General features: G+C 41.4%; 3 protein-coding genes, 1 long non-coding RNA gene and 2 pseudogenes across 4 annotated transcripts; 4 read left to right on the forward strand and 2 right to left on the reverse strand.

Moving 5' to 3' along the window:
• The first annotated feature begins 13447 nt into the window (after positions 1-13447).
• LOC150041044 (uncharacterized) lies at positions 13448-66768 on the forward strand (annotated as a pseudogene).
• A 5210-nt stretch (positions 66769-71978) lies between these two features.
• Positions 71979-81170, forward strand: LOC150041045 (doublesex- and mab-3-related transcription factor C1-like). The gene is made up of 7 exons (XM_090326212.1): positions 71979-72012; positions 76899-77059; positions 77922-77980; positions 78271-78407; positions 79208-79268; positions 79428-79575; positions 80626-81170. The coding sequence occupies exons 2-7, from the start codon at positions 76993-76995 to the stop codon at positions 80736-80738; spliced, it is 585 nt and encodes a 194-aa protein (XP_090182338.1). The 5' UTR covers positions 71979-72012; positions 76899-76992; the 3' UTR covers positions 80739-81170.
• Positions 81171-93658: 12488 nt separating this feature from the next.
• On the forward strand, positions 93659-99517 carry LOC150041046 (uncharacterized). Its single transcript, XR_016533887.1, has 5 exons — positions 93659-93716; positions 96962-97072; positions 97851-97911; positions 98089-98245; positions 99152-99517. It is a non-coding gene; the product is annotated as an uncharacterized LOC150041046 (long non-coding RNA).
• A 10582-nt stretch (positions 99518-110099) lies between these two features.
• LOC150041047 (doublesex- and mab-3-related transcription factor C1-like) lies at positions 110100-113177 on the forward strand. The gene is made up of 6 exons (XM_090327117.1): positions 110100-110132; positions 110416-110512; positions 111507-111565; positions 111891-112024; positions 112807-112867; positions 113037-113177. Exons 2-6 carry the CDS (start codon positions 110416-110418, stop codon positions 113175-113177), a joined length of 492 nt encoding a protein of 163 aa, XP_090183243.1. The 5' UTR covers positions 110100-110132.
• An 11059-nt stretch (positions 113178-124236) lies between these two features.
• LOC150041048 (josephin-1 pseudogene) lies at positions 124237-124784 on the reverse strand (annotated as a pseudogene).
• Positions 124785-131343: 6559 nt separating this feature from the next.
• Positions 131344-133635, reverse strand: LOC150041049 (doublesex- and mab-3-related transcription factor C1-like). The gene is made up of 5 exons (XM_090327118.1): positions 133495-133635; positions 133139-133197; positions 132683-132825; positions 131649-131718; positions 131344-131475 (listed from the first exon to the last, which is right to left on the reverse strand). Exons 1-5 carry the CDS (start codon positions 133625-133627, stop codon positions 131344-131346), a joined length of 537 nt encoding a protein of 178 aa, XP_090183244.1. The 5' UTR covers positions 133628-133635.
• Positions 133636-140532: the final 6897 nt, after the last annotated feature.

Below are 140532 nucleotides of genomic sequence, written 5' to 3' on the forward strand. Positions count from 1 at the left end.
ATTCCTTGGTACCACATACATAGAAAAGCCAAAAGTGGTGCTATTGCTCAAATGGTAGAGCCCTTGCCTTGAGAAAGCCCAAGGAGGACAGTGTTCAGGCCCCAAGTTCAAGCCCCAGGACTGGCAAAAAAAATAAAAAAAGAAAATATAGTGATTGAAATAAGGGGAAAGCACATGCATGAGGGCCTGGGTTCAAGCCAAAATACCACCACAAATAAAAGAAAAAAGAGAGAAGCCTAGGTGTGTGTGTGTGTGTATGTGTGTGTGTGTGTGTGTGTGTGTGTGAAATTGGGGTCTTCAAAATGTTTGGGTGTATTGAAATTAGAAAGCCACAGGCCTAGGCCAAGATAGGAAGACACTATTATTTCATCTTCTACTGATTTCTAGGCTAAGTATTTACAATACTAGAGACTAAATTAGCAGAATGGTAGGCAGCCTGAAAAGATTTTAAAAAACATTCCAGCACATAATTCATTTATAAAGACAGATGTCAGTGTTTTCTTTGTATATAATTTTAATTTATGTGTATGTTTTTAATGTCAAAGCTGTACTAGAAAACAAACTGAATGAGTATCTCATTGACTATATGCAAAAGTATTTTGGAGAAGTAACTAAATAAATTGGTAACTAAAGCCTTCAACAATACAATAATAGAAAATAGAATATGAGTTACACATTATAATATTTAAATGCTCAGTTTTTCAAACAAAAAGCTAGAATGTATGCAATAAAACAAGTCATGACCCACTAAGAGTAAGAAAATAAATGGACTTAAAATATCCCTAAAGAAGCCCAGATACTGGACTTCTCAAAACAATTTTTTTGTCAGTTGTGTGGCTTGAACTCTAGGCCTGGGCACTGTCCCCGAGCTCTTCAGGTCAAGGCTATCACCTTACCCATTGAGCTACAGAACCACTTTCATTCTTTTTTTTTTCTGGTGGTTAATTGTACATAAGAATCTTACAGACTTTCATGCCAGGGCTGGCTTTGAACCGCAATCCTCAGATCACAGCCTCCTATGAAGCTAGGAATATAGGTGTGAGCCAACACGCCCAGCTCCAGCTTTTTAAAAAATATTTTATAACTGCCATAAATATGATCAAAGGTTAAGGGAAAGCATGGAACTAAAGAAAATCAGGAAAGTAATGTATAAGTAAAATGAAAATAGAATTTGTAAAAGAAAAAAAACAGTGAGTATGTTATAAATAAATAATTGAAGTGAAACTATAACTATGGCTTTACAAAATATATAAAAAGTCACCAGAAGATAAACCATATAATGAATGATTGTTGTTCTTAATGTACTGTGTTATCTCTCATCTCTTTTGCTGTCCCTTGGTTATCTCATATTGTTATACTATCTCACTTTGTTACCTGATATATCGGATATATTTGTATTTGGTTATTTGAAATTGGATAGGGAACGGGGGAAAAGAAGATGAGGGGTGGGGGTGGGGGGAGGGAAATGGGGGCCAAGACATGTGAAAGGGTATCAATGTATGGGAATTAATGTACCATCTATCTGGCGAATATCATGTAACCCTTCTATTAATTACAATAAAAAAATTCAAAAAAAGTCACCAGAAGATCTATAAACTTGAGGACAGTGCAGTTAAAATATCCAGAATGGAGAGCGAAGCAAAAACCTATAAAACAAACCCAGGCCACCATCAAGTGGAATGACATATGAGTTTGAGAAACCTTAGAAGAAAGAAGAGAAGAATGAAAGAGGGCAGAAAGAATATTTGAGATGGTAATAAGGCCAAAGCCTCTGGAGTTTGGTGAAAGGCTTGAATCTATGCATCGAAATAATTTGATGAACACCAAATGAAATATATTCAAAGAGGTCCAAAGTAAAACATTTACTATCAAATTATCAAAACTACAAAAAAAGAATGCTGGAAATAGCAAGAGAATATTAACCCATTACATACAAGGAATCCTGAAGAACAGTCAATTCCTCAAATGAATTATGCTGATAATAAGGAAGTAGGATGGTTTACAATGTTAGAGAAAAAATGGAAGTCTTTTCTATATTTCATTTTACTTTGATTTCAAACTTGTTGTTCAGTGTGGCAATCAAAGTAATTATTCTTCCCTTATTTATGACATTAATGGGTATTTCTCATGATACAATATATGCTTACATAGATATTTAATTAGATGATTTTAATGTATTAAGTATTTTTCTATTAAAGACTGTAAGCTAAGAATTTTACATCTAGAAAAATGTCCTTTCACAGTCAAAACAAAAACCAATACATTTTCAGATAAATAGTAGTTAAATAATTTTGTGATCTGTAGATCCAATCTCCAAAAATATTGACAAAGTGTGTCCTTCCACTGAAACAAAAACTAGAAGTAACATGAAATAAAGATCTCTGAGAAAGTTAAATACACAAATACAGCATTATTTTACTATTGGTATATAATTCTACTTTTTTGTGTGTGATTGTACTTGGGCTTGAACTCAGAGCCTAGGCATTGTCCCTTAACTTTTTCAGTCAAGTCTAACCCTCTACCACTTGAGCCACAGCTTCACTTTCAGCTTTTTGTGGTTAATTGGAGATAAGAGTCTAAAGGATTTTTCTGCATGGGCTGACTTTGCACTGCGAGTCTCTGATTTCAGCCTTCTAAGTAGTTAGGATACAGCTACAAGCCACCAGTACTCAGCTCTATAATTCTTTTTATTTCTAATATGATATAAAAATAGAACTATTTTACATATAAATGCATAAAACATCTTATGTTGTTTGGCAAATAGTGTATAAAGATGTTATTGAAAAAAATGGATGCTACTGTGACAACAATATAAAGGAAACCTGTACAAAAGCAGTTTTATAATGCTATGTATTCATAAACTACTTCCTTGAATGGTAACTCCTTTGTACAACTATTTAAAGATAATAATTAAAAATTCAAAAAATTTGAAAAGTAAGTTGGTTCAAATTATATTGTTAAAATTTCACACTTCAATGATAATTCCCATGGTAACAAAAACCCACATATCAAGAGAATGCACAAAAAAGAAAATAAAAGAATCAAACTAGCTCACTACAAAATTCAGAGAAACTAGTTAAGGAAATAACAAAGAACATAAAATATGTGATATACAGAAAATGTATTGAAAAGTGGCAGGAAAAGGCTTTTTGTTAGTATTTTACATATACATTAATCAAATTCTTCAAATTAAAAATTAAACAATGACACAATGAATTAGAAGACATAATCCAAATGTTTGATCTCTGTAAGTAACTTACTGTAAATCTACAGAGCACAAGTAGTCTAAATCTGAAAGATTAGAAAAAGGCAATCTGTGTAGACAGCAAACAAAAGGGAGCGAGGGTGACTATACAGATAACTTTCAACTTAATGTGTTTTCACTTATACCTTTTCCAATGGTGGAAAAGTGATACTTTTCAGTAGAATTTATAGGTGAAAATTTGAATTTTGACCTTTTTCATTGCGAACAATATAGATTAATATCCTGTCAGATATTGGGCAACAGCAGAAAGCCACAGAATTCAGTCACTCATGCAATCACATCGAGCAAAAAACCACAATATTTTTCAATATATTGTATTTCTAAACTATCATGTTTAGTGTTTAGGTATACTAAACCAAGTTTTTATTTAGAGCATTTTCAACTTACAATGGTTTTTTTGGGAAGTAATCCATTGTAAATTGAGGAGCATCTGTACTTATTAGACAATCTATGTTTTAAGGCAAAGGCTCTTACAAGAGAGAAAAATACAATGTGTTGATAAAAGTTGTTGATCCAGCAAGGTGTTGGTGGCTCACCACTGTAATCCTATCTACATGTGAGGCTGATATTTGAGGATCATGGCTTAAAGCCCTGATAGTCAGGAAAGGCTATGAGACTCTTATGTCCAATTAAGTGCTCAAAAGCCAGAAGTGGAGCTATGGCTCAATTGTTAAGAGTATTAGGTTTGAGTAAAATGTTCATGGGCCATGCCCAGACCCTGAATTCAAGCCCCAGAACCAGCATACAAAAAGGGGTTGGTCCAACTTGGCAAAGTGATTCAAGTGTGTAATTCTAGCTAATTGGAAGGCAAAGATTGAGGGACATGGTTCAAGCCCATCTTGGACATAAAAGTTCCTGAGATCATATTAAATGATGGCTCATCTCAGCTACAAAGGGAAGCAGAAAATGGGAATCATAGTCCAGGCCAGCCCAGGCATGAAGCAAAACCCTATCTCAAAAATAACCAATGTAGAAAGAAGCTGTCAGAGTGACTCAAGTGGTACAGCATCTGCTTAGAAAGTAGTAGCTCTGCAGTAAAACCCCAGTAAGAAATATACCTAATATGAACATATATTTAGCAACAAAGGGAGCACCAAACAATATTGGACAAAAACTGGCAAAATTAAATGAAGAAATAGGCAATATAGTTGGAGGGCTCAACATCTCATGTGTGTGTGTTTGTGTGTGTGTCTGTGTGTGTCCAAGCACGCACGTGTTTTTGTGTGCGTGTGGTAGGACTAGAGCATAAACTCAGAGTCTGGCCACTGTCTCTTAGCTTTTATTGCTCAAAGCTACCACTTGAACCACACATCAATCTCCAGTTTTTTTTTTGTTTTTTTTTTTTTTTTTTAGTTAACCGGAGATAAGAGTCATGGATTCTTCTTTCTGAGTTGGCTTCAAACAATACTCCTCAGATCCCAGCGTCCTGAGTAGCTAGGATTACAGGCATACGCCAATGGCATCTTGCTTTTAATAATGAATATAATACCAGATAGAAAATCTACAGGAAGTGGCACTGTGGCTCAAGTGGTAGAGAGATAGCCTTGAGCTGAAGAGCTCAGGGACAGCACCTAGGCCCAGAGTTCAAGCCCCACAACCAAAGGAAAATGAAAGAAAGAAAGAGAGAGAGAGAGAGAGAGAGAGAGAGAGAGAGAGAGAGAGAGAGAGAGAGAGAGAGAGAGAGAGAGAGAGAAAAAAGAAAGAAAAAAAGAGAAAGACGAAAATCCTCGCACCTTTTATCTGGCGAATATAATATAACCCTTCTGTTAATTACAATAAAAAATAAAGTAAAAAAAAAGAAAATCCTCAACAAAATAGAATGCTTTAACAATACCATGAACTAGCTAGATCTACTAGAAACAGAAAACACTTGAAAATGGTACAATACACATTTTTACTCACTGCATATTGAACATTTTCTAAGCTGGAGTATGTTTAAGGTAAAAAATGAATTCTCAATCAATTTTAAAAGACTGAAATCATCATAATAAGTATATTACTCAGATTCTGGGAAAAAAGCTGAAAATAAATAAAAGAAGGAAAACTGGAAATTGATACCTATTTGGAAATTAACACATTGTTTTCCACTTTTTTTGTGCTGGTACTGGGGCTTGAATATTGGGCCTGGGTGCTGTCCCTGAGCTTATTTTGCTCAATGCTTGTGCTCTACTGCTTGAACCACAGCTCCACCTTTGACTTTTTGGAAGTTAAATGGAATAAGAGTGTCACAGACTTTCCTGCTTAGACTGGCTTTGAACCATATCCTAAGATCTCAGCCTCCTGAGTAGCTACGATTACAGGCATAAGCCGCCTGAGCCCAGATGTTTTCCACTTTAATTGAAGAATAAATGACAAATTAAAATTTTGTACAATGAAGATGCATGACTTAATATTTTTTTGCCAGTCCTGGGCTTGAACTCAGGGACTGAGCACTGTCCTTGGACTTTCTCAAGGCTAGAGCTCTACCACTTGAGCCTCAGCACCACTTCTGGCTTTTTTCTATGTATATGGTACCAAGGAATCAAGCCCAGGCAAGCATTCTACCACTAGGCCAAACTCCCAGCCCTTGATGCTTTCATATGTATATACATTGTGAAATAAATGCCAATCTCAGCATATCAGTCACCTCAAAAAATTGCCATTTTTTCATTTGTTCTCTTTGTGGTAAGAACACTTAAGAACTAGTTTTTTAGGACATTTTAAGTAGTCAGTACTATATCTATCTTACATAAATACAACTTTGTACACTTTGACCAATATCCCTGAAATTCCTTCTCTTGCCAGTCCCTAACACCCGTCATTGTACTCTCTATATCTGTGAGTTTGATTACTTTAGACTTCACATAGAGGTAACACTATTATTTGTTTTCTGATTATAGAGAAACAGAACGACTGTGGGAATAATGAAAGATGTAACAGATCAGAAGAAAGAAACATGGAGAAAAAGAAATAAAACAAGAAAGCAACAAACACTCTCAAGACATATCTCCAGCTCCCAAGAAGGGAAAGAAAGCTAAATGTGCAATTGTTCTAGCTGCATGATAATCCCACACTTTCTGCAAACTTTAAACTCAGTGCAGAGATTTGATGAGGCCTTGACTGCTCTGATGTGGAAGGTTCATCTCACTGAAGACAGACATTCCGTCACTCCTCTCATTGTTGAGAGCTATATGCAAGATGGCATCTTGAGAGGAGCCTATTGTTTGAAACTGAGATATTCACCCTCACACAAGGAGCAATTATGGCTCGGAGTCTCGTGGTACTCTGCCACAGTGTCTTAGTACCATCTGGCCAAAAGAGGTGGCCACAGAGATCTATGATCCCACCAGAGGAGTTAAAACAGTGAGGAGCTCTGACAGTGAAAGACTCAGTGTTCAGAGGCACACTTTCTCAGGCAAGGAGTAAGTACTGCCAACTGAAGGTTACAATAGAAAGGGAGAACCAGCCTGTGTGGCTGGTAAAGTATTCCTTCTCCAGAGCCTACTCCATAGTTCTGTGTTTGCTGGCAGGTGGGACTAAGGGCACAGAGAACAAACAGTGCAAAATATGTGATTTCTACAGCCTTCTCCCAACCCCTATGGGGAAGTAAAGTGCTGGGCAGAGTCTGAAAGCCCTGACACCCATCTCTGGGAACTGCCTTCTGGGGTGCATTTGCTACAAAGCCTGTCTGATGGCCCTGGCCCAGGCTCTCTGAATTACCTGATTTCCACAGCCTCCCCCTCTCCTCAACAGGGAGGTGAAGTGTTGGACAGGCTCTGAAAGCATTCACAACCAACTTTGGTTGCTACTGAGCATCTCTGGGGGCATTGATCTCAGAACCTCCATATCACATGATAGCCTTCAGTCCTCCCCACACACAGAGAGTAACTACTGGATGGTGTCTGAAAGCCCTGATGCCATTTCTGGGAATTTTACTTGGCATCTATTTCCTACCAGGTGGGATTAAAAGCCCTTCAGTCCAGAATCTCTGAATCACAAGAGTTCCCCAGGCTCTTCCCCTCCACCAGGGAGGTAAACTGACAGGTTCTGTAAGCAATAAGATTAGCAGGCAGAAATGTCTAGAGCCCCTAGTTTTTCCTCTACTGGTACAGAGATCAGTACGTTGTTTCCCTTCTGTCTGACACATTCACGGGTTACCAGTGCACTTGGGAACTTTACAGCCCTTGGGGACACAAACTGGAGGACTTGCAAAGCAAGAAGTAGCCTGATCAGCCTACCTGACATACTTACTCCATAAAGCAAGCACAGTGACTCTCAAGAAACAAAAAGAGAAGCTTCTATAGTGAAATTAGCCCAGAAGCAGAAAATCAACCTCTTACAAGAGGCTCCAGTAATTTTGTTCAATGTGAGTGTTGGTGATCCCAGTCCCAGTGCACTGAGCACATAGACAAATGCTTAGTTAGTGATTGAGCCATACCACCAGCCTAATGGTGAAGAATAGCACTTGGGTGCTATCAATATACTTTCCTGTCTGAATATTGAGACTACTTCAAGAAAAGACTACAAAGTATGAAAACTTCTAACCAATGACTTGGTCACAGATTCACAAACCTAAATGCAGAAACACAAGAAAATGGAACAACAAAAAAAAGAGGCAACGTAGGTCTTACAAAACTCAACAACCCCACAGTGACAAACAACAGTTAAGGGGATGAAATTTAAAAGAATTCAAAAGAAATTATTGTATGAGTGACCAATAAAAAGAACACAAACACGAGTAACTCAGAAAGTTCTTTTTTTTGTTGTTTTTGGTGGGTCATGAGGCTTGAACTCTGCCTGGATTTTGTCCCTGAGCTCTTCAGCTCAAGGCTACTGTTCTACCCTTGAGCCAAGCCCCATTTCCACTTTTCTAGAGGTTAATTGGAGATAAGAGTCTCTGGTCCTTTTGTGCCCGGGCTGGCTTTGAACCTTGATAGTCAGATCTCAGCCTCCTGATTAGCTAGAATTACAGGTGTGAGCCACCGTGCCTGGCTATCTCAGAAAATTCTAAGAAAAATCAAATAACTATCAATGTTTGTGAAGTAATGCACCTTCTATCTGGTGAATATAATGTAACCCTTCTATTAATTACAATAAAAATATATGAAAAAATTCACCTTAAAAAACAAATCAAATAAACCAAAGTTTTTATAAATAAAAGAAAGATCAAATAACTAACTGAATGAAATAAATAATATAATACAGGACATGAAAGTAGAATTCAATAAAAATGCATAAATTTAAAAAAATATAAGGGCAGGTGCTGGTGGTTCTTGCCTGTAATATTACCTACTCAGGAGACTGAGCTCTTAGGACATTGATTCGAAGCCAGCCCAGGCAGAAAAGTCCATTGGTTTCCTATCTCAATTAACTACCAAAAAAGCTGGAAGTGAAACTGTCACTCAAGTGATAAAACAGGAGAGACACTAAAGGATAGTGCCCAGAACCTAGGACTAGCACAAAAAATCACATTGAAATCCGGCAAATGAAAGGCTCCATGCTTCGGATAAACCCTTAGTGGAAATTCTCTTTAGCAGACTGTCTCAAATAGAAAAACTTTAAGGGCTTAAAGTCAAAGAAGGCATATTTGAACATGTGGACGAAGATAATGGGAAAAAAAACATTTTGAGTGTCTGTGTGTAGGGGTCATTCAGGCCATCACCCATGATATAACCAAGCAGAATCTCCAGACACTGGTCACCACAAAGCCTCCCTTATGGTCTGAGGCATGCTACGCAGAGCTGACCTTTAGAAGAAGCCCCTTGTCTTGGTCCTGTTACTGCCCACACCAGCTCCATCCCCACTGCCTAACAAAGAATAAAGAAGTTTGACTGGAAAAAAGAACAAATGGAACATAAAAACCTCTAAAAAGTTAAAATACAAAATCTATGTACATTTGAATATAGAAAAATAAGAGGTTCAATCTAAACATAAAGAAAACATTTAAAGAAATAGTAGAAGGTGTCCCTAATCTGGAGAAAGGTGTTCATCCATGCATAGGAGACCTTTAACATTACAAAGAGAAGACAAGAAAAGAAAATTTTAAAGGTTTATCATCATTAAAATATTGAGTATACAGATTAAGGAAATGATAACGAAAGCTTCAAGAGTAGCACCAAGCCATCTATAATGAACATGCATCATCATATGAGTAGATTTCTCAGTAGAAACTTTAAAGCAATGAGGCAATGAGATGATGTATTTCAAGCCTCTAAGTAAAATAACTTCCAATCTAGACTGCTATACCTATATAAAATGCTTCATGATAAATAAAGCCTAAAGAATGTATGAAAACTAAACCATTGCTGTAGAAGATACTTAAAGGAATCCTACACATAGAAGAGGAAGGCAAACATAACCATGAAAATACAGGAAAGAAAAAAACCCCAAAAGATGAGTAGATAAACAAATGAGGTCATTTGTAAAGAAATGGAAAGACTTAGAAATATTATGCTAAGTAAATCAGGCCAAAAGAGACAAAGGATGCATGTTTTCCCTTATGTGTGAAGGATAGATTTAGCTTTTAAATTTATAAGGAAATACTTTGGGTGATATGGAACTATATACAAATCTATTAACTGAAATATGGTAGATTCAAGGAAGAACTAAAATTGTGTAACTCCTTAGAGAGGCAAAACCAAAGTTCAACAAAATAAACACCAGGAAGGGGGTACTTGAAAGAAATGGGGGTAGGGTCAAGGGGAAAGGAGTAGACAAATGAAAATCAGAGGCCAGGGAGACTGCAGTAAAGGATCCAATGTATATCCTACAAAATTAAGTAGAGTGAGAGAAGGAACAGGAAAGGGAGGGATGGGTGTGAGTGACATTAATCAAGGTTCATTGCATTCATGAACTGTTTTGTTAAATGGCAACTTCTTATATAACTACATAAAGATAATTTTAAAAAGAAAGAAAAAATGAGAATCAAGGGAGAACTGAACAATATAAAACGAATAAAATGGCAAGAATTAGTAAATATCTTTAAATAACTCTGAATATTAATGCTCTCTATTCTCCAATCAAAAGAAAGGGATTGCAACGGAAGGTGTGGCTCAAGTGAAGGAGTGCCACTCTTGAGTGGGGGAAAAGGCAAAAAATAAATTGTATTAAAAAAAGAAGACCCAACCATATGTCCTTATACAAAATGTACCTCACTGAAAAACAAAATAAGTTTAGAATAAAAGGATGGGCAATGGTTTCCCTCCTTTGTAATAATTAGTACACATGTAGGCCTCTCCTAGCAGAGGATTACAATAGTGCAAAACCTAGGTACATAAGGTCATATAGGATGAGACTAAATGAAAGGATCTCTAGGATAGGGAAACAAGAGGTTTATCTTGAGTGATTGTTGTTCTTAATGTACTATGTGACTTCTCTTCTCCTTTGTTGGTTAATCTAATATTGTGACTGTATCTGACTTTGTTACCTGGTATATTGTATATACATTTATTTGTTTATTTGAAATAAGAAAGGGAAGAGGGGAAAACAAGATGATTGTGAGGGGGTTGGAGGAGGGAAATGGGGACAAAAGCATAAGAAGGGGTATTAATGTGTGAGAAGTAATGCACCTACTATTTGGCGAATGTAACTGTAACCCCTCTATACATTACCTTGATAATAAAAAATAAAATAAAAAAAAGGATGGAAAAAGATTTCCTAATGAAATGGACCTTGAAAACAAGAAGGAATAGATGTGTGACAAAGCAGCCTTCAGAAAAATTTAGTAAAAAGATACAAAGGGCACCTCATTCTGATAAAGGAAACAATCTATCAAGAAGATGTAACAATTATAAAATTTATGCATACAAAAGATACAAAATTATGCACCCAGTTTTTGGCCAGTTCTGTGCCTTGAACTTAGGGGCTGGGCATTGTCCTTGGGCTTTCTCAAGGCTAGAGCTCTACCACTTGAGCCACAGCACCATTTCTGGCTTTTTTTCTATGGATATGGTACCAAGGAATCGAACCCAGGTCTTGGTGCATGCTAGGCAAGTACTCTACCACTAGGCTAAACTCCTGGCCCTATGCACCCAATTTTATAACTCAAACACTACTGGAAATAAATACAGATAGATACCAACAATAATAGTGATTAACTTTATTATTCCAGTCTCACAAATAGGTTGTATAGACAAAAAAAATCAACAAGGAATCTTTAAAATTAAATGGGAGCTATTTATCAAAATGATTTAATGAGTATCTACAGCATTTTCCACCCAATAGCCACAGAATATACATTCTCATTGGTTCACAGAACTTTCTCCAAAATAAATTCTATCTTAGGTCATAAAACAGGCCTAGGGCTTAATCAAAACATTTCTAGAATGAAGTGAAAATGAACAGAAGAAAAATTTGTGACACCATACAGAAATGCTAAATGATGGGAACCATTGCTCACTCTGTAATTCTAACTACTAAAAAGGCTGACATCTGAGGACAACAGTTCAACACTAGCCTGGGCACAAAAGTCTTTGTGACTCTTATCTCCAATTGACCACTAAAAAGCCAGAAGTAGAGCTGTGGCTCAAGTGATAGAGCACTAGTCTTGAGCACAAAGCTCAGGGACAGTGCCCAGGCTCTGAGTGTAAGCCCCAGTATCTTTATGTAACACATCCATCACCATAAGAATTGCTAAGGAAAAAAAATCCTCAGCTATGAGTACTTCCAATAAATAATCAGAGGTCCTAAAAAAAGAACCTAATTATGTTCCTGAAACTTGTAGAAAAACTAGAATAAGCTAAACCAAAAGCAGCACATGAGAAGAAATACTAAAGATTAGAACAGAAATTAATGAAAGGGAATTAACAGAGCAATACAAAGCATCAATGAAACAAAAAGGTCTTTTGAAAAGTTTGATAAGATTGAAAAATCCTCAAACTATACATAAAAATAAAATGACGCAACTTGGAGACAAAAAGGGTGGTGGCTTACATCTGTAATCCTAGATACTCAGGAGGCTGAGATCTGAGGATCACGGTTAGAAGACAGCCCAGGCAGGAAAGTCTGTGGAGACTTTGATTTCCACTAATCTACCAGAAAAGCTGGAAGTAGAGCTATGGCTCAAGTTGTATAGCAGTAGCCTTGAGCAAAAGAAGCTCAGGGACCAAGGCCCAGTCCTTAAGTTCAAGCCCCAGTACCAGTATAAAAAGAAACACCAATATCCAGACATAGGCGCCAGAAATCAGGCCTGTAATCCTAGCTACTCAGGAGGCTGAGATCTGAGGATCAGGGTTCAAAGATAACCTGGGCAGGAAAGTCCATGAGCCTCTTATCTCCAACTATCAGAAACTCAGAATTGGAACTGTGGCTGTAATACTCATCTTGAGGAAAAACAAAACAAAACCTCAGGGACAATGCCCAGGCCCTGAGTTCAAATTCCACGACCAAAAAGAAAAAAAAGAAAAGAGCCGGATGGCTCATTCTTGTAATCCTAGCTACTCAGGAGGCTGAGATCTCAGGATCGTGGTTCAAAGCCAAGATCCTCAGGCACTAAAGTCCATGAGATGCTTATCCATCAGAAAACCGGAAGTAGCACTGTGGTGCAAGGGGTAGGGCAGTAGTTGCCTTGAGCTGAAGAGATCAGGGACAACACCTAGGCTAGAGTTCAAGCCCCACAGCAGACAAAACAAACAAAAAAACCAGTGGAATTCACAGAATCATTAGAAAATAGTATAAAAACTTATACTAATCTGGAAAATGTAAAAGAAACTGATGAATTTCTAGATGTATGTGATCTACCAAATTGAATCAAGAGAATAAAAAAATTTACATAGTAATGAAATTAAGACAGTAATTAAGGGTCTCACAATAACAACAACAGACAATTAAGAATTAGATATATTCACTGATCATCTTTTCTTGACCTTTAAAGGACCAGCAGTAGGGCAACCCAAGCTAGGCTTGCTCTGGGGCATCTATGCAGGGCCTGTCTTCTTCCCAGCCCACAAATGGAAGTATTTACACATGGCAACATGGGCCAGACACTACAAGTGCCATGTCATGAGTCCATAGACAGAGCTCTCAAGGGTTGAGACCTGATCACGTTTTGGGCTAATTCTTGGTTATACTAGACTCAGTAGAAGTAAACTACCCTGCCCTTTGGCAGTGAGTTGTGCCCCAGCTTCCCATCGATTGTGGTTCTAGAACACAATCCTACAGATCAAGTCCAAGTGATCACGTCCAGCTAACTCAGACTGACAATACATGAACTCTGATGGTTCCGTAAAGCATAGCCATCAGATGTCACTGACTACGAAGCAGATGGTTGCCAACCTCAGAATCCAGTTCAAATCTGCTTCTGCCAACGTAAGTGTTTGTAGCCACTTGCCAGAGAAACCCAGCAGTATGAGGTACGGTTTGGATGACTGCTGAGTCTTCACACCATTCTGATTCCCAGCACAGCCATGAAGTGATGCCTCACTTTTATCTTCCCCCTCTCCATATCCTTTGTCTACCTCCACTTCAATCTGGTCCAAAGCAGCCCCAAGAGCATGGTAGGAAGGTTTACAGCTACTTCCACGGAATGTTAGAGCAGAATGCAAGCTAGAAGGATGTTATGGAGCAGCTGCAGACCACACAGATGATCTAGGACATTCTGTCCGACTTCAAGCTTTGAGCATTCCTACACAATAAATATGTGGTTCATGTCCAAGACAATCGCTACAAATACCTTACAACCACACTAGCACCAAAACAACCACACTGCCCTGTGCATACACATTTACTTGAATGTGCAGCCTGCCAAGAAGATGGACTATGAGATTTATGCTAGTGGCAGCTCCTTCCACAGCGAGAGAAGTAGCCTGAAACCCCCAGACTTGCCCAGTTCTATACTGCAGAATGAGGTTGCCTTAGAGGTCCTACATCGGAGTCATGAGGTTTGTCAGTAATGGGCCTTTCCTCACTACCATCTGTTTCTGTGCCTTCTATAACACAGATCAGCTGTTAAACGCAGCAGATATCTCCCCTGATAGCAAATTGCTTGTTGCTGGTTTTGACAGCTACAGCATGAAGCTTCACAAGCTGTGCAATTTGTGGCCCAAGATACTGAAGTCCCCTCTACATAGATATATGCTACAACCACCTGGTTTGTGACATTCTGGAAGGAGAGGAAGAGGACAATGTGTGCACAAGAATGAAGATATTGTGTGGGCACTGTGGACCAGTGTACAGCAAATGATTCCTAACAGCCAGCTCCAGGTTGTCTTTTTCTGAAAACATGTCAATCAGATATTGGGATCTTGAAAGTTTCACCAACAGTGCACTGTGCCAAGAACAAAAGGGTACCATATGTGGGACCTTGACATCAGCCCATATAGCCTGTATTTCATTAGCGGCTCCCACGACCACATCCCCAGACTGTGGTCCTTGGATTGGAAGTACCCACTGAGAATACTTGCAGGGCACTTGACAGATGTGGACTATGTCAAATTCCACCTGTCTCACAGTACTTGGCTATAGGGCCAACTAAAAAGACTGTCAGGCTGCAGAGTACCCAGCAAGGAAACTCAGTGTGGCTCTTTACCAGCTCTGTATGATCCCTTGCCTTTTTTCCTCATGGCAAGTACTTAGTATCTGCATCTGAGTAACAAGCATTTGAAACTGTGAGACTTGGCCTCTGGGACCCTTTCTAAAGGATTCAGAGCTGGATGTCGGTGGCTTATACATAATCCTACCAATCAGGAGGCTGAGATCTGAGGATCATGATTCAAAGATAGTCCAGGCAGGGAAGTTTATGATACTCTTTTCTTCCATTATCCATCAAAAAGTCAGAAGTGCAGCTGTGGCTCAAGGGATAGAGTGTTGGCTTTGAACAAAAAAGCTCAAGAGTAGTGCCCAGGCCCTGAGTGCAAGCCCCAAGACCAGTGCAAAACAAAAAAAGGTGAAATTCTATGCTGCTGTCAGAAAGAATGACATCGCCCCATTTGTTAGGAAAAATCATATTAAGTGAAGTAAGCCAGACTCAAAGGAACTTAGGCTCAATGGTTTCCCTCATTTATCATTATCAGTAGAAACCTTGGGCTCTACTAGCAGAGATCTGCAATAGAGCAAAATCTTGATACATAAGGCCATATAGTATGAAGCTAATTGAAAGGACCTCCAGGATATTGAAACAAAAGCCATATAACAAATGATTGTTGTCCTTAATGTACTATGTTGTCTCTCATCTCCTTCGCTGTCCCTTGGTTATCTCATATTGTTATAGTATCTCACTTTGTTATCTGATATATTGAATTTATTTGGATATTTGAAATTTGATAGGGAAGGGGGGAAAACCAAGACGGGTGGGGGGTGTGGGGGGGGGAGGGAAATGGGTACCAAGACATGTGAAAGGGTATCAATGTATGTGAATTAATGCACCTTCTATCTGGCAAATATCATGTAACCCTTTTACTAATTACAATAAAAAATGCAAAAAAAGATCAATGATCATTTTATCTACATAAAAGGTGAAATTGAAAGGCCACATGAACAACATAACCAGCTTGTCCTTCAGCCAAGAAAGTATTCTGATGGTTACCTCTGCCTACATAGACAACCCTCTGATGTCTGGGACATCAGGAACTCATACTGCAGTGTACTCATTGATAAATTCTCCAGTGAGTGTACACGAGGCAGATGAAAAATAGCCTAAGAATAATGTGTGTCTACAATCTCCTAGTGACTAGATTCACACAAGGAAACCAGAAACATTGATCTTTTTATCTTAGTGGTTGTGGACAAGGCAGGCCCACCTAGAAGGCCTCTGGCATGCTGAAACTAAACCACCAATTATGAAAGAACCCTTCCCTTCCTTCGGAGTACTCATTGCTCAGTACCATAGAGTGAGTGATATCTGAACTCCTGTTGAGAACTAAAGGTCAGTTGCAAGTTGTCAGAAAACCAGCCTGACATTACCTTCCCATCTGCCTCTTGTCTTCTCCCTGGCAGGCTTGGCTGGGGCAGTTGCACAAGACTTCTTGGAGCAGCCAAGGATAGTGTTGTAAGTTGGCCATGCCATGTGGAAGAAGGCTGGGATGGCAAATAGAACTGAAGGGATGGAGCTGGGTGGGTAACTCACACCTGTAATCCTAGCTACTCAGGAGGCTGAGATCTGAGGGTCTGGGTTCGAAGCCAGTCCAGGCACTAGACTCTGTGAGACTCTTATCTCCAATTAACCACCAGAAACCCGGAAGTGGAACTATGTCCCAAGGGGCCTACAAGGGTAGCCTTGAGCTGAAGAGCTCAGAGACACACTCAGGCCTAGACTTCAAGCCCCAGAACGGAGTAGAGTGCTTGCCTAGCATGCACAAAGACCTGGGTTCGAGTCCTCGGTGTCACATATATAAAAAAGGCTGGAAGTGGTGCTGAGTCTCAAGTGGTAGAGCTCTAGCCTTGAGAAAGTCGAAGGACACTGCTCAGGCCCTGAGCTCAATCCCAGGACTGGTAAATAAAAGAAAAAAAAGAAAGAAAGAAAGGAAGAAATGAAGGGATGATCTTGTCAAAGTCTTTTCCTTTTCCATAGGACACCAACATCCAGTTCTGGGGCTTAGTATTATTACAGAGAAAAGGAAACCTCACACAGGCAAAGAAGACTGTCACTGCTTTTTTTTTTCACACTTGACCCCAGGCACTGGCTATAGTACTTGGAATTTTAAGGCTCAGGGAATTCAGAGCATTTATTGGCTCTGTGTATAAGAAAGGGAAATCCAGGGTATAGATTGGTCATGCTAGATGATTTGTTTCTTAAAATGGGTAAGTTGACTAATATTGGGCTGTGGGAGTGGTTAAGAAAAACATTCTTTTCTTGGCTGCATATCTGTCAGGGAGAATTCTTTCTTCCTGAAGATAGAGTATGACAGGTTGAGGATATAGCCCAGTAGTAGAGCACTTGCCGAGCACAATTAAGGCCCTGAGTTAATTCCTAGCATGCGCAAAAGATTAAAAGATTCTTCTAAAGGATAACTTGGGATTAATCACGGATATATCCAGCAAATTTCAGATTTCTAAATGACCATTTACTCCAAAGTGAGATTATCAGGGTCTTTTGCTCCTGTGCTCATGTGCTCCTACCCTGCACTTTAATACATGCCTGATAAACACACTCTAAATGAATTATGCACATGCATACACATCAAACCATATTTTAAAGGCAAAGCAAATTCTAATATGTAAGAAGAAGATGGGAATATTTCTGTATTCTGAAAGTTATTTTGTATTTTGCTTTTTATTAAAATGTATTCCATTTTTCTCGGCACTGGTGACTCATGCCTATAATCCTAATACTCAGGAGGCTGAGATTGGAGGATCATAATTTGAAAACAGCCCTGACTCTTATCTCCTATTAACAACAAAAGCTAGAAATGAAGATATGGCTCAAGTGCTAGTGCTCTAACCTTCAGCAAACAAATCTAAATGGTAGTGCAAGGCCCTGAGTTCCAGTCCCAGGACTGGCACACAAAAAGCATACTTAATGTATTTAGTTTTAAAAAAATCTAACACCATCTGGGCACAAGAGGCTTATGCTTATAATTGTAGCTACTCAGAAGACAAACATCTAAGGATTGTGGTTCGAAGCAAGCTCAGGCAGAAAAGTTCATGAAACTCTTATCTCTAATTAACCACCTAAGAGCCAGAAGTGGCAAAGTGCGAGCCTTGAGTACAAAAGCTCAGGGACAGAGCCCAGGACCTGAGTTAAAACTCCAGGACCAGCACCAAAACCAAAACAAAACCTAACACCAATGTTCCTTAAATTACTCCATAAAATAAAAAAGAAAGGAAAGCTCCCAAACTTATTGTATAAACTCAGTATTGCCCTAATAACAATACTGGATTAGTACATTAGACAAAAAGTTATAGATCAATTTCCTTGGTGAACATAGACATAATAATTTACATAAAATGCTTTCAAACTGAATTAAACAACTAATTAAAATATAATAATAACTATGATCAATTTGGTATCATTATATGGATGCAAGTGTGGGTCAACATAAGCAAATCAACTTACGTAAAACATTACACAAACACAACAAAGGGGAAAACTAACAATTATTGCAATCGCTACAGAAAAGTCTTTGACAAAATTGAACATTTTTCATAAGAACCCCAAAAATACAACAGAAGGAAGATGTATTAATATAATCAAGCCTGTCTATGGCAAACCTAAGCCAACACAACACTAAATGGGGAAAAACAGAAACTATTATTTTAAGACCACGAATGAAACAAAGATGTTCCAATTTCCATTTATTATATACTTGAATTATTATCCAGAACATTAATGAAAATGAATGGAATGCAGTAAGAAAGGAAAAAGTCAAATTATCCATATTTGCAGATAATGATCCTATGTAGAATACACCCTACAGATTCCACATCCTTATATCTAATAAATATTATTGGCAAAAGAACAAAATACAAAATAAACGCACAAAAACATAGCTTTTCTCTGTATTGATAACAAGAAATCTGAGAAAGAAAACATTTAAAATCCCATCCTCAATAGCCAAAATATTCAAATACTTAGACATAAACCCAAGGAGGGAATTGGTCTCTAGAATTAAAACTCACAACTCTAAAGAAATCAATTTAAGAAAACATTAGAAAATGGAAAAGCCTCACATTTTCATGAGTCAGCAGAGTTAATATTATGGAGAGCAATCTACAGATTCAATGCAATCCTAATAAAAATTCTAGTCTTTTTCAGAGAAATTGAAGTAACAATCTTTAAACTATGATAAAATCCAGGCATGGTGGCTTATATTTGTAATTCCCAATTCTTGGAAGAAGGGCTATTCTTCCCCCCCCCCCGAATTCATTTTTTTGCCAGTCCTGGGGCTTGACCTCAGGGCCTAGGCACTGTCCGTGGGCTTTCCTCAAGGTTAACGCTCTACCACATGAGCCACATCACCACTTCTGGCTTTTTCTATGTATGTGGTACTGAGGAATTGAACCCAGGGCTTCATGCATGCTATGCAAGCACTCTACTGCTAGGCCAAACTCCCAGCAAATTCATATTTTTAATTATATTTTATTGTTCAGGTAACGTATAGAGGGGTCAGATGGTGGGTACATTACTTCTTTTTTATTGTGGTTTATTGTCAGGGTAAGGTATAGAGGGGTTATAATTACATTTGTCAGGTACTGGGTGCATTACTTCTCAAACATTGATACCCCTTCTCATGTTTTTATCCCCCTTTTCCCTCTCCCACCCCTCCCAATCATCTCATTTGGAAGAGGGAGATTCTTGAGAGGATCATGATTTGAAGCCAGCCCAGGCAAAAAGTTCACAAGGCCCCATTTCAGCCAATTAAACTCTGGATATAGTGGTATGCTTCTGTCATCCCAGCTACATGAGAAGCATAAATAGGAAGACAGTGGTCCAGTCCAGGCCAGATATAAAGCAATACCTTATATTAGAAAAAAAAGAAAAAGCAAAAGTAGTGGAAAACTGATAATCTACATGTAGAAGACCCCTGTCTCTCACCCTGTATCAAAACTGATTAAAAAGAGATGAAAGATCTTAATGTAAGATCTGAGACTTGGCAATTACTACAGGAATACATAGGGAAAAAACTTGATGATATAAATACAGGTAATTATTTTCTGAACAGGACTCCAGTGGTCCAGGAAATAAGAGGAAGAATGGATCAAAATAATAGAATCAATCCCATTTAAAAAGCTTCTGCACGTCGAAGGAAATAACTATCATTATCAAGAGACAATCTATCAAGCAAGAGAAAGTCTTTGCCAGCTATTCAACAGATAAAGCATCAATATCCAGAATATACAAACAATCAAAAGAACTAATAACCTAATCAGTCAAGAGACAAAGTGAACACAATTTTCAGAAGTACAAATGGCCATTAAGCATATGAAGAAATACTCAATATCCTTTGCCATAAAGGAAATACAAAATAACACTAGACTCCATCTTATCCCATTCAGAATGGCTATCATCAGGAAAATAAACAATAACAAATCCTTTGAGGATGTGGGGAATAAAGACCCTTGTATGCTACTGGTGGGAATGTAAATTAGTACAGCTACTGTGAAAATCAATACAAAACTTTCAAAACTATTAACCATAGACCTACTAATGACCCTGCTATACTACTCTTAGGCATATATGCAAAGAAGTATATATTAGCATACAAGAAAAATACCTGCACTATTCACAACAGCAAAGTTACAGAATTAGTTAAGTGCCCAACAACTGTTGAGTGGATAAAGAAAATAAGTTATGTGGGTACAGGTAGCTCATTCCTGTAATCCTGGCTACTGTGCAGCCTCAAATTGTTGGGATACTGGTTCAAGGCTAGAAAAGTACAGAAAAGTCCTGGAGACTCCTTCTCAATGAAGATATGGATGCAGTGGTGCATACCTGTTATTCTAGCTACCAGGAAGCCTAACATAAGTGGATCACATTCATGCATATGAGAAGAAAGGAAGCAAGGCTTAATCACAAAAATTACCAGAAGAAAATAGGGCTGGAAGTGTGGCCCAAGTAGTAAGAGCACCAGTCTGGCAGGCAGAGTTCAAATCCCACTACCATTATAAAACAATAAGAAAATATATAACATACACACAATGAAGTATTACTCAGCCATAATAAAATTATATCATTTTCAAGAAAACACATGGAACTGGAGAATATCCTGTTGAATGGTTTAAGCCAAGCCAATGATTTAATCCAAATATCACATTTTAGCTCATATGTAGAATGTAAGTCTGAAATGATAACAATATAAGAAGGAGGAAGAGGAGGAAGGAGGAAAAGGAGAAGGAGGCATGAGTATAAAAGAGGGAGAGTTAGAGAGTATCAACATGAAGGGCAGGAGAAAAAAAGAGAGGATATGAAAGCCATAGAGGTTTTGAGTATATATATATATATATAGTGGAAGTAGCACAATGAAAAGCATCAAATACTGTCTGATAAGGAAAAGAGATTAAAGGAATATAATAGAGGGGAACTTGTTCAAAGTACACTGTATGCTGGGTGCCAGTGATTCATGCCTGTAATCCTAGCTTCTTAAGAATATGAGACCAAGAGGGTTGCAGTTTGAAGCCAACCTGGGCAGAAAAGTCCATGAGACTCTATCTAGGATTAACCAGAAAAATGGAGGTGTGGCACAAGCCATGAAAAAGAAAGCATAGAGGGAGCTCAAGTCCTTTAGTCCAGGCCATATTGGCACAAAATAAGTAGACTGTATGTATCTATGAATAATCACAATGAAATACTCTTCAAGTATTAATGTATGCTAATAAAATTTTAAAATAGAAAAAAGTAGAAAAGATAGTAATGTAAGTCAGCTTACACTACTATATATATACTATATATATCAAACCTGCTCTCAAATTATAGCAACTAAAACAGTATGATATTGGCTCAAGATCTGACAAAATTTTAACTTCTATGAAAGCAATCTGAGAGATATATTGCAAATATTTTTCCAATCAATGGTTTGCCTATTTGCATTACATATAAATGCCTTGCTCCTGTAGCCTTTATTTGGAAGGAAAACAAGTTTATAAGTCTTTTGCCTTTTGTTTTAATGTAGAAGACAAGCCATTCCAAAAGATCAGTCCACCTTGGAAGCTGTGAGTGGGACTTTATTTGGAAAAAAGATCTCTACAGATGTAATTAAGTTAGAGACTTAGAGACAATGATGAGATCTGGTCTGGACCCTAAATCTAAGACAAATGTCCCTAGAAGAACCAGAGATGATATTTACTCAGAAGGCAGATATGCAAAGGGAAGACCCGACAGAAATGGGATGGGATCATGTATAAGCCAAAGAAGGCCAAGAATCTTCTGCAGGCACCAGGAGCAAGAAGGAAGGCATGAAACTTGCCTCTGAGAGATTTCAGAAGGAACAAATCAAGCACTTGTGGACTCTACACTGTGAGAGAGTAAATTGTAGTAAACTGATAGAAGCCACCCATTTTGTGTTACTCTGTTACAGCAAATCAAAGGAACAGAGCCTTCCTGTTCCCATGACCATTGGTACATTATAATTATTACAATATTTATTATCATTATGATTTATCTGTAACTTGTAATTCCCTTTGGATTTATAAATAGGACTAGACAGACATGTAACTATTTTCCTAAACAGTCAGCCAATTGTGATTATACTATTTTCTGAGTGATTTTTTTTCTCGTTGATTTGGAGCACTAGTTTGGACACAATCAGGAGTGTGCTCTCTGGATGTATTTTTCAGCTCCTTGCAGTCTTTAGAATTTTAAAATTATCTTGTCAAGTCCAGAATAAAATTCTTATTTTTTGTGTGATTACACTGAATTTATATTAGCATTTGGGGGGAAATGATATATTGACAATATCTAGCTTTCCTGTCTATAAAAGTCTGTTTATTCAGACTTTTTTTCCCTTTCAGTGAACTTTGTACTTTTCTTTGTGAAAGCTTTACATTGTTTTTTTTGTTGTTGTTAGGTTTAGTTCTTGGGATTCTACAGTTTTATTGCTATTATAAATACATTTTTATTCTATTTTAATTTAATCTAATAAAATTTGTATGCAAAATATTTTGTATGTTTGCCTTAAACTTATCTTGTGTTAACTTCTGTTACTAGCTAGAGAGGTGAAGTTGGTATTTCTAGATACAGTCATTTTACTTTCAAATAGTAAATACTTTCAAATTGTGCTCTTGACTTCTCTTTGTGTATCATGGCTTAAACTCAGAGCCTTGCTTGGCAGGTGTTGTACAGAAATTCCTGTAGCAGGCATATTGGTTATCCTTTCTTGTTCCAGATTTCACTGGGAATGGGCCCAGTGTTTTACTGTTAAATATATGTATGTATGGAAATGTCACAGAGAATCTCTTAGTTTATATGATGACTACACATTAGAAAAATGTGTGCAGTAAGGTTTGGGAAGAAGATACTATTACCAGTTTAAAATATTTTTTTTTCTTCTGAGCACCAGTGGATTACACCTACCTAAAAGAGCATCATGGTTCAGAGCCAGCCTGGCCAGGAAAGTCAATGAGACTCATTTCCAATTAGCTACCAAAAAGCCATAAGTGGAGCTGTGGCTCAAGTGGATGAGTGCTATCCTTGAGCCCAAAAGCTCAGGGACAGCACCTAGGCCCTGAATTCAAGCCCCAGTACCAGTACACAAAAATTATGTTCTTTTTTGGCTTCCTAAATGACTATTATTATGCTATTAGCATAAATGAATGTTGAATCTGTTGTATCGGAACTCAGTTGCAAGAGAAGCCACATTTTGAGAGGTTGAATTGGGAGTCTTTTTTGGAGAGCTGGTGTCTGTCTCAAAGACCTGCAGCCCAGCTTAAACCTTTTGTTTTCTTTCCTTACCATCACAAATAGGCTTTTTATTTGCCACTATTAAAACTCTGAACTTTAAATAAATTCTTGGACTAGTGATTTGTATCCATCAGTCTCATCCCCAGTAGCTTTTCCAGAACTAGTACCATCATCATGAAGTTCCATGAGTGTTCCCAATTCAAAATTGGGCTTCTTCAGCATTTTTACTTTTTTTTTTGCCAGTCCTGTGCTTGAGCTCAGGGCCTGAGCACTGTCCTTGGGCTTTCTCAAGGCTAGCACTCTACCACTTGAGCCTCAGCACTACTTCCAGCTTTTTTTTCTATGTATGTGGTACCGAGGAATCAAACCCGGGTCTTCGTGCATGCTAGGCAAGCATTCTACCACTAGGCCAAACCCTATTTTTACTTTTCTAACGGATAAACAGACAGGCAAGACTTTCCCAGTGTTGTCTGGAATCAACGTATTAACTACTTCTTTTGAGTCATCCGTCTGGACTTCTCAGGTCATGATTTCCATCATCTTCTTCCAGATGGTGGAACCGCTGATGCTGAGCATAGGTATTGTGGAAAGACAAAGCCTTTATATGAGAATATTTAGTTACAAGCAGAACTTTTCACCTAAGGAAGTAGCTCAGAGGTAAGCTTAAACTTTCCATATAGTGGATACACCTCTAACTTTTCATATTAGGGGGATGGATAGTCAGAGGTGAGCAAATCGAACCATTTTGGAAGATAATCGAGGCAGAATAAGACCATTATCTGTAGCAAAGCTTTCCTAGGGCTAAACAGCTTAACAACTATAATTCAATGAATGGCCTCTCTTACCTCTAGACTTTTCAGAGCTGGGTGGAAAGCCTCCACTCCACCCAGAGAGGCACCAGAATGGCTATAAGGACAAGGCATATTTGCTTAGACCCACTTTCCTTACTTAAAATATTTGTAGCTGTCTTTTATGCATATGTTGAAAAATAGATTCAACTTCAATTTTATTTTATTTAGGATTTTAGCATTTTATTTAGGATTTATGCATAGTTATTTTTATTTATATCAGCCTATAGCCTTTTACTTTTATGGTGCCATTGATGGGTTTAAGTATTGAGATCCTACTCAGTGTTTAGTAGTCCTTCTCTGTTCTTTAGAACTGTTCAGATTAAATAAAAGTTATATTTTACTTGAAGACTAGAACTCAGCTGGTAGAATATATTTCCCTGGTGTCTTTTAGGGAACAATTAGTTTTATAAAAAAATTTCAATTTCTTCTCCAACTATTACATTACCTAGATTATCAATTTCTTTATAGGTCAATTTCTTTTATAGGTAATTAATATTTTCCTAGATGATAACGAATCAGATCAGTGTATCTCATTGTGGTTGGAGCTTTTGGTTGTGGGAAGCTGTCTTGTATACTATGTGGATGGCTAGCAAGCTGCCATAGATCAAGCTGTCTTAGAGGGAAGATGGTAGGAGATGGAGGAAAAGACACACATACACATAACATAGAAAGCTGAGACAAGGTGGGGAGGTCAGCATCCAAAGGTTCTTAGAGACTGAAGCAGCGCACACCATAGTTTAGAACATTTATGTACATAGACACTGCACAAATAAAGGTAAGTAGAGAGTGTGAGCTAGCAATGACAGGATGTTGCCAGTTCAGCAATTTACATGAAGTGGTATGGTTTGCAAATAAATCTATCTGAGGTCTTTGTTGTAGCCTCGAAGGTTAAGCTAACAGAACTATGCCTCCCTAAGGAACAAGTGTTGCCATCTCTTGTCTTCAGGCAGAGGTGACAGGTTCTGAACTGTTTCTCAAGGAACTCATGTCTCTGGCTTCCTGGCTTCAACCAAAGGGTCACCATTTGTCACAATTAAAATGCCTATGCATTTCAAAATATCTGCAGGAGAGCAAATTTTATCTACATAATAGTGCATACATTTTTTGAGACAGTGCCAAGCTATACACTCAGGCTGACCTTGAATTTGCAATCCTGCCTCAGCCTCCTAGGTGGTGGGATTACAGATGTGCATCATCATGCCCAGAGAAGTATGCAAACATTTGAACATAATTATTCAGTGGTACTGGAGTTTGAACACAAGGCCTTATTATGCTTGCTAGGCAGGCACTGTAGCACTTGAGCCTTTTTATTTTTTGTTTTTATTGTTATTATAAATGTAATACACAGAGGGGTTAACAGTTACCTAAGTCAGGTAATTAATACATTTTTTTCACACACAGCTTTTAATCAGTTGAGATGATCTCCAACTCATATTTTGTTTGGGCTGGTCTTGAACTACGTTCATCCTGATCTCAGCCTTCTGAACAGCTAAGACTACAGGCAGGATTCAGTATACCTAACTTTTTTTGCCAGTCCTGGGCTTGAACTCAGGGCCTGAGCACTGTCCTTGGACTCTCAAGGTTAGAGCTCTACCACTTGAGCCTCAGCACCATTTCTGGCTTTTTCTATGTATGTGGTACCGAGGAATCAAACCCGGGTCTTCATGCATGCTAGGCAAGCACTCTACCACTAGACCAAACTCCCAGCCCCAGTATACCTAACTTTTATCCTTACAACTTGTTGAAGATGTCAGGCTATTTGACCTGGTTAATATTAAAACATATGATTGTTTTAAATGATTGTGTAGATAGGTATTTATGTGATCAGCTGAATACATAGGTTCAGTTGTTTCATTTTGCAATGGGCATTTAATTGTTCTTCCAAGTCTAACCTGTCGTGGTGATATCCACCTGTAATCCCAGCACTTGGGAGACAGAAGCAGGATAATCAGGAGTACAATGCTAGCCTGGGTTACAAAGCAAGGTCATGTCTCAAAAATTATGTATAACTTTTTATCCCCTTTTCATTATTAGTATGCTCATAAGTAATGATTTTTCCTTGATGATTTGACTTTTTTCCCCTCAAGATATAAAGTATGTGTATATAGTATATTCCCTTCTGTTGCTGGTATACTTTCTGCTCTCCCTTTTTTGCAGTACTGAGATTAGAAGTCAGAGCATCATGCTTGCTAGGAAGGCAATCTTATTGCTGAGCCATGACACTTGCCCTGGATTCTGCTAGTTAGTTTTTAGAGTACATATCCTTGCTCAGGTGCATGCTGGATGTAATCTTCCTCCTGAGTAACAGGGTAACAGGTGCATACCATCAATACCTGTCTCTTTGTCTTGTTTTTTAATGAACACTATATACTTGAGAATGCTTCATGACAGTATATATAAAGACAGCTTTCAATCTTTATCCAAAGTCCATAGTGCTTCAGTTTGTAATTTACCAGACCCTTCTTGAGTATCTAGGTTATTTCTAGTCGGTTACTGATATAAACATGCTGTAACAAACAGTCTTGGGGAATCTATTTGAAGTTGATCAATTATATTTGTTTAAAATGCATTATAATTATGACACTTATAGGACTGTTTGGGCTTTTTTTGTGGTACCTGGAATTAATGTTTTAGCTGCCTAATCATCATTTGGAAAGAAAACAGTCATAAGTCACATCATTAAAATAGTTCTGACAAAACAGACACCAGTGGCTCATGTCTGTAATCCAAGCTACTCAGAAGGGCTGAGATATGAGGATCTCAGTTCCAAGCCAGCCCAGGCAGGAAAGACTGGGTGACTCTTTTCTTTTCCTCATATATTTTAATATTGTAATTAATAGAAGGGTTACATTATATTCACCAGATAGAAGGTGCATTACTTCACAAACATTGATACCCTTTCTCATGTCTTGGTTCCCATTTCCCTCCCCCCACCCCTCGCCCCTTGGGTGACTCTTATCTCCAGTAAACTTCCAAAAAGCTGGAAATAGAGCTATGACTCAAATAGTAGAATGCTATCCGTGAGCAGAAAATCCCAGGGACAGTGCTCAGGCCCTGAGATCAATCCCTAGGACCATCATAAACTAAAATAAATTAAAATAAAATAAACAGCTCTGATAAAGACACAGTCACTACCACATATCATAAAGCATTTCACATTTACTGCAGTATCATACAATACTGTCCTAGACCTAAAATACCTTCAAAAACATTAGTTGAGGCTTGATTCGACTTTTCCAGCAGAGGGCCTAACCAAATGATTGTCTTTTGTTTTTCCCCTGCCTGCCTCCCTCCTCCTCTCTGTGAGTGTGTGAATGTGTGTGTGTGTGTGTGTGTGTGTGTTGTGTGTTGGGGTGCCAGTCCTGGGGCTTTAACTGAGGGCCCAGATGCTGTCCTTTAACTTTTTCACTCAAGGCTATCACTGTGATTTGAATCATACCTCCCTCTCTCTCTGTCTCTCTGTCTCTGTCTCTGTCTCTCTTTCTCTGTGTCTCTCTCTGTCTCTGTGTCTGTGTCTGTGTCTGTGTCTCTGTGTCTCTGTCTCTCTCTCTGTCTCTCTCTCCCTCTCCCTCTCCCCCACCTCTCTCCCTCTCCCCCACCTCTCTCTCTCTCTCTCTCTCTCTCTCTCTCTCTCTCTCTCTCTCTCTCTCTCTCTCTCTCTCTCTCTCTCTCTCTCTCTCTCTCAGTTAATTGAGGATAAGAGTTCCATGGATTTTCCTGCCTACGCTGGCTTTGAAGCATATCCTCATTTCTTGGCCTCCTGAGTAGCTAGAATTACAGGTGTGAGCCACCACAGCCCAGCTCCCTTTACTATTTTAATCCCTTTTGTATATATCTTCCTTTTCTTAGGCTGATAAAGATTTCATTATGTCTTCATTCTCTGTGCTAAAAACCTATAATTTGAATTTATATTCTTTGGTGCTTGCATTAGTTTTTTTTTTTGCCAGTCCTGGGCTTGAGCTCAGGGCCTGAGCACTGTCCTTGGACTTTCTCAAGGCTAGAGCTCTACCACTTGAGCCTCAGCACCACTTCCGGCTTTTTTCTATATGTGGTACCGAGGAATTGAACCCGGGTCTTCATGCATGCTAGGCAAGCACTTTAACCACTAGGCCAAACTCCTGGCCCGCTTGCATTAGTTTTTAATGTGTACACTTCACTATAAAATGTTTTAACTGCCAGGCACTGGTGGCTCACACCTGTAATCCTAGCTACTCAGGAGGCTGAGCTCTGAGGATTGTGGTTTGAAATCAGACCGGGCAGAAGCCAGCCCCTAAGACTCTATCTCTAACTAACCACTCAAAAACCAGCAGAGGTGCTGTGGCTCAAGTGGTAGAGCACTAGTCTTGAGCACAAAGAGGCTCAGGGATAGCCTTCAGGCCCTGAGTTCAAGCCCCATAATCTACAAAAATAAAATAAAATGTTTTTGGGCCAGGAGTTTGGCCTAGTGGTTAAAGTGTTTGCCTAGCATGCATGAAGACCCGGGTTTGATGCCTCGGTATCACATACATAGAAAAAAGCCGAAAGTGGTGCTGAGGCTCAAGTGGTAGAGCTCTAGCCTTGAGAAAGTCCAAGGACAGTGCTCAGGCCCTGAGCGCAAGCCCAGGGCTGGCAAAAAAAATGTTTTAATAGATATGAATCTGGAGACAATGATTCATGCCCATCATCCTAACTACTGAGGAGGGTGAGAACTGAGGAGCCTGCCTAGGCAGGAAAGTATGTGAGACTGTAACTCTCCAGTGAATCAATGAAAAGCCAGAAGTGGAGAGGTAGCTCAAATTGTATAATTCCAACCTTGAGTGAAAAAGCCAAGGGACAGCACTCAGGTCCTGTGTTCAAGCCCCAGCACTCAATAACGCATGCATGTGCACACACACACACACACACACACACACACGTTTCAACACATGTAAAACAATTTAACATGTTCACTCTTTCAAATGAGAAAAGGTTTGAAATATTCTTTATCAATACATTCAACAATGAATCATTCTTTGTTTGTTATTGCCTAGAATTTTAGTCTCATCTTTAATTTCAGTTTACCTTTTGTGAGTTGGTAATGCATTCATATAATCCCAAAGCTGAAAGAATAAAATATATAAAGTTCATTCTGAGCTACAGGTCAACTATGGATTTAGGATAAGCCTGGGCTCAAATTGCCCTCTGGTGCTGAAATAGGGATAGGACACAAATACCCAGCTCTCAGCACATTAGAATCTGGGTGCCATAAAGTGCTGAAAGAGTGGAGGTGACTACAGGCTAGGAGAAAATACACAGCCTACTAAGATACTGGATAAAGAGGCACAAACAAGCCCATAATGGTAAGATGGCAATAAAGACCCAGCTCTTCTAATACTCATGGAATGTTGCATACAAATAAGCATTGAGAACTGCTAGAATATTATGATCTGATCTAATAATCAAAAATAGGTTTCAGAGGCTGACCAGATAGTAATCAGCATGAGAAAACTCTCACATAAGAATTTAAATGGCATTTCAAAGGAAAACCTAAAGAAATAATTGAATACTCTTGATTTCTTATCGTTGTGCTAGGCTTGAATTCAATATCTAGGGTACTCTACTACTTGAGCTACACCTTCAGAAATGCTTTTGGCTGGGGCCGGGAGTTTGGTCTAGTGCTAGAATGCTTGTCTAGCATGCACAAAGACCCAGGCTCAATTCCATGGTACCTGAGTAGCTAGAATTACAGGTGTGAGCCACCACAGCCCAGCTCCCTTTACTATTTTAATCCCTTTTGTATATATCTTCCTTTTCTTAGGCTGATAAAGATTTCATTATGTCTTCATTCTCTGTGCTAAAAACCTATAATTTGAATTTATATTCTTTGGTGCTTGCATTAGTTTTTTTTTTGCCAGTCCTGGGCTTGAGGTCAGGGCCTGAGCACTGTCCTTGGACTTTCTCAAGGCTAGAGCTCTACCACTTGAGCCTCAGCACAACTTCCGGCTTTTTCTATGTATGTGGTACTGTGGAATCGAACCCGGGTCTTCATGCTTGCTAGGCAAGCACTTTAACCACTAGGCCAAACTCCCGGCCCATGACTTATTTTCTTAACAGCTGAGATTACAGGTGTACACTAACAAGCATAGCAATGAAATGAGCAGGTGTGTGTGTGTGTGTGTGTGTGCGCACGCACACACACACACGCGCGTGCTGGGACTGGGTCTTGAACTTAGGACCTGAGTATTGTTCCTTAGTTTTTTCACTCAAAGCTGGTAATCTACCAGCCATACCTCCACTTCTAGATTTTTGGTAAAGTGAAGATAAGAGCCTCATAGACTTTCCTAACTAGGCTGGCTTTGAACTGCAATCCTCAGATCTCAGCTTTATGAATAACTAGGATAATAGGTGTGAACCACCAGTGCCTGGCTTGAGCATGCTTTTAAAAATGTTCTTCATCTGGGTGCTGGTGGCTTATACCTATAATCCTAGCTACTCAGGAGGCTGAGATCTGTGGATAGCAGTTTGAAGCCAGCCCAGGTAGGAAAGTCTGTGAGACTTGTCTCTGATAAATTATCAAAGAAGGTAGAAGTAGAGCTGTGGTTCAAATAGTAGAGTACTAGGCTTCAGCAAAAGAAACTCAGGGACAGTGCCTAGGCCCCAATTTCAAGCCCTAGGACCAGCAAAAACTGTGAAATATTTTTCAAAGCGAGTGCAGTAGATCAGTACTGTAATCTCCACACTTGCAAGGCTAGCAGAAGCATCACAAGTTTAAGACCAGCGTGGGCTATATGGAAAGATCCTATCTCAAAGAAAAGAACTAGGGGAAGGAAGAAATAGAAAGCAAAAGAAGCATGTTCTTTTTTTTTATTGCCAGTCGTGGGCTTGAGCTCAGGGCCTGAGCACTGTCCTTGGACTTTCTCAAGGTTAGAGCTCTACCACTTGAGCCTAAGCACCATTTCTGGCTTTTTTCTATGTATGTGGTACCAAGGAATCGAACCTGGGTCTTCGTGCATGCTAGGCAAGCACTCTAACACTAGGCCAAACTCCCGGCACAAGAAGCATATTCTTATTTGAAAACTTCTTAGTCTTGTGCTTCCTAGGCCAACAAGTGAGGTCAACTTCACTCAGGAACTGGTCAGGCATCCATGTAGCATGCCTCATAATTTTCCATAAATGTTCCAGCCTCATGGTTTGGTCTAGGCCTTATGACAAGGCTGAAGGACTGTAGGTATTGAACTTCCCAGAAAGCACAAGAATGGGATGGAACACATAAGCTCCAACAGGCAATGAGCCGAGTTCACTCACATTATACTCTTGGACAAAATCTTTCTCAAATGAATGAAAGTCTACATGTGGTGCTAAGTAGTCTGACTCAAATGCTGGAGGAACACAGGAAACAGACCAATAAGAAGAGATGTCAAAGCTTTTATCCTATTTTAGTCACTCATCAGATAACTAAAGGCTTTAGTCAAGCATCAGCATTTTTAGCAAAAGTGGCTTTCAGTGTTCTGCTAAGTAACCTAGGCAACTGTTATCACAGTCCTGACGTCAGAGCTGTTACCTGCAATGAAGCGAGGGGGAAGTTAATAATGTAGTGTTCAGCTGTGACCTCCAAAAATTGGTGATCTAAGTCAAGTGAGAGAAATTCTGTTTTGCTCAGATACAATGACATCTGACTTGATTCTGGAAGCTTCCTAGGGTATTTTAAGGGGTGAGGATTTTTTTTTGGTAACTGTCTCCCTGATCTTGGTTATTTATGTAACAATCTCAAACCCCATTAGTTTTAGTTTGGTCTAGACATAAGGGGATCGTGGTCTATAAACGTTTAAGTCCTTGTGCCCTACTCTGTTTTTTTTTTATGACAAAGCTTTGAAAACATTCTTTTAAAGGTAACTGGCGAAAGGGCTCCCCTCAGCTCATTTGCTTTTTGTTTCCCCATAGAGGCCCTTACCAGTCTCAATCTGATTTCATTGCAGAGTGTGGCTCAAAATCCATCATTGAGCAGATTGCACTGTATTTTTTTCTGAAAATTTCACACATTTGTTTAGTCATTCACTCAACAAATATGAATTGAAGGCTACGTAAGGAAACTGTTGTTACTTAGAAAGCTGCCAAACATAGTGATTTATTTATTTATTTGATTTTTTATCAGTCCTGGGGCTTGAATTCAGGGCCTGAGCACTGTCTGTGGGCTATCTCAAGGCTAGAGCTCTACCGCTTGAGCCACAGTACCACTACCAGCTTTTTCTGTGTATGTGGTACCAAGAAATCGAATCCGGGTTTTTGTGATTGCTAGGTCAAACTTCTGGGCCACTTTATTTTTTTCAAGTCTTGGGGCTTGAATTCAGGGCCTGTGCACTATCCTTGGGCTTTCTCAAGGCTAGCACTACCACTTGAGCCACAACACCGCTTCTGCCTTTTTCTGTGTATGTGGTACATGTGCATAATTCCTTGGAATCAAATCCAGGGCTTCATGCATGCTAGGCAAGCACTCTACCATGATGCCACATTCCAAGCCCTGACTTAGTTATTTCTTTTGCACTATTCTGTGTTGTCTTCACATTTCTTCAGCTGTCTCACCTGAGTTTCTCATTGCTGCTGGACTTAGCTGTTATGTTGGCTGGAGAGTGGAACTTCTGTGAAAAGCTGAGATGACTAAATTCTATCTATGTGCTTTTTTTTTGCAGAAGTATTTCTGGGAATCCTCTAACACAATGAAGAAAGTATTGACCAGACTAACAAATTTTATGTGCCAAGGTGTTACAGACCAGTTCAAGTTTACAAACATAAAAAAGGGACTCCACCTCTGGATGATAGGAGCTCAAAAATTATAAATAGTGGAACTTATTGTATTTGTGAAACATTCTTTTTTTTCAATTTTTTAAAATTTTATTAACACTGATTTTTACATAGTATTTCAAATGTCATGTTTTACAAACAAGTATTCAAGCAGGGAATCACTATATACAATCACTGGCTCATAGATTTTTAGAACATAATTAAAATTAAGCTGAGGGATTGTATATCATAGGTACATATCGATCTATATAATGTAACATTATGTCTATAGAGTATATATTCCATCAGATTTTTTATTGTGATTAATAGAAGGGTTACATTATATTCACCAGATTGTATCTGTGAAACATTCTATTTGGCTTTGAACTAGGCTGTGACAAAATGCCTGTCTTTCAGCACCTTGCTCTAATTAGACCATAAAGAATTCAACAAGTACAAACACTAGATAAAGCCTCCTGGAGATGGTCTGAATTGAGCTCTAAGCAGGTGAAACATCCTGAAATGCTTCTGAGGTTTCACCAGAGGACTTGTGCTGTTGTAAGCCTCCAAAAGGCTGTACTTAGGGAAAATTGGATAGTGTGAGGAAGGATCTAGGCATCACTCCTGATTGTTTTGATGTGCATATTGTTGTAAAATCTAATGAGTGTGGCCCAGGTAGCCAAGCCCCTTGTTTCCTCCTACTGCTTTGGCACGTCCGGTCTCCATTAGTCTTATCACCCCTGTGCAATGGCTATCTATGGTCCTGTCTAGCAAACTACTCTTGGATGAAAGACACTAGGGAAGTGGGAGAAAGCAACAGGGCCTCAGTAGGAGGTCATGTTAGTGACGTGCCCCATCCTAGGCATTCAGTCGTGCTGAGATGGCCTTCAAACCAGCCACGCAGCATATTGGAGGGAGGGCTTTGTCCAAGGCTACCTTAGCTTCCCTTCATTCTCAGTGGTGGTGGGGGGGGATTCCTTCCTGCTCCATACACCCTGGCATTCCTGGACCCTTCTCCTGTCTCTCGGCCAGTGCTTTCATCTCTCTGCACTTGCGCGCCCTAACAGGGTGTGTCTCACCAACATCTAGAAAGAGCTTGTGTGCTAACACTTGTACTGTACACAATGCAGGCGTGCTTGGATGTAACAAGTGTGCCCTCCAGACACACCTGGATGTTCTGTGGGGTGGTGTGAAGTGCACCACATGACACCACTCTGGATGTGGTGCAGCAGTGAACAGGATGCTATGAGAGGTACCTTAATGTGATATGATGTCGCACTTCACATGACATTGAGTTTGATGTGACTTTTCACTTGGTGTGACCCCCACATGGTGCTGCCCCAACCTACAGACGAGTCTAGATTCGATGCAGCAAGGAATTGGTGCATCCGCCCTCCTGATTTGCCTTTATGGTGCCACCCCAGTGTGGGTAACTTATACAACGCCAGCCTCCTGATGGTGCAGTGGTGACTTGACCCAGCCTACTGGTTTGCCCTGTGATAACATGAAGCGGCCTGCCCCTAGGAGATGAGCCCAGGGGACCCCGCCTACCCTAATCTGGACCCGCCTCTCCGTGCTTCAACTCTGTACTCCTAACAGTGCCTAGGCGAATCTGACCACGTCCCTTACCCACTGGCTACAACCCATTCCCGTGCATTTCATCCAACTGCTACACGCACTTCACCCCGACGTGACATGACCTGGCCCAATGGGACCACTTGGCGCAAGCCTATCCAGTGCTGAGGCAGTCCTAGGGCGACTTGCCACACCAAGTCGCTCCATTAGCCGGCCCGCCCAGCCCAGGCTGATATAGTGATGTGCTTGTCGAGGTTTCCCGCTCCACTCTGCTTTTTCCACCCGTTGTCCATCCACTCACCATGGTGTGACCTCCCACAGATTAGGCCACGTCCCTTAAGGTCCAGAAGTCTAAAGTGGAGCTACTGCCGTAGGTAGCCAGTCGATCATGTGATTTGTGGATGCATTTCAATGGCGACACCTTACGCTTGGATACGGCCATTACAAGTCTAGGCGGCCATCCCTAAGCCGCGGACCTGCAGGGCTGGTCTGACAGTTGGCCTGAGCCAAGCAGGAGGAGCCCCACCTGCTCCTTTTTCAGGCCCTGGAAAAGATCCTATTCGAGAAGGAAATGAGGCTGCCCAGCACCCGAGCTTCTGGCTCCTGATGGATAGCTGCCCTGTGCAGGTCGGGTCCATGCCAGATTCCCAATTCTGCCATTACTCAATCCAGCTGGCTGGACTCTTCTTAACCTCCATATCCTATGCTCGGGTTTACTCCTTGTGCCCCCAGGGAAACTGATGTTCTTGCAACTCTCGCCTAGCCCAAAGTGACCTAGCAGCTTAGTAATAGCTAGAGCTTATTTTCAAGCTTTGCTCAAGTCCCTTGCCACAACTCCTTGTCCTATTTCCAAGTCCCCAGATACAATGGTCCTTACCTTTTCTTTGCCTGGGCTCTGCTCCTGGGTGTTCCCCTGTGAAGTCCACTAGTGGAAAAAGCTGTGATAGTATTGCAGTGTCTTCCTTCATTCTTTTTAAAAAAATTTATTTTATTGTTGGGGTGATGTACAGAGGAGTTGTAGTTACATGCATCAAGTAGTGGGTGCATTACATCTTGAACATTGTTACGCCTACCCATGTTTTTCTCCCACTTTCCCTCCCCCTACCCCTCCAACTCATATTGTTTTTCCCTTATCTACCCATTTTCAAATACACAAATAGACATATATACAATATATGTACCAAAGTCAGATACAGTAACAACATGACATAAACCTTAAGGGGAAAGAAGAAAACAGAAATAGCTTCATATAGTATATTAAGAACAACAATCACAAAGATATCCTTCATTCTGAGGCTTTTTTTGTAGTCTTTTCCCTCAAAGAACACAAGTAGAGACTGATTTATATGTTCTAGGCATTGTAGTGTACAAGACTATTTACTGTGGGTGGTCCCCTAAAGTATAAGGTCTGCAAAGCAGAGGTACTTGTTTAATTTGTTCTTCATATCACTTGCAACTACACATAGTAGGTGCTCAGTAAATGTTTTTCTCCAGTGATAGACAGAAAGATGTCTCATATCTAGTCACATGCTTGGTGGTTGATACCAATATTAGTCTCCTATATTTTAGTTACATTATCAAATGCTTGCTGTGTACCAGCTTCTGAGTCAGGCACTGAGAATACAATGGTAAACAAGACAGGCACAAATACCTTGTTCTTATGGGCCAAATACTCTATACTATTGTGACAATGAAAGCAAGAAGAGATGAGAAGTGCCTTGAGTACTCACTCAGATAAAATGATTTTTTTTTCAACTTTATTTTATTGTTGGGCAATGTTAAGAGAGATTACAGTTACATCCATCAGGTAGTGGGCACATTACTTCTTATACATTGATGCCCCTTCCCATGTTTTTCTCCATTTCCCCCTTTCCCATCCCCTCCCAATCATCTTATTTCCCCCATCCCTTCCCTATTTCAAATAATCAAATAAACATATATACAATATGCCAAGTAGGAAAGTCAGATACAGTGATAACATGAAATGAACCATAAAGAGAGAAACCAAACCAAACAAACACAAACACAAACAAAAACAACCAATAGAAAAAAAGAAGGGAGAGAGAGGGACAGAGAAAGAAGAAAGAGAAAGAGAGAAGAGAAAAAGACCTAACCTCACACAGTAGATTGAAAGTAACCAACACAGAAATAAAGCTATTGTTTCCATATCCTATAGTTCATTTCTTTTATCCTCAACTAAGGATAATGTTTACAAAGTATAGCTTGTGTCTATTTGCTCAGATAAAATGATTTTTAAAAAATTCTGTCTGTGGAAGTAATATTTGAGTCCCATATTGGAAGGCAAGATACAAATGATGGGGACTTTCAAGAGAAAAACAATTAGGGGTAGGCAGGATAGATGTTTACTTTTTCCTAACAAATTGAGTAAATGGCTAGGTAGCTTTGTTCTTTGACATTGCCATCATCTTTCTCGTGAGTACTTACCTTGGGATCTAGTAATCAACTTGTGTACTTCACTTCCTTAAGAAGAGGGTCATGCCTTCCTCAGAAGGATTTGTGGAAAAAAAACTGAGCAAACTCTAGGAAGGTTATTTCCTGGATAATATGGAAACTAGTTTCCTCTTGTCAATTCAGAATCAGTGGAAGAAATTTACTGAGACTTAGATTTTTTGAAGCTTCTTCTATTTTGATAACTAAGGCTAACTGATAGGCATTGGTTTCTGGAAAATAGGATGAGCATTACAAACGCATTTGTTGTTCAGGCAGAATCCTGGTATTTATAACTCCACATTGAAGTCTGCCTATAATCTGTCCTTACAGTATTACGTTCACAGTTTTGTACATGTTTCAAAACATGTTATGTGCTAAAACTTTAATTTCTCCTTCAAAAATCTGTTCATACCTTAGCATTATCTTTTCATTTTACGTCCAAGACCAGGACTAAAATTCATTACCTGATACTTTCTCTTATTGGTAACTGCTCTTCTTTCATTGGTTACTGCTATAACCAACTACGCAACACCTCCAACCCCAGAATTATTCTTTAACTTATATCTCTAGATAACTAGATATTTTTCTTCCTACCATTACCTGGATTTGATCTCAGGTGTGTCATTTTATTTCCTCTCATTTCTTTCTCCATAAATATAACCATCTTCACAAATCTTTCCGAAGCTGGCTTTTTTTAGGCAGCAGTGTTCCACTGAGCAGCAGGTGCACCAAAAGTTTGTTGCAGTGCTTCTTTATTTTTTACACCTTCCTTTCCATATAGAACCTCCATGGCGTACCCCTAAAATGCATTTATCAATGGTTCAGGACCCAAATGCCTCCCTTTTCTGGTGTGAGGGGCTGAGAGAAGGATGGAGGCAGAGGAAAATAAAGAAGCTGGTGTCATAAATCACCTAGAGCTTTACAGGTATCAGTAAGTTTTGGGCTTTAATGCCCACCCCTGCATACCTCAAAAATATAAACCATGAGAAGTAATGTACCCATTACTTGACAAACGTAACTGTAACGTCTCTATACATTACCCTGACAATAAAATAAAAAAAGAAAGAATATAAACCATGAGAAACAGGATGGTGATTCTTGCTCTTGTATCCCCACACTGCCAATATACAGTATCTAGCACAGACAAGGATAGGAAAACAGAGCCACAAAAAGTATAAAATTCTCTGGTTCTGGGGGCCAGCAGTGTGGCCTAGTGGTAGAGTTCTTGCCTAGCATGCATGAATACCTGGGTTCAATTCCTCAGTACCACATACACAAAAAAGCTGGAAGTAGCTGGATGTAGTGGCTCATACCTGTAAACCTACATACTCAGGAGGCTGAGATCTGAGGATCAAGGTTCAAAGCCAGCCCAAGCACTAAATAGTCTTATCTTCAATTAACCACTAGAAAACTGGAAGTGGCCCTTGGCTCTTTAGCCTTGAGCTAAAGAGCTGAGGGACAATGCCCAGACCCAGAGCTAGGGCAGTAGCCTTGAGCTGAAGAGCTCAGGGACAGCACCCAGGCCTAGAGTTCAAGACCCAAGACCAACAACAACAACAACAAAAAGCTGGAAGTGGTGCTATGGCTTAAGTGGTAGAGAGTTAGCTCAAGGACAGTGACTAGGCCTTGAGTTCAAGCGCCAGGACTGGCAAAAAATCCTCTGGTCCCATCTCATGCACAACGAGGAGGTAAAATCATATTTAAAACCTTTTTCATGTTGAATGAAGAGTACCATGTCCTTTAAGGAGTCTATTGAAGGAGAATGCTTCAAATAATTTTTGTGTATAATATCCAATATTTGATTTCCATTAGTGTTTGCTCCATCTTTACAGCATGGACTACTACTCTCTTTTTTATGTTTCCCACAGTAGCAAGGATGGCAGACTAGTACCAGTAGGCCTAGCCTTTTCTCTTGAGAAAAACAGCTCACCAACATTTGCTCAAACTGGACTTCAATATTGATTCTCCAGATCTCAACCTCATAAGTAGCTAGCATTACAGGTGTGAGTGTCCTTGCCCTGCCTCACAGTGTTACCTTTTTTTGTTGTTTTTGCTTGAACTCAGGGCCTGGGCACTGTACTTGAGGTTTCTCAAGGCTGATGCTCTACCACTTGAATCACAGCACCATTTTGGCTTTTTCTGTGTATGTGGTACTGGGGAATCAAACCCAGGGCTTCATGCATGCTAGGCAAGCACTCTATCACTAGGCCACATTCCTGACCCTAATCCTTGCTATATGTTTTTTAAATTTAATTTTATTGTCAAGGTGATGCACAGAGAAGTCAAAGTTATATACATAAGGTAACAAGTACATTTCTTGTTGAACATTGATAGCCCCTCCCTCATTTATCTCCCACTTTCCCTCCCCCATCCCAAGTTGTAAAGTTCATTTCTAACATATTGCCTTGTGGGTATTGCTGTAAATATTTTTTCATTTAAAATTATTCTTTTTTTGGTGTGAGTACTGGGACTTGATCTCCATGAGCGTTACTCAAGGCTAGTGTTCTATCAGAGCAACAAGTTCTAGTGTCATACATACATATATACATACATATTTATTTATTTATTTTTGCCAGTCCTGGGCTTAAGCTCAGGGCCTGAGCACTGTCCTTGGACTTTCTCAAGGCTAGAGGCTTGAGGCTCAGCACCACTTCCAGATTTTTTCTAAGTATGTGGAACTGAGGAATAGAACCCGGGTCTTCCTGCATGTTAGGCAAGCAGCCAGCTGTACTGTTACATACCTGTAATCCCAGCATTCCTGAGGCTGAGGCAGGAGAATTGTGGGTTTGAGGCCAGCTTGTGAATTTAATTGAACATAAGAAGAATCCATTTTAAAATAAAAAGAAATAAAAACATTATTCTAATGACTCCTGCATAATATCTATTTTGTCATATTCCCCCTCCAACAGCCCCTTTCTGTTGAATAAATTTAAGAATTTAAATTTCCTTGGGATAGATTTCTTGATTCTTTCCTCATTTGCTTCACTTTCTTCCTTCCTTCCTTCCTTCCTTCCTTCCTTCCTTCCTTCCTTCCTTCCTTCCTTCCTTCCTTCCTTCCTTTCTTCCTTCCTTCCTTTCTTCCTGACTTTCTTTCATGCATGCATGCTGGTGTTTGAACTCAGTCACTGTCCCTGAGCTTTTTTGCTCAAAGCTAGTACTCTACCACTTCAGCTACAGGCCCACTTTCAGCTCTTTTTCTGAATAATTGGTGATAAGAATCTCACAGGCTTACTTGCTCAGGCTGTCTTTGAATTGTGATCTCAGATCTCAGCCTCCTGAGTATCTAGGATTACACACATGAGTCATTGGCAACTAACTCATTGGTAATCTTGGGAATTGGATTGTATAGCTGGTAGGTTCTCTCTCATTTTACAAAAGCATGTCTTCCTGGTGTTTGAGTTCCTTTGTAAGCTATCTGTGAAGCCCCTTGGAGAAGATCTTTTAGATCCAAAGTGAACACTAATCAGTTCCTAGTATCTACATGCAATCTACGAGCCCAGATTGCAGGGTTTCATCCTCCCCTGTTTCCCACAAGTCCCAATATTGTGTTCTGGTTGGTGGGGGATGGGTTCATAGCTTTCTGTAGTTTTTCACTCTCTGCGATCCTTTCCCATTGAATTCTCTCTCTTTACTACTACAAACTCTCCCTATTCTGCCTTTGTCAACTTAAATGTTTAAAAACAATCTTTTTGGAACATGTGTCCTCTCTCTTCCAGATGAAGGATGTAATATCCTGTGTGAAATGCCTGTGCAATGCAGAATGCCAGCAGACTCTTTTTCCCTGCCCTGATGGAGACCTCTGCTTCATGAATAAGATTTTAAGCCCCAAATTCTACTCAGGGAATCCAGATATTTCTCTATAGTGAACAAGATATCCCACTAGTATCAATGCTGTGTTGCTACTTTGGAGTCAGAGAGACCTGTATTCAGATCTGAACTACTCTACTCTCTCTGTTGGAACTCCATTTTAATAAAAATTAATTAGAATCTGGGGACACATTAAGAAATTATATTTTACATACAAATTCTGTATTCCTATCGCTCTCAAACTCTCATTGCATTTCCACCTGGAATCTGGTTGGGAGCCCAGTGGCAACTACTCACCTTACAGGAATAGTTGTTCCCTGACCAGCCAGGGTTCCCATACCTTTAAGCAGCAAGTACATACCTGCCTTTTCCTTCTACCTAGGCTGTTTCACTCATAGGACATGTCCGGTCACCAAGGACTTTGAAATTTTGAGTCCTATCCAAATATGTTTATTGTCCTATATTTTCACACCCTATAGGTCTTTTTCAAAGAGATTTTTCCATAGGCTCATTTGCGCATAGGTAGATGGTCAGTCAGATCCTGATGAGAATCTGTGTAGGTATGTCAGCCTTGAGGATGATATACATGCATGACCACAGAACATGCATGGAACATTTTAATGCTTTCATCTGCTAAAACCCAATTCTGATTTTTTAAGCTTATCTTACAGAATGTTAAGGAAAAGTCAGGAAAAAGCACATTCCAAATGGCATAGTCTCACCAAATGAGAAGTCCTGCTTCACCTCTCTTTTAGAGGATGACCAGCTCAGGTCAGTTTGCTGGAACTGTGAGTGTGGTACCAAAGTGCTGAAGATTTTCAAGCCTTGAGGAGATAGATGTCCCCTGGGGGGCACTCAGGGGAGCAAGTCCAAGTCACCAACCATCTCCATTTCACCTGAGGGGGCTGGAGTTAGCTTGATGTGGAGGTTATAGGCTCAGGATAGACACCTCGGTGGATATCTGCAGCTTTTCATTACTCCCTGGCATGAAGGGCCAATGAGCTGATGGGAACTTTAATTACTGAATGACTGAAAGTTACTACAGTGTTACTACAATGCCTGGCAGATCTCTGTAGTCTGGATTGAGTTGGGCACCTTACCTCCAGAATGTCCTCCAGAGGAAGTGACAGCTGCATCCTGCTCTGTCACAAAAGTGACTTTGGTCTCACCCTGGGTGAGCCCAGCACACAGAGTTCCTGATACAACCAGGGTGCTCTTGATGGTACACACTTCAAAGTCATCCTCAGCGTCCTGAGTAGCCAGGATTACAGACATGAGCTACCGCACCTGGTTGTTTTTTTTTTTTTTTGGTCGGTTGTGGGACATGAACTCTGGGCCTGGGTGTTGTCCCTGAGCTCTTCAGCTCAAGGCTACAGCCCTACTCCTGAGCCACAGCTCCACTTCCCGTTTTCTAGTGATTAATTGGAGATAAGAGTCTCTCGGTCTTTAGTGCTCGGGCTGGCTTTGAACACCGATCCTCGTATCTCAGCCTCCTGAGTAGTTAGGATTACACATATGAGCCACCGTTCCTGGCTCAAAGTCATCCTTTTCTTGGATTGGTGGACAACTGCAATGGTGTGTATCCAAATGCATTACAAGTGTGGGATTCAGAGATCATGGTAATGCTCAAGTGGGTCTCTTTGATGATATTTGTCTAACTACTGCAGCAAAGCGATTACACAGAGTGTTGAGGCTGGACCATGGGCTTCTGCCAAAGTCAACAAATATAACCTCACTCCAGCTACAGGGGTCTGTTTTAGTGGCTAACACATAGGCTCAGGACTTTGACAGCCACAGACTTTGGGGCAGGCCCAACATTTAGAGATCTATCCTCTTGATGTTGTTGGGCCAGTGGTCTTGTTCCTCAAACACAAGGTCATAAGTTGTTTTTTCCCCACACTTCCTAGATGCTTGATGGGTCGGGAGGTGCTGACTTTCACACTCAGCAGATTGGAAGAGTCCATGGGGCTCCTCAGATATAACTCATCTATCCTGTAGATGAAGCCCCAGCAGCAGTACTAGCCCTGTGTGGAGGAAGCTATTCTGCAGTTGCTGGGCGGATGTCCTATGCTGACAGGCCAGCCATTAGCCTTGAAGATGACTATGTTGTGAAGACTCTCCTATGTACACAATGTCCCATACCGCTCTGCCCATACCACTGATGGGTCTCCGTCTTTCCCTTAATGATAGTGATTGCACCATTTGTCTGACTTGTGGCTGGTCTAGTTCCTCAAAGTCCTGAAGAGCCTGAATGCCAGTGGGCTAGACATCTAGCAGGAAATCTTGTCTTCAGGGCAGTCTGTGGTTCCCCATCCTTGTCAATCTTTTTTTTTTGGTGTGGGGAGGAGATTATGGGGCTTGAATTTGGCCTGCGCACTGTCCCTGAGCTCTTAGGCTCAAGGTTACTGCCCTACCCCAGGACCTGGGCTTTGTCCCTGAGCTCTACAACTCAATGTTACTGCTCTACCCTTGAGCCAAGCCCCACTTCCAATTTTCTAGAGGTTAATTGAAGATAAGAATATCAGGTCCTTTTGTGCCTGGGCTGGCTTTGAATCTTGATCTTTAGGTCACAGCCTCCTGAGTAGCAAGGATTACAGGTGTGAGAAACCACGCTCCGTATCCTTGTCAATCTGAACTGACTGCCAGTGATCCCAATCCAGAGCCACTAGCCATTGAACATCATCTGTTCACATGACCTGTGTCTTCAGGTATCCTTGACCAACCAGGTAAAGGAAACTTGTGATGTTCTTTCATGACTTAATGGTTATTGTGCTGGTGCAAGCCTTGCATCAGTTCAAAGTCCTTGATCTTGATCAGATCTTGAGTACTCAACAGCAGATTTCAAACATCCAAGTGATAGTGAATAAAGCAATTGGACATCCAGTAGGCCCATATCTTCAACCACCTGCAGTGTGGCAGTTGAGTCCCCTGGAAGAATTGATCCTAATGCTTACATAGCAAGTCCAACGTGGATCCAAGGTGTTAGTTCTGTCATCATCTTCATGGGCAGTGTGAAAACCTCACTTAGGGACAAGTCAAATGTATAGCATTGTCCTCAGGAAGAAGTCATCAATGGCTTCTGAATGGCTCAGCACATCAGGCTTCAGGCAATCAAAGATATGCTCACCATTCTCTCCTCAGAAGTAGCTGCTTATCTCATGTGCACTTTGCCCAAGTTGCTATATCACAGCTTCTCTAGGAAGTACAAATCCTGATCTGCATTGAGGCAGAGAAAAATCTTCTGTTGGGCCAGCCCGTGTGGGTGAGGGCTTCTGGAAGGTACTCTGGTGAAGGGGGAAGTCAGCCTCCAGTAATCCACAGAACGCCTTGTTCATCTACAGTTTTCATTTTCACATGACGTTCCTTCCCTCACAGTCTCATAGCTACTACTAGCCAGGTCATTTTATGCCCACCTTTTCCAGGTTTTGGATCTTTTCTTTCCACTATTTTTTCTTACTTTTTTATTTATTTTTTTGTCAGTGATTTTGCTCATTGACTAGTATTCTACCAACTGAGTCTCTCCTCCAAACCCAAAGTTATCTTCAGGATGCCAGAGGAAATGACATGCTTGAAAAGTCACAAATTGAACTGTGTCAAAACTATGTCTTTTTAGAAACACTTAAGTCTAAGGCAAGCCATAGACTGGGAGAAAATATTTCAGAACATATCACTGATCAAGGGTTTTTTTTGTGTGTGTGCACCAGTATTGGGACTTGAAATCAGAGCCTGGGTGCTATTTCTGAGATTCTTTTGTTCAAAAGTAGCACTCTAATACTTGAACCACAGCTCTGTTTCAAGCATTTTGTTTGTTTTTGTTTTTGTTTTTGCCAGTCCTGGGGACTGAACTCAGGGCCTGAGCACAGTCCTTGGGATTTCCTCAAGGCTAGAGCTCTACTACTCGAGCCACAGCACCAGTTCTGGCTTTTCTATATATGTAGTACCAAGGAAGCGAACCTGGGTCTTCATACATGCTACGCAAAGCACTCTACCACTAAGCCAAACTCCTGGCCCTCTGTTTCAAGCATTTTTGTGCTTAAATGGAAATAAGAGTCTCACAGGGTTTCCTGCCCAGGCTTGCTTGGAACTACTATCTTCAGGTCTGTTTCCTGAGTTGCTACAATTATAGGCATGTGCCACATTCACCCAGCTGATCAAGGATTTTTATATATAATACATAAAATAAAAAAGTAACAACTGCACATAAGAAAAGATATGTCAGTCAGGAGTGTAGTCTAGTGGTAGAGTGCTTGCCTAGATGCCTGAAGACCTGGGTTCAATTTCTCAGAAACACATACATAGAAAAAAAAGCTGGAGCCAGGCAGGGTGGATCACACCTGTAATCCTAGCTACACAGGAGGCTGAGATCTGAGGACTGAGGTTCAGAGCTAGCCTGGGCACCAACGACCATGAGTCTCTTCAATTAACCACTAAAAAACCGGAAGTGGGGCTGTGGCTCAAGGGGTAGGGCGGTCACCTTGAGCTGAAAAGGTCTGCAACAGTGCCCAGGCCCAGCCACATGACTGACAAAAAAAGAGGATGACTTTGAAGTGTGTACTATCAAGAGCACCCTGGTTGTATGGGGAACTTCGTGCTGGGCTCACTCAGTGTGAGACCAAAGTCACTTTTGTGACTGACAGAGCAGAGAGAGAAGAAAAGATATGTCACTGAAGAAGGTGCACAGATAAGGGGAGAACCGGGAGGAAGTGTGAGACTGTGTCCAAGGCAGCAATCTCTGGAGCAGTGTCAGGTTGCATCTTGGAGATGTAGAGACAAGCAAGTGCCCTGGGCTGGGGGAGGGGAACGGAGGGGAACTGGAGCTGCAGACCCAAAGCTGGGGGTGGGTATGTTTCATCCGGAGCCCACATGAACTCTAGGACTGAAGCTCAGTTTGGAGAAGCATGATATGGCCAGGAAGCCAACCTGGAGTGGTGTGGGGGAGCTAGACAGTGAGTCACAGCTGCTTGTGACTCAGGATGACTGGGCCCTCCCCCGCAGCATCACAGCATCGTGAGACAATGCCCCATACTGCAGTAATCTGGTGAGGCCCCCACTGGAGTGCAGTAGTGGGGGGGAGGGGTGTTCACAAAAGCTGCTGCAGTGTCTGGATTTTTGTAGGTGAGCAGGCAGAGGCTCAAAAACTGTAGGGAAAATTGGAAGACATGCAGCCAACTCAGATCTGAGGCATTGAAAAAAGAGGAGAAAACAATTGGTGTGCAAGATTACAGTTGCTGATGGTGATGTGACAAGTGCCAGTGTTAGGTTCAGTTTCAGTGCCCTGTGCACATTACTCATGCAAGGGCCAGAGCTGGTGTCAGAGCTGATATTTCTCAGGCTAGCATCAGGGGTTTGCTGCCCAGTCTCAGTCTGCATTGGTATGGTTGTACATAGACAAAGGGGCCTGGAGCAGTGAGCACTGGGGCTCTGACTTATGAAGAGTCTAAAGGTAAAGTGAGGTGAGGGAGAGAATATGATCAGTGGCATTTGTGTTCTAGCTTTCCTTGTGCTTCTTGAGGATCTCACTATTACTTGGTATATTGTGAAACTGTGCTGGTTTTAGGCAACGTTTGTTTTTCTACTGAGAAGTGAATTATGGGCAGACTGTTTAAAATTAAACCCAAAGGGATTGAGGATGTAGCTAAGTGGTAAACCAAAGTTCTTAGCCTTTGCATAGCCCTAGGTTTGCACAATAGAACAAAACAACACCTAAATGAGAATAGCATTAGATTAAAGTTGAATCAAGTCATATCTAACCATTTATTCAGCTCTTGGTTGTCCAGACATCTACTTAAGTATTAAGTTTAGTGTCTATGTTTCTGAATTACATTGGCCCAATGTCTTATAGTTTCTTCTTTCAGTTAAGAGAGGTTTTCCTTTTCATAAGAAAAATGATGACAGTGTAATTTTATGCTTGAAGCAGTACTGGAATAAGCTACTGTTTGAAAATTAGAAAGAAATTATACCACAAAGATTCTTCTCCAAATAAAAGAAGATAAAAAAGTAAGCCAAGTGGCCATGGCTCGTGCCTATCATTCTAGTTCCATAGGAGGCTGAGATCTGATGAGCAGCGTTTAAAGCCAGCCTGGGCAAGAAAGTCCATGAGATTCTTATCTTCAGTTAGTTATCCAAAAAGCCAGAAATGGAGCTGTGGCTCAAGAAATAGGGTGCTAGCCTTGCCACAAAAGCTCAGAGACAGTGCCCAGGCCCAGAGTTTAAGCTCAAGGATCACTATCACACACACACAAAAGATAAAAAGTGGCTCAGCCTGCAACATACAAAACACAACTGCTATTTACCTGTATTTAGTTCTCTGGAATGTAGGGGAAATTAAAATTTTAATAAGTACATGTGCTGTCAATATATGTACACACACACGCACACACCTATTAGTCAATGCATGCTATTTGAGGCATTGTGCCTGGCACTGGAGATATAGTAATAGAGCAGACTCAACCTCTCCACATATCTGGGTTAGTTGGATAGTCATGTAAGGAAATCAACCAGATATGTCAGTGTATTTAGTGCTAGGATGAGAATATGCAGCAGGCTACACGTAAGGCAGCTTAGAGGGGAACATAGAACCCCAGGAGGTGAATATCTGGAGGCCACGGAGGCATCCTTGAAGTGAGGTGTCATCTTAGCTTTTAAGCAGTAGAGGAGTGAAAAGTACAAAGACCTGAGGCAAGGTATTTTGAGCACCTGGGGACATTCATGTGCTTCTAAGAAATGGGAGTTTTCAGGAAACTGGAGAGAGAAGACCTGGAAATAAAGACAGGTACAGGATTCAAGCTCCTCAGTTGGTGGACTTGTGTAGGGCTGAGAGAGAACACAGAGGGACTCAACCAAGACCGGGAAGCAGCCAGTCTTGGCTCTTGGATGAGCCAAGGAGAAGACAATATGAGGCAGGTATGGTAGCTTTCCTAGACCTGGGTGCGAGCCCTATACTTAATCTCATCATCATTTAGAAGGAATGATGGGGGAGGGGCTAAGTGTCCACTCACTAGAGATGATTTCCAGAAACAAATGCGTTGAGCCTCTCCCTATAGCCTGAGAGAGCTGGAGCCCAGTGTGCTATGAAGGCAGTAGGGTTATAGTGAGATTTGTAAAAACAAAAAAAGGCCTGAGTTAAGTTAGAATGATCTCACATCTCAATCTAGGGACTTTTCTGTAAAGTAATTAGCCAGCAGTAAGTAAAGACTGAGGTGGAGAGAGGCTCCAGCCTCATTTGGTTGGCCTAGGATGCTCCAGAGGCATGCAGGGTTCCTTGCATTAGGTGTATATTATGCATGACCATAACAGCTGGCCTAGATTTACTTTGGGGTATGTACAGGCCAATATGCCTGTTTCACAAAAGTGATCGCAGGTAACCTCTTTCCAGAGAGAAATGCCATGGGATCAGGCTCTAGTTTCCTTATGGCCTTCCTAGAATGTGTAGAGTCCAGACAAGATTGCATTGAGGGGCCCCATGATTCACATTCTGCTACTGATATGGAGGGATAGTGGATAGTGTCGGGGGAATAGAACACACGAATGTACCAGGCACCAGTGACTTACACATGTAATCCTAGAAACTCAGAAGGCTGAGGTCTGCAGATTGCTGCTCAAAAACTATCTAGACAGCAAAGTCTAGGAGATGCTTATCTCCAGATAACCACCAAAATCCAGAAATGGAGCGGTGGCTCAAACAGTAAAGTACCAGCCTTGGATTAAAGAAAGCTAAGAACCAGTGCCCAGGCCCTGTGTTCAAGCCTTAGTATCCAACTTAAAAGTATTTGAATGTGGAATCTGAGGGGCTTAGGAAAAGTTCTGTTTTTCTCTGGGCTATCCTGCTAGAGCTGATTATGTATACATATAAGGCTTTTCCTTGGGGCCCATAAAACTTGCTCCCCATTTGCAGCCCACATGCATGTGACATATGAAGGTTGTGTATGTTGGTCAGTGAGTGATACACTGTCTTTCATGCATACATCCTATTACCCTCACTAAGTTCCTAAGATATCCCTGGTAAAGCATTGTGTATAGGACTCAGTCCTAACGGGTACTTAGAGACAGGCATTAGTGTCCCATGATAAGGATCGCAGACATAGCTATTTGGCTATGTCTAAAAATCCTTCCTGTCTCCAACTACCAACATCGTACTCCCCAAATTAAGATCTTTCTGAGAAGGAGCAGGAAAGACATTGATGATTTATTCTATCTTCATGAGGGAGAAATATGAGGAAGGTAGAGTGTGGCAGGAGGGAAGAGGTCACCATGCTATGGGAATGGCTTCTGCAGAGGGCTGTTGTCCTCCAGGCAGGGAGAGACAATAAATTCATCAAACCATGAAAACCTAGGGCTCTGCTCTGAGCAAGTGGGGTTGAATTCTCCAATGAGTAAGGGAACACTTCAGAGTGCTGCGATGGGGCCCATCTGCACTCCATTTCAATGAGTGTAAAGGAACCAACATTCCTCCACTGACCTCTTTGACAATGTTGTGGTCTATAGCACAGCCTCCTCCATACATAGTGTAACTTCTGGAGGAATGAGTCCCGAGGAAACTAGCCTACACCAGGAGTGACTAGACTCCCATCATATGGAGAGGAAGTCTCTTTAGTTGGAGACCAGATCTATTTCTAAAAGAGGCTCTGACTGACTATTGGTGTAGGGTGTGAGAGCTATTTGTGAGCAGGGCTGTGTAAGGCCCTCTTACAAGATCTGCAGGACTCTCCTTCACCTTCCATCTCCCTCACATAAACACCACCCAGGCTGTTTCCCATATGAAGTAAGCACAACTGCACTACAGAAGAGACCTGCTATTCCCTCTCACTCACGCATGCAGAGACCAATGAGAGCCAGAGCTACCAGCTCTTGGAAATTTACTGTAGCTGGGATGCCACCCATTGCAATCAGAACCCTTCCCCTAGCAAGCTGTTCTGCCTCAAAGGACAGGGTGGACAGATTAGAGGACTAGGGGAGATGCTAGAATTCTCCATCCACAGGCCCATCACCAGAGCTGCTCCACACCAATGCACACCCAGCGTTAGCTGTGGTGTTCAGAAGGTGACATCATTGTCATGATACAATAGTGAAGTATAGTATTGTTTGTTTAGACTCAGGTACAGAGATACTGGAAAGAATAGGAATTTAGATCAGCAGAGGGTCTTAGTCACTGTTCATGCCTCTGGCTGTGACTTCTGGAGTCTCAGTGGTAGAGTTTCTAGTATCGTCTCCTGGCAAAGAAAATGGAGTGAGAGATGGACTCTCAAGAAGTCAGAGGGATTCAATTTTCCCTGGGGTTTTCTGTAGGACAGGGAGGGAAGGAACCAGGCTGAGCTGAGAGTGGCAGGGTTTGGCTCCAAGTGCACCTGAAGGGTTTGGTCACACATTTAATCAGTTTCCAGAAGTTGGTCTTCCAAGACACTCTAGGTTGAGGAGGTTCCCTGGAAGCCTTTTCGTTGTTACACATGTCATCTTCTTCCTTGGGCTCTCTTTGAGAGTTGTTTAAATTCTCCAAAAGAGAGTCAATGTCCTCAACTTTAATGTTCCATCATGATTGCCACCCATTGTTGCTTTCCACAGCTATGATATGCGCCCCCATCCCAGGTGCAGGTGCTGGGGTGCAGTCTTACTAGAGCACTCCAACCCCCTAAAGGTATTCTAGATAAGAGAGGGAGACGAGACTCATCATGTTTACAGGTGGAAGGAAAGGAAAGAGAAGCATGCTTCCCAGGTTGTCCAATGTACCCAGAGTGACCAACAGGACTTCCCTGAAGAGACCTGCTCCACACCAGCCCCTAGTCCTTGGCCCGACCCATCCTTCCATCCTACAGCCCATGTCTGAAACAGTGGATACATTTTTGGTATGAGACCTCTTTTTTGTCCCTATCTCCTGTACTCCTACTCTCCAACCTTACTTTCCTGTTCCCCTCTGACTCACCCTGCAGGTTCAAGGCAGGTTTCTGCTTGGGGGCACAGAACAACACAGAGTTGTTTCACTATAAAACTTAATTTGCAGACTTGTAGGGATCACTCATTGTATTTGACAGTATTTGATTCTCTGCCTGTAGTGGTCACTTGTGGTCTGAGATTGTTCTGGAAGTTCTCCAAGGCCTGGATAATCCTTCAGCACCAGGCAAATGGGGAGGACAATTTGTCAACCTATCTCACACAGACACTATTTTAGTGTAACTCTACAGTGGGTCTTCACTCATTAAAAAATTGACTTCCATGGAGATCCAAAATATGGAGATGTGTAATTTGTAAGGGGTGAAGAGGTAGTGAAAATGCTTTACATCATCACAGTGTGAGAGTAAATGGAGGAAGTTCTGCTTGACTCACACTTAAATATGAACTGTAAAGCTCTTTTTGGGTCTCAAACATTATTCCTGTTCCAGGGATGCCACATGAGGCTTCTACATGGGCCCGAAACAGGAGAGACAAAGTCAAGATAAAGGAATATGGAGGGGATTAATTCTAAGACCTCTAACACTGCAGATGGGATTTGTATGAAGTTACTCTTTCCACAGACTGTCTATCACTTGTGTAAGAATACATGATTATCTCTGGGCATGGTGGCTCACGCCTGTAATCCAAGCTACTCAGGAGGCTGAGATCTGAGGACGGTGGTTCTAAGCCAGCCTGGGCACTAAAGACCCTGAGACTCTTATCTCCAATTAACCACTAGAGAATAGGAAGTGGGGCTGTGGCTTAAGGGATAGGGTGGTAGCCTTGAGCTGAAGAGCTCAGGGACAGGGCCCAGGCCCAGATTTCAAGCCCCATGATCCCCCCCCCCACAAAAAAAGAATAGATGATTATGAACCTCAGAGATGTTGAAATACAGGCTGTTCCTTCACTGGTACCACATGTCCTAGGTGGGAGGGTGCAAAGGATCCCAGATAGCTTTGACACTTAAGGGATTCTTGTGCAGTCAAGTAGACTTCAGCTTTCATATACTCAGTTATCTGATTTGCACAAAGTTTTAAAGAAAGTTTTATGAATTTCCAGGCAGGTTTTACCAAATACTCAGAAACTCCTGCCTGAAGTGAACAGGTCTCAAGTTTGTTTGTTTTTGGTTTTTTTTTAATACCTCTCTTTCCTCTCCAGGAATCTGACAAAGTTTTCTCCTATAGTACTCCATGGAAACTTAGAACTAAGTGGAATATAAGGATCAATGGGCAAGTGGAGTGATGGTTTTTATTTTTAATTAATTTTTTGCCAGTCTTGGGCCTTGAACTTAGGGCTTGGGCACTGTCCTTGGGCTCTTGGGCTTTCTCAAGGCTCTACCACATGAGCAACAGCACCATTTCTGGCTTCTTTCTATGTATGTGGTACTGAGGAATCGAACCCCGGTCTTCGTGCATGCTGGGCAAGCACTCTACCACTAGGTTAAACTCCCAGACCCTTTAGTTTTATAGGTGATTAGCTATGGTGATATAATACAGGTTTGGATGTTGTGATTCAACATTTAAGAAACAAACAGATTGAAATTGTTAATTAAAGGAATGCCAGTAGCTTATGCCTGTAAGTATAGTTACTCAGCAGTCTGAGATCCGAGGATCATGGTTCTGTGAGACTCGAATCTCTAATTAACCACCAAAAAGCCAGAAGTGTGAAGCTGTGGTTCAAGTAGTAAACTACTAGATTTGAACACAATAGTTTAGGGACAGTTTCCCAGGCCCTGAGTTCAAACTCCATGTTCAATACACATGCACAAAAGAAAAAAAATGCTAGCCTAATAATAATGACCAGCAAAAACGACCAAAATCATTACACTGTCCTAATAGAAAATGAATTGGTAAGTAAGGATTCTTTTCTAAACCCTTGGGAATAAAACCCATTACTTCTAGGGAAAAATTCTCAATTTAATCTAATATCCACAATCAAACTCTCATTTTATTTTTTGCACTTGTCCACCAACTAATAAGCTATAAGGTAGAAAATAAAACTAGAAAGCTGTCCCCTCATGCTAAAAGAGTGGCCCTTGTGCTGTGATTTCAGAATGAGATATATTAAGAAGAGGGGTTAGTCCTGGAGAATCATCTCACACTTTGTCCTCTGATGTGCTAGGGCCTGGTCTAGGTTTGTGACCTCACTGATGGTAATTAAGGCAGTGACATCAGTGGGCGAGAGCTCTGGGTTCCTCCACTACATTAGTAACACTGGGATGTGTAGTCAGTTGCTCTAGGGTGGATGAGGGGTCAGTGTGTCTGTATCTTACATTTGCAAATCAGTAATTTGGACATCAGGGAATCAAGGACAACAAAATATCAAGGTCAGCAAAAAAAATTGTTCTCATTGCTCTGGACTGAACTGTGTCCACTTGCAAACCATGTATTGAAACCCTGGCCCCACCAAATATGACTGCATTCAGACCTGAAACTTCAGGGAGCACCGGGAGCACTAAAGATTATGCCATATCTTGGGTGTTGTTGTTTTTAAATAAGATGATGTCTTTATAAGAAGACATTTACACTAGCTACTCAGGAGGGTGAAATCTGAGGATAGCAGTTTGAAGCCAACCTAGGGTGGAAATTCCATGACTCTTATCCCCAAGTAATCACCAGAAGTTGAGTTATAGTTTGAGTGGTAGAGTGCTAGCCTTAAACACAAAGGCTCAGGGACAGTATCCCACCCCTGAGTTCAAGCCCCAGGATCGACACACACATAAAAAAGTATACATACTAGGAAACTTGCTTTCTTCCTCTTGGCATGCACATGGGCTTTGTGGAAAGGCCATGTGAGAATCTGGAAGAAAGGAGATAAAGCCAGGCTTGGTAGTTCATGCCTATAAGTCTAGCTACTCAGGAGGCTAATATCTGAAGATCAAGGTTCAAAGCCAGCCTGGGCACAAAACGACCTGAGACTCTTATCGCCAATAAACCTCTAGAAAACAGGAAGTGGGGCTTGGCTCAAGGGTAGGGTGGCAACCTTGAGCTGAAGAGCTCAGGGACAGTGCCCAGGCCAAGTTCAAGCCCTATGACCCACCAAAAAAAATAAAAGGAGATAATGCGTGAAGCTTTCACCAGAAACCAAGCCTCTCTTGGGAAACACCTGGATGTGGGACTTCAAAACCTGAAGATCCACAAGAAAATAAATTTCTGTTCTTGTAGATTCTGTTGTTGCAGTCTAATAAACAAATATTGGGGTATCTCTAAGAATTGGGGGTTTGTTTGATTTGAGTGACCAGGCTCCCTTATTCCCTGGAGTCTGATGCAGGGAGAGGCCAACAACTCTACTTGGTCTGCTTGGATTTTCTTTTACTTTTAATTCTTTTCGGAGAACATGAACTATCTCTGTGCAACTGCTTTATAGGGCTCAGAATTCTATGGGGTGGATGGGGGGCTGGGAGAGGCTGTGGGAAGTGGCAGTGGTAAAAGATTCTTATCTTATAGGTGGGATTTATATCAGAGTACTTCCCTTGCCAACCCTGGCTTCTTAAGGTGCGGAGGTTAGCAATTACATAGGGTTCATGATGCTGATGAATTTTTCATTTGGATTGGCTGTCTCAGGAAATTGTGGTCAATGGGATACTTTCAGCCTGAGACTTAGCTGGGAAAATCTCTGATAATTATTTGTGTGAAAGTAGTAGGTATCTTGTAGGACTTCAGTAAAATTTCACTGAATTGCAAGCTCCTAGAAGAAGGTGTCATTGTTCTCATCTCAAATAGTAAATTTCTTTTCATTAACACACTAGGAATATTTCATTTGTTTTCAATATTGTCTTTTCTTTGTGTCAGTTGTGGGGCTTGAACTCAGCCTGGGCTCTGTCCCTGAGCTCAAGGCTAGTGCTCTACCACTTTGAGCCGTAGAGTCACTTCCCATTTCCTGGACATAACTCTGAACTGCGATCCTCAGATCTCAACCTCCTGAGTAACTAGGATTACAGGCGTGAGCCACCAGTTCCCAGCTCTCACTATTTTCTTTTTTTTAAAAAATTTTTTATTGTAATTAATAAAAGGGTTACATGATATTTGCCAGATAGAAGGTGCATTAATTCACATACATTGATACCCTTTCACATGTCTTGGTACCCATTACCCTCCCCCCCCCGCCCCACCCGTCTTGGTTTTCCCCCCTTCCCTATCAAATTTCAAATAACGAAATACAAATAAATTCAATATATCAGATAACAAAGTGAGATACTGTAACAATATGAGATACCCAAGAGACAGGAAAGGAGATGAGAGACAACATAGTACATTAAGGACAACAATCATTCGTTATATGGCTTTTGTTTCAATATCCTGGAGGTCCTTTCAATTAGCTTCATACTCAGTATTTTCTTATACAAATAATCCCTGTGTATCTTTTCTCCAAAGCCTACTCCATTAATCTCTAGCTCTCTTCATCACCAATTAAATAAGACCTCTTCAAGGGACTTAGAGATGTGGCTCAGGGGTAGAGTACTTGCCTAGTATACTCAGGACCCTAATCTACTTATTTATTTAATGAATACTATATATAATTTTTAGTTAAAAATTGTTATTATAGAGTTTAGATATAGAGGGTTTGCAAGTTGCATGAATCAGGAAATGAGTAATGAACTCTATCTTTTTGAACCCCGTCTCTCCTTCCATACCTCTCTCCTGGTTTTCCTCTCCCATCCCCACCCACAAGACATACACTTCATTTTCCACATTGTGTCTACTGTTATATTTGTTCACTCTTGATTTACCTTTTCTGTGCCCTCCCTTACTCTCCCAGGTGCAAATAAACAAACAATAAAAAATGAAACAAAACCAAAAACAACGGCAAGTTTCCTTTTCTTGGACTTAATTTCATAGAATATTATTGTATATGACCATGTGAACATTGCTATTAAATCTTTGTCAACTACTCCTATACATATCCTACTTTTGACTCAGCGTGTGAACGTGTAGAGTCCTACATAAGCTATCATGTCTCAGTGTGTGTGCATATATATATATATATATATAATTTTTTCCAAGTCTTTCCATTTCCTTACAAATGATAAAATATCATTCTTTTTGGACAAGTAGAATTCCATTGTGTATTTTTTTTGCCAGTCCTGGGCTTGGGCTCAGGGCCTGAGCACTGTCCCTGGATTTTCTCAAGGCTAGGGCTCTACCACTTGAGCCACAGCACCACTTCTGGCTTTTTGCTATGTATGTGGTACCGAGGAATCGAACCCGGGTCTTTGTGCATGCTAGGCAAGCACTCTACCACTAGGCCAAACTCCCGGCCCCTCCATTGTGTATATATACCACATTTTCTTGATCAATTTGCCCACCAAGGGACATCTAAGTTGATTCCATATCTGGACTATGGTAATCAATGCTGCATTGCACACTGGTGGCTTTAGTGTGGCCTGGTTTGTGGTCCAGAAATGGGATTGGTTGAGCAAATTTACATTCCCACCAGCAGTGTAACAGAGTCCCCTTTTGGCCACATCCCTGTCAGCATTTGTCTTTGTTAGGTGTTTGTTGTTGTTGTTGGTAATTAGGCTTGAACTTTGGGCCTGGGCACTGTCCCTGAGTTCTTCAGCTCAAGGCTAGAGCTCTACCTCTTGAGCCACAGAACCACTTCCATCTTTTTCTGTGTATGTGGTACTGGGGAATCAAACCCAGGACTTCATGCATGCTAGGCAAGCACTCTAAGACTAGGCCAAACTCCTGGCCAGTCATTGTTAGTTTTATAGGACCCTAATTTAACCTCCAGTCCTGACAAGAAAATTCTGCACAATCTTCTAAAAAGGATAATTCATCTATGATGCACAGTTCTGCAATTCAGAGCCATATAACAAAACATTTGGCATTTGGTTTTGTTTTTAGAGTCTAGGTGAACTCTTCCTGTCAATTATGTCTAATTGCATCATTCACAACTTCAACATAAGAGTACAAGGCATTTGCCACAATTCTTTACTTCTATACGTAACTACCTTCATTTACATTTTTGTTCCTTTTAAAAATTATCTTAGCTGGCCGGACAGACAAGGTAGCTCATACCTGTAATCCTAGCTACACAGGAGGCTGAGATCTGAGGATCAAGGTTCAAAGCCAGCCTGGGCACCAAAGGACCTGAGACTCTTATCTCTAATTAACCTCTAGAAAATGGGAAGTGACGCTTGGCTCAAGGGTTGGGCCTTGAGCTGAAGAGCTCAGGGACAACGCCCAGGCCAAGTCCAAACTTTATGATCCACAAAAAAATAATTATCTTTAAGTAGATGTACAAAAGAGAGGCCATTCAATAAAGCAATTTATGAATAAATATAGTGCATCTTGAATAATGTCATTCCTTTCATTATTGTTTCCTAGCCTTCCCAACACCACCTCTTCTCTGTCTTTTCTTAATTTTGTATGACTGCTTTCTCTCCCCCTTTCCTCTCACTTATTCTTTCCAAATTTTTTCAAGTTTACAAATGTTTCTCAAGTATCTTTGTTTCATGGGGCCTGACTTTCTCTGGAAAAGATACATGAAAATGGAATATAGAATTCAAAACTCAATATGGACTTAAGAATCAGGTAGTCAGTCCAGGTGCTGGTGGCTCACGTTTGTAATCCTAGCTGCTCAAGAGATCAAGGGCTGAAGATTATGATTCCACACCAGCCCAGGCAAAAAAGCCCATGAGACTCTTATTTCCAATTACCCAGCAAAAATCCAAAAGTAGAGTTATATTTCAGGTGGTAGAGAGCTAGCCTTGAGCAAAAAAGGTAGAATTGACACCACCCAAATCCTGAGATCAATCCAGTGCCAGCACAAAATAAAGTCTGGTAGACATTGGTCAATGTATATCCAAAAGGGGGACACAAACGTTTCTCCTGGCAGCAGCACTGGATAGCATTCATTGTCCTTTTCACCACTGATGTACAAGTCATCAATTGGTGCCTTAAATAGTTTTTTTTTCCAGACTGATTGAAATAGGAGAAAACCAGTTCTTTCATATTCCATGAGGGCCCAGAGATGGTCATCTCTAGGAATCTGTATTCAGAGCCTTCTCTGGAGTCTAGTTGAGGATAGACCGGGACAGACACAATATAAGCTGAGGATGACAAGAGATGTAGTCGTTATGTGAATACTCACAGCCCTGGGGGTTGTGACAAGTCAGTGACATTAACTAGAGGATCAGGTATCTGAAATCAGTGAAGAAAGAATTTAACAAGATCATGGATGAGCAGAAAGAATTCTGGAAGCAGGAGTCCAGGCAACTGAGGTGAATTTGTCATGGAGCAGGAAGAGATCTAAGCTTCCCCTCTGTGTACTTGTAGAACCTGAGTGTGGCTACTAGGGGGCAGCACAGGAATAGAAAATTGTGTTCCAAGAAGACCTTGAATTCTGAGACCAAATTCTCCAGAATGAGAGTTCTCTGCCAGGAACTAGAGTATGTCCCCATATGTACCTCTTCAAGGCATGTTCAGGCATAGTCTGAAGGATTTTTTTTCCCCACCCTGGGGCTTGAACTCAGGGCCTCGGCACTTTCCTTGAGCTTTCTCAAGGCTAACAGTCTACTATTTGTGCTACTTTCAGCTTTTTCTGTTTACGTACTGAGGAATCAAACCCAGAGCTTCATGCATGCTAGGCAATCACTCTACCACTAGGCCACACTCCTGATCCTTCTGAAAGTTTTTTATTTGTTGGTTGATTGTTTTTGTACCAGTCCTGGGGCTTAAACTCAGGGCCTCAGTGCTTTCCCTGCATTTTTGGTCAAGACTAGTACTGTCTCGCTTGAACCATAGCTCCATTTTCTAGGTTTTTGATGTTTACTTGGAGATAGGAGTCTCATGGACCTTCTGCCCAGGCAAGCTTCAAATCACATTCACACATCTCAGCCTTCTGAGTAGCTAGGATTACAGGCACGAGCCACACACTGCCAGCCAGTGACCTGCAGTTTTTGAAGTTGGTTGTGGGACAATTGAAAGACTACTATTGTCCCCTAAGGTCCTGGACAGGAGGGTGTCATGTCAGTCCCCACATTCTACAGCTCTGAGTTGTAAAAGGTGGCACCTTGGGAAGGATGAGAGATCAGTCCAGTGTTGTCAGTGGCTTAGGGAGCCAAGGGGAGCCCATGGGAGGTCAGCCCCTATGTCAGGAATGCCTACAGGGGTCTTGTAACTAGGCAGTGGGCTGGCAGGGCATGTAGGTAGCTGTGAGGGTGTGAGTCTCTTGAGTCATGTAAATGTACATATGAACAGGAATTTAGAGATCCCATGCTCAAAGACTGACTCAAAGAGATAGGGAAATGGAGGCCTATAAAAGCAAAGTATCTTGCTTACAGTTGGCAAGAGAAGATGTGCCCTTTTGATGAGAGTCATTTGAGGATGCTGAGATTGTGGCTGATGATTAGTCATGAAACATGACATTCCCTTGGGCTGAGATGTTGCAAAAGGCGTCCTCATGGTAAGTAGAGTACAGAGAGAGCCATGTCAGTCAGAGCCCACAGCAAGTGTGTCTGTTGAGGATCATGTGTGAGGCTGTGTGAGTGGCAAAATCAGCTTCTGGTACAGGTTTATTCTTTTTTCCTTTAATTTTATTGTCAAGGTGATGTACAGAGAGGTTACAGTTGCATATGTAAGTTAGTGAGAACATTTCTTCTCCAACATTGACACCCCCTCCCTCGTTTCTCTCCCACTTTCTCCCCCCAACTCACCTAATTTGTAAAGTTCATTTCTAACATATTGCATTCTGAGTATCCATGTTGCATTGGTTCATCCTTCGTCCTTTGTCTCACCATTTTGCTGTTTCCCTTTCCTTCCCCAATTCAGATAAACATATATACAATACACAGGCAACGAAAATCAAACACAGTAACAACAGGAGATAAAACACTGAGGGGAAAAAGAAATAAAGAAATAACATCACATAGTACATTTAAAATAACAACCACAAAAAACAACCTCTTGTTCCCATATGGTAGAGTTCATTTCACTTAGCCTCATCTTGTGTGGTCAGATGTACATATCTTTTGAGCTATTGTGATCTTCTGCTAGGACTATCCTAGACATTTACTAATTATTACAAATGAGGGAAACCATGGAGTCTATGTTTCTTTGGTTCTGGCTTATTTCACTTAACATGATTTTTCCCCCAAGTCTTTCCATTTCCTTACAAATGTGGCAATACCATTCTTTGTGATGGCAGCATAGAATTCCATTTTGTATATATACACTCTTAATTAATTAATTAATTTATTTCCTTCTTTCTTTCCTCTCTCTCTCTCTCTCTCTCTCTCTCTCTCTCTCTCTTTCTTTCCTTCTTTCTTTCTTTCATGGGTCATGGGGCTTGAGCTCTGGGCCTGGGTGTTGTCCCTGAGCTCTTCAGCTCAAAGCTACCGCCTTACCCCTGAGCCACAGCCCCACTTACCCTTTTCTAGTGATTAACTGGAGATCAGTGTCTCATGTTCTTTACTACTTGGGCTGGCTTTGAAGCGTGATCCTAGGATCTCAACCTCCTGAGTAGCTAGGATTATAGGTGTGAGTTATGGCACCTGGCTTATATACCACATTTTCTTCATCCATTCATCTACTGAGGGGCATCTGGGTTGGTTCCATATCTTAACTATGGTAAATAATGCTGCAATAAGCTTAGTTGCTGTGGTGGGTTTAGTATGGCCTTATTTGTGGTCATTTGGGTAAATTCCCAAAAGTGGGATTGCTGGGTCATAGGGGAGCTCTGTATTTATTATTCTGAGCAATTTCCATACTGCTTTCCGGAGTGGTTGAATGAGTTTACACTCCCACTAACAGTGTTGTAGAGTTCCCTTTTGGCCATATCCCTGCCAGCATATCTTGTTATTAGATGTTTTGATAATGGCCATTCTAACTGGAGTGAGCTGGAATCTCAAAGTTGTTTTGATTTGCATCTCTTTTATGGCCAGAGATGTTGAACATTTCTTCAGGTTTACTTTTTTTTTTTGCCAGTCCTGGGCTTGAGCTCAGGGCCTGAGCACTGTCCTTGGACTTTCTCAAGGCTAGAGCTCTACCACTTGAGCCTCAGCACCACCTCTGGCTTTTTTCTATGTATGTGGTACTGAGGAATTGAACGCCGGTCCTTGTACATACTAGGCAAACACTCTACCACTAAGCCAAACTCCCGGCCCTTCTTCAGGTTTACTTTTAAGCATCAGTGGCAGCACTATGTCCTTCTCATGCCCTGTCCTGTGTTCATTCCACAAGGTTAGATTAGATTCCTTTTGGGAGTTTTCAAAATCCCTCAGCAGGGCCAGGAGTTTGGCCTAGTGGTAGAGTGCTTGCCTAACATGCACGAAGACCCAGGTTCGATTCCTTGGTACCACATACATAGAAAAAGCCAGAAATAGTGTTGTGGCTCAAGTGACAGGGTGCTAGCCTTGAGGAAAAAACCCAAGGACAGTACTGAGGCAGAGCTCTTGCCCTGGAGAGAGTTTGTGTGGTTGCAGTTACACTAACAATCCTGCCAGAGGAGATAGCTCAGTGAGAAAAGGAGAGAAGAGTGATGGAGAGGAGCTCCCATGTGAATGGGCACAGCAGAGTGACACATGGGTGCAGGACTGGGGCAGGGCAAGGGTGAAGGGGGAGGTTGCCTGGGAAGAAGTAAGCGTTCCTTCCCAGGAAAGCTGTGTAAGGAAAAGATGGTTTCTGAAGACAACCCCATGAGCAAGGCCACAAGAAAGAACATCATTGACAATTCTTCTGTGTAGACTGAAGGCAAAGTTTAGACATGGTGAGGGTGGAGGGGATGCCAAGACAATAGGAGAGAATCAGAAGCCACATGCTTGGGTACATGTTGTGAGGAATGAGAGATGGTTCCATAGAGAAAGGACTCCTAGAAAATCTTCTCATTTGAATGTATGTGATTGAGTGGGGAATGTCCACTGCTGGTTGGGAATGTAAGCTGGGCTATTACTCCTGTGTGTGCATTTGGGCTTTCCAAATCCACTACAACTGGGCACAACGGGGAGGCTGGAGTGATGCCAACTGAGATGCTCCCTAGATGGTAGTGCCCAGGTTCTGTGCACATTGGGTGGGAGATGGGGGAGCTGGAGATCAGTGCATAGGCAGGACTTTAGTGGGGCTTTATCTAGTATAGAAGCAGGATAGTCTAAGGAAGGACTGGGTTGCCAGCACTTGTAAAGTGAGTGTCAGGAGGCACAATCATGAAGTACAATTTTGGAATCAGGCCCCTGAGAGAGAAATAGTCAAGGACAAACTGTGAAGGGAGGGAGGAAAGGAAGGAGATAGCAAAGTGGAAGGGAGCTGCAGGGCAGAAGGAAGAGATATAGGAGTGGGAGAGGAGAAGAAAGAGATAGAGGGAGGGGAAAGAAAGAAATCATTTGCCATTTGCGTAAGCAATATGTCCTCCTCCTACATCCCTGATAGGGCAACCTCTCTCACAACATAATTCCTTACAACAGTATCCACTCTAATCTCCTTTCTTCCTAAAGAGAAAAAGCTTTTGTGGTCCATGCTGGGAAAATGCTTTGCTAGCATTTTTTTTATGCCAGCTCTGGGCTTGAGCTCTCAAGGCTGATGCTTTACCATTTGTACAGCATCCCTCCTTCTACATTTTCCTGGTTAATTGGACGTAAGAGTCTCTTCAATTTTTTCTGCCTGGGTTGATTCTGAACTCTAATCTTCAGATCTCAGTCTGTTGAGTGGCTAGCATCCCAGGTGTGAGCCATGGCATCTGGCTTACCATTCTTTCTTTTTTTAAAATTTTTTATTGTAATTAGTAAAAGGGTTACATGATATTTGCCAGATAGAAGGTGCATTAATTCACATACATTGATACCCTTTCACATGTCTTGGTACCCATTTCCCTCCCCCCCCCAAGCCCCCCACCCGTCTTGGTTTTTCCCCCTTCCCTATCAAATTTCAAATATCCAAATAAAAATAAATTCAATATATCAGATAACAAAGTGAGATACTATACCAATATGAGATAACCAAGGGACAGCAAAGGAGATGAGAGACAACATAGTACATTAAGGACAACAATCATTCATTATATGGCTTTTGTTTCAATATCCTGGAGGTCCTTTCAATTAGCTTCACATTATATGGCTTTATGTATCAAGATTTTGCTCTATTGCAAATCTCTGCTAGTAGAGCCCAAGGTTTCTACTGATTATGACGAATGAGGGAAACCATTGAGCCTAAGTTCCTTTGAGTCTGGCTTACTTCACTTAATATGATTTTTTCTAAGTCTTTCCATTTCCTAACAAATGGGGCGATGTCATTCTTTCTGACAGCAGCATAGAATTCCATTGTGTACAAATACCTAACCTCCAAAGTAACAACCATCCCATTAAAAAATGGGCGAAAGACTTAAAGAGAGTCTTCTCTGAAGAAGAAACAAAAATGGCCTATAGACACATGAAGAAATGCTCAACATCTCTGGTCATAAAAGAAATGCAAATCAAAACAACTCTAAGATTCCACCTCACTCCAGTTAGAATGGCCAGGATCAGGAAAACGAATGACAACAGATGCTGGAGGGGATGTGGCCAGGAGGGATCACTACTACACTGTTGGTGGGAGTGCAAACTCGTTCAACCACTATGGAAAGCAGTATGGCAGTGCCTCAAAAGGCTAAACATAGAGCTCCCCTATGACCCAGCAATTCCACTACTTGGCATTTACCCAACCATCCAGAAACAAGGACATACTAAATCCACTAGCACAACAATGTTCATTGCAGCACTATTCACCATAGCAAAGATATGGAACCAACCTAGATGTCCCTCAGTTGATGAGTGGATCAACAAGTTGTGGTATTTGTACACAATGGAATTACCATTCTTTCTTGAGCACAAAAATCCTTCTTCATCCTGGAGAAACTCCTGAGGGAAATATACAGGATTTCAGATCAACAGTACAAGTAGTCATGCCTGAAATTTACTAAGGCCCTAGGTTGTTATAAATATTCTTATGAGTTACATAAATTCATGCCAATGGTTCAATAATCTTCCCAGTTTTTTGTCAGTCTGATTTTACAAAAGTGGTAGCTGAAGTTAAAGGTTTCCAGTGAATTTTTCAAGGTCACACCAATTACAAGCAGCAAGCCTATGACTTGCTCCTGACGCTGATCACAAAAAAGGGGACTTTGCCCCTCACGATACCTGAGAACACCTCTCAGTCTGGATCAGGCCTTCAGTAATTTCACACAGTCTATATAGATGCTGTCTTATTGTGGATTGAGATGTAACAACCCCAAACATACTAATGTAAAGATAAACAGTTTTTCTTCCAGATCAGGAATCTAAACAAGGTTTAACTGGGGCCTGTGCTTCTCAAACTGCCAGACATGAGGCTGCAATCATGGTGTTAGGCCAGGATCAGGGGCTTGGCTGTAGGCTCACTGAAGACTCGTCAGTGTATTGTTGGCAACATTCAGTTGTCAGCTGGATAGAGAAAGATCACCTAAAAGATGGAGGTAAAAGTAAGTGCTGTAATAGCCTAATAGTGAATAAAACTAGAATACAATTTCTTTGCCAGATTCTCTTGTTAGAAGTTGACTAGTAGGCCCAACCCATTCCACAGGGGCCAGAGTTCCTGAAGTCATAGTCAAGGGAGCCATCATAGAAGGATGCTCACTCCACTTGCTCCTGCACACACCTCGTTATCAGGAGCTTTTCCACCTTGATGGAGCAAGTGGTTAATGGGCTACCTGGCAGTGAGCTGTGTGCCCTGTTATTTCATCTTTACTCTCAGCAAGACCTCTGTGGAAAGGTGTCCCCAGAACCCAGTCTGAGACCAGCTTCCTGTGTGAGCTGAAACGTCTCATTACCTGGCCCACTTTGGGCCTGAGATGGTGTTCCTGTCAAACACAGGGGCAGACCTCTTCTGAGGCAGGGCCCACCTCAGAGAAAAAGGCCATAGGTATGAGGGACTGGGTCCTAGATTCTCTGTACAGCTACTGAGATGCTGCTGCTTTTGCCCTCTGGGTTAGATTCCTGCATGGGCATGGGGAAGCTTTGGGAGAACATTTGTAAGGCAATGTAGAAGGACCCACACCAGACAGGAAGATGCTCTGAAACTGCATGGAGCCTTGAAAATATTCAGAAATCTAGGGTTAGGTTAGATTTTCACCAGGGAGGAGTGGAGTGAGTATAGCTTACGAAAGCTTTACATGTCTCTAACATTTAAGTAAAAATCCCTGTGAATTCTGATGTACTTTTCACAAAATGACACTGAGCAAATAGTGGCAGCCAAGGTCCTGCCCATTTGTTTCTCTGTAGATTTGAAATATTACAATGGAAAAATATTCTACAATGGAAGCCACAAGGAAAGGAGACTGCTTGTAGCTTTTGAACCTCACATCTGTCACCTGCATCTCAGGGACAAATACATTAAGTTGAGGGGTGTGCTGAATTCATCAGGTTCCCAGGAGTTGAAGGCTTCATCAGGCATGAGGGCTACAATGAGGTTGGGGGTGGTAGGGAGTAGAGGGATCCTTTGCAAGGAACAGACCAGTCTCAGAGAACCTTGTCCCAAAGCCAGCAAAAGGCTTTCTTCCTTCCTCTATTGATATTTTATTTCAAGACAATGAAAGGGCAGATTACAAAGTAACAATGTTATAAGATGAGATAAACACCCTGAGATGGTAAACAAAGCCATGGGCTTTGCCTGAGTGTGGGGTGAGTATTATTGGGGTCAATATATCCTGATGCTTTCAATTCCCTATCTGTACTTTCTGGAAACTCTTTGCTCCTTCTAACCCCACCTCCTGTCCATGAACGCCTAACCTTCCTTTCCAGCCAAATCCCCCACAGTAGGTCACTGCCCATCAGTCTCCCTTGATGAGATGTTGGAGACCAGGTTTAGCAAAGTAGGGGTAATAACCCAGACAACTGTGTCCCCCTCAGCCCCATGGGCCTGTCCTGTCTCCTTTACCAAAATCACAAACCCTAAGTAATAGGAGGTGAACATTGTTGTGAATAAGGGCAACAAATATTGTGAAAAGTGACCAGTGAAGCATGCCAGCACTTATGTCTTGCTTAACAACCAAGATAGTTTGAAAGTAATAACATGTGGGCAAAATAGGGGACCTGATCACGATTTGTGATTCTGTGATCATGTCTCCCATGGTCTATGATTTTTCTTTTTGCTACAGGTCCAGGGGCTTGAACTCAGGGCCTGAGCACTCTTCCTGAGTTTCTTTTTGGGCACAATTAGTGCTCTACCACTCGAGCCACAGCTCCACTTTCAGGTTTTTTTTGTTGTTTTACCAGTTTATTTGCAGGAGTCTTAGACTTTCCTGCCCAGCTGGCTTCAAACTCCAATCCTCAGATCTCAGTCTCCTGACTAGCTAGGATTACAGGGATGATCCACGGGGACTGAGCTGAATTGTGATTTTTAAAGTTCTAGGATTCTTTTCTAGGGAGGAAAACAGAGTGACATGGTTCTTTAGGGGTCCTGAGTTGGGTTTCTTGGTGAGGGTGGGGGGCAGGCAGGCAGGTGCCCAAGTTGGTATGAACAGTGAGATGGGTGGAGGCTGGCTCTCTCATGAGGACTCAGCACACTTAGAGCTCCCTGTGCCAGCTTGGACCATGGCTAGGCTTTTCTGTGGTACGGGAAAAATGAAGAAGGACCACAGTGTTTTCTCCTGTGCCAGCTTCCTTTGAGAAAATTGAGAAGAACCCTCACGAGAAGTGGTCCTATTATTGTTTCTGGTATTTGCTAAATACTTCTTGAGGGCCTATTAGGGGCACAGATCAAGATTCATTGGGTATAGCGACAACCTCTGGAGCCCTCACTCCTAGCCCTGTGGGGCCAATTGGGAATCCAACTCAATGGGCCCTCAAGTTTCATTTCACCTGGATGAAATATTTAGCTGCCTACCCCACTAAGCTAGAGTCCTCCACCTCCAAGGAGATTCAGACTTCTTGCAGGAAAGCCAGCACTCAGCAGCAGCAGCAGTAAAGTGCCAAAGACATTCAGATTCTCCCAAAAGTGTTATGTGCACATGGCATCTGAAAAGACTTTTGCTCAGAGGCCAGTAGATCTATCTGTTCTTCCCATGGGGTATGGAAGAGCTCATGTCCTCTTCCTCTCCATGAAGATCCATCTCCATGTCCCTGGAAAATCTACATTTTCCCACCCCTCCTGCAGATAAATGCATCCTGTTCAAGCTGTTGATACATTCTCCTCAACTCCTGCACACACTGACAGGCCTTATTGTCTTGTATCACTATTTCTTCCCTCCCAAACATCTCTGGATATTTATTTATTTATTTATTTAGGCAGTAATGAGGTTTGTATTTGGTCTCATGTTTTATAGACAAGTGCTATATAGGTAGAGCCATGGTGCCAGCTCTATTTTACTTTAGTTATTTAAGATGGGAAGGTTGTCTCATTTTTATCAAAGTTGACAAAACCCTTAATAATCCTAGCTGTGACCTCTTACATGGTAGGGTTCATAGGAATGCACCAACATGTCTTGCTGTCCCCTGAGTCCATTCTAACCAAGCATCTGAACCTACTCCATCAAACACGACTAAATGATTCTTAAAAGCTGATGGCTCTAATTTTTTATGTTATTCTATAACTGAATCTATAAGGCAAAGACAAATTTTGGGGTTGGTAACTTTAGGCTTTACAGAATTTGAATTTCTGGTTGTTGTTACTCATAAGTTACCATATTTCAGCCCCAGCTCTGCTAAGGGTTCTGCAACCAAACACCAGGTTTCTCTTCCACATATTAGTGAAAGCCCACATGAATACTAGAGGGAAACAAGTATAGACAGTTACCTCTGTCACCTTGAAACTTCTGACTGAATTTTTTTTTTTACTAATATTGGGACTTGACTCAGAACTTCATAATCTCTTGGTTTGCTCGCTCAGGACTGACACTCCAAGTCTTCAGCCATATATGCAGCCCAGGTTTTTCCTGCTTATTTGGAGATTGAGTGTCACAGACTTTAATGCCTGAGCTGTAATTAAACTGCAATTCTCCAGGTGTTATCCTCCTAATTAACAGGGCTTATAGGCTTGAACTACCAGAGCTTGACTTTAATTCTTTTGTGTGTGTATGTGCTTGAATGTGAGCACATGTACACACACGGGTGCGCACGCACACACACTCACACAATTTGAGAGCTTTAATGCAGGGCCTTGCACTAACTTGGCTTATTTTGCCCAAGGCTAGATGTGGCACTTGAGCCACACCTCCACTGATGGCTCTTATTTTTGGAGGGGGGAGGCTCATGGGGCTTGAACTCAGGGCCAGGGTGCTGTCCCTGAGCTCTTCAGCTCAAGGCTACCACCCTGCCCTTGAGCCACAGCCCCACTTCCCATTTTCTAGAGATTAGTTGGAGTTAGGAGTCTCAAGGCTTTGCAGTGCCTGGGCTGGCTTTGAGCCTTGATCCCCAAATCTGAGTCTCCTGAGTAGCTAGGATTACAGGTATGAGCCATCACACTCAGCCTGGTGGCTCTTTTTGCTGCATAATTGGAGATAAGAGTCTCCTGGACTTTCCTGTCTGTGTTTGTTTCAAATCACTATTGTCAGATCTTAGACTCCTGAGCAGCTGGGATAACAGGCTAGTTTGCCTTTAATTCTTCAATAAGGGTACTTATTAATTGATTTACGTATGTTGAACCAGGTTTGCATCCCTGTGATGAATCCTGTTTGATCATAGTGTATAATTTTTTGATGAGTTGCTGAAGACGGTTGTCCAGTATTTTATTGAGAAGATTTGCATCAGTATTCATCAAATAAGTGGGTCTATAGTTCTCTTTCTTTGATGAATCTCTGTCTGGTTTGGGGATGAGGGTTAGAGTGGCTTTGTAGAATGAGTTTGGTAAAGAGCCTTGGTTTTCAATTTCATTGAAGAGCTTGAGGAGTATTGGTGTGAGCTCTTCTTTGAAGACCTTATAGAATTCAGCTCTGAATCCATCTGGCCCTGGGCTTTTCTTGGATAGAAGTTCTCTTGTTGCCATTTCTATTTCAGTGCTTGAAATAGGCCTGTTGATTTGGGTTAGTTCTTCTTGGTTCAGTGTGAGTATGTTAATATTGGCTAGAAATTCATCCATTGCTTCTAGATTTCCAAATTGGTTGGCATAAAGGTTTGAAAAAGTATTCCCTCATGATGCTCTGGATCTTGGTAATTTCTGTCTTTATATTACCATTCTCATCTGTGATTTTATTTATTTTGGTGTGCTCACTTCTTCTTTTGGTAAGATTTGCTAAGCATCTGTCAATTTTGTTAATTTTTTCAAAGAACCAACTCCTTGTTTTTTTATTCTTTCTATAGTTATTTTTGGACTTCAATTCATTTAGAAGAATGGGAGACTCTTACCTCCAATTAATCACTAGAAACAGGAAATGGGGCTGTGGCTCAAGGGGTAGGGTGGTAGCCTTGAGCTGAAGAGCTCAGGGACAGGGCCCAGGCCCAGAGTCCAAGCCCCATGATCCCTCCAAAAAAAGTCCTATTACATTTGTGTCATTTGTGATAACATAGATAACAGCGTGATGAATGCAAGGAACCAGAAACAGAAAGACAAATATGGTGTTAGCAAAATTCTAGTGAAATGTAAAACAATCCCAATCAAAGGACAGTGTACAACTGTGGTTGTCAGGAACTGGGGTAGGAGCAAGGAGGGGTACATGGGAGATGCTGGTAATGATACAAACCTGTGTTTATGTCATGAGAAATTATATTAAATATATTTTTATTATCTTTAGGGAGTTGTGCAAATTAGTTACCACTCACTGAAGCAGTTTATGAATACAGTGTATGGTAATCAATGGCACACCTTTTTTTCCGCTTGTGAGGCTTGAACTCAGGGCCTGGGCACTGTCCTTGGACTTTTCTCAAGGCTAGAGCTCTACCACTTGAGCCTCAGCACCACTTCCAGCTCTTTTCTATGTATGTGGTGCTGAGGAATTGAATCTGGGTCTTCGTGCATGCTAGGCAGGCACTCTACCATTGGACCAAACTCCCGGCCTGCACACCCTTTTTAAATTGCCAGACCTGGGGCTTGAACTCAGGCTTTTTCAAGGCTACCACTTGTGCCAGGGTGCCACTGCTGGATTTTTTTTTGTATATGTGGTACCGAGGAATCGAACCCAGGGCTCCATCATGCTAGGTGAGCACTCTTCCACTATGCTATGCTCCTGGCCCCTCCATGAGTTTTTTGTTGTTACTCAAGGCTAGTGCTCTACCACTCTTGCCACAGTACTACTTCTGGCTTTTTCTGTGTGGTTTATTGGACGTAAGAGTCTCGTAGACTTTCCTCCTTGGGCTGGCTTCAAATCATGATCTCAGATCTCAGCCTCCTGAGGATTACAGATGTAAGCCACCAACACCAGGCAGGCTAATGTTACCCCTTTTAATATTCTCATCCACCCCTCCCAACTGACCCCAATTCATGAGAATTTAATGTGTCTATTTTATGATGTCTATGTTTTGCATAAATTTTTGTTATATACTTCATATATTATATATGAGATGTTATGTGTCATTTATTTGTATATTATCAGTACTACATAGAGTATATATGAATGCATGTATTGAGTATTTAAGCATGCATATGACAGTCATAAATATGTACATATGTATTTCTCAAGAGTACTTTGCTGTACACTTGTAATTTGTGCCGGAGTCAATAATATATTTTCATCACAAAAGAAAATCTTTGTCTCTGTAAGATACAGGATATTTAGCTCTATCATGGCAAGCCTTTCACAATTCATAATGTACAGATTCAGCATGTAGAGTATGGTAAAATTTTTATTTTCCAATTATTCCTCCAGAGTTGTTTGTGAGTGGGACACTACATAGTTGGGAGAAAATGCCTTGCTGAGGGCCTAGACAAAGTGCTCCATAAGAGATCTATCCCCAAGCAAGAGGTGACCCTTGTTCTAGGTCAGGCCCAGGATGCCCTGCTTGGCAACAAACAGTTTCCATAGCAGGCACCCAGTGAGTCCTTCACCTGTGGGGATACAGGGGCAAGCATCTTATTCTAGGAAGCCTGTGGCAGGGAGAGGCAAGACTTTTCTATCAAAGTCTGGTAGGACTGAGGTGTCAGTATCAAGAGGTCAGATCAGCAGCAGAAGTATGCCTTTCAGGAGAGGCTGTGTGGTATTGGGTGTGGTGCCAGTTGGCTTGTGGTTGACAATAGGGCAGATGGCTCTACTTTGGAAATAGGGACAGATTAGAGAAATCTGGAGAGATGGGTCTCTGCCTAGAAATGGGAACATAGATGCAGATTCCTTGTAGATCAGTCTTGCCACTGGCTAGCCTTCAAGTGTGGCTGCCAAGCTGTGCATTGGATTTCACCAAATCATTTCTTCCTTCAACAAATATTCACATACTAAACACACACTTATTTATTTATTTTTAATTGTAATGTATAGACGGGTCACAGTTACATTCGCCAGACAGAGGGTACATCACTTCTCATATATTGACACCCCCTCTCATGCTTTTGTCCCCATTTCCCTTCCCCCACCCCCTCCCAATCATCTTGCTTTCCCCCCTTCTCACCCTCACCCTCACCCCCACATGCATTTACTTGCTCAAGCACAGGTATTCAATCACAGGCACAAAGGATTACTCAAGTCACCCTCTTTACCCTCCAGGAACAAAAAGCCCCAGGGGACTGGAACTCTTGTCTCCTTTAGGCAGAGCCAAGCCCAGAAGATGAAAACCCAGTCACTTTTGGAGAAGCAGCAACATGTGCAAGTTCTCTTCTGATTTACTGCCCAGCTCAGGAGAACAGCAGTCTTGTAGGAACACAGGTGATACTTGGGCCATGAAAAAAATCAGCAGAGGGCTAAGAGTTTGGCCTAGTGGTAAAGTGCTTGCCTAGCATGCACAAAAACCTGGGTTAGATTCCAGCCAGTCCAATTGTTAGCCCCTTTGCAGGTGTTCCAGATAAGGGAGGAAAATGAGACTCAGCAGGTTCATGTGTGAAAAGAAAGGATAGAAAAGCATATTTCCAAAGTATGCGATATGTCTATGCTCAGAAGAATGACACCCCTCTATACATTACAATAAAAAAAGAAGAATGACCAACAGGGATTTCTTAATGAGACCTGAGAAGCTTGCACTCTAGTGACTCTGACCCGCCCCTTGTACCGCCCCCTCCTGATCCCTGGCCCAACCCATCTTTCTGTTCTCCTACATGTCAGTACATCCTGGACCAGCAGTGGATACTTTTCTGGTATGTGAGTCTCCTCCATTCTTGTGTCTTTTACTCCCACCTCTCTGGGGTCTTTTTCTTTGCTTTTCTTCTCTCTAGCCAGCTGAGCAGCTTTACTGCTTGTTGAACTGAACTACTCGGTGAGCCAGAGTGTGAGTTCTCATTTAGTGGATGTGCCACAAATAAGAGTGATTATGTGGTTCTTTCCCTGTCCCTAATTTGACTCATACAGTGAAGCCTCTCCGGGCACTGAGGAAGTTGTGGATTGGAATAGATCATGGGAAAAGTGGGGTGAACAAAATGAATTATCCAGAGTACAAACTAACCCTGGTTTTCCGCTCAGAGGCAGAGGTGGGAATCCACTCTGTGTGTCAGCTGGTATCTGATAGCAGGTAGAAGGAGGTTTGGAGCCTGGAAGATTTGGGAATTGTGAGGTGGATACTGAGAGGAAAGGCTTGTCTTGTCTAAGCATAGCTGCTGAGGCGAACATTCTTGGGGCCTAGTTCTAGGGGTGCCCATGGACTTCAAGAGAACTCCATGCATATAATAAGTATCCTTTGAAAGGAGTAGGAGAGAAAGTGGCCTCAGGCTCATTCATTGTTTTAAATGGGGCTATTTAGCAATTCATTGACTATATAGCCTTGAGGGACACGGGGCTGGTCTTTGCTGTGTGCCTCTCCCAGCCAATTTGCTGATTCAGATTAAGTTGTTCCAAAAAATAATGATTTAGGAAGAACATGCTAGAAGAATATTTATGGGACTCTGAGAGGACTGGAGGGGCAATCCTCCTCCCCAGGACTTGAAATGGAGCCAGTGAAGTTTTCCCAATGACACATGCTTGTAGTGAGTGAAGGGAAAAGTTGCCCAAGAAATAGAGAAAAGTTGGTACAAGTGAAGGTCAGTTATGAATTTCTGACACAAGCCTGGAAACTTGGGGCTATCTAGGATATTCAACCCTAGCATTGAAAAGCAAAGCCTTTTCTCTTTCAAAGTTGTCATAATAGTCCCCTATTGTTTTTTCCTACTACAGGTCTTGCTTTTCTTATCTACTAAGATATCCTTTCCTATTCTCATGACACAAAATTTCTCCTGTGGTTTCCATGCATTTTAAAATTTAGTATTTTCTACGTAGATCTATCATTTATTTTGAGCTAATGTGTGAAACTAGTGTGAGCTATTGAGGTTAGTTTGCTGTCCTTATGGAGTTCCTTTCCCCGGTGCCATTAATTAATTTAATTCTCTTAAAGCTTTTGTAGATCTGTTCCTGGACTTTTAATTTCATCTATTGATCCATAGTCTCAGGCCTGGGGAAACTGTAATTTGGAACTTTGGAATTGCAATTTCTTCATGTTTGTTATTTTACAGAGGCTTTGGCTGTTTACACTTCACATTACTGTAGAGTTTGGGAAATATAGCTTTTCCTAAAATGATCCCAGTGAACCGGGTGCCAGTGGCTCATGCCTGTAATCATAGCTACTCAGGATTTGAACCTCTGATTGTAAAGTCTTAAGTCTTATGCATTTACTGGACTTTGCCACCCTAACAGTGACCTTCTCTTGGGCTGAGATTATAGTTGTTTTTCATATTGATATGACATCATATGTATATTAGTAGGGCACTTTTGATCTGAGATGGTAATTCAAAGCCAGCCTAAGCAGGAAAATTTATGAGACTCTTATCTACAAGTAACCACCAAAAAGCCAGAAGTAGAGCTGTGACGCAAGTGGTAGAGCACTAACCTTGAACAAAATATGTCAGGGGCAGCAGCTAGGCCCTGGGTTCAAGCCCTAAGTCCAGCACAAAAATTGGTCTTGGTGATTAGAGACTTGAAATCTTGACATTCAGAGTCATCAGACCAATGAACATACCATGTTGCTATCTGTAGAGATTTTTTTTAGCAATACCTTATGGTTGTGTTTTACTTATTATGTTAAAATTCTGGATGTATGCTTATTGTAAAAGACATTTAAGTCAGCTTTCATCTCCAATATTTGTTTTGAGAACACCTATAGGTCTTCTATAGTAGACAAGCTAATGTTCCAGGATCATTGCTCTAGTGAATGAACCTGCAGGTTGCTTATATTCTATTTGTGTATGTTTGAATTAAACACAGGTCAATTTTTTTGTCTTTTTTGCTAGGTCAGGGCTTGAACTCAAGGACTGGGCACTGTCCTTGGGCTTTCTAAATGCTAGCACTCTACCACTTGAGCCAAAGCATCAGTTCCAGTTTTTTTCTGTGTATATGGTACTAAGGAATCAAACCCAGGGCTTCATACATGCTAGGCAAACACTCTACTACTAGGCCACCAGCCAAAAGACAGTTTTAAGTAAAGAAAACACACCCCAGTTAATATGTAGATCTATTTTCTAGTAAAATTTTGAGACAGATCAGCAAAATATTTCAAAACCAATGTACTTTCAGGTAGAAAAGAGAGATTCTTCTCCAAGGCAGAGTAGGAGACTAAAAGTGTGACTATGGAACCATGTAAGAAGAGCATAAGGAACCAAAATGCTATTAATGTCCTGCCTGAAGGGAAGAAAAAAAATAATCCTAAGCAAAATTTTATCAGAAAGGAATTCTCAGCATATACAGGAGAGAATCTTCACAACTGTATTATCCTAGCAGAACAAAGCTGGCTTAACCTTAGAAAACTAGAAATAAAGGAGGCAGGAAGGGGCTGGGAATGGTAGAGTGCTTGCCTAGCATGCACGAAGACCCGGGTTTGCTTCCTCAGTACCACATACATAGAAAAAAGCTGGAAGTGGTGCTAAGGCTCAAGTGGTAGAGCTCTAGCCTTAAGAAAATTCAAGGACAGTGCTCAGGCCCTGAGCTCAAGCCCAGGACTGGCAAAAAAAGGAGGCATGAAAAAATTATGTGGAATATTATTATATTCCTTTCTTTATGTAGTATGGATTGCATAATTTTTTGAAAACTTACAATGATGAGTATAACCTAGTGGTAGAATGCTTGCCTAGCATGCATGAAGCCCTGGGTTTGGTTCCTCAGTACCACATACATAGAAAAAAGCTGGAAGTGGTGTTGTGCCTCAAATGATAGAGTGCTATCCATGAGAAATCCCAAAGACAGTACTTAGGCTTTGAGTTCAAGTCCCAGGACTGGCAAAACAAACATAAAACAAAGAAAATGATCCCCAACAGACAAAAAATGTTCCCCAAAGAACTGGGCTTTATGGTTTAATACTGTACCACTTTCACACACATGAAGAAGGAAGAAGGCTAGTATTGGTCATCTTTGGTGCTAGAAACCAATAGGCTGGTTCAGAAACAGCTCTACATTTTGGTTATAAGATAAATTTACCTAAAATTTTGGAAAGATCTTTAAATTTCACTCATTGTATTCACAGGTCAAATAATGACTAGGGCAATGAACATTTACATACAGGAAAATCTACTTGTGACTTCAAGATGAATATGTGAAAAGAAAAATTCAAGGAATATTCTTTAACTTACTAAAGAGACAGGATGGGAGCAAGTGATGGAGAAAGGCATTAGAGCTTACAAAAAAATGAAAAAAAAAAAAATCCACTGATTGACTGCCACCTGCTGGCAGTTGGTTTCACTGCATGCTGGCATTACTGCAGGCTGTCATTACAGGGGGCTGGCATGGGAATGTAACTCATTCTCCATCTTTTTTTTTCACTGCAGTGGAAATCCTTATAGGCCACAGAATCCCACCCCCTTCTGCTACCTGAGCCCCTTTAGGAAAGGTCTTTAAACACCTCTTGGGCCAGGCCTTATGCTAGTGTGCCTTTGACTTTGAAGTGGAGAAGAATAGAATGCTTGAACTTCCTGAGGACACAGTGTAGTCTGTGTATCTCAGATCGGAAATGTGATTCCAGAAAGTGGTAGGGATTAGAGTAGAAGGCCTGACCATCACTATCCTTGAAGTATAGAGAGGAGTATGGGAGATGGGTGGGAGATTCAAAAGGGAATGCATTGTTAGTATGAATACAGGAAATATATGTGCGTCCAAGGGAAAAATTAGTGGAGAGTAGTTTATTGTCTAGCTCAGGACCTAGCATTCTGTTGATGGAGAAATGTGGGAATGAATGAAAAAGTGTTTGGTGGAAAATGGTATGCACAGAGTGAAAATGAGCAAGGAGCTCATGATTAGGCTGAAAGTCTAGGGAAACATGCAAAGAGGCTGTATGGGAGAGGAAACATATGAGTGGGGCTTTCTGGGAAACATGTTAACCTGAGGGAAATGACCAAGATGGCAGTCAGACATTTCTATAAGGGTACAAAGGAATAAAATTTCAAGATGGGCCAGGAGGATAGCCTATGTCAAGCATGCACAAAGGCCTGGGTTTGATTCTTCAGTTCCGCATACACAGAAAAAGCAGGAAATAAGCTCTAGTTCAAGTGGTAGAGTGCTGGCCTTGAGCAATAAAAATGCTCAAGGAGAATGCGCAGGCACTGAGTTCAAGCCCCAGGACTGGCAAAAAAAAACCCTACAAGATGCAGAACACAGCTAGGCATTTCAGCTAGGATTTTTTCAATGCCACTGCAGGTAAAATGGGAATAGTGGATTATGTGTCCATTCTGTTTCTGCTCATGACCTTAGAACCATGGAACCCAATGATGTATGGGCTATGTTCTGCTGCCTCTCTGACTTCAAATGTACTGCAGTAGGTAGGACCAGAGCCTTATGCAGAGTTAAACTAGGCCTCAGAGAGCTACTGTGATATGTTTTGTCTACCACAACCATGGCATCTCTCCCCAATTCAAGGGCAAAAAGCTCATCTGCATCTTCTGAGCTTTCCAGTATTAGAACAGTGCCATCTCCTGGTAAGTCTGGCAAGAGAAAGAGGTTTTTTTGTTTGTTTTGTTTGTTGTTTGTTTTTTAATACATGCAACTAACCTCAGCATTCAATTCCTCTCGTTAGAGAACAGTCTACTGCCTTGCCTACTGTAAGAATCTCCAAGAGGGCATAGGGTACAGTGTGAAGGAGGCATCTGAATCCAAAACTGAGAAAGAATATGGGAGACGCCGGCCAATCTCGCATGCCTGACCAAAGGAGCCTGGCCATAGAAGCAGGATTTCTGAGTGAGTGTCTCTAGCTAGGGAAGAAGCCTAAATTTGATTGGGAGAATAATGACTAGTTATTTCACCAGTCTTATCAGTGAGTTGCAGTGTTGCCTTTTGACAAGGACTGCCCAGGCCTCAGTTGGTCTGTGTACAAAACATCATATCAATAGTTAGGCATCATTAGCTACTCAGGGGCTTAGATCTGAGGATTGTGGTTTGAAGCCAGCCAGGGAAGAAAAGTCTATGAGACTCATATTAAGTACAAAAGAGCCAAAAGATAAAGCTATGGCTCAAGTGATAAAGTGCTAGTCTTGAGCACAAAAGTTAAGGGAGAATGCCCAGGCCCTGAATTCAAGCCCTAAGTCTCTCTCTCTCTCTCTCTCTCTCTCTCTCTCTCTCTCTCTCTCTCTCTCTCTCTCTCTCTCTCTCTCTCTCTCTCTCTCTCACACACACACACACACACACACACACTCACACACACACACACATCAATGTATACACCGAAAGTTGGGGGTGAGGGAGTGGAGGGAGAGTAGAAAATGTCAGTGGTGAGATGGAGCTAAGAATGGAGATGAGCTTGGCACTGGTGGCTCACACTTATAATTCTACTTACTCTGGAGGCTGAGATCTGAAAACTGCTATTCAAAGCCAGCCCAGGAAGGAAAGTCCATGAGACTGTTATCTCCAATTAATCACCAGACAACTAGAAGTGGCGTTGTGGCTCAAAGTGGTAGAGTGCTAGCCTTGAGCAAAAAAAAAGCTCAGGGGCAAAACCCAGGCCTTAAGTTTCAAGCCCAACAACTGGCTATTAAAATATGGAGCTGGAGAATGATGGAGTGAGGGAAAACGGTTCATCTAAGCTATTATTGGTCTTTTATAGCTGGTGATGAGAATGCCATGGATCAGTCTTCGATCTACCCCAGCATAACTCAGCAGGAGGTAAAGAAAATGAATTATCGGTGCGATTAGCTTCTTCCACCCAGCCCCTTCCCTGATTTCTCCTACTGAGTCCCAATGGCGCAGGTCCTATCTTCAATCCTACACCCTGCTTGCCATCTGATGTGGTGCAAAATCATCACTCCCCGTTGTAACCTGACATGTAAAACAAGATGGTCTTCAGAACTCTGGTATTCTGGATTCTTGTCCTCATTCCAAAACGCACTGGTCAGCTTTGATCCCTGGCCATTCTGAAACCATATGATTGCCATCTGTGATCTCTACCCTTTCAGGAAAATTCCAGTAGGCCTGTGATGCTCAGCTTGCCGCCATCACCTTCATCTCTTGTCTATACTCCTGTGACCTTGGAGCAGCCATTTAATGTTTCTTTTGTTGGGGAGTCCCAGGGGACACCTGTCCTGCCCATGATGTGAGTAGAAGGATCACACAAGCGTTGTTCCTTGTGCTGTTGTGTGTCCAACCTTAAACTTGTCTCTCTGTAAGATGGGGAGGGGGAGGAAAAAGGCAGCATAGGAATGTCGTCCTAAAACAGGAATCCTGGCTTTGACATTTCTTATTGGTGGAACTTGGAACAAGTGATTCTTTTTTTCTAATTCTCTCATGTTCAGATGACATATGGGGGAAATACTCCATAAATAATAATATTCATACTATTCAATAACCATTGAGAAGAAGACTAGCTTAAGGCCTGACACCTAGTAGATGTTTAACTTCTGAAGACTATTATTACACTTTGAAACAGCTGGAGAAGACAGAATAACCTGCTGAAAAGACGGGCTGTGATTAGAGAGAGCCACAGACATCAGGAGAAAATACAAAGAAGAATAGAGGATGCTTCCTGGAGATGAATCAAGCTTGGCCTTGGAGACCCTTAGTGATTGAGTGAAAGGGATGCCAGAGCCCATCACTGGAATTGAACAATATTTCCAAGCATTTTCAGACTAAAACCCAGATATCTGTAATTCCTCATCTTCACTATAGCTGTGGCAGGCAAAATTTGGTAGAAATTAGTGCTTCAGGAAATATGCAAATAAAATGGTTATAGAAAACAGACTAAGCTGAAGAAAGGAGCTACCCTATCCATTACAACCAGTGACAAGCAGTCATTCATATTACCACTTCCTGATATTGTGAAAACCCTGCACCCATGTGTATCCTTGTATGTGTTCACCAAAGGATTTAATCTGCCTTTCCTAACGTTGTTTCCAGGTACTCAGGTCTGATTCTTCAGCCCTCTGATGTACCTGGAACATTTCTGTTGCAGCCTCAGGTACTGGAAAAAGTGTGGTGGAGGATCCTTGGAGAGGAGTAGCTTAATGGATGGGAAAAGAAGAAGGACTCTGGGAGTGAGGGAGGGGACACAGAACTTGTCTGAATGGGAGGGCATATGCTTTCTCAGTCTCATTCTCTTATAACCATTACTTTTCAGGGCACCAATGAGTCAGATCAGGCTTCAATGCCTGCAGCTCCAGAGTGGCAGAAGAAGATGGAAGCGGCTGAGGCTCTGCTGGCTCTGAAAAACTCTTGTCAGATCCCACCTGAAACCAATTCTGTGCACCAGTCTCTAATTGCTCCAGGTATCTTGCTCCTTACAGCACTAATACAATGAATGGGTAGCTAAGAAATAGGGGTAGGGGTTGTGATAAACAGGTTCTAGCTAAAATAACAACAGGGTTAGTAGCTTGAGAACTTGAGACCTGGACCTCAAACTCCTGAATCTGACTCATGAACTTGAACTTTAGAGTTGTTCAGTGACCATCAAGTTTATTGATTTTTGTGCCCAATACTTGATAGCAATTCACTTGATGACAAGGAATAATGAAACTGAGGCCACAGATGTAAAGGATCGTAGGACATGCAAAAAACAGTGTTACTTCATTTTCGGGCAGGGCTTGATCTCCAGTATACTATAAACATGTAGAAGTATATGAACATATAGAATACACAGAAATATAAGAACATATAGAAGCATATAAATATGTACAAGAGCATGTAGAAGTGATAAATGACCAGTCTTCAAAGGGAATAGACTTGGATGTCTTCGAGTATTTCACAATAAATCTCACTGGTGGGCTGTGAGAAGAAGGGCTCAAGTTGCTGGGAGATGAGGTGAACACTTAGGGAAGCTAAGCCCAGAGGCTGGACATTGTTTCATTAAAAACGTGAATGGAATCAGACTAAATGAAAGGATCTCTAGGATATGGAAACAAGAGCTTTATCTTGAAAAAAAAAACGTGAATGGAGGCTGGTTGTGAGAGTGAAGAAACCATACCAGGAAATTGCTTTAAAAAGGTGGCTGAAACTAGAGACCTTGATGATCACAATGGTCTGGAAGGGTGACTAAAGGAGGCTAACCCAGTCACTGTGAGGAGTGATGATCAAGACATGTGTCTGATGTTAGGAGGAGCATATGCAGGGACTTTGGGTTTGAACAAAGAGATGCAGTGGCTGAGATGGAGAGATGGAAAGAGGTAAGACTGGCCAAGAGGAAAGCAGACAGGATTAGGTCTGTGCAGTGATTTCAGTGGCAAATATCTGAGTGTCTGGGACAAGAAAAAAAAACAAGACAAAGCTAAGAGGGGTCATGCATGTTGTTACCTGGCTAACTGCTTCCTTTCTGGCTGCAGTTCCTGCTGGAGATACTGGACTGGAGCCTTCAAGCCCCAGCCAGCAATCCAACTCACCCAACTCCGTTTCACAGCCAAATGGACAACAGGGCTACCTTATCTTCTTTAATTAAGAGTCAGTCCAGAGGGAACCTCATTAGACCACTGTCTAATTTCCTCTCTCGTTTCTGAATTTGTATTTTAGCCAAAAATGCTTAACCTGATTTTTTTAAACATTCAAGTGCTTAATAAGCTTTCAGACTGTTTTATGATATAGGGAAACTCCTTGACTGAGGTAAGATATTCTTATACCTCCACTCATTGCTTATTTGGAAATTGAAGCCTTTCATATATCTTATACAAACAGCACTGTGAAATCCAATATGATTAATCCTCAGCAAGGTTTTTAGTGGAGGTAATAAGTCACGCTTCCAGTTGTCTTGTCACTACACACATACCTGTACATTCTTGAAGCTATCCATGCATGTAGAAACATGAAAATATTTTCACTTTGTGTCTCTATCTGTATGTGTGTGTTTATGTGAACAAACAATAAACTGGTTTTTGTAAGGCAATGAGAAATACAGATTGTTTCTACCATGTAACTTCAATCATCCTGACTCTGATAGACTGGTGTGTTTCACTCGAAGACTATAATTTAACATAGCTAGCTAGAAAAGGCAAGGTTAGAGGTTAAAATGAAGGCCTTACAATCTGCCTAACATAAATTGTTTCCTACTGTCCAGAGGACCCCAACTGGAATTCTATGATCAACTAGAGCAGGAAAACAGAGAAGTCCAGATGGGCCCTAGCTTATGACAATGCATGCTCTAAGGACCCATCTGCTACTTGGGTCTAGCCATTTGCTACCATGGAACAAGTAGGGCCCATTATTTCCGAGATGGCTGCTTTTTCAAGAGTTGATTTTAGGTTTCTAGGTAAAAAATCACTCAATTTGTAACAGATGGCTCAGTTTTCTTCAATACCTGTATATGGAACAAACCAAGACAGTACAACTTCAACTAATGAAAAGCCAATACAGTTCTATTCCAATGTGAAACCCAGGATAATCAAGACAGGAAGGATCAAAAGGGGAAATGAACTAGAGCCAAGTCTTATTTATGAAGCACTCCTAATATGAACACTCACTGCACTTGTCTATTTCATGCTCATTATATGCAGACCACTCACAGAATCACAATAGCTCTGCAATGTTTATCATTGTATCTATAAGAAAACATGCTCAGAGAGGGAAAGGGATTTATACAAGACTTTTCAAGGAAAATTTTAGGAACACTTGGAAGATTGCCTTGATTTGCCAGCTCCTATATTAGCTATTCTGTTGTTTTCTTAAAATGCAAATCATTGAAAGAAAGGCTTAAAACTCAAATTGAGACAATATCCACAAGGCTTTTTCAAAAGTATCTAGCCCCTTTATTTCCAATTCAGTTAATCATGGTGATTACTCAGATCTTTCTGTAGATGTGTTGCATAGTTGCTGATGGTGTCGTGGACAAATAAAGAATAGAAGTGTTCTACCAGGCATATAGGATATCTGTAAGTGCCTGAACACAAATTATTTCCTAGGCTGCTACCTTCCTTCTTTATTCTCTGCCTCTATTTTTTTTTAATTTGTGCCAGTTCCGGGCTTGAACTGAGGGACAGACATTGTACCTGAGCTTTTTTGCTCAAGGTTAATGCTTTACTACTTGAGCTACATGTCCCCTTATTTCTTTGGAAGTTCACTGGAAACAAGAGTCTTACAGACTTTCCTGTCCAGGCTGACCTCAAACCTTGATCCCTCAACCTCAAAGTCCTGAGTAGCTAGGTTTACAAGTGTAAGCCACTGGTACCTGGCTCTGCCTCTTTTTAACAGCTCATTGATAGTAATGACTTATAATTATTATAATTTATTATTATAATTTATTTTCCAAGACATTGGGAGTTCTGGATTTTTGTATTCTCTACTTGATGGCAGAGAAACAAACATACAAAATCAACCTGGACTTGGGGCAAGAATGAAATCCATTCCACATCTCTCCTTTCCTGAGCTTCTTGTTACATGGATGAACGATCCCAAATCCTGCCTTCCAGTGGCAGATGAAATTGTACCCATATTTTCTTGACAAGAGGGTATCAATATGTGTAGAAATACAAAAGGCCTGGTATGCAAATGTTTCTCCACCAAATCAGGATTGCACATTTGGACCGAGTAGAAGACACATTTTGACTAATGGAAGAAGGGAAAAAACATAAATATGATCATGGATTTGAGGAAAGAAAGAGACCCCCTTTGCAATGCTCTTTTATTTTTAGAGGCCCACTGACATTGATGTATAAGGGGTTTCTGTCCTGACTGTCATCTTCCCATACACAGAGCACAGAGTTCAGGAAATTTTTTTTTGTAAGTCCTGGGGCTAGAATTCAAGGCCTGGGTGCTGTCTGAGCCTCTTGTGCTCAAGGCTAGCACTCTACCACTTGAGCTGGAGTGCCACTTCTGACATTTCCTGAGTAGTTTATAATAGTGATAATAGTATCACAGAGTTTCTTGCCTGGCCTGGCCTTGAACCATGATCCTCAAATCTCAGCCTGCTGAGTAACTAGGATTACAGGTGTCAGCCATCAGCCCTTGGCTGAGTTCAGAAGCTTATTTAAATATTCATATTTGCATAGGCCAAGAGCATGGCCTAGTGGTAGAGTTCTGTCTAGCACGGGCACAAAGCCCTGGGTTCAATTCCTTGGTACCACATACACAGAAAAAGCCAGAAGTGATGCTATGGCTCAAGTGGTAGAGTGTTAGCCTTGAGAAAGCCCAAGGACAATACCCAGGCACTGAGTTAAAGTCCCAGGATTGGCAAAAAAAGATGAAAGCCTGTGGGAAACCATTACTTTAAAAAACAAACTTCATAGAACATGAAGAGCTACAAGGCTGAATCAGGATTCAGGTGCACATCTGCCAAGTCCTAAAACATAGTTCATCATTTCAAGGCAGAGTCTTCTATACAGAAGAGCTTGAATTTCTAACCACTGGAAAATGTGAAGCAGAGTAATGATATGAAAGGATTTTTCTCTTTAGAAGCTCTTGAAGATTGTTGAGTATAGTGGCCTGCAGCTAGGGAGACTATAAGACTGAACTGTAATCAGAGATTTTAAACTCAAGGAACAGCCAGGCACCAGTGGCTTGTGCCTGTAATCCTTTCTACTCAGGAGGCTGAAGTCTAAGGGTCAAGGATCCATGCCCAACCTAGGCAGGAAAGCCAGATTTTTATCTACAACACTAAAAATCTGGAAGTGGATGTGACTCAAGTAATGGAGTAGGTCTTGAGCACAAAAGGTCAGGGAAAGTACCCAGGCCCTGAATTCAAGCTCCAGGACCAGCAAACAACAAAAAGGCACTGATGGCACATGCCTATAATCTTAGCTACTCAGGAGGCTGATTCAGAGGATCTCCGTTTGAAGCCAGTGGACTGTATTATATGGACTATATTGCATATGGATATATTATATATGTATTATTATTTTCTCAGTCCCGAGAAAACAGAGAAGCCACATTTTGAGAAGGTGAATTGTGAGTCTTTCTTGTACAGCCAGTTATCTTCAGGTAGACTCCTGTCTCAAAGACCTGCAGCCCAGTACAGAGCTCAAGCCAAGCTTTTAAAAACAAAAACCATATGCTTGGGTAGGAGCACTCAAGCCCAACAAAAACAGACCAAAAATACAGCACAAGGAGCAGAGCTTTTCCTGGAGCCCAATGTTATGGGCATGAAGATGGGAAGGTAGAATAGGGGATAATGATGTGAAAATACTGACATGGTGAATATGAGGACGAAAAGCAATGGAGCAAAACACAGCTAAAATACTTAAATAAATATATCGGCAAAGCAAACTTGTGCCTAAAGGCATATGCCCATAGAAATAAAACAGCTAAATTAAGAGCACATAGCCATAGAGACAGAGTAACCATGGAAAGGGCTAGAGTCAAGGCACATGACCATATAGATAGAATAACCGTGGAAATGGCTATTGTAAACCACTAGCACACTCCTGGGCGCAACCAATCAGGAAGAGAGTTTTCTGGGCATCTTGTAAAAGAGCAGTTTCAAAAGTTAAGCTGTACCTAGTGACTTGAAACTCAAGGAACAATTCCAACTCAGACAGGTATGAGCTACCCATTTATGGCATTTAGGAGGACATATAGTGAGAGAGAAAGACATACAGTGAGAGAAGTTCTGATTTGGCTGAGCTGAGAACATAAGAGGATCATCGGTTAGCAGCTTCAGTCCATCCAACACAGGGCAGCTGCAAAATTAAAACAGCACCAAGAGTTCAGAGAGTGAAGGGCATAAGGAATAGTCCCACTTTTCCTTAGTTGAGCAAGACTCAATGCTTGATGTTTGCTGCAGAAACAGTCCCAAGCCAAGAGAGCCGGGAGTTTGGCCTAGTGGTAGAGTGTTTAAGTAGCATGCACGAATACCTGGGTTCAATTCCTTGGTACCACACACATAGAAAAAGCCGGAAGTGGTGCTGTGGCCCAAGTGGTAGAGCTCTAGCCTTGAGAAAGCCCAAGGACAGTGCTCAGGCCTTGAGCTCAAGTCCAGGACCGGCAAAAAAAAAGAAAGAGTGCCAAACCTGTAGCTACCAACACATTCAGGAGGGCTTGCTTCACAGTACAGCTGAGAGTTCCAAGTGAGCACAAGACCTGAGGAACATATAATATTCTTCAGTTTCATCCTTCTACAGGGTTACATAACTACTTTTCTGGTTATAAAAGAACTGAGACCTGCATTCAGAGAACCTGAGCCACTCAATCACTCACCAATACAGAACTCAGTGTATTACTTGTCCCATGCACATCAGAGGGACACCCTATGGTGCCACAGGGTACACAAATGAAGTCACCTACAAAGCAAGAAGGAACATGTCCGGCCATAAACTAAAAAGAATCACACGATCAGAAATAGCACAAATAATGGAAGCTTCTAAGCTACAAGCAGCACAAGACTGGATAACTCATCTTCAACTCACGTATAACACCAACCCATGCAGAAGAAAAAAACAAGAGACCACTAATTCTCTTTGATAGGAATGGTGCTGGGGGACCAGTCCTGATGAAAACTTCCCATCTTCTAGAGCTTAATTGGAGAGTGGAGATAAGAGTCTCAGATCCTTTTGTGCCCAGGCTGGCTTTGAACCTTGATCCTCAGATCTCAGCCTCCTGAGTAGCTAGATTACAGGTGTGAGGCACTACGCCCAGCCATAATTAAAATATTTAAGTGTACAAAACAAAGAGAAACACACCAATCTACATATAATGGCAAGCCCATAAGAGTAACAGCAGATTTCTCACTAGAAAACTTAAAATTAAGGAGGCCACAGAATAATTAATTGGAAGTACTGAAAGTAAACAATTGCAATCAGATTAATCTGCTATGCACATCTGTCATTCATAAAAGGACAAAAATCTTCCATGATAAACAAAAACTAGTTGATGAGCACTAAACTAGCACTTCAAAAGGATTCCTATAGAGAAGATGAAGATAAAGTAACCATAAAAATAAAGCCCATCAACAGAGCATATAACCAAGTGAAAAAAAGAATATAACCAAGTCAGAAAGAGCAAAATACTAGAAAACAATAAAATGATAGGACTTGCCACATACCTTTTAAATCATAGCACTGAATGTTAATGGGTGCAATTCTCCAATGAAGAGACATATAATGGCAAATGGGTCTAAAATGTGTACTATTTCCTCTAAAGTTAGGAATAACACCTGGGTGTTCACACTTTCTACTCCTATCTAATGTAGTACTGGAATTCCTGGTCAGAGCAATAAGGCAAGAAAAAGAAATAAAAGAGATCCAATAGGGAAGGAAAAAGATTATAAAGATCCTATACATAAAGGACCCTAAAGTACTAGATCTGAGAAACATCTGAGAAATATAGCAACATATAAAATAGATATACAAAAATCAGTAGCTTGTCTGAACATCAACTGAATAGTTGGAGAAAGAAATTAAGATAATAATTCCATTTACAATAGCTTCAAAATAAACCCAGTAATAAACTTATCAAAAGTAGTGAAAAACTTCTAAAATGAACATTATAAAATCCTGAACAAGGAAAGTAAAGCTAACATCAGGAGATAAAAAGGCCGTCTATGTTCATGGACTGGCAGAATCCACATGAAGAACATTGCTTTATTATCAAAAGCAACTGATAGATTCAGTTCAATCTCCATCAAAATTCTAGTGTCATTTGTCACTGAAATAGAAAAATCAATTTTAAAATTCATATGGAGGCAAAAAGACTGAATAATCAATGCAACATCAAGCAGAAAAAGCTGATAGTTTCACAATACTAGATGTCAAATTATAATACAGAGCCACAGGAATCGACACAATATGATCATGACACATAAACAGATATAAGGACTAATAGAACATAATAGAATATCAAGAAATAAATCAGCTGTTTTTAAGGTGTATTTTATTGTTGGGATAATGTATAGAAGGGTTACAGTTATATTCATCAGATTGTGGGTACATTATTTTTCGAAATGATACCCCTTCTCATGTTTTTGTCCCCCTTTACCTCCTCCCTCCATCTCCCCTCCCAGTCATCTTGTTTTCTCCCTTCCCTTCCCTATTTCAAATAAACCAATAAATGTGTATACAGTATACAAGTATACAAATTCAGATACAGTGACTTCATGAGATTAACCATAAGTGGAAAAAACAAAAAGAGAGAGAAAAATATCTTTACATAGTACATTAAGAACAGAAATCACAAGGATAAACCTCTTGTTTTATTAACCTAGAGCTCATTTCATTTAGTCTCATCCTCTATGACCTTATATACACAGCTTTTGAGCTATTGTGTCCTCTGTTAGGAAAATCCTAAATGTGTGGTGATTATTACAAATAAGGGAAACCATAGAGCCTATGCTCCTTTGTGACTGACTTACTTCAGTTAATATGATTTTTTCCCAAGTCTTTCCATTTCCTTATAAAGGGGGCGATGTCATTCTTTCTGATGGCAGTATAGAATTCCATTTTGTATAAATACCACATCTACTTGATCCATCCGTCTACTGAGGGGCATCTGGGTTGATTCCATATCTTAGCTAGGGTAAATATTGCTGCAATGAACATTATTGTGCTAGTAGTTTTAGTATGGCCTTGCTTCTGGACATTTGGGTAAATGCTAAGGAGTGGGATTTCTGGTCATAAGGGAGCTCTATGTTTAGTCTTTGAGTGGATGACCAAGTTTGTACCCCCACCAACAGTGTAGTATTGATCCCTCCTGGCCACATCCCCACCAGAATCTGTTGTTATTAGATTTCTTGATCATGGCCATTCTAACTGGAGTGAGGTGGAATCTCAAAGTTGTTTTGATTTGCATTTCTTTTATGGCCAGATATGTTGAGCATTTCTTCATGTGTCTATAGGCCACTTCTCTTCTTCAGAGAAGTCTCTCTTTAAGTCTTTAGCCCACCATTTAATGGGATGGTTGATTCTTGGAGGGTTTATTTTTGAGAGATTCAATATTTTGTGCTGTAGGTATATTTTAGAAATGAATGAGTCCTTTGTTTGTTTTATGATTAGTGAAGATCTTCTCCCACTCTGTGGGTTTTCTATTTAACTTGCTAGGTATGTCTTTTTACATACAGAAGCTCTGCAGTTTAATGCAGTCCCTTCTGTCCAAACTTTCTTAAAGTTGTTGTGTTTCTGGACCCTTATTATGAAAGTTTCTACCTGTATCAAGGAATCCTAGTGTATCTCCTATTCCTTCTTGTTTTCAGGATAACTGTTTTTACCTCAAGGTCTTTGATCCATTTGGAGCTAATTCTGGTGCAGAGTGACATAGAAGGATCTAGCTTTAGTTTTTTTGGAGGTGATTAACCAATTCTGCCAGCACCATTTGTTAAAGAGGTGTCCTTGGTCCCTCTGGACCTGCAGGAGGGATAGAGAGAACACACCCCGACCAGGACTATCCGAGAAAGGTGAGGGCCGACTGACCACCCACACCCAGCCCTCCCTAGCTGGAGGACAATCAGATGTGTCAGGGAGACCCGTCAAGGCAGGAACTCATTTATTGAGGAAGTACATTCAGCTAACATAGGATTCCTGTGCTGTTGGAGAGGGTAGAAGGGTTTGGGGCCTATCCCAGAGATGGCCTTACTCCAGGAGGGGGAGAGCCTGGTCCAACCAGGTGGCAGGCACCATCTCAGCCAGGTGCAGTCCCAAGACCAGGGAATGAGCACTGGGCCATGAGTTAGGCCTCCTTTTACAGCATAGGTTTCCATTTCCCTGATGTGACATGCCCCACAAGGGGCTTTGTTTCTTCCATGTTATTCTTTTGGCTTCCATATCGAAGATTAGGTAGCCATAGGTCTATGGGTTGATTTCTAGGTCTTCAGTTGTATTCCATTGATCCTCATGCCTATTCTTGTGCCAGTACCAAGCTGTTTTGATTACTATAGCTCTGTAATAGAATCTGAAGTTTGGTATTGATATTCCTCCAGCACTGTGCTTTTTGCTAAGGATTGTTTTCTCTATATGAGATCTTTTATTATTCCATATCTATTTTTGGATTGCTTCTTCTATTTCATTAAAGAAAGACACTGGGATATTGATGAGTATGGCATTGGATTTCTAGATAGCCCTTGGCAGGATTGCCATTTTCACGATGTTAATTCTTCCAATCCAGGAGCATGGGAGGGTTTTCCATTTCCTTAGGTCTGCTTTAATTTCCTTTTTTAAGGTTTTAAAGATTTCTTCATAAAGGTCCTTTAAATCCTTAGTTAATTCCTAAGTATTTTATTTTCTGTCAGGCTATTGCAAAAGGGCTTGATTTCCTGATTTTTGCCTCTTTCTTCTCATTGTTGGCATACAGAAAAGCAGTTGATTTTTGAGGGTTAAATTTATACGATGCTACTTTGCCAAACTTTGAATAAGCTCCAGTAACTTGGGAATGGAGTCTATAGGGTTCTTTAAGTAAAGAATCATGTCATCTTTAAAGAGGGAAAGTTTCACACTCCTTCCCTATTTGGATTCCCTTTATGTTTGCTTTTTGCCTTATTGCTCTGGTTAGATATTCTAATACTATGTTAGAGAGGAGTGGAGAGAGTGAGCATCCTTGTCTCATTTCTGATTTTAGAGAAAATGGCTTTAGCTTTTCACAATTTAGTATAATCCTAGCTGTAGATTTGTTGTACACAGCCTTTATTATACTGAAGAATGTTCCATGGATTCGTAATTTCTCCAGAGCTTTTAGAATAAAGGGGTGTTGGATCATGTCAAATGCTTTTTCTGCATCTATTGAGATAATCGTATGATTCTTGTCCTTGCTTCTGTTGATGTGATGAATTATGTTAATTGACTTATGTATATTGAACCAGTTTTGCATCCCTGTGATGAATCTTGTTTGATCATTGTGTATAAATTTTTGATGAGTTGTTGAAGACAGTTGGCCAGTATTTTGTTAAGAAGTTTTGCATCAATGTTCATCAAAGAAATAGGTCTGTAGTTCTCTTACTTTGATGAGTCTGGTTTTGGGATAAAGGTTATTCTGGCTTCATAGAATGAGTTTGGCAAAGAGCCTTCGCTTCCAATTTCATTGAAGAGTTTGAGGGAGTATTGGTGTGAGTTCTTCTTTGAAGGCGTTATAGAATTCAGCTGTGAATCCATCCAGTCCTGGAATTTTTTTTGGATGGGAGATCTCTTATTGCCATTTCTATTTCATTACTTGAAATGGGTCTGTTTATTAAGTGTAGATCTTCTTGGTTCAGTTTGGGTATGTCAACATTTGTTAGAATTCGTCCATCTTTTCTAGATTCTTAAATTTGTTGACATAAAGATTTGAAAAGTATCCCCTTATAATGCACTGGATATTGGTAATTTCTGTCATGATATTACCATCCTCATCTGTGATTTTGTTTATTTGGGTGTGCTCCCTTCTTTTTTGTCAGATTTGCTAATGGTCTGTGAATTTTGTTAATTTTTTTTCAAAGAGCCAACTCCTTGTTTTGTTGATTCTATGTTTTTTGGGGGGACTCTAATTCATTTAATTCTGCTTTAATTTTAATAATTTGTTTCCTTCTACTGGATTTGGGTTTGGTTTGTTGCTCTTTTTCCAGTATCTTCAATTGCATCATTAAATTGTTGATTTGAAAATTTTCCAGCTTGTTAATATAGGCACTCAGAGCTATAAATTTTCCTCTGAGTACTGCCTTTTCTGTGTCCCAAAGGAGCTGGTATCTTGTGTGCTCATTTTTTTAAAATAACATAAACTGCTGGACTTTTTTCTGATCTCTTCAATGACCCACTGGTGATTCAACAATGTGTTGTTCAGTCTCCATGAGTTATAGGGTTTCCCTTGGTGGAGATTGGTGTTGAGTTCCAATTTTATGCTGTTGTGTTTGAGAGAATACAGAGAATAATTTCAGTGTTTCTGAATTTGCACAGATTTGCTCTATGACCTAAAATGTGATCTATTTTAGAAAATATTCCATGTGGCACTTAAAATAGTATATTCTGGTGTTGCTGGGTGGAATAATCTGCAGATGTCTGTTAGGTCTAGTTGGTCTATGCAATTGTTCAAGGAGTTTTTGACTTGCTATTTTATCCAGAGGTAGAACTGTCTGATTTTTGACCAAGCTGAAATGTTAGTCTTTTAAAATAAATGGTGGTAGGAAACCTAGTTATACACATGCAAAAAACTGAAAAATATAACCATATCTTTCACCCTGTAGAACAAGTAATTCCGAAGACCTTAAAGTCATACCTGAAACCTTAAAAGTACTACAAGAAAACATAGGGAATGACATTCACTGGTGGCTCACTCCTGTAAACCTAGTTACTAAGACTGAGATCTAAGGCTCTCTAAAGATCAAAGTCAGCCTGGGCAGGAAAGTCTGTGAGACTCTTTTCTTCAATTAACTAACAAAAAAGCCTGAGCCCAAAGAGTCTCAGGAACAGTGACCAGGCCTGAGTTTAATCTCAAGGGCCAACAAAAAAATAATGATATCCACACATCAAGAGAAACAATCAGTAAAAATCCACCGAATGGAAGAAAATATTAACCAACTATTGACTGGATAAAAGGATTAATATCTAACAAGGTGCCAGTGGCTTACACCTAAAGTCTTACCTACTCAGGAGGCTGAAATCTGAGGATTGTGGCTTGAAGTCATCCTGGCAAGGAATATTGAGACTCTTATCTCCAATTAATGTGTAAAAAAGCCAGAAGTGAAGTTATAGCTCAAGCAGCAGAGCATTGGGGGAGAGAGAGAGAGGAGGAGGGAGGGAGGGAGGGGGAGAGAGAGAGAGAGAGAGAGAGAGAGAGAGAGAGAGAGAGAGAGAGAGAGAGAGAGAGAGAGAGAGAGAGAGAGAGAGCGAGCAAGCAAGATCACTAGGCCATGAGTTCAAACCCTGGTATTTGCAAAGCAGAACTAAACACCAGTATTGAAGAAAAGTCCAGTGACTTGTGCTAGCAGACACAAAACCATGAAAAATTAAGGCAGTGTGGTATGAGGCACAGGAATAGACAAGTTCATCCTTGGAAAACTACTGCTTTTCACTTGTATGGAACAAGGTGTCTGCAGATGGTGTAACTTCCCTGGGGGTTAAGGATGGCAGTAGTGGCTTGAAATCAGGATTCAGGGTCTATGTGCCATCCCTGAGGTTTTCTTTTCGCTTGCTTACTTGCTTGCTTATTTGCCCTGAGTACTCTACCACATTGAGCCACAGCGCCAATTCTGGTTTTCTGGTGATTAATTGAAGATGTCTAACAGACTTTCCTACCAGGGACGGCCTTGAATTGTGAGCCTCACATCTCAGCCTCCAGAGTAGCTAGGATTACAGGTGTGAGGCAATGGTGCTTGCTCTGATGTTGAATTTTTAAAGGGAAAATGGTGGCATACATACAGCATATTTCATATCCACAAGGAAGCTGGCTTTGGAAACAGCAACACTTTCCTCTGTACAGCAGCTTGGCTTAGCACACAAGCAGCCACAAGAAGGCTAGTGAGCAAAACCGCAGCTAGCCAACAACGGGAGAACTCAATGCTGATTGGCCAGTGAGCATGAGGAACTGGAATAGAAAGAGCAAAGGCAGCCCATTGACTATTTTAGTTGGTAACTATGCACGATAGGGGTGGGATAGAAGAGAGCAAAGGCATCCCATTGGCTCTCATAGCTGGTAACTATGAACGAGAGGGGTGGGATTGAAGAGAGCAAAGGCAGCCCATTGGCTCTTGTAGCTGGTAACTATGCACGATAGGGGTGGGATTGAAGAGAATAAAGGCAGCCCCTTGGGTCTTGTAGTTGATGACTATGCACGAGAGGCGTGGGAGAGAAGAGAGTAAAGTGCAGCCCATTGGCTCTCGTAGTTGGTGACTATGCACAAGCGGGGTGGGATTGAAGAGAGCAAAGGCAGCCCATTGGCTCTCGTAGTTGGTGACTATGCACAAGCGGGGTGGGATTGAAGAAAGCAAAGGCAGCCCATTGGCTCTCGTAGTTGGTGACTATGCACGAGCGTGGTGGGATTGAAGAGAGCAAAGGCAGCCCATTGGCTCTCGTAGTTGGTGACTATGCACGAGAGGGGTGGGATTGAAGAGAGCAAAGGCAGCCCATTGGCTCTCGTAGTTGGTGACTATGCACAAGCGGGGTGGGATTGAAGAAAGCAAAGGCAGCCCATTGGCTCTCGTAGTTGGTGACTATGCACGAGAGGGGTGGGAGAGAAGAGAGTAAAGTGCAGCCCATTGGCTCTCGTAGTTGGTGACTATGCACGAGCGGGGTGGGATTGAAGAGAGCAAAGGCAGCCGATTGGCTCTCGTAGTTGGTGACTATGCACGAGTGGGGTGGGATTGAAGAGAGCAAAGGCAGCCGATTGGCTCTCGTAGTTGGTGACTATGCACGAGAGGGGTGGGATTGAAGAGAACAAAGGCAGCCCATTGGTTCGTCACTGGGTACGAGGTGGTGGGATCGAAGAGAGCAAAGGCACCTTGTTGGGCTTTCTTAAAGTCAGGACTACAGCCGGAGCAAGCAAGAGAGAAGACAGGTCCTCCATCGATGTTCCACGAGTAGATTACACCCTACTACTGGCTGAGGTAATAATGGGCTACCTCAACAGTGGGACTCTGGCTCTCTTTATTTCATTTGTCTTCCCTCATTCTTTTCCTCTGAGCAGCTCCAAATTCCTGATTCAGTTTCTTTCCGTTTTGTGGAGTGGGAAAGACTCACCGGTCGCAGCATCCTGTTACCCCCTTCCTGCTACTTGAACTCTTTTAAGGCTCATACCACTGCCTTTGACTCTTCACCTCAGAACAAGATGCAATGAAAAAAGGGGTGCACCTCCTCTCTCTCACCCCGTTAGAGCACGGAGCCAGTATAGGATGTTGGGAGTCGGTGGTGGGAAAAAAGTAAAAGTGAACATTGCTATTGTTAAAATGTGGAAAGGAACATGGGAGATAGGACGTTGTGGAGGAAAACACAGTTGTACAAAGTGAGGGAGGCTATGTTGGTCCAAGAAATAATTTGGTGTCCCAAGGAGTTACTATTGCCTACCTCAGGGATTGGCACTTGATTGAATAAGTGAAGGGGTGAAGGAAAACAATACTAGAGGGCCAGGCATCCAGGAGAACAGCATGATTTTGTGGGGTACAAGGAGGTAATCAGTCTAGAGGGAAACCAAAGGAATAATTAAGATTAAGTTTGTGTGTGTGTGTGCGTGCGTGTGTGTGTGTGAAAAAAAGCCTGAAAAGGAATGTTGAGGGAAACTTGAATACAGGGAATACATGAGAGTAGGTATTGAGTGGACGGGGCACAAAATCACCTGTGGGGAGTGAATAATACACAGTGTAAGGAAAATAATGGAACAATGCTGAGAACACTAGTTGGGAACACTAGTTGCACAGGATAATGCAAAAGAAAGGAGTTAGATCAAAGGAGTTAGAAAGGAGTTGATCAAACAGGCTTCAGTCTGCTGTCTCTGCCTGAAATTAATATGTAGGGAGTGAAGGTGAGCAAGTGGCTCATGATCACATTGAAAGTGTAGGGAATTGTGCCAAGAGGTTGTATGGGAGAGGATATGTATGAGTGGGGTTTGTTGGGAAAGATGCTACCTGAGGAAGAACATCAAGGTAACACTGAGAGATAGCTATAGCTATAAAGAAGGGGGAAAAACAGATTGCACACGTGAGCAACATGCAGAACACATTACTAGAAATCTCAGGTTTCTTTTCTTTCCCAAAAACATTGCAAGTAAACTAGTGATAGTTGTGTGGCTATTCTGCTTTGTACTTCTGATTATACAATCATAAAACTCCACAACATGAATGCTCTACCCTGCTGCTTCTCTAACTTAAAATGAACCAAACTGAGTAGGAGCAAAGATGCCCCCATGGGAGATTCATCTTTTTTCCAGGAAAGGTTTGTGATAATGTAAACTTCCACAGCATGAGCACTCAAATGAGAGACAATAAATACATCTCTTTTCTGGACATGCCAGTCAGAGTTGGTGCTGCCTTCTGAGTATGGTAATAAGTTAGATTTCCTTGATATGTGATTAAATTCAGCATTGAGCCTCATCCCCTCTAACAAACAGACTTGCCTGTTGAGCATGCTTTCCGGAGAGAGTGGGTATGGTACTAAGAAGGTATCTGTTTCCAAGACCAAAACTTGGCTTCAACTCCTGAATCTAACAGGTGCCTTAAGTGGCTGTCTCTGCCCAGGGCAGGCGTTGAGTCTGGGTGCAGGAATCATGAGTAAATTCTCTACCAGTCCTATCAGTGAGTTACAGTGTTGACTTCCAACAAGCACTTCGCAGGCTTTAGTTCATTTGTGTATATAACATCATATCAAAGTTAGGTTCCAAGTGTTTGTAGGAAGAAAAGGTAGGGGGCAGATATATATTTTTTTAAAAAAAGGTCAGTGGGGAGATGGACCTTCGAATGATGATGGAATATATTAGATTTGGCCTAGGGATAGGAAGTTGTTTTCTCTAATATGATCTACAAAAGAGAAAACTGTTTAAGTCTTGGACAAACCCCTGCATTATCCTACATCAGGTAGGGAGAGTCAGTTGCTAGTGGGGCAGGGCCACAGCCAACCCCTACCCTGATTCCTTCCTTGTGTCCATAAAACACAGGTTCCATCTCTAACCTACAAGCTACTTGTCATATTTTCTGGAAAAAAAATCACTGCTCCCTGGGCCTGAGTACCCCAGTTGCAAATTGACAAATAAGATGGGCTGGTCTTCAAGGTTTCCATCTTCTAACATTAGTTTCCTGTTCGCATTCCAATATGCCTATCCCATTTTTCTCCCTGTGTTGCTAACTGCAACCTGAGGCAGCACGATGAGATACTGGAGTCAAAAAATTAGAAAAATACAAACACATAGAGAGATGGGGGGAGGAACCAGGGGTCTCAAGGCTCACCAGCATTTGGGCCCCAAGTTCCCACAAGCAAGCATATTTATTTGAGTTCACTCAGGGAAGATTACCATGGATACATGTAAAAAAATAAAGTGTCTGTATTAATATTACAATCAGAGCCAAAAGTGTGTGTGTGTGTGTGTGTGTGTGTGTGTGTGTGTGTGTGTGTGACATACTGGTTCTATTATTATTATTGCCAACCCCGGAGCTTGAACTCAGGGCCTGAGCACTGTCCTTGGGCTTTCTCAAGGCTACAGCTTTGCCTCTTGAGCCACAGCACCACTTCTGTTTATGTGGTACTGAGGAATCAAACCCAGGTCTTTGTGCATGCTAGGCAAGCACTCCACCACTAGGCCAAACTCCCAGCCCTCCCTTAGTATTTTGAGATGGGAAACTGCAGCCCAAGGAAAGCCCAGACATGAAGTCTACCTTATCTAGCCTTCAAAGTTATCAGCACCCAAGATTCAACTCCCAGCCTTTTCAGCACTAAGGAAGGGGGATGCCATTCTAGTCTCAATCCTCTCCAGAGCTTTCTGTTTTTGTTTGTTTGTTTGTTTGTTTGCCAGTCCTGGGCTTTGAGCTCAGGGCCTGAGCGCTGTCCTTGGGCTTTCTCAAGGTTAGAGCTCTACTACTTGAGCCACAGCACCATTTCCAGAGTTTTTCTATATATGTGGTACCGAGGAATCAAATTCATGTCTTTGGGCATGCTGAGCAAGCACTCTTACAACTAGGCCAAACTCTAGGCCCCAGAGCTTCTGTTTTAACCCTTCCATGGCCAGCTCTAGTGTTCTAAGTGCTGTTGAGGAGATGTTCTAATCTCTCAAACCTTTTTCAGTTTTCACAGCTCAGCTTCAGAGTTTCCTATATCCCTGGCAGTTCTAGTACTCCCAAATTCTTACCTGTGATCTCTGACCCTGCAGGAGAGCTCCCAGTACCCTTTGGCGCACACTCTGCCTTTGATTTTTTAACCCTGTGAACATGGAGAGGGAAGTACTGATTTCTGTCATTGTGACTCCTACTTTGACCACAATGTGAGTAAAACAGCAATCATGAAGTTTAATGTGTCTTGTGTTATTTTGTGTTCAATTTTAAGCTAGTCTCCCTGCAAGGTAGGAGTGGGGAAGATCAATATAAGTAGGAGGAGAAAAAGGGCAGGAGAAGGCATTATCTCAGATTATCATCCTAGGACAAGGATCTTGGCCTTGATATTTCCTGTTGGTGAGACTTTGGAGAAGCAGTACTTTGTTTCCCAATCATACCATTCTTAGAGATCATGAGAACAGAATATTCTATATCTATAAATATTGAGAAGAAGATTAGCACAGGGCCTGTAAACTAGTATTTGTTTGGTCTGTAGTGACTGTTACTCCATATTTAAAGAGACTGAAGAGACAGAAGGTTCTACTGAAAAGCAGATCCATGAAGGCCATAGCCACAGTGATACAGGAAAGGAAGATTCCTAGACATGAGCCAGGTTTGTTTGTACAGACCCAGCAGATTGGTAAAAAGACAGTGTCACCAGAAAGGAATACTAATTACATCTTTCCAGATAGCTGCAGACCGTGATCTAAATATCTTTGAACCTCCATCATCTTCATTGTAGCTCTGGCAGGAAAGAAAGAGTAAAAAAAGTCACAAAATGAAAACAGGAAAATCACCAGAAAGGACTTGCATTTGCCATAAGGACTAATGTTTTGTCAGCCAATTAGATTTCCACATTCTGTTAATGTGAAATCTTGCCCTTTTCTTTCTCCATATGATATGTGCCTGCCAGAGAGTTTAATTTCCTGACTTCTCAATTGTTCCCAGATATTTAAGTTGGATCCATCCTCTGTCTAACACCCCTGAGCCCGTTCAACTGCAGCTACAGGTATTGTGAAGGAGTGGGATGGAAAACCATGGGAGGGGACTAGCTTGGTGAGTGGGAAGATCAGAAGGATTTGAGGTAGGAGTGGGTGCTCAAGGGGCCTATATTCTAAAGGAGAATTCCAGATGTGAGAAAGTATGCTTTCCTAGTCAATATTTTCTTACTTTCTTTCCTTTGCAGGTCTCCAATGGCCCAGAGCGGGCCTTGATACTTAGAATTTCTCAAGATGTGGAGTATCAACAGATGCTAGAGGCTGCTGAGGCTCTGATGATTCTGAAAAACTCTCCTCAGGCCCCTTCTGGTCCCCAGTCCCAGAACCATGATCGACATTCCCCTGGTAGCTTGCTTCATAAGCATTAATAAAGGATGGGAATAATTGGAAAATGCCATAGTGATGTAATAAGCAGGTTCTAGCTAAGAAAGCAGCACTGGAGTGAATGAAATTGGTGCTAGGCCCCCAAGTTCTGAGTCTGAATAATGAGCTTGTACTTGAAAGTTGTTCAGTGAGTCTTCAGTATATCAGCGTTTGTGTTCAAAACAAAAACCCCAAGAATGACAGAACTTAGCACATATAAAAGAGAATATTAAGACCTCTTGACTACAAAGACAGAACCTGATCTCCAACACCTTCTGTTTTCTGATGAGGGATTTTTTTCTGCAAGGGAATCAGGTCACTGTTTCAGCGCTTTTACTCTCAAAACAGAGGATGGATGCCTTTATAAATAAGTAGTATTTTGTAAGAGATAACACCGATGTGCAGAAAGAAGAGGAAGGAGAGTTTGAAGTAGAAGAAAAGATAAACACCTAGGTAAACTAGGGCAGGAGGCTAGAAATTTTTGCACCAAAAAGGTGAATGGGAGCTGTGGTAGAAATGAAGAAGCTACAGCACAGCAACTGAGGAAAAGATGGCTGAAGCTGGAAAAGTTGATCATGGTGGTCTTGGAAGGTGAATGTAGGAGGTTAGGCCAGCCATTTTGTTTAGTGAGGATTAAGGTATGTTCTTAATATACGGAGTAGCGTATGCAGAAACACTCGACTTGAACAAAAGGGATGTGGTGACTGTGAAGGCTAAAAGGAAGTAAAGAGATAAGACTAGAGATGCAGAGGTCAGACAGGATTAAGTTTAAGTTTGTAACATGGTCTGGCTTTCAAATATTTGATTATATGAGCCAAAACAAAAATGGGAGAACTGGGAGGGGACATGGGTTTGACCTGTCACCTTCTCCTTCCTTTTTGCCTGCAGATTGCTGAATATAGAAATGACAGCCCCTGCCCCCGCTCCTGGCCCTGTCTGCCATCAAATTCATACAGCTTCATTTCATGGCCTATTCAACATCTGGGGGAAAATCTGTTTATTGAAGTAAGAGCCCAGCGGAGAAGCCCTTGCTAGTGTTACTTATTTGCAATTCTTTTTCTGAATGCATCAGATATCCAATATACGTGATTTTGGTTTTTAAATCTTTTAGGTGTTTTATAAGCCTTGAGACTCTTTTAATTCTTTACCTCCATCCACTATTTATTTGGAAGCTGGAGCATTTCACTGTGCCTTCCAAATAGCATTGTGTAACCTAATGTAGTCAGTTCTCAGTAGAGTTCTAAGTTGGTTTGTAAGCTGTGTTTTCATTTACTTTGTCATTCCACAATGAGTACACACTCCTGCACTTATACATGCATGTGGAAATGTGAAGGTATTTTCACTTTGAGTCCATAGGTTTGTTGTGTATGTATGTGTGTACATGTATACTTGTGCTTGATGAAACAATAAACTTTTGCTGCAAGGAAAAGAAAACTATTGGTGCTTTCTTTCTGTGTTGTAACCAATTCACCATGGGGAAAACCACCCTGAATGGGCACAATCCAAGGATGCTGGGCCTGGGTACTAGACTGGGTGGACAAGTCAGCAAGCTTGCCTGACCTCAGTTCCCCCACCCAGAGCCAGACCAGCCCTCAAGATCTAGGGCATACTCTGAGGCCTCTGCTCCTACTGGTAGCAATGATGTGTTGCACTCTATCTGCTAGCTGATCTCCACCCTCCCTGGCCCTACCCTGCTTCCATTTATCCCCAAGATATATGGGGAACATAGCTCTAAAGCAGCCCAAATAAGGTCCTGGGCAATCATTGTTTAACACCAACTTTGAGAACTTGTTTGTTTGTTTGTATTTTGATTTTGGACAGTCCTGGGGCTTGAATTCAGGGCCTTGGTTCTTTCCTTGGACACATTTTTGCTCAAGGCTAGAGCTCTACCACTTGAGCTACAGAATCACTTCTGGCTTTTGTGTGTGTTTATGTGATACCAAGGAATTGTACCCAGGGCTTCATGCATGATAGATGAGCACTCTACCACCAAGCTTCCACTCCCAGCCCCGAGAACTGGATTTTCTCCTAAAAACTGACCTTGATTTTGCTGAGGTTGAAAGCAGTTTTTTTTTCTTTCTTTTTTGTCAGAGGTGGGGCTTGGAATCTGGCCTGGGCGCTGTCTCTGAGCTCTTCAGCTAAAAGCTACTGCCCTACCCCTTGAACCATGGCCCCACTCTCCATTTTCTAGAGGTTGATTGCAGATAAGAGTCTCAGGTTCTTTTATGGCCAGGCTGGCTTTGAACAGCAATCTTCAGATCTCAGCCTCCTGAGTAGCTAGGATTACAGGCATGAGCCACAGTGCCTGGCTACTGTCAATTTTCTTACACAGCAGCTAGGCAGCTATAAACTCAAGTAGCACTAATTGTAACATTTCCCCAAAATGGAGGCCTGGCTCAAGTGGTAAAGCAGCAGCCTGGAGAGAAAAATCAAGGATAAAAGTACAAGTCAAGCCCCAGTACTGTTATAAATTATTTTTATTATTATACTTGTAGAGCCAGGAGTTGGGCCTAATGGTACAGTGCTTGCCTAGCATGCACCAAGACCCAGGTCCAGTTCCTTGATACCACATACATAGAAAAAGCTGGAAGTGGTGCTGTGGCTCAAGTGGTAGAGCTCTAGCCTTGAGAAAGTCCAAGGACAGTGCTCAGGCTCTGAGTTCAAGCCCTTGAACTGGCAAAAATTAAAAAAACAAAAAATGAATACTTGTACAATAAATTTCATGAGACAAGTCAACATTTATTATCAAAAGCTCAAAAGACTACTTAGGAAGAAATATGAAGGACAATTCTATCTTGGAGAGCCACGGAGGCATCAGAGGTTATATGTACACATGTAGGGCAAAGTAGACTCATCGATCTAAAAGTCTCCACAGTTTGTTTACCATAGCTGATTTTTAAGTAATATGAGCATATAGAAATACTGCTAGGATGGAGTGGAGGGAGGGAAAGGGGAAAAAACATGAGAAGGGGTATCAGTGTTCAAGAAGTAATGCACCGACTGCCTGATGAATGTAACTGTACCTCCTCTATACATTACCCTCACAATAAAATTTTAAAAAGAAGAAAGAAAAGAAATACATTATACCCTTCAGATTCCTTAATAAGATTCTAGTACACTGGGCATAGTTACTTTAATTTATCATTCTCTCTTCCCTTTCTATCTCTGTTTCTTTTCCTCATTCGCTCTTTCCATCTCTTCGTTTACAGGGGGGAGGGAGAGGGAAAGGGAGGGAAAGGGAGAGGGAGAGAGACAGGGAGACAGAGAGACAGTGACTGAGAGCCTCCCAAACACATTTTGTATTGTTGAAGACAAACTGTAAAATGGATGCCAAGGTTGGAACAAGTGATGACCAGATTCCTCCTCCCTCCCCCAAATAATAAGTGGTGAAATTTGATGTGTGTTATACACTAATTTCACTGTGGGGTAAATTGTCTCCAGTGTCAGATGATAAAATCCAAATGAGCTGGGCACCAGTGGCTCATACCTATAATCATAGCTACTCAGGATTCTGACATCTGAGCAATCACAGTTCAAAGCCAGCCATGGCAGGAAATTCTCTGAGACTCTAATCTCCAACTTATCACGAAAAAGCCAAAAGTGGCCCTGCAGCTCAAGTAGCAGAGCACTAGTCTTTAGCAAAAATACTCAGGGACAGAGCCCAGGTCTTGTGTGTAAGTCCCAGGGCCAGCACAAAAAAAGGCAAGTGAACTACCCTTAGAAGATAACATATTCCTGTGAACAAATCAGAGTAGTTCTTGGCCCTTCATCCTTCTTCTAAGCCATCTCAGTATCCACCTCCTCCAGTAACTCCTGGACAGATTTTCATTCATTCTATAAGCTATTACATCTCAGAAATCCAATTTGTCTTATTTTTCTTCTACCCTTTCAAATTTTCTAGTATAATGTCAACTTGGTTTTTTTTTTGCCAATCGTGGGCTTGAGCTCAGGGCCTGAGCACTGTCCTTGGACTTTCTCAAGGCTAGAACTCTACCACTTGAGCCTTAGCACTACTTACAGCTTTTTTCTATGTATGTGGTACTGAGGAATCGAACCTGGGTCTTTGTGCATGCTAGAAAAGCACTCTACAGCTAGGTCAAACTCCCAGCCCCATATTTCCTGTGTCTTTGGCAATTTGGGCTGCAAGTGAGAGGAAGAGGGAGAGACACAGACACACAGACACACAGACACACAGACACACAGACACACAGACACACACACACACACACACACACACACACACACACACACACACACACACACATATATCCTGTAGGAGTTTGCAGAGCTTCTTCATCTTTACGTCTTTGGTCAGTATGGAAATTTCTCCTCTATTTTCATTTTAAATACTGTTTCTTTCTTTTGTCTTCACAAGATACAGCTGCACATACAGGGCACAATGAAGTCTTAATTCTTCCTTTCTGTTCAAATTTCTTTTAGGCTTCAATGCTTTATTCCAGATATTGGATTTTAGCTATTGCTAATTTCCCTTCATCTCCCTCCTAGACTACTGAGCTCTGATAGTTAATGCAATATATTAACATGACTGAATCAAACATCATTTGTTGGTATATTTGTCTCTTCAGAGACAACTATCATTTAAATCTGTAGGTGGAATCAAGTAAACAATGTAAACTGCCTTTAACAGATCCCTTGTTGGCCTGAAAAATAAGACAAAACAAAACAAAAATCGTAAGAAAATAAAGCTTGAATTATCATTTTATTGACTGAAGAAAGACGCTAGAACGTTTATCTTCTCTGTCTTTCATAACTCTGGACTACAAACCTTCAGAGTGACACGAATCAGCCTTATTCACTCTCTTGCATTCAGAATTTTGATCTAAATCTCCAGGTTTTCTGGGTGTGAACATGCAGAGGGCAGATTGAGGAAGTTTTCTGCTTCCATAAGTATCTAGGCTGATACTGCATATAAATCAGGCACATAATTTAGTGGGTCTGTTCTTATGGAGATCCTGCGCTAATACATAAACAGCTGCCTTCTCATTACATTTCAGTATTTTCCTCAGGCTCTCTTGTGAGTTACTAAGCAATGCTGCATTTTTTCCATTCCAAAATTTGTAAACTTTTTGAAATATCTCATGTACTTTTTATGGATTTATCTTTTATCAATAACATAATTGATTATTCACCAGTGCTGGCTTCATGCCTGTAATTCTAGATACTAAAGAGGCTGAGGTGTAAGGATCATGGCTCAAAGCCAGCCTGAGCACACAAATCCAAGAGACTAGTGTATAAAATTTATCAGCAAAACACTAGAGCTAGAGGTGTGGCTCAAGAGGTACAGTGTCAGTGATAAAAATAAAAATCAGAGGGCCGGGAGTTTGGCCCAATGGTAGAGTGCCTGCCCAGCATACACGAAGGCCGGGTTCGATTCCTCGGTACCACATACATAGAAAAAAGCCAGAAGTGGTGCTGAGGCTCAAGTGGTAGAGCTCTGGCCTTGAGAAAGTCCAAGGACAGTGCTTACGCCCCAAGCTCAAGCCCAGGACTGGCAAAAAAAAATAAATAAAAATAAAAATAAAAATCAGAGGTTGAGTCCCTGAGTTCAAGCCTTAGTAACAGCACAAAAATTGTTTTCTTTTATATCTTTAGACATAGTGAGCTTAAATTTGTGTGTGCAGTTCTCTTTACTCTGTGTGTTGTTGTTGTTGTTGTTATTGTGTGCATTGAGGAATGCCAACTCCAGGAACTTTATGACTTAGTCTCAGACATACCCTCAGTAGAGCAGATTCAGCAGCAGGGTAGGGTGGAGGAGAGTAGAGAGAAGCCAGTAAGCAGAATGCAATAACTAGTAGGAGGATAGAGGCCTCAGACCAGGCCCTGGAGCTTGCTTGCTGCTTCTGGCTCTGGGTAGGAAAACTAAGCTCAGGCAAGCTTGCTTACTTGTCCACACAGCACAGTACTCCATCCCAATAGCCCCAGATTATGTCCTCTCAGGGTGGGTTAGCTCAGGATAGTTTGTTTATAACACAGAAATGAATGACCAATATTTTTCTGTTCTTGCAATAAAAGATTATTGTGTCTTCAAACACAATTACATGCACAAACAAATACGCCCATATCTGTAGACACAAAATGAAAACATCTTCATGTTTATTTAAGCATATATAAGTATTGTGCAATGACAACATAAATGAAGACATGGCTTACAAACCTTCTTAGAACCCCACTGAAAACTAATGATATAAGATTGCACAGTGCTGTTTGGAAAGCACACTGAAATGCCTCAGTTTCCAAATTAACAATGAATGCAGATGAAAAGTATATAACCTCAGTCAAGAAATTACCCTACTTCATTAAGAAGGGTTTAAGTCTTCGAAAATACCTGAGGCTTCAAAAACAAAATCAAATATATTGGATATAAAGCATTTGGCAGATTCACAAAGAGGCTAGCAAAAAAGCACTGCTCGAGCTTGGCCTTCTCCTCTTGGCTTTTACTTCATGACAGACCCCACAACTGTGCAATAGATGGTGAAATGCAAATGGGGTGACCTATATGACAGCAATCTGCATGCAGAAAGAAAGGTGGAAGAGACAGGCCAGACCCATGTCCCCTCTCAGCTCTCCCTTCTTTTTTTCATTATGATGTTTTGCCAGTCTTACCTTTTACCGTCTGTCTAGCCTAATAACCATATCTCTTTTGGACAAGCCCAGGGTCTCTTCATATACTTCTCCTTATATCAGGAACATGTCTTGATCTGTACTATACAAAGGAGCTGGCCTACCCTCCTATAATCACCTTCTCAGACCACTGTGATCAGCAATGTCTTCAGCTGCCTTTCCAGCAGTCACCTGATATGGCTTCTTTATCCTCAATCCTCATTTACCTTTTTAGTGCCATAATGCCCAGCTTCCTGCTCCAGCTTCTCTAGATATTCACCTCTCTTTCATCTCCTAGAGCCCTTCCTCTCTCCACTTTTCAATGAGATTTCATGTGCAATATTGCTTTAAAAGACTTTGAGACTCCTCCCAAAATAAAATGCCCCTGGAGAGCAGGAACCCAATCCCTAGCAAATGAAGCCCTCTTCACCTCTTTATATCCTCCTCAGCCCACAGTAAAGAGGAGAGATCTGAGGAGCAGGCCTAAGGGATCAGGAGATTTTATTCTTTTTTTTGTGGGTCATGGGCCTTAAACTCTGGGCTTGAGCACTGTCACTGAGATCTTCAGCTCAAGGCTACCATCCTACCCCTGGAGCCACAGCCCTGCTTCCCATTTTCTAGTGGTTAATTTGAGATAAGAGTCTCAGGTTCTTTAGTGCCTGGGCTGGCTTTGAACCTCAATTCTCAGATCTCAGCCTCCTGAGTAGCTAGGATTACAGGCATGAGCCACGTGCCCAACTATATATTTTATTCTTATATTTTATATGATACATGCCCTAGAAGTTTTTTTTGGCTAGTCTTGGGGTTTGAACTCAGGTCCTGGGTACTGTAGTTGAGCTTTCTATCACTTGAGCCACAGCACCACTTTTGACTTTTGTGGGTGTATGTAGTACCGACGAATCAAACGCAGGATTTTGTGCATGTAAGGCAAACACTCTAGCTAGGTGAACATTCTACCACTAGGCCATACTCCAAGCCTGCCCTAGAACTTTTGATAACATCTCAGCTTCAATTCCTTTATTCCTTATCATTATGAAAGTAGCTCTTAGTTTTTGACACAGAAATTGATAAACTTAAGACTCTCTGAACAATTCTCAAATACCAGATCATTAGCCAGACTCTGGAGCTTGGAGGTCAGAGCCCAGTTTCATTTACCCCACCTACAGTATTTTCCTGACTAGGACAGTCTTACGGCATCACCTCACTGTTTTCCAGCTACTCCTACCCTATATTAATGCTGCAAGAAGTAAGTTATCTGGGGTCCTTTAGGACTGGAGTGCAAAATTGGAGTCAGGAGAAGCCAGAGATGAGCTTATGTCTTTGTAGTGATGCAATTCCTCATTAAAAGAAAATCTGCATTGCCTTTGTCCATTTGTTTGGAAAATCCTATGGAAAAACACTGATTTTGATACTAATGGAGGTTCTAATGGATAGAAATTTTAAGGTGATTTTTTAAAAATATATTTTTGCCAGTCCGGAACTTGAACTCTGGGCCTGAACAGTGGCCTTGGTCTTTTTCAAGGCTAGAGCTCTACCACCTGAGCCTCAGCACCACTTCCAGCTGTTTTTTCTGAGTATGTGGTACCAAGGAATTGAAGATGGGCCTTCCTGCATGCTGGGCAAGCACTCCTTACTGCTAAGCCAAACTCCCTCTCCTTAAGGTGAGTTTTCCAACATGGTTTCTGCAGCGTTGAACCAAGCATCAGTGGCACATGGTAATTTGATGTGAGCTTCAAAAGCTTAGGTCTGGTATATCCATATTGCCCTGCTAGTTGCAGCTCATGTTTTCTCTTCTTTATTTTGTGCCAATACTGGGGCTTCAATCTCGAGTTAAGCCCCAGTACTGGCATCAAAAACTGTTAGGAGATCCCAGCTCATCTAATAAAAAGCTGGCACTGTGGTTCATGACTGTCATCCCAGTTTGTGAGAAACTATTTTAAAAATAAAAAGCAAAAACAGTTTGTGGACATGGCACAAACAACACAGGGAATTTTTCACAAGCACAACTACCAGAGTTCAAATATCTACCTACCAGGTATAAGAGGCTCACTTCTGTAATCTTAGTTACTCAGGAGGCTGATATACAAAGGATCACTGGTAGAGGCTAGTCTAGACAGAAAAGTGAAGAAGACTCACCACTAATGTTGTTAATAAGATAAGCTCTAGTGAATTAAGCAGGGGAGACAAGCAAGTGCAAATCCCCTGAGTTCAAGTCTCAGTACAAAACAAACATCAGGACACACACACACACACACACACACACACACACACACACACTGCTCATCAGTGACTTGTGTTAACAAACACAGACCATGAAAAATAAAGGAAACGTTGCATTAGGTGCAGGAATAAACAAATTAATCCTTGAAAAAATACATTCTTGAGGCCGGGAGTTTGGCCTAGTGGTAAAAGTGCTTGCCTAGCATGCACAAAGACCTGGGTTCGATTCCTCAGTACCACATACATAGAAAAAAGCCAGAAGTGGTACTGAGGCTCAAGTGGTAGAGCTCCAGCCTTGAGAAAGCCCAAGGAGATTGCTCAGGCCCTGAGGCTCAACCTCAGGACTGGCAAAAACAAAAGATACGTTCTTTTGCACATGTAATAAAATAAGATTTCTCCAGGTAAAGGAAAATATTCCCTGGGGTTTAGATGGCCCTTGTTTTGGAAAAGTAATAGGGGAACATGGAGTAATCATCATAAAACTCCATGTTGATTTTTTTTTGCCAGTCCTGGGCTTGAGCTCAGGGCCTGAGCACTGTCCTTGGACTTTCTCAAGGCTAGAGCTCTACCACTTGAGCCTCAGCACCACTTCCGGCTCTTCGTGCATGCTAGGCAAGCACTTTTACCACTAGGCCAAACTCCCGGCCCTCCATGTTGATTTTTTTTAATGCTAGTTCTTGCATTTTTCATTGAAAGCTGTCACTCTAGCTTTTGAGCCTCATCTCCATGTTGTTGTTTTTTTTGCTGGTTAACTGGAGATAATTGTATCACAGACTTTCTTGCCCAGGCTACCTTTGAAATGAAATTCTCAGATCTCAGCCTCCTGAGTAGGTAAGAATACAGTTGTGAGCCCCCAAATCCATTATGTTAATTTTTTTTTGTCCTGGGCTTTGAACTCAGGTCCTGGGCTTTGTCTTTCAGCTTTTGTGCTATACCATTTGAGCCACAGCTCCACTTCTGGCTCTTTTGTAGTTCTATTGGAGATAAGAATCTCACAGACTTTCCTGCCCAGGTAGGCTTTGAGCTGAAATCTTCAGATCTCAGACTAATGAGTAGCTGGGATTATAGTCAGGAGCCACTGGCATCCAGCATCCCATGTTGAATTTATAAAGGGTAAATGATTGCATACACACAACGTATTTCACATCCACAAGGATTCTGGTTTGGGAACTAGGTTTAGGCAGCTCAACATTCCATTCTCTAGGGTCATAAGGTAGGTTTTTTTATTTTAAAAATATTTTCATGTTCTGGACATAGTCTTGGAGATATAAACATAACTAGACATAAAAATCTATGATGGGCTATAAACTTTATAGAAATAATGTTTTATTACATAAATATGTACCTATGACATACAAACCCTCAGCTTAATTTCAATTATGTTCTAAAATCTAAGTGCCAGTGATTGTATATAGAGATTCCCTTCTTGACTACTTGTTTGTTAAACATGACATTTGAATTTGATGTAAAAATCAATGTTAATAAATTCTTTAATAAAATATTTTCATTTCTCTCTTTTTTAACCTTTACATTGTTATACAACGGAGTTACATTTCAACAGGTAAGTTTCTGAGTAAAAAACATCTACATCAATGTCACTGCTTCCATTTTCCGTCTCTCTCCTCCATCTTTGCGAAGCTCAAGTGGATTGTTTAGTCCCATGAGAACAAGCGGCAGCAAGAAGGTGAGTGGGCGGGGCAGCAGAGAGCGAGCTCGCTCTCTCAAAGCTCATTGGTTAGCTACGTGAAGGGGCGTTGCTGTAGAAGGCAGAGCTCGAAGCTGATTGGTCTTTGTAGAAGAGCGGGAAGAGAAGCTCGAGCGAGCGCGTAAGGAGTTAGGTCATTCTTCGCGAACTCCCTGACTGTGACCCGCTGCCGGCTCTGGTAACCATAAGCTACCATAGGAATACGACGCTTTCTCTCTCTACCTTATTTGTCTTCTCTTACTCTTTTTTTCCATCCATCTTCAAAATCCCAGTTTTATTCTCTTTCTTCAGTGTTTCGGGGAAACCTCACAGGTCACCGGATATCGTACCTATCCCGAACTGCCCCGACACCCCCGCCCCACACACACACCTCCACCACCTGAACTCGGTCAGGGAGAGTTCTTAAACTCTTTCTCCAGCGGCAGGTCTTGTACCCATGCCTTTAACTCTGAGGTGATAATTAATGGGATTCCTGAAGACGCTGCCATGAAGCCCCCTGTGGAAGCCAGATCCGGCACCCACGCCGCTAGGGAATGTGGAGACAACACGAAGGATCGACTTGGCCTTCATTCTCATAGAAGTGTGGAGAGGAGTATGGGCGTTGGTGGGGGGCTGTAGAGGGAATGTGAACGATTACACGAAGAGAGGCTTTGTTGGTCCCGGAGAAAAAGTAGTACAGTATAGAATTGTCTATTGGTGAAATTAACGCTTAGCACTCTGCTGAATAAATGAAAGAGTAACGGAAAACAATAATATATGGAGTTGGGTATTTAGGATTTTCTGAGGTGCAAGAGGATAATCAGTGTAGGCAAGGGAATAATTAAGGTTAAGTTGGAGTAAAAGAAAAGCTTAAATATGTTGTTAAGGGAAAACAGAATATAGGGAATCCATAAATCTAAACATTGAGGATATGAGGAGCACAATTGCTGAAAAGCAAGAAGATTCCAGGAATAGTGCTGGTGTTTCACACACAACAGTGTGTGCCTGTGTCTGCCTGAAAATGGATATAAGGAATGAATGGGAGCTCTTAACCAGGTTGGATGTGTAGGTGACCTGTACCAGGAAGTTCCTGGGGATAGGTAATTGGTAAGTTAAGGACTCCTGGAAAGAAGAGGAAAGAAGTAACATAATCAGAGTAAAATCTGGAGACATAATGGAAGGAAACTACCAGACATCCTCAGACAGGGTTTTTTTATAAGAGCAGAGAAAGTAAAATGGGGATAGTGGATTTTGTGGCCATTCTAACCCTACTTCCTGATCCTAGAATCACAGAAGACAAAGTCACGTGCAGTGCCCTGCTCCTCCAACTTCAGATGTACCATAGTGGGTATTCTGGAGCCCCCTGTTGGGAAGGGGTAGAGGATTTTACTTAGCTTGGGAATAGATCTCTGTCTCTGTGACTGCTGCCACAAATGTGGCATTCCTCCTTAAATCAAGAGAAATCTTATTTGTCTTTTCTGGAGCTTCAAGTCTCAGAACTGTGCCATCTCCTTAAGAGTGTAGTGACTTATAAGGGCAAGGGTGAGGCCTCCTCCAGTAGTGACTAACATTCAATCCCTGCTTTTTGGAACAGCCTAGTGATTTTCTTACTATTGGTACCTTCTAGATGGATCGAAAGAAAAACCTGACTTCTAGATCAAGAAAGACCGCAGCTTCTTTCTCCAATTCTAACATGCATGCCCGGATACAGACCATGGAAGCAGGTCTCTTCAGTGAATATCTAGCTAGGGATGAGACTTTGAGTTTGGGTGAAGGAAGCAGCGAGTGGTTCTATTACTAGTCCTGACAATGTTGCCTGGAGCAAGCATTCATGCAGTATCTTAGCACATTTGTGTATAAAACATAATATCAGGGCCAGAATCATGGCCTAGTTGTCGAGTGCTCACTTAGCATGTGTGACGTCTTGGGTTCAATTCTTCATTACTACAAACACAGAAAAATCCAGAAGTGGTGCTGTGGTTCAAATGGTAGAGCGCTAGCCTTGAGCAAGGACAGTGCCCAGGCCCTGAGTTCAAGCCCCGGGACTGGCACACACACACACACACACACACACACACACACACACACACACACATTAGGGCTGGGAGTTTGGCCTACTGGTAGAGTGCTTGCCTAGCATGCACAAAGACCAGGGTTTGATTCCTCAGTACCACATACATAGAATAAGGCTGGAGGTGGTGCTGTGGCTCAAGTGGTAGAGCTCTAGCCTTGAGAAAGTCCAGGGACAGTGCTCAGGCCCTGAGCTCAAGCCCAGGACTGGCAAAAAAACCCCATAATATCATCCAGGTGCCAGTGGCTCACACCTATAATCCTAGCCATTCAAGGAGACTGAGGTCTGAGTATCGTGGTTCAAAGCCAGATGGGGCACAAAAGTCCATGAGATATTATCTTCAATTAACCACCAGAAAACCAGAAGGGGTGCTCTGGTTCAAGTGGTAGAGTGAAGGAAGCCTTGAGCAGAAGAGCTTAGGGACAGTGCCCAGGCCCAGAGTTCAAGCTCAACAACTAACAACAAAGAAAAAACCCAAAACATAGTATCAATATTGGGCAGCACGAAGTTAGTAGGAAGGAGAAAAGGGGAGGTTGGAGTAAAAGTAGACAAGTCACATAAATTGTGTCAAGACGGGATAGAGTACATTTAGGTGATTACGGGATAGGAGCAAAACCCTCATTAAAGCTGTCCCTGGTCTTTTACAGCTGGGCAGGAGAGCACTGCATCTGAGCCTGGGAATAGGCCCTCTATTACCATCCAGGAGGTAAGGACATTATGTTGGCAGTGACACAGACCCTCATCAAGTCCCTGCCCAAATCACTTCTGCTGCATCCCAAAGACACAGATTCCATTTCTAACCCAACACCCTGCTTGCCATCTGATTTTCTGAATTAAAAACTACAACAACCCCTCTTCCTGGGCCTGAGTAACTAGTTGTAAGCTAACAAGTAAGATGGTCTTCAAGTTCTTCAAACATCTGACAGTCTAGGTTTCTGTTTTTAGTCTAAGAACAGAACATGCTCATCCCATTTTTCTCCCTGGCTGTTCTGGTGACAGCGAATTATCATCTATGATCTTTGACCATACAGGCAAGCTCTCAGCAGGCTCTGATGCTCACTGTGCCTCCAGCATCTTTACCTCTGATGTTTACCCCGGTGAAGGAGGGACAACTGCTAGTTTCTTTTTCTTCAGTGCCTTGTGGCCCCCCAACTCTTACAATTCTGTGAGTAGAACAAAGACTAGGCAATCTACTGTGTATTGTGTCACTGTGTGTCCTACCTTGAGATTGTTTCCATAAGAGGTAGGATGAAAAATAAGGTAGAGATGAGACTGAGGTAAAGGGATGGAAAAGGAGAAGGTAGTATCTCACACTAATTGGCCATGCCAGGGATCCTAGCTTTGACATTTTCCATTGGTGAGACTTTGGAAAAGTGCCTCTTTGTTTTCTGACCAGCCCATTTGCAGAGGTTATAGGGGAAGAATATTCTGTAATTAGAAACATTGAGAAGAGGATTGACACAGGGTCTGCTACCAAATAGACCTTTAGCCTGTAGGGACTGATACTGTACATTTAAACAGAGGAGACAGAGTTCTGCTGAGAAGCAGGGCCATGATGGTGAGGGCCACAGAGACTTATAGAAGCCCCCTGGGAATGAATCAGGATTTTTTTTGATTGTGAAGATTAGGTAAAAGGGAAGAAAGGTCCTATTATTAGAAATGAACAATATTTCCAGGTACCTTGCAGATCAAAACTCAGATATCTGTGATTTCATATCAACTTCACTGTAACCCTGAAAGGCAAAAAAATAGTATCGCAGGAAATATGCCAAGAAAGGAGGAATAGAAAGAAAACAGGCAAAGTAGGAGAGGAGGAACATGCAATTTACTTGTTAATCATCTTGATTTCAAAATTCTGATTATGAGAAATCCTGCTCCTGTCTGTTTTCTTGTGTTACATGTCTACCAGAAAAATTTAATGCAATGATCTGCTATTATTGCCTCCAGATGTTCAAGTCTCATTGTCCATCCTTCTCCCAACCATGGACTTCTTGTGATACAGCAACAGGTAATGGGAAAGTGGGATGGAGAACACTGGAAGTGGAGTGGCTTGGTAAATAGGAAGAGCAGAAGGATTTGGCATGAGCGTTGGGACTCAAGAGAACTATACTCTGATGGGGCACTTAGGTGCAAGATGATTTCCCAGCCACCATTTTCATACATCTTTTACTTTGCAGGCCACAAACACCCCCAACCAGGCTGTGGTACCTTCAACTTTGTCAGCCACAGAATGGCAGGAGATGGTGCAGGCTGCTGAGGCACTGCTGGCTCTGAAAAATGCTTCTCAGGCCCTTCCTGGCCACAACACTCCAGGCTAGTATCACAGTGTCCTAGGTAGCTTGCTCTTTGCAGCATTAATACAGGGAGGACAAAAAAATCTCAGAAATGGTGGGATGATGTAGTAAGCTAGTCTCATCTTGAAAAGTAGCATTACTAGGGTGAATCAAATTGAGGACAGACCCTCAAACTCCTGAATCTGAATGATGAACTGGTAGTTTAGAGCTACATAATGAGTCTCAAGTTTATTATCGAGTTCTGAGCACAACATTCAATAGGCAGTCTCCTGAGTGCAAGGAATAATGGAACTGAGGCACCAATAAGAGCAGAAGTCCAAGAGCTTAGAGCATGTGAAAGAGAATAAGAAAGTCTGTGTTCTGTAGAGTGAGGGAAGACATAAAGAAGTGATGACTACTGTGTATGTACAGATCAGGTCCCTGTTTGGGGGAGCTTTGGGACTCTAGGTAGAATTTTGATCTATTCCCAAGTAGAGTTACACATTAAATATCAATGATATGCTGAGAGATGAAGGGCTCCAAGAGCCTTGAGGAGACAGGAACACCTAAGGAAACTGGGGCTGGACATTGTAGAACTAAGGGTGGATGGAGGCTGGTGTGGGAGTGAAAAAGCCACGTAAGAGCAAGTGCTGAAAAAGGTAGCTGAAGCTGGAGAAGTGGCTGATCATGGTGATCTAGGAGGGTGAGTTTAGGAGATGGTGGATGGCAAGGATTAAGGCATATCCCCTACATAAAGCATATGCAGAGACCCTGGGCTTGACCAGTAGAGATGTAGAGGCTGGGATGGAAAGATGGAGAAAGATATGATTGTACAATGGGAAATCAGGCAGGAATAAGTCTGTACAGTTACATTGGTCTCAGCATAATTTATTTGAGGGGGACAGGAAACAAAGAGGAAAGAGCTGGTGGGGCATGAGTGTGAATTGTCTTTTCCTTTCTGCCTCCAGGTTGTTGAATATAGATATTGCAGCCTCCCAGACCTTCTCTGACATCAAAGCCATACAGTTGCATTTCATGGCCTATTCAGCAGCTGGGGGGAAAGGGACGGTCTCTGTCTTGAAGAGGAGAAGGCCTTCCTAGAGCACTGCTTATTTGCAATTCTGTTTCTTAATGCATGAAGTGTTTTATATCAAATACAATTGGTTTTGCTTTTGAATTCTTGATTTTTAATGTTTATTATCTAGGTACTTAAGTTAAGTAAGGTATATCACATAAATTTTTCATAAAATAAATATAGTTTTAGTAGCATTACATTTCAGTACTTTACCTTTGTCTGTCTTTCCTTTTTTATTGTAATTAATAGAAGGGTTACATTATATTCGCCAGATAGAAGATGCATTACTTCACAAACATTGATATCCCTTCTCATGTTTTTGTACCCATTTCCCTCCCCCAAATTCTTAATGTTTTAGAAGCTCCGTGTGTGTGTGTGTGTGTGTGTGTGTGTGTGTGTGTGTGTGTTGTGTATGTGTGTGTGTTTGAAGAAAATAAAATTTTGCTGCAAGGAAAAGAAAAATATTGATGGTTTCTGTATTGTAACCAAATCACCATGGGCAAAACCACCCTGAATGGGCACAATCCAAACATTCTTGGCCTAGGCACGAGACAAGTGAGCAAGCATGCTTGACCTCATTTCTCCTACCTAGAGCCAGAAGTAGCAGGCAAGCTCCAAGGCCCAGTCCTACAGTGGCACTCTGCATGCTATCTGTTCTCCCCTCCCCACCAGCCTCCTCAGAACCCAACCCTGGTGCTGTTTCTCTTCCACTGCCTATCTCCCAGATATACAAGGAACATAGCCCTAAGCAACCCACAAAAGACCAATGCAAATGCTGCATAATCGTCAATAACTTCAATAACACCACTTTGAAATTTGTGTCTATGCTACAAAGTTCTTTTTTTTCTTCTATTTTTTGGGGGAGGAACTTAAAGAAATCTAACTTTATCCCACAGCAGTCATGTGACTTGAAATCCAAGTAGCACTAATTGTGTTACTTCCCAGAAGAGAAGGTATAGCTAAAGTGGTAAAGTGGCAGTCTGGAACAAATAATGCTAAGCCAGAGCCGGAGATTTTTTTTTTAGCTCAAATCCAGTAATGGAACTCCTCTCTCCCTCCCTCTCGCCTCTCATACAAACACATTCATAAATATAAAATAACACACATGTATACACACATATGTTCTTTTCAAGACACGTTAACATTCTTGATGAATGGCTTGAAAAATACAAAGAAATACAAAAGCAGTGGTATCCTGCAAAGGCATGTGAAGTATGAGGCTTTAGACATTGACATGTAGGGGAGAAATTGAACCCAATCATCCAACAAGCATCCCAGAAAAGTCGATGTTAGAACATCTTTTAATGTTTGTGACAATCTGACACAGGATTTTACTTTTATAATTAACCTATTCAAGGTTTCCTACTAAATGGTTACAAAAGGTCCACTGTCAGTGCTCCATGTGGATGATCATAAGTTCTCCTTACACTAGAAAATTTGAAAGGGAAATGAAACAATATTAGACTCCTGTGATATAACAGCGTGTAAAATGAAGGAAAAGTTGTCTAGTGTTTTTTTGCAGGAGGGTGCCTACTGAGATGGCTGAGAGGAAGGACAGAGGCCAGGAAGAACTCTCATTTTTTTCACAGGAAGATGTCCTCTTCTAGGTGCAGTTCACTTGCTTCTTATCATCTGAAACTGGATTTCATTCACCCCACAGTGAAATGAGTGTATGACACATACTTAAAATTTCACCAGTTAGTATTTGGGGAAGGAGGAGGAATCTGGTCATCACTTCCTCTCAATGTTGGCATCCTCAGTCACAGCCCCAGCTTGAAGCCACGCTGCTTTCATCTTTCACCTCAAAGAGCAGACTTTTTAGTCTTCTGATTCAAGAAGGCCATGTCCCAGGCTCCTCTTCACTCCTTTTTCCCCTCACCCTACCCTCTCTTAAGCATAGAATTCTGTGATAGAGTTGCTCCCTTGAGCTAAGACAGTATAATAAGGATCCCTGCTGCTCAGGCAATTCAGTCAGTGGAGTATCCATAGGGTTTCAAAGATAAGACCAGCCATGGATCCTGACTGCCACAGCAATATCATCTGACACAGGATCATTCCCAAGAGAGGAATCTTCCATGTGTGGCACTCTTTGTTTAAAGCAGCCTGCTGTGCAGACTCCAGTCATCTTATTTAGTTAGCCTGTTTGTTTGCAAAGTGTAGGCCTCTGGAGCAAGCTGTGAGTCTAGAGTCTCTCTCTTCATTTCTCTCTCTGTCTCTGTTCATCTCTGTCTCTCTGTCTCTGTCCCCGTGTATATGTGTGTGTGTGTGTGTGTGTGTGTGTGTGTGTGTGTGTGTGTGTGTGTGTGTGTGTTCGTGTTTGTCTTTCATTCCTCCTCAGCCTTCAGATGTATAGAATGTCCTCCTCTGGCCTAGACAAGGGTGTAGACACTCTCAGTTTCTCTTACTATGCTGTTGTACTTATTCCTTCCATATCTTCCTCTCTGTCCCTCTGCTGTGGAATGCCAGTGTTCTCCCATGGCTATGAACTTGCACATCTGGTTACACACCTTTCTCTTTTGTTAACGCTGTGGAGGACTAGGTGAGTGTTGGATGCTTCAGTTCTGCCAGCCCGCCCAGTCCTGAGTTTTCTTTTTTGTATCATCAGGAGAACTTAACCTTTTAGGAAGTGGAATCACAGCAATTAGAGAGGTATAAGCACCCATTTTACAGTTTGTGCTCAAACAATGCAAAATGTGTTTGGGAGTTTCGTCTCTGTCTCTATCTCTGTTTCTCTCTCTCTCTGTCTCTGTCTCTGTCTCTCTGTCTCTGTCTCTGTCTCTCTCTCTCTCTCTCTCTCTCTCTCTCTCTCTCTCTTTCTCTCTCTGTGCGTGCTTGTAAATGGAAAGACAGACTGAGTAAAAGAAACAGAGACAGGAAGGGAAGAGAGAATGATTAAAGTAATTATGCCCAGTGTACTAGCATGCTACTCATTGGGAAATCTGAAGGTATAACATGTTGTACTGTCCTAGCAGTATTTCTATACGTTCATGTTACTTAAAAAAACAGCTATGGCAAACAAACTGTGGAGCCTTTTGAATCAATGAGTCTACTTCTCCCCCCCCCTTCATGTGTATATATAACCTCGGATGCCTCTGCAGCTTTCCAGGAGAACATTGTCCTTCATATTTCTTCCTGACCTTCATATTTCTTCCTAAGTAGTCTTTTGAGCTTTTGATCATAAATGCTGAATTGTCTCATGAAATCTGTTGTACAAGTATAATAATAAGAAATACTTTGCAGGGCCAGGAGTGCGGCCTAGTGGTAGAGTACTTGCCTAGCATGCTCAAAGACTCAGGTTCCATTCCTTGGTACCTCATACACAGAAAAGTCAGAACTGGTGTTGTGGCTCAAGGGGTAGTGTGGCTAGCCTGGAGAAAGCCCAAGGACAGTACCCAGGCCCTGAGTTCAAGGCCTAGGACTAGCAACAAAAATAATTTGTGCCAGTACTGGAGTTTGAACTCATGACCTGTCCTTATGTCTTTGATTTTTCTCTCCAGGCTGTTGTTCTACCACTTGAGCCATGCTTCCACTTTGGGGAAATGTCATAATTAGTGCTACTTGAGTTTGTACGTGCCTAGCTGCTGTGTAAGAAAGTTAACAATTCTTTCAGCCTCAGCAAAAAAAGGTCAGTTTTTAGGAGAAAAAACAGTTTTCAAAAGGGTGTTATTGAAGACTGAAAATCATCTGTGGAGGTCTTGTTTAGGCTGCTTTATAGAGTTTGTTCCTCATATATCTCAGACCCAGGCAAGGGAGAAGTGGCAGCAGAGCGAGGTGGGGGAGGATGGAGAGAAGCCAGCAAGCAGAATGCAACCCATCCTTGCTGTCATAGCGGGCAGAGGCCTCAGACTGGGCCTTGGATCTTGTCTGTTGTTTCTGGCTCTGGGTAGGGGACTGAGATCAGGCAAGCTTGTCCATCCCGCTGGTTGGCCCAGCATTCTCTGAACATGAGTACTCTGTCCCTGGTCAGACCTTTGCTTATTGTTCTGAAGCTATCTTTTAAAATATCAGCTTTTGGGGTTTCGTCCTCTTCTAGTGGTTGAGCATTATTTCTTCATAAATCTTATGCATTGTAACATTTGGTTGGGATTTAGGTAATAACACAAGCAACCTTATGGTCGGTGCATAGAAAAGTCCTTCACCAGCGGGCACTGTTGGCTCACGCCTGTATTCTTAGCTAATCAGAAGGGTAAGATCTGAGGACTGTGGTTCGAAGCCAGCCAGGGCAGGAAAGGTCATGAGACTCTTATCTCCAATCAATCAAAAAATTCTGGAAGTGGTGCTGTGGCTAAAATGGTAAGCTCTAGCATTGAGGAAAATGTGCTCAGAGCCAGCGCCCAGAGTTCAAGACCCAGAATCGATAAAAAAAAAAAAAGCGGAAGAGGAGCTGTGGTTCAAGGGATAGAGCATTAGTCTTGAACTAAAAAGAGCTCAGGGATAGTACCCAGGCCCTGAGATCAAGCTCCAAGACTTGGACAAAATAAAGTCCCTTACCAGTTGAGAGGAGGTTCAGCACTCCCTCCAAGCTTGCCTGATCTCTTGCTCCCCATTGTGGCTCCTTTTGGAATTGCAATTTATAAAAAGATGCTTCTTCATGTTTTCTGAAGCTTCCAAACTCTGCTTCCTTTTCCCTCTCAGCCTTTCAAATCAGACCACAGAGATAATGATTCAGTATGCAGCCTCTAGATAAGTCAAGAGAGATGGAGTACATAGGCCTTTTCAAGTGTTAGTCCCAAGACATAAACTCCGCATTGCAGAGTTTTTCCTGGTCACTTTGCCCTAGTAGGGTAGAAGGAAGAGTGCAAAGGGCTATGTTAAATCCTGACAATTTTCCAATTGTTTCCCCGACAGGTTTTTATTGCTTTCTACTGGCCTGTATACTGTGACAACTCAGTTGCTCTCTACACTTCTCAAATATATTGTAGTCCTTATATAATTGTTCTCTATCAGTCCATAGGTATAGAACTGTGGCATCATACTAATGTTACACCCTTTGGGAAACTATTTTAGAAGTGAATGGATTAAGTAAGGCCCAAACTCATAATAGAGCCCATACCATGTTAAGTGTGGGATTCTGACTTCAAACTCAGTATCAAAAAAATCCTGATACGTGTTTATATAACTAATGTCTGGCTCACACCTTTCATAATGTCAAATTTTAAATGAATTAGATTGTAAAGGGAAAATATGAAACTACATGAGTATTTCACTGGCATTCCCCTGAATTTTAAAAATGAGGAAGCCAGGAGCTTCCACAATTATAATCCCAGCTACTCAGAAAGCTGAGATTTGACAATCACAGTCTGAAGTCAGACCAGACAGAAAACTCCATGACATGTTTATTTCCAAATAACCAGCAAAAAGCCAGAATTTGAAATTTGGTTCAAGAGGAAGAGCACTACCCTTGAGTGAAAAACTAAGCATTAGCTCAAGGTTGTGAGTTCAAGCCTCAGTACTGGCACAAAAGGAAAAAAATGGAGAATCTTCCCTAGATGGGACTGACTATCCAGATAAAACTGAATATTGGGGGCTGGGAGTTTGGCCTAGTGGTAGAGTGCTTCCCTAGCATGCACAAAGACCCAGGATGGATTCCTCAGTACCACATACATAGAAAAAGCTGGAAGTGGTGCTACAGCTCCAGTGGTAGAGTGCTAGCCTTGAGGAAAGCCCAAGGGCAGTGTTCAGGCCCTGAATTCAATCCCCAGGACTGGCCAAAAAAACCCCTTTAATACTGATATAACTGGTAGAATAAACAAATGAATTACAGTAACATTCCAAACTAAAACATATTAATGGGAAACTGGGAAAATATGTCAGTGACAAGGGTAAATGTTTTAATCTAATCAAAAAATAGAATAAAGTTTTTGGAATGATGAAACATTTCCAGTGGATACAGGGCCAAATATATAAGCTAATATATAAGTTCATAGCACAGAAGAAAACAAGGCTATTAGGCACATGAAACATTTGTATATGATACATGGAGGTTAATATATACTGATAGGTACATGTATACAAATACATACTAGTACATACTAATATGTACTTAGATATAACTAATATATACTGATATATCAGTTATCACCTATGAAGTAGGCCAAGTTCAAAAGTTTGACACTCCACCTGTGAAGTGCTTGAAATTTTGTTCTTTCATATAATGATGAGTGATTATAATTAGTTCTCATGGGGAATCTGACCAAAATAAGAAATATAAAAGCAATATAAGTTTTCTTTTCACCAGTTAAGCAGCAATTACACATCCAGGGATCAATGTCAACATTGCAAGGCTAAAATATTCCTAAAGGTGAGTAATTTGACCATTCCTTGCAGCAGTAATTGTAATGGCGAGAATAGAGTCAGCAAAGTTCATAGAATGACTAGCTATTGTAGAGCTGCTGCAAGGAATGATGGATGTCTTTGCACAGCATTGGGAAGGTACCATATGGACATGTCTTGTCACTGTAATATTTATTTATTTATTTGGTCATTTATTTGGCACTTTTCACTACATACATCACATTGTTGATGCCATATCCACTTCTTAAATTAACCCTGTTTTCAACTTGGCAAGTAAGTAGTCTCAAGGACTTAACGTAGATAAAGGGCAAGTTGAAGAAAGAAGCAAGATTGAGAGCATGGAATTTACTAAGAGAAACTGCTGTCATGGACAGCTAATATTGTTTGTTTGGGTCCCCTTAGACTTTAAGAAATCTGAAAAATACAGCCCTGTATGGTCATGCCTACTTCTGATATCCCTATTACATGTGCCCCCTAGTAATGCATATTTCAACATAAACGCTTTTCATTATTTGTACTGTTCAGTATTTTCCCAAAGTCATTCTTATTTAGTGAAAAGTAATTCTTTCAACTGTGCTGTTTTTCTTTGGAGGTCGGGCTTGAAGCACTGTTCCTGAGCTTTTTTGCTCAAGTCTAGCACTCTACCACTTGATCCACAGTTCTACTTCTAGCCTTTTAGTGGCTAATTGGAAATAGAGTCTCACAAATATAAATGTTCTGGCTGGCTCTGAACCATGATCTCAGCCTCCTGAGTAGCTAGGATTATATGTGTGAACCACCAGTACCTGGCCCAGTCAAAAATTTTAGTTCATAATATTCCATGGCCCATAAAATGATGCTTTAAATATTCAAATGGCCCTTGAAAGAAGAGTATCCTCTCCCTGGAATCTGGCCAGGGAGAAGGGTGTAAGATTTTCTTTTTTCCAGCCCTGGGGGGCTTGAACTCATAGCTTGGGCTCTGTCCCTGAATCTCTCTGTGCTCAAGGCTAGCGCTCTACCACTTGAGCCATAGAACCTATCTGGCATTTTCTGAGTAATTTATTGGAATTAAGAGTCTCTCTTTTCCTGTCAGTAATGGCTTTGAACCATGATCCTCAGATCTCAGCCTCCTGAGTAGCAAGAAGTATAGGATACCAGCAGGTTGAACAACTTTTATCCACTTAGCATCTCAGGAAAAGAGAGGAGGTATGAGTTGGCCATCACTCTTGCTCCAAGTACTGAGTGGTTTCGCTTGTTTCTCTGATATCTGGTAGATAATTTAAGAAGGATATGTCTCTGCACGATAGAAAAGTATTACATTAATTGGAAGTCATCACCACAAATCATTTATAGTTAAAAACATGCATGGAAGTGGGGAAGCTGGTAGCAGCATGGGAAAGAGATCCTGTCCAAGTGTAGCCAGTTGAGTTTGCCTGGGGGAAGACTCTGGTTTTTGATTTGTTTCCAATATTAGAATAGGTCTGAGAAAGGCAAGAAAGACTGACTAATCACTTCATGTGGTAAGCTTAAGTAGGTAACAAAATGGCTGTATGTTTTTTAAAAAATCAGGGGCCAGGAGTTTGGCCTAGTGTTAGAGTGCTTGCCTAGCATGCATTAAGACCCAGGTTCGATTCTTTGGTACCACATACATAGAAAAAGCTGGAAGTGGTGCTTTAGCTCAAATGGCAGAGTTCTGGCTTTGAGGAAGCTCAAAGGTAGTGCTTACGACCTGAGTTCAAGCCCCAGGACTGGAAAGTAAATAAATAAAATAAAAGAAAAACTAAAAAAAAAAATCTCGGGCCTGGAGTTTGGCCAAGTGGTAGAGTGCTTGCCTAACATGCACAAAGACCCGGCCAGGTTCGATTCCTTGGTACCACATACGTAGAAAAAAGTCGGAAGTGGTGGTAGAGCTCTGGCCTTAAGAAAGTCCAAAGCTCAGGCCCTGAGCTCAAGCCCAGGACTGGTAAAAAAAATATCTCACCAATGTTTGTTTCATGTGCTTTATTTGTTTTTTGGTTTTGTTCAATAGTGGGGCTTGAACTCAGAGCATGGGCACTATCTCTGAGCTTTTTCACTCAAAGCTATCACTTTACCACTGTGTGTCATAATGCCACCTCCAGCTTTCTGGTGGTTAGTTGGAGCTAAGAATCTCACAGACTTTCCTGCCCAGGCTCAATTTGAGCAACAATCCTTAGATCTCAGCTTCCTAAGAAGCTAGAATTACAAGTATGAGCCACTGGTGCCCGGCTTGCATGCAGTTTTGAAAACTTCTTGATATTTTATTTAAAAAAGAATAAGCTGGGGCTGAGAGTGTAGTGTCCCGGTAAGAGTGCTTACTTAGCATGCACGAAGCTCTGGATTCAATTTTTCAGTACCACATTCACTGAAAAAAACTGCAGTGGTACTGTGGCTCAAGTGGTAGAGCTCTAGCCTTGAGAATGCCCAAGGACAGTACTCAGGCCCGGTGTTCACACCCCAGGACAGGCAAAAAACATGCACTCCAGTCTCGAGGGCAGGGACTCTCAGCCTCTCCCTCCACTAAGCTTGCTCAGAACCAACATGCAGGTGGCAGGCTGGTTCTGCTTCTAGGGAGAAGTCTGGCCATTGGGGTAGCTCTCAGACCCATCAAGGCCATGCATCTGTAAGGGTTGGCCTATCCACCCTTACATAATCACCTACCTCGCACTTACAGCCACTGATGACAAGTAGGATGCCTATTTCTGCTATCATGTTTTCCAAAGGTACAGGAGACAAGTGGCTTACAACTATCTCAAGGATAGGGGTGGGCTGGTCCTCAGTTCACCAAAAAAGATGCTGCATGATACACCTAACCTCTGTGACTGTCAGTCCTAGCATCTGAGCCCAGAACTTCTATCAAGCTGCTCGGAAACACAGAACTTAACACTACTTCCTTCACCCACTGTTGTCTAATTTGTGGAATTTATTTGGACTTTGCCAGAATGTGCTAGTTGGACAAACCGGCTCTTTCTCTTTTGGCCCAGAGAATTGTACCCAATGTAGTGAAATCATAGGTCCCAAACTGGAGTGAATTAAACCACCCATGACATCCTGTTGCTTTAGCCATACTTCCTTCAGTATCTTCCACCTTTGCCTTGCTAGAATGCTTGCTTGAAATACTAGAGAGCTTCTCATTATAAAAATCCAAGCTGATTATAAACTCTAAAATGGGGTGAGGGATAAACTGGAGGCATGGCACAAGTGTAGAGTACCAGCTGGGACAGAGAAAATGGGATAAGGGGTGGAGTTACAGGTTGCAGGGGACATGTAGTGCCACTGCTGGATTTTGGAGATGTTTTCCTTAGATACTTATTATGCTCTGGATCCTCTGAGTCAGTCACTGGGTTCTCAATGTCTTCAGACCCATATGCCACAGAGGAAGCAAGAGGTCTCTCTGTAAGCCTGAAGCAGCAGCAGTGACAACTGTAGCAGAACCTGGATGAAGCATTCACAAAGGAAAATTCAGCAAGGCTCGCCTTGTTTCCTTGTCTCTGAAACAAAACAAAGGCTTCCTTTGAAATGGCTTTCCCTAAGTGCTCTGAGCTCCTGCCTTCCTTCCCAGGCACAGACAAAACTGGATGGCTCTTAAAACAGTCCACACATCTGTCCTACTTCACTGTCAAATCTGAAGGGGAAACCAGGAAATGTTTGGAGAACTGGTCAGGGAGACCCACTTATAAGCCACCCCATATCACAGAGGGCTGAGGGTTGAGGCATGCTGGGTAGAAGTGAAATACACTAAGTATCAGCCCTCTGACTCTGATGGGCTTCTACCTCTTCTGGTATCACCAGCAGGAGTTCACAGTTCTTCCCTCACGAATGTTTTAGAAATATCCTGAACTTGCCCTTGCCTCCAATCCACTCTGGTATCTTGAGTTTGGAGTGGAGGTTGTAGTATGCTCCTCCCACCTCTCGAACACAGATCCAATGCTGCCTTTTAGAGTCAACTTGAATGGACCCCAGCACAGTTTGGAGTGCAGGTTCATGATGAAGCCCATGACATTAATGAACAAAAGACACTAACATCCCTGAGTTTGTCCCATCAAATAGCTTCATAGCCTTTGGTTCGAACAACAGCCATAATGACAATCACATTGTAGTTTTCATTGCCCAGTATGCTCTTCCTGCAGTGTTTTCCATCTGAAGGCGATGCTGTTCTGAAAGACATTAAGGGTGTGAAGGGCAGGCACAGAGCTTCTAGCACTGTTTCTCATGGCAGATTTAGGGGATGTCGCCTGGGGCAGCTCTGAGGATTCAGATTTGGCTTTGCTTCCTTTCCATGGCATGCAAACTCATCTTTCTTTCTTTCTTTCTTTCTTTCTTTCTTTCTTTCTTTCTTTCTTTCTTTCTTACTTTTTTGGAAACTCTTGTTTCTTATTTGTTTTGTTTTCTGATTTTTCATTTTTGGGGTCCAGAGACAACTGAAAACACCCTACTTTTCCTCCTGAGGTCCACCTTACTTTCTGGTGTCCATAATTTATACTTTGTCACTGGAAGAAACAGTTGATTGGAGTTAAAAGAGGGAGAGAAAAAAATCCACGTTAAAAATCTACCTTATCTTCTCAATACTAGAATCACTTTAGTTTATATTGCCAGTCCTGTCAAAGTGCAAGATTTAAAAAAATCATATAAAATGTATAATTTTTTTCCCTTTTGCACAGCCCCCTTTAGCCCCCTTTCAAACAAAACCCCCAATTTTCTTGATGCCTTTTTCCTCTCTGCAAATGCCAACTAGGCCTTAATGTGGGAGGAATGGATAAATTTGGTCACATGGCTCTTTTTCTTCCATTTCGTTCTGGTCATGAGGATGCCACTGATTCAGAGGGCAGAGCCAAAGGTGTAGTTAAAAGCAGGGTTCAATTCCTGGGATCACCCCCTCCCTCCCACCGGCCCGCGGGCACAGCCCTCTAGTCCCTGGGGCAGGCATGATGGTAAGGCTAGCTAGCAGGCGGGATAGGCTCCCTAGGCACCTGGGACTCTTCCTCTCCTCGCTCGCCCCTGGTGGCTGCTGCAGGCAGCTGCCAACTAGAGCTGTGGGCCCTCACATGGGCGACCAATCACATCTCACACAACTGAATTTTACTTATGAATTAGAAAGAATGTTATGCCATTCACAAGGAAATGGATAGACCCAGAAAAAGTATATTAACTAAAGCGAGGCTCAGAGAAACAAATGTCATATTTTCCTTCATATGTAGAAGCTATATCTAAAAGGCTAACGAACATGATAACATATATAGGGTTTTATTCATATTACATAAAGGATGGTATGCTTAGGGGAGGATTCCAACAGTGCAATTCCTCTGAACAACTAATAAGCTGTTTCACAAAATGAATACTAGGATCAGAAATATGTTTGTGGGAAAAGAACAATGGGGCTCATTAAAGGAAGGAGGAAAGGTGAGCAAATGCAGTTACTATATTCATTTTACATTTTGTAAAACTTTAACTACATAATTTGAGGGTAGGGATGGGAGGAGAAAATGGGGAAGAACCATGGAAGAGGTAACATTAAGCAAGATACATTATGCTCATAACCTGACCTAGAGGATTAAATATTTGTACTACTAGTTAATAATTTTTAAGCCATCAAACTGGTGTCTACTGCATGAAGTTTTGAAATTCTCTTTGATGTTTTATTTTTAAAAAATAAATAGTTGATATAGGGCATGATAAAGACAAAGAAATATTCCCTGATTGTTGGCTAATTTTTTTCTCAATAAACTTGTGCAAGTCCCTTTCCTTGTTTAAGGGGAAAATGACCAGACTAGATACAATACACACATACATACAATATGCATACATACATACACACATATGTACATACATACAAATATAACCTAGGTCTTATTTCTAATTTATTTTCCCTTTGCCCTTCCTGTCCTGTATGTACTGGGTTTCACCCACTGCATTTCACACTGGACTAGAATTGCACTGGCTGTCCATCAGACAAAGTTGTCCTGGTTTGATGTCTGATTTGTTACATGCATGGGGCTTAAAAAAAAACCTGAGCGGGGCTAGGAGTTTGGTCTAGTGGTAGAGTGCTTGCCTAGCATGCACGAAGACCCGGATTCGATTCCTCAGTACCACATACATAGAAAAAAAGCTGGAAATTTTGCTGAGGTTCAAGTGGTAGAGCTCTAGCCTTGAGAAAGTCCATGGACAGTGCTGAGGCCCTAAGCTCAAGCCCAGGACTGGCAAAAGCAAGAACAACAACAACAACCACAACAAAACACCTGAGCCATCTTTTGCAAATTGAGTAATTTTATTTAGAAACTTAAGATTCCATCTCCTCCTGAAGGAAAAGTCAAATTGCCAGTGATGGACCTTCCTTTCTGTATGATAGCAAATGCTTAGGCACAAACAGCATTTGAATTCCTGAGCATGGATTGTCAGTTGGCCAGAGCTCATCTGACTGGCACTTCTCACATGCCTAGAAATAGAGTGATTTAGGGTCCTCTGAACCACTGGATACAAGTATATGTCAGGAGTAGGCATTTCTTTTTACTTTTTTTTTTCTCAGTCATTGGGCCTTGAACTCTGGGCCTAGGCGCTGTCCCTGAGCTCTTCATCTCAAGGCTATCTCTCTAACTCTTGAGCCACTTCCTGTTTTCCAGTGGTTAATTGGAGATAAGAGTCTCAAGTTCTTTAGTGCCCTGGCTGGCTTTGAACTGCGATCCTCACATCTCAACCTCCTGAGTAGCTAGGATTACAGGAGTGAGCTACATCGCCTGTTTTTTTTTTTTAACTCTTAACCTTGTTTTATCTAGCTATGTTAAATCCTAAACTTTTGAGTGAAGTGACTGTACTTCGGAATGTTCATGGGAGACAGGAGCTTGTGGCTCATGCCTGTAAGCCTTGCTACTCAGGAGGTGAGGTCTGAGAATTGTGGTTCAGAGCCAGCCTGGGCAGGAAGTCCATGAAACTTTTATCTCCAATAAACTACTCAGAAAAAAGCCAGAAATGGGACTATGGCTCAAGTGGTAGAGCACTAGTCTTGGGCATAAAGAGGCACAGGGTCAGCTCTCAGGCTGTGAGTTCAAGCCTCAGGACCAGCAAAAAGAAAGAAAAAAAGAAATGTGAATGGAACAAGTGTGTGAGTCATGGTAATTTGGTTAAAACATAAAAACAAACACTCGAGAATTGAGTGGTAAAGCACTAGCCTTGAGCAAAAAAGAACTCAGGGACAGTGCCCAGGCCCTGAGTTGAAGTCTCATGACTGACAAAATAATCCATATTTCTCAGTGTCTTACAAATTTATTGTTTTTTCATGTATACTCAAAAATGCAGATACAATGACTAAATATTTCCAAATACATGGATATGTATAAGAGTCTGCAGGTATGCATACACAATAAGACAAGTGAAAATAATGATATTAGAAGCAACTCAGAACTTTGTATACCGAATATACAAAAAGCTTGCATTTCTAAATGAACAGAGGGATGAAGGTACACAAACCTTACAAATTGTTACAACTTACAAATCAAGTTAAGCATTTTGCCTATGAAACACTTTGCACATTTGAAAGCAGGGTAGGAAATAGGCATGGGGGCTTAGTTTAATCTGGGGGTGCAGTCCAAACATCCAATAAACAGTGAAATGCTGCTGGTTAACTTGGATTGTAGGCAGAGGGTGAGAGGCTTCACTGTCTATTTCCAAGAATCTATAGACAGAAAAGAAAGGAATAGAATCAAGTAATATACCCACACACTCCCAGTTCTCTTCTTTTTCTGTTCCACATAATCAAATACTTGCCACTGTGTAGACCTATTCTTGTCGGAATTTCCCTTCATCATTCTTACTGAAGCAGGATAAATCAGGGAAAATGAGGCATGAGAAACAGCAACCAGGAATTTAGAGATGCTATTGTTAACTAACTTGATTTAAAGCACATAAACACAATGTTTAAGTTGGTTTGTTTTGCTTTGAGCTTTATACTCCCTTATAAGCTGCAAAGTTAGTAAATAAAAAAAGAGAGGAGTTCTTTCTCCTCAACCTTGTCTGCTTGCTCAAAATAGTGTGATCTGAGAACCAGTATCTCTGAGAACACCAATTCTAGCTGGGTTCCAGTACCATATAGCTGTAACCCTAGCTATTCTTTGCACTGAGATCCAAGGATGAAGTCCCTGAGACTCTTTATCTCTAATTACCTACAAAATAGCTAGAAGTCTAGAAGTAGAGCTGTGGCTCAAAAAGTAAAGTAGCCTTGAGCAAAATGAAAAGAAAGTTCAGAGACATTAATTAAAGCCCCAGTATCTGCGCAAAAACTCAATACAAAGCATTTAAAAACGAACACTTGGGAAATAACTTCTATTAGCACAAAACATGTTTAGAATACTTATCTCCTAAATAAAAAAGGTAAACAAGATAAACTCTAGAAAAATGGGTACTTGAAAGGAATGGGGTGGGGTCAAGTGGAAGAGAGTAGATAAAGGGGGGTAGACAAATGAAGAGTAGCAGGTAGGGAGAATCCAGTCATGAAATTCAATGTGTACAAAATTAAGAAAATTGAGGGGAAGGATAGGTTGGGAGGGATGGGTGAGAATATTTAAAGGGATGATAATGACCAAGACACATTGTATTCACACTTGTTTTGAAGACAATATGTGGCAGAAATTTCTGGGCTTGATTGATAGAACAGTATGACAAGACTGACAAAATATACCTACAAGGTATCAGGTCAAAAGGGGGCACATCCTAATGTGAATTTGATACAAACCCCAGCCTATTTTATTTATTTATTTATTTTTTAACCAAAAGCATCTATGATGTTAAAGCATCCTTAATACCTGTTATTAAATGTGCTGGCATTCATGTGCAGTTTACATAATATCTGTCTTTGCTTTGCTTTATTAACAAACTTTTAAAAATATCTACCTCAATCTATCTTCAAGTTTTTTATTTTTTAAACAACATGAAGAAGTAAGTACTTAAGGGCTAAGCATAGGCCTTCCCTCTTTTGGAGTCAGGTTGCAGTTATTTGACAACTCCAATAAGACAAAGGTCATTAGCTATGGTGACAGTTGTTTGGGAACTTATCCAGGATCAACATCATTCAGGTAAGAAGTCTATTTTTTGTATCTGCTTTTTAGTATAGATACCATCTCTCCTCAGATCTTTGTTCTTCCCCCCTCCTCCCCACCCCCCCTCTCTCTTTCTCTCTCCCTCTCTCTCTCTCTCCTGCTTCTATCTGCACAATAAAGCTACATTCCAGCTTTTCTCAAACTTCTCTACGGCATTCTGTAGCCATGAGAAAATATAATTAGACCTAGTTGTTCTGACCACCTCTTCAAACTCTGTTACTTTTGTTGGCTAAGGTATTCAGTAAGTCTTTAACTCTGCTACTTCTAGATGGTGGAAAATCCTTTTCTCATCACAAAATACAGGTTCACCTTAGTGTGTGAGAGAGAGAGATAAAGAGAGAGAGAGAGAGAGAGAGAGAGAGAGAGAGAGAGAGAGAAAGAAAGAGAGAGAGAGAGAGAGAGAGAAAGAGAGAGAGAGAGAGAGAGAGAGAGAGAGAGAGAGAGAGAGAGAGAGAGAGAGAGAGAGAGAGAGAGAGAGGAGAGAGAATCCTAAGCTTGAACTCAGAGCCTGGACATTATCTTTGTAATTTTTTGCTCAAGGCACTCTACCATTTTTTTTTGTTTTGCTATTCCTGGGCTTGAGCTCAGGGCCTGAGCACTGTCCTTGGACTTTCTCAAGGCTAGAGCTCTACCACTTGGGCCTCAGCACCACTTTTGGCTTTTATCTATGTATGTGGTGCTGAGGAATTGAACTTGGGTCTTCGTGCATGCTAGGCAAGCACTCTACCACTAGGCCAAACTCCTGGCACACTCTACCATTTTGGAAACAGCTCCACTTCCAGCTTTTTGGTAGGTAATTGAAGATAACAGGCTGGTTTGAACTGTGATCCTCTGAATATCTACAATTACAGGCATGAGTCACAGTGCCAAGTCCATCTATCTTTTTAGTGAGCAATGCTCAGCTTCCTGCCCCAGCTTCCCTGTGTTTCCCCTTCAAGTTCTTCCTCTCTCAGTACCTCCATGAGAACAACCCACAAGTACAAGATTAAGTGTCTGGCCCAAATATTCTTTAAAACAACCATCTTGTATGCATTGGAAAGGAATACAAAGGCTTAACAGCTAAGTGCATATGATCATATAAAATAATATTTTCCAAAATGAACTCCAAGAAAAGGAAACAAGATATTTTTAGTTGCTCTTGCTGCTGTTTCTCTTTTCTTATTTATTCTTTTGTCTTTAGGAGGGTAAGGGGGCACAGAAAAGGTGAAACAAAGGGTGAATGAATACAACACCGGTACTCACTAGACACTATGTGGAAAATGAACTGTACATCTTGTGGGTAGGGATGTGAAGGAAAAACAGGAAGGGGAAAGGGAGAGATTGTTTAAAAACAGTTGCTCTTATTACCTGATTCATGTAACTGTAAGTTCTCTGTATATTACTTCTACAATAACAAATATATTTTGAAAACCAGCCATCTTGCCTCATACCGGTAATACTAACTGTTCAGGGGACTGAGAAGATCATGGTTTAAAGACAGCCTGAGAAGGACAATCAGTGAGACTAGCCATCAAAAGTCTGGAAATAGAGCTGTGGTTCAAATGGTAGAGAGATTAACTTAAACACAAAAATTCAGGAACTGCACCCAGGCTCTGAGTTCAAGCCCACAGGCACCTCTACCCCCAACATCAACACAAATCCTTATTTTGTATCTAGCACCAATTTATTACAAAACTTCATCGCCTCATCCTTGCCTCCTAATTACCCCCATTCCATATTAATCCAGTCCGGAGAAAGCTACCTGAGCATCTGAAGAGGTCTAGTTCTGTGAGCTAGATTGAGCAGGGATCCAAGAAGAGTTTTTCAGAGTCATCAGAGCCTCTGCAGCCTCCAGTATCTGCTGCCACTCCTCAGCATCAGGATTTGGAACCTGGTTTGAGGTATTGGGGATCTGCAAAGTAATAGGTGTGAGAAAAAAGGAACTAAGAAATCATATCTCTTTCCATCAGGACAAGTGCCATTGTAGCCTCATTCCTTTGAGCCCCCATCTACAAGGCTTTATATTTTCCCTATCCACTAAGCTACTTTCTTGCTGGTGCTCTGAGCTGCGCTCTTTCCCAATACCTGTGGCTGCAGTGGCTCCAGTGTAGGAGGTTCAGAGGTAATACAAGGGCAGAGGATCATATTTGAGCATCTGAAAACAATGAGGACAGACAGGAGAATAAACCCTCTGATGAACACATATGACCAGGAGACACAGAGAGACATTAACAGAATATAGTCATCCAAATGACTGCTGGACAATACATACTTCTCCTTCTTGATTTGTTTTCATATCAGTATTACCTCTTTTTGTATCATTCCTGAGATACTGATTTGTACCAGGTTTTTTCTGTAAGAAGTAACAGTAGAAAGGCTATAGGATAAAGGATAAGAAATCAGGAAGTGTTGCTGTGGCTCAAAGTGGTAGAGCACTAGCCTTGAGCAAAAGAGCTCAGGGACAGCACCAAGGTCCCAGGTTCAAGCCCATGATCAACAACAACACAACAAAAAGGAAACTAGATTTCTGAGTTTTAATTTTCATGTGCCAGGAGAGATATATTACATACTCTCTGAAGAGATCAGTCTTTGTCAAATTGAGGTCAAGTCTCAAGGTACTCAAAAAAACTAGCCTTGCTCTTCTCCAGCAAACCTCTTATACAAGTATCTGAATTTTGCCACAGACCTCTATAGCTCTTACTATCACATGTCCACTTTCTAGCAGGACCTTCTATCGCAACCATGGTCTTCAATGTGGAACAATAGTCGTCACACATTTTAAGGTCTATTAGGTGGTAGGCCTTATGCTAATCCTCTTTTCAATGTATGATCTCCCCCTTACCCCACTCATACCCACTGTAAATATGAGGATCAGAAAACCTAAAGCTATTTCTCCAATGTCTCACCAATAAGAAATGTGAAAGCTAAGATCCCTGTTATTGCCCATTAGTCTGAGAATCTACCTTATCCCTTTTTTCATAATTATGCTTATCCTTTTTTTTACCCTTTCCCTCCTCCTTCTCATCTTCGTATCACTCCTCCTCCTCCTAACATGCATGGAAACAAGCCAAAATTAGACACAATATTACAAGACACAACTGGATCCTTGTTCTACTCACATGATGGGCTGGACATAGGGAGCACTACGAAAATTCCCAGAAATAGAAATTGACAGCTGGTGACTCCCTGTGGTCCCAGGGACAAAGATCACAGGTGATGGTATGGAGGTAAGAGCAAGCAGCACAGGACTTTGGGAGTTCTCCTGCAAAAGGAGAGATCAGAAGAAGCAATCTAATGGTGTGAAAACTGATGGGAGGAAGAGCCAGAAGGATATGCTGTAGAAAGAGAGTAGGAACCTAGAACTTCAGGTCAGAAGAACTTAATGACTCACCTGTCTTACCTGTTGATTTGCAACTGAGACACAGAAATCAGGAAGAAGTGATTTTTTTCACAGGGTTAGATGACTAGTAGGGTGTATGTAGGGTTAGAGATAGAATCTCTGTCTTTGGGACACAATACAAGGGATAGAGGCAGAAGATGCATGGAAGCCTGTTCCACTAGCAACAGACTCTTACCTCCTGGGTAGTTATAATATAGGGTTGAATTCTACACGGAGACACATTGTTTCTCCTAGCTGTAAAGAACAAGGAGACTTTAGGTGACCCTTGCCCACCATCACACACCCACCCAATTCTAAGGTCTCATTTCAGCACTGACATTCCTACTTTGTCCCTCTACTCTCCCTCCCATATTTGGTCCCTCCACACATTTGCTAGTTAATATTGATACAATGTTTTACAAACAGGCCAGATAATTCCTGAGAAACATTTGCCCCAAACCACACTGCAATTCAGTAATAGGACTAGGTAGATAAATGCTCATGCATCTTCCCCTGAAACTCCTGCTCCCTTGCTGGTGAACAGACACTCACTCTGGACTCTTGGAGGCACAGCCTGAGTCTGGACTTGCATGTTAGAACTGGCAGCAGGAACCATGGTATTTTTTGGTTTTATCGCCAGAGGTCTCTTTTGCTTGCTACCCTGATCTGTCTTGAAGGCACACATAGCAGGGAAGACCCTTGCCTGTTCCCAAAAGGGAGGATTAAATGTTAAGATTAGTCATATGCAGAGGAAGCCTGTCCCTTCCCTTTATTAGACACCATAGCCAAAAGGAGGTGGTGTTATGACACTTGCAGGTTGAGAAGATGTGCTCTTTGCCTTTGATTTGGAGAGTGATGACATGGTTGCAGTCACAGAGATGTAGACCTCTTCCGGGTCCAAGTTCAATCCTATGGGACACCAAGCCTAGACACTGTTTTACAATTGAAATAACAGTAGTAGCAGGTCACAGCACTTATTTATATGTTTGGATTCTGGATTCTATGGTTCCAGGTTGAGGACTAAGGTCAGAATGTTCACAAGTTCCTTTATTCCCATTGTACTTGCTTTGCCCTTGAATAGCTGTAGTAAGGTGGCTAGAAGCATTTTCCCAGCCTGGTTACTATTGCAGCCCTCTCCTTCCTTCATATATTTGTCTGCCCTTCAGCCTGACCACTCTTCTTGAACAGCCTCCTTCCAAAGAAGCCCTAGTCACACATTGCATTATTACGAAGAATCTTGTGACATGGATGGATCCTTTACACATTCAATTTATTCATCAGCTCCTTGCCTTGCTTACATTCACTCCTTACATCTCATTTTATGGCAGACAAATGCACTCTTGTGTCTCCTTGGCCAATTACTATCTCCCTTCTTCACATATCCCTGTGTTATGTAAAACCCAAGCATTATTCCTGGCATTTGTTACTTCAACTGTTTCCTAATATCGTGAATATTTGCCTCCCACATGTAAATGCCTCATGTACTCAATTCCTAGGTCTTATGGATGCCCTACATTCAATTTCTCCTTAAAATCTCACCTTAACCTTAGTTATTCCCGTTTCTCCTTTCAAGTTAACATCTTCCACCCCAAAGCTATATTGGCCTCCTAGGTGTTTGTCCTTCTATCAATTATTGTTTCCTGACTCCTTCAGTCATTCAACAGTGCCAAGCCTTGATATGGAATCTCCTTGGGGCACTAATTTTTCTCTTGGACAAACACATCCTCAAACCCTCCTTCCAGTTATGTAACTCCGAATTTTCCCTCCACCACTTCCCACCCACCTCCCACACTCTTTCCCACAACCCCTCTGGTCAAACCTCTTTTCCTGTCACACCCCACCCTCAGCTCCGGGCCTTAAGTGCCAATTATGGTGCCCACTGAGGTACGGAATCCTCATAAATGCCGGTCGTCATTCTACCACTCCTCACTTTAGAACCAAAGTCATTGCTGTGACTCTAGCCCCGAGGGAGGTTAGGAAACCTCCCCACATTGGTTCCGGCAATGGGAGAAAGAATGATATTCCAGGAATGAATCCGAGAGGCTTCTCAGCTTCGTCTGAGGAAGGCGCCAAAGTGGGAGTTTAAAGCAGGAAGGAAGGAAAAAAAGAGGGGAAGACAGAACATTTGAAAAAGGAGAGTCCTAGCCTCAGTATAGCCTATCATTACCCCAGCCCACAGCAGTCACAATCAACAAGCAAATTTCTGTGGTAAAACGGAACTCGCCTCGCCTCGTCTCCACGCTTCCTTTCCCGCTTTTCTACAAAAGCCAATGGGCTGCCTTGCTCTTTCTGTCCCACCCGCATATGCCAGGTGACCAATCAGCATTGAGATCTCCTGTTGTTGGCATTCTGTGGTTTGTCTCACTTGCCTCCTCGTGGCCCGTTGTGCTTATTATACCAAGCCAAGCTGTTAGCCTGGAGTGATATAGAGCTTTGGTTCCCTAACACTGTTTAATTTATCTACTGTATTTATTATGTTATTACTTGCTTTTTGGAAATTCTGCCTTTAGTTTTAAAATCATAAGGTATTCTTGTCAGATTTTGCAACAGGAGCCATAAAAAAAAAAAAAACCCTTGGTAACATTTGTCACTGTCGTGGAGACATTTTATTCCACACATGTAGGTCTTTGTTTAAGATTTATTTTCAGTTCTATTGATAAGTTCATCTATTCATGTTCCTATAATTCCCTTAATTTTCATATCCTAATAACATGACTTGATATCTGCTAGGACAAGCCTTTTAATGGTTTTGTATTACATTGCTTTGTTTATATGTAGCAGTATTTTTGTTTGAACATAGGTCTTGTGCTCACTAGGGAGGTGGACTAATCCACAGAACCATGCCTCCAAACATTTTTTAACCTTACTTTTCGGATAGAATCTCACACTGTTTTTTTTTTTTTAAACGCTGCCTTCAGTCTCTGATCCTCCAAATTCAATACTACACCTCCATATGCCTGGCTTGTTATGCATACACACACACACACACACACACACACACACACACACACACACACACACAGATGATAAGCCACTCTGCACATTAACCCTTCTCTTAATTTTGGACAGCAGACAGGTAAGCAAGGAAACTGACCACTTCAGTATAAACGAGGAGTGTGGTAGTGTGGAAAAAAGTTTGATTTTAGCATTTGTCCATCATTTGCCCTAAATCATACTTTTTTCATATATTTTATTGTAATTAATAGAAGTGTTATATTATATTCACCAGATAGAAGGTGCATTATTTCACAAACATTGATACCCTTTCTCATGTCTTCGTCCCCATTTCCCTCCCCCCAACCCCACCCCTCATCTTGTTTTTCCCTTTCCTATCCGATTTCAAATAACCAAATAATCATACTTACTTTTTACCAATTCTTTTACTGATGCATTAAGTCATTATTGATCAGAACTCTGCATTCCCTGTCCTTAAGGGAGAAGCAGTATTAGTGGGACATGCTTTGGAAGAATCATCTTTCTGGACAAAGGGTAAACGCAGTGGAGAGACATAGCTGGACTATAAATGTTGACAGGGAAATGATTAGACTTTTGTAATCCATTGTTAAATGAAACCATTATTTTAAAAGTTTAGAAACTGACAATAAGTTAATATATGTTCAAAATTCAAATCTTAATTATATTCACACATTTCACTATTTTTTGAAGTTTCTATTATTGGAGCACCATATTAACACCTAGTTATAAGGACACAAAGTTTCAAATACAATCAATTCTCCATGAATCAATATAGAAGTGCAAGGTATTAGGACTAAAAGTCCCAGAGAACTGTGCAGAATTCAGAGTTCAAAGTTTATCTGAGAGTGCAAGCACTTTCTTCTCATCATTATTTTTAGAGATACTCTTTCACACATTTCACTATTATGTATGTTGTTAACTTTACCTACCTAGGTTTCTTGTGCTAGAATGATGGAAATGCAAGTATTAATTAACAACATTTTGGTATCTTGGGCAGCAAATGAGAAAACAAGGCTTTTTCTCTTACTCCCTCCTTCCTTCTGTCAGTCATGGGGCTTGAGCTCTGCCTGGGTGCTGTCCCTGAGCTCTTCAGCTCTACCACGTTGAGCCACAGTGTCACTTCCAGTTTTCTAGTGGTTAATTAGAGAGAATCTCACAGACTTCCCTGCCTAGGCTGACTTTGAACTGCGATCCTCAGATCTCAGCCAACTGAGATTATAGGTGTGAGTCAATGTGCCCTTTTCTTCTGAGGGAAAGTGGCCTCACACTCTTCAGATGCTTTGATTTGATGGATTAAGTCAGATCTAACCAATATTGTTAACTGAGTCAAGATGAATTCCAGTGTTTTTATTGGTGATATTTTAAACCTGTGACTACCCAGAACAAAAAGGTTGATATGGAACATTTATTAAGGTGTTCTGAGAGGACTCGGCTATGCTAGGTAGGCACTTTTATAAAAGTAGTATATATATTGGGCCGGGAGTTTGGCCTAGTGGTAGAGTGCTTGCCTAGCATGCACGAAGACCCGGGTTTGATTCCTCGGTACCACATACATAGAAAAAAGCCAGAAGTGGTGCTGAGGCTCAAGTGGTAGAGCTCTAGCCTTGAGAAAGTCCAAGGACAGTGCTCAGGCCCTGAGTTCAAGCCCAGGACTGGCAAAAAATGTAGTATATGCAGGAAGGGAGGATGTGTATCATGTTTGAAAGACTTTATTTTCTAAAGGCAGTGGGTCTCAAAAAACTGAAAGGGCATTGGAGAAAGGCCTCTTTTAATTTTTTTTCTGTTCTTTGATTTCAGTACTGGGTTTTGGACTCAGGGTTTAGGTGCTATTCCTTAGCCTATTCTGTTCAACAGTGACACTCCGCCACTGGTGCTACAGCTCTACTTCTGGCTTTTTGTTAATTAATTGGAATAAGAGTTTAATGGACTTTCCTACCCAGGCTGGAATCATGCTCCTTACATCTCAGCCACCTGCATAGCCAGGATTACTTGCTTGAGCCACCAGTACCCTTCATAACCATCTTATACAATCTGAGTAATTTTACTTAGAAAGTTAATATTCTATGAACTGGCAACGATGGGCCCCGCTTCTTTCTTGGTGGTAAATTATCAGATCCAAGCAGCAGCTGGGTTCTTAGAGCATGCCTTATCACAGACTGGGCCCCATCTGTCTGGCTTTTCTCATTTGCCTAATGTGTTTATACACATTCAGGGTCCTCTAAACAGCTAGAAACATCTATGCCAATAAAAAGGCAGATACTTTATCGTTCAATGAGTAAATACTACACTTTACAATTTTCTTATTTAGCCATGATAAGCCAATGTTTCATAGCTAGCTACTCTAAACCTAAATGGGCAAATATTCTACTTTATTATTTTCTTATCTAGCCATGCATAATGCAATGATTTTCATGATGAAATGTATATCAAAACAATTTGTCTGCCAGAATATCATGGTTGTGTGGTGAAAACAATTCATATTTCTCCATTCATTACAAGTTTTAATTGTTCATTTACATATATTGTCAGTATAAAATGAAAACTTGTATGGATAAATATCGGAGTGGGCAAGTATGTGTGCAATGAGATTACATATGAACACTCTGGATTACAAACCCATTCAGAAACCCATTGAGATTGATCATACTAGATTACACAGCACTATTTCTGTAAGACAATAAAAAGGCCTCAACTTCCAAAGAAACAAAGCATGGAAGATGGAATTACAGGAATTTTCTACCTCAACCAATAAATTTCTCACCACATAAAGAGAGTCTCACAGATTATAGAATACACAAAGTCTTGAAAAGCAAGCTAAGCATTTTTTGTGGGTCTTGGAACTTAAACTCTGGACCTCAGCGCTGTCCCTGAGCTCTTCAGCTCAAGGCTACTGCCCTACCTCTTAAGCTACAGCGCCACTTTCCATTTTCTAGTGATTAATTGGAGATAAGAGTCTCACGAACTTTAGTGACAGGACTGGCTTTGAGCTGTAATCCTCAGATCTCAGCCTCCTGAGTAACTAGGAATATAGGCATGAGCCACTGCACCTGGGCTCAAGCTAAGCATTTTAAACATGAACAGTTTCACACATTCAGAAACAGGATGTAATTAGAAGTGCTCTACCAAAGCCTTCTTTGATACTACAGATATGTAACAGGCAATGAAATGCATCTAGGCAACTTGGATCACAGTCAAAAATGGAGAGAGCCTAGTTTCTATCCTGAACCACGTACAAACAGAAAGGAAGGGGAAAAGCTGTGTTACATCATGGTACCACCCAACTCTCACATCTTTTCTTCTGTTTCATACAATCAAATATTCGAAACCAAGGTTACAGATTTATTCTTGTGTGAAAATTCTTTATCATTAGTCTTGGCTCCCTCAAATTCTCCATCCCTGCTATCAAGTCCAAGGGCCCTGCAAATGCTCCTCTTCGTATTAGGAACATGTCTTGATCCTCAGCATGTGTAGTGGTTGGCCTAGCCTCCTACATTCACCCTCCCAGACCACTGTGGTCAGCAGTGCTCCAGCTTCAGCCCAGGTGTCACATCAACTCTCATTCACCTTTTTAGTAAAACAATGCCAAGACTTGGACTTTAGCATTCACACATGTTGACCTTTCCTTCCTATCCCCTGAAGACCTTCCTCTTTTAGCATAACAATGTCATTTAATGTAAAATACTACTGGCAAATGTATTCAAGTCCCATTTAGAGACAGAAAGCTCTCTGAAGACAGAGACCTGATTCCCTATGCAGATGTAGCCCCAGAAGCCTATGTACTTCCTTCTCCATGAAGAAGGGATCTGAGATACAGGCTCTGGCCTAAGAGTCAAGAGATTTTGTTATTCTCCTTTCTATGATGTAGGTTCTAGGACCCCTGCTATCATCATGACCTTGGTTTCATTATTTCTTTTCATCAAAAACTAGCCCTTGGATGCTGAACAACTTTTAAGTGCCAGCCCATGGGTCCAATGCAAGAGCTTGGGTGGTAGGGCTCCAATTCCTTCATTCTACTAACAGGCTTTCCAGCCTGAACAAGGTGACCAACCCTCTCCCTTCCCAATACCCAACTACTCTGCCTTGTATTAGTCCTGTAAGGAGTAAACGACCTAAGGGTCTGGGGAATGGCTTAGAAGCCTGATAAGTTTTTCATCATCAGTAGATTGCAGGCAGCCAACACAATATCTAGAATCTCCAAGACCTCAGCTTCCAAATCCTGATTTGCAGCATTATGGACCTGAAAAGCACAAGGTATGAGAGAATGTAGACTGAAAAACCATAACTCCATTCATGAAGACAAATGCCTTTTAGCCACATTCCCTCAAGGCCCCACTGCCAAATCCTTCTGTTTCTATAATTCATAAAACTGATCCTCCATCTCCTCAGGCTCTGGACTCAATTTCATTCCCAGAACCTGTGACTGCAGAAGAGCCCGGAGTAGCACAAGGCTGAGGGTTAAGACTTGAACACATGGAAAAAGTGAGAAGACAGGCATATTTAACCCTCTAACAGACACAATACAAGAAGGAGATGGAGAAGAGTAGGAATTCACATTATCAGAATGTGGAAATCTGAGTAGCTGAAAGAATGTTACTCTTCTGGTTTTCTGATGGT

The sequence above is a fragment of the Megascapheus bottae genome, chromosome X (genome assembly GCF_031878675.1).
Source record: "Megascapheus bottae isolate mThoBot1 chromosome X, mThoBot2.hap1, whole genome shotgun sequence".
Classification (NCBI taxonomy): domain Eukaryota; kingdom Metazoa; phylum Chordata; class Mammalia; order Rodentia; family Geomyidae; genus Megascapheus; species Megascapheus bottae.

Excerpts from the sequence above, each read along its gene's own strand:
- LOC150041045 (XM_090326212.1), top strand. The coding sequence starts at position 76,993 with ATGGGAGACGCCGGCCAATCTCGCATGCCTGACCAAAGGAGCCTGGCC. Across the intron at positions 77,060-77,921 it reads CATAGAAGCAGGATTTCTGA|CTGGTGATGAGAATGCCATG; the intron begins GTGAGTGTCTCT and ends GGTCTTTTATAG. Across the intron at positions 79,269-79,427 it reads CATTTCTGTTGCAGCCTCAG|GGCACCAATGAGTCAGATCA; the intron begins GTACTGGAAAAA and ends ATTACTTTTCAG.
- LOC150041047 (XM_090327117.1), top strand. The coding sequence starts at position 110,416 with ATGGATCGAAAGAAAAACCTGACTTCTAGATCAAGAAAGACCGCAGCT. Across the intron at positions 111,566-111,890 it reads CCTCTATTACCATCCAGGAG|GCAAGCTCTCAGCAGGCTCT; the intron begins GTAAGGACATTA and ends TTGACCATACAG. Across the intron at positions 112,025-112,806 it reads CCCCCAACTCTTACAATTCT|ATGTTCAAGTCTCATTGTCC; the intron begins GTGAGTAGAACA and ends TATTGCCTCCAG.
- LOC150041049 (XM_090327118.1), bottom strand. The coding sequence starts at position 133,627 with ATGTGTGCCTTCAAGACAGATCAGGGTAGCAAGCAAAAGAGACCTCTG. Across the intron at positions 133,198-133,494 it reads TGTGCCTCCAAGAGTCCAGA|CTAGGAGAAACAATGTGTCT; the intron begins GTGAGTGTCTGT and ends TGTTCTTTACAG. Across the intron at positions 131,719-132,682 it reads CCCTATGTCCAGCCCATCAT|ATGCTCAAATATGATCCTCT; the intron begins GTGAGTAGAACA and ends CATTGTTTTCAG.